General features: G+C 35.7%; 1 pseudogene; it reads left to right on the top strand.

Annotated features, from left to right (window-relative positions):
• The first annotated feature begins 39557 nt into the window (after nucleotides 1-39557).
• On the top strand, nucleotides 39558-104261 carry LOC149168942 (ABC transporter G family member 39-like; annotated as a pseudogene).
• The last annotated feature ends 39918 nt before the right edge of the window (nucleotides 104262-144179 follow it).

Raw genomic sequence — 144179 nt, 5'->3', positions numbered from 1 at the left:
TCTACAACACCCTCTTTTCCTGGAAAATGTTGACTCACTAGATTTGATGCTTTTTGCATTAGACTACTCAGGTTAAAATTTTCCATGATCTCCTGATCATGAATTTTCAATTTATTCACTCGTCATGGGTCTCATAAAAAAATGTTGTTGTTTTTGGGTGTTGGATTTGACTATTGCCCCATGGTTGATCTCAACTTTCCAGGATCCCATATTTGATTCTATGACATGTGACTTGCTCTTATAATCCAATATTCTATAGTCAGTCACATCATACTCCTAGTTCTCTTCTCCCTCTTAAGGTATTTCTCCCTTGGCATCTTCCTCATCAACAACAACATCTTGTTAGTCTCATCATCCAACCTTATCTACAACTGGAATTTGTTGTAGTTATATTGCTCTAGCTACAATTTGGCATGTTGAACTTGCACCATTTGATTTACCAACCTACCCTCCAGGGATTTTAGTTCTATCAAAAAATATATATTCCCATCATACTCCATTAAAATTTCATCAAAATTGTGCTCTTCATCTCCTTCAACTTCCTTGTGATTATCTTCCCAAATGAATTCGATCTCATTCATTTCAACAAAAAATTAATTATACTTAATCAAGTGAAAATTGGTGTGTTTACATATGTCTTTTTCCACCAAAAATCTTCCTCTCAATAGATACCTGCTCCACATTTCTTGATAAAAATATCAAGCAAAAACTCACCCTCATGTGATAAACGTCTCTCATTCTTATCCTTTTTATCTTGAGTTGATTGTAGTTGATGTACTCCCTCTATCACCTCAACAAATTCATTTCAAGTTGTGACTAAACAAAACAGTCAGATACCTTTAGCAGATTGGGCTCCTCTTGTTCCTTTACTATTAGATTTCCTTCATTCTTGCTTCCTCTTTTAACAACCTTTAGTAATTATTTCCCTATACCAATTGTATAGTCACCTTCTTTTACAACAACTCCCCATGGTTGTGCTTCACAAATTATTGTGAACGATATGGAGGGCCCTTCTCAATTATCTTCCAAAAATAATTTTACTTCTCCATGCTTCCATGAAGCAATCTCTGAACACCCTTCTTCGACTAGTAGTATCTTTATGTATTTCCAACTCTCAGTCGAATCCTTTTCTTCTTGTTCTCCTTGGAGTAACTTCATATTTTGTTCCTATTTTAGGGCATATTTCACACATCCTCGACCTAAAACATCTCCACATAATTTGTTAGTTTTAAAACCACAAGGCCTCCTTGCCTCCTTTGAGTTCTCCATTAGCGATCATGCTTTTCATATATCAGCCTCCTTCAGGTGGATTTTATGAGATAATATTTTTGATCCTTTTAGATTTAAATTTTTGTCCCTCGTCAAGAATTTGAAGAGATACCATCTCATCCTCCCCTATCATCATGATAGTTTCACATTGTTTTCCATCCCTATTACTCTCAGAGATTACAACCATACACCAAGTGTCAATATGAAAAATATAAGGCCTTCTAGCCTCACTTCATACCTCTACTCTTGGTTCTTTATGTTAGGTCCCTATAATACTAGTGTGGCCCCCATATTATTATTTATGTGCCCCATTTAGCCCTTATATTGTTATTTTTTTCCCCATAGAATCCCACTATTTTCAGTGTTGTGCCATTCACCTTGAATATATTGTGATCCTTTAGATGCATGTATATACCAAGCAGCTATTTTCATTTGTATCATCCAAGAATTCTTCATTTATGTGATGTAAAGGGAAGTTTCCCCCTCGAAGAGGCTTATTTTAAATTAATTTATCTTTCTTTTATTTTATTCTCTTTTATGATATGGTTATATAACATTGGTATCAAAGCTCAAGATCCCATGGTTTCACTTCTTCAAATAGGTTGTGTTGGAAGTTTCTCTATCACATTTTTTTTGTGATGCTTCAAAAGTTTAAATTTCGACCATCCAGAGCCAAAGTCTTCATGAACATCTTCTAAAAATTTCAAATCTTTGTCTTCTATATTTTTGGAGATACTGTCAAAGGAACTTAAGACTTATGCACGCTTTAAATTTTTTCTGAAAGAGGTGTTATGAGTAAAATCATCATAGCTTTCTCTTCGAGCATCAGATTTTAATTTCATAAAAATTACTGAAATTACTTAGTTTCTCATATGTAATTTTCAGGGACAAAGGTTAAAAAAGGAACACGTGGAATCTTGTACAAGTTTTTTGTACTGAACCAGACTATAATTAGGTCATCTTGGGAAATTGGGCATAACTTTATCTTGAAGAATCCAATATTGGCATAAGTGGTGGGGTATTTCTTTCGAGGTTGATCTACATTCCTAGAATGATTGATATAATTGTTTAATTCCCACATATATGCTAATATTGTATTGATATTCCTCGTACATAATTATGTAAGTTTTTAAAGATATCTTGACATGGACCCAAAATGAAGGTTTTATAAATAACAGACTACACTATTCACGGTTCAAAATGCATAAGTTTATGAAAATCAATGCTTAGGATAATTTAGTTTTATGGAAATTCAATCACGTGTCTTGAAAAATATATAAGTGGCCCTAATCATATGTTTGGAGAATAAGAATAGTTTAAATGCAAGGGTTTTTCTTTTTTAAAGATAATATATAAAGTGATATTTGGTATTTTTTTAAATCTTATACATGAAATTTTGAATTGGAGATATTTAATATTTTGTTTTTACAATGGTGAATTCATTGGCTGATTCATATTTAAATCAGTCCACAAAGCCAGATCGAGAAAATAATAGAAATTGAAAATTTAATTTATAGATATTATTGGAAGGAGCCAATTCATGGTTAATAGTAACAAGAGTCGAAACCGAACTCGTAGAACCAACAACTTTAGTTGAATATTTGGAACAGAGGGAGACAAAGTCCAAGGTACTCTTGCAAATTTCCATAAAGGGAATATAATTCTAGATATCGAGGATTGTGCTACATCTCAAGAAACTAGGGAAATGCTTAAACATTTGAAAGAAACCCAATACTAACATAGTGATATTTTTAAAGAATGAGCTTTTCTCAATTAATATGGAGTTAAAGAAAATAATTAGTAATTTCCCTTCTAAAATCAAAGGAATTTCTGATAAGTTTGGTGCGATTGCTGAAAAGTTTTCTAATAATGATCTAGTAGCAATTACATTGAATGGGATGTTCGATAATTATCATATATTTATCACTAGAATTTCATCTAATGAAAACCATCATACCTTTGATGAATTAACACATATTATCCTACAAGAAGAAGAGACAAGGAAGAATATTAATGGTAGATCTCAAAGTTCAATTTTTTTGTTGGTTACAAAAGGGAAGAAAGCATACTGAGGAAATCCATTCAAGGAGAGCAGAGGCAAGTCACAACCAAAATCATATCAAGCCACAACACCAAAAAATAAAAATACGTATATGAAGAGGAGGGATGTATGTTTCTATTGTGGTAATATCAGAAACTTTGCTAAAGATTGAAATAAAAACAAATTTAGTGAGTCCAACCATAGAAGGCATTCAAGCAATCTTGTTGATCAAGAAGACTCAATTAGTGATAATCTCAATAATCTCAAATTATTCATTTTAGAAGCTTTTTATAAATAGAAATGAATGATGATAATATATGGTTTATTGAATCTAATGCTTCAATTCATATGACATGCAAAATGGAATGCTTTGAAACCTACTTTTTTCGGAATTATATGTATTCTAATTCCAACATCTAGTTATAAAATATGGGATCATAGGACTTAGAGATGCAAGCATGGGAAATGTAATATTATATCATATTCTAACCTACTCTAACAACTATTATAGAAATAATTAACCACTAAGGATTATAACTTGTCATTGGTCTGTGTGACTCTAATGCTTATCGGGTTCAAAACAACAAATTTTCATAATTACCAATCAACAATGTTCATGTGATTTATAAATGTAGCTTATTATTTCTTGAGACATCAATGGTTATAATCTATAGCGATTCATATAAAAACTCATTAAACATGTTGTAGAAAAGTAAATTGCAGAAAAGTAAATGCTAACATCTATAAGCAAAAGTGTGTGAGGAAAATAAAGAAAACAAGGAAATTAACTACAGGAAATGCATTAATAAAATATTAAAAATAAATTCGAAGCAGGCTTAGATTCATAATGATATATTGTGGGTTCTTATTCACTATAGGAATAGTTTCCTATGCAATTTGAAAGCTCGAATCAATTAAAGAATACTAAACCGCAAATTACATATTTTTTAATACCCCATTCTAGTACAAAACCTAGTACTAGATTAAGTATAGAAAGTATAGAAATTAAGATTTTGAATATTAGTACCAAATTAAGTACATAAATTATCAAAATTGAAATTGTGAATATTAGTACTGAATTAAGTACAAAATTTCTATAGATTAAAATTTTGGGTACGCAAACATATTAAGAAACCGATTGAAGATTCCTCAACTTTTAAGCCTTAGAAGATTAATTCTAATATGATTATAATGTCTTTTACTTAACAAATATGAAGGTATAACAATAGATCTAAGAATGTATGAAATACAAATCTACTAAAAAAATGAAAATGACATCAAATAAAATCTGCAATAAAAATAAATAAATAAATAAATTAAAATACTAAAAAATTATTAACCTACTTTACAAATAAAAACCAGGGCATTACTAGAGTCAAGGTGCCCTTCCCAACTTGGCAATGTTCCCAGCAACTAACTCAAATCAATACAATGGTCAAATCTTAATAGTGAAATCTTCATTGCCAAAAAAAACTTCAGCTTTTGATTACAAGTGAAACAACACATTTGATTACAAAAACCAACTCAAAAAAATGATTCTAGAATTCCTCCTTGCATCCTATCTTTCTTGTTGCCATGCAAATATATTTATTTTATATTACAACGGAGAGGAAGCAATGGTCCAAAGAATCATAACAAATTCCATAAAATTCTAACTTGTGTACCATAATTAAGATAACATATAATATTTAAAAATGGCATTGTTATGATTTGGGAATGTATTAGATTACTGTTGGAGATGGAAATGATGCCACTTGGATGAGTTTGACATTCCTCGAAATCGAGATGTAACTTCCATATTCATTTTCGAACTATTAAACTGGTACTGAAATAAGTACCGAATTTCTGTAAAATGCTAAACTGGTACTGAATTAAGTACCAAATTTTTGTAGGTGGAATTTAGGTTTGACTATGACTTTGAATAATGCCTTGAGCTTCACATGTGAGATAGGTGTGAGTGTGAATCCACCCATAAACATGCAGTTGAAACCTATGTTATCTTGAGAAGTTCCAATGTGTTAACCTTTACTTAATATCGAAACGGATATAAGTACTAAATTGTCAAATTCATGTACTAGAACTTGTTTTTTGGGCACATAAACATAGTAGTAAACCATCATTGGAAAACCAAGTTAAAACTCATTTAATCATTAAGAATACAAGAAACCATTAATAATTAACCACAAGGTAAAATGAATTCATTTAGTGAAAATTAATAATATAATAGTTACAGAATATGCTATAAAGGTATGAAGATGGCTTGTAAATGGAAGGTTTGGATAGCCAATATGATAACATATCTAGGGCCTAACAGCTGCCCATGCCCAAGGATTTTCCCTCCCTCATGCAAACAAAATATGGACTAGGAAGGGATGATGGATGATATAAAGTGATAACGAAGATAATGGCTAAATAAATATGGACTAGGAAGGGATGATGTATGATATGAGGTGATAATGAAGATAATGGTTGAAACTTCTTTAGGAAGAATTACCGATCACTCGTGAGCATCCATATCCCCGATGTGTTTTCCTAATGGTATCGAACATCAGTACCCACTGCCACCAAGTGCTCATAGTCTCAACGGGTTAACCTCTTATGGTAATATTATTCAAGTTGATTTTTTCATTAGTTTCATTGTATGGACCTCTTAACTTTGTTATAATCCCCTTTGTATGTTTTGGTAACTATAGTTTGAGAAACTATTTTGTATTGATAATCAGAAATCTATATGAATAAGAGAAATGGAATTTCAGAAAAAAGAACAGGTATATAAGATATGAATAGTTTGGAATTATCATTTGATTCAACTTCTTTAGAAAATATTGTTTATTCAATCATCTTCATGAAATAGTGGTGTTAATGATAAAGCATGAATGCATCATTTTTAACAACTTAAGGAAAAATAAAGATATCATCAAATAATCCCCTAAGTGTTCCATTATGTTGATGAAGATGACTTTTCCACTTTTTAGTACGAGTATTCATCTAGTATTTAAGCATCCGAAATTAACAAGATTCTTGAATGTGATTTTGTCTTGCAAATAAAAATTTGGTATCAAAATTATGGTTATTGAATAGTTGAAACAATGTGCCAGATAATTGCTATGCAATACTACACGATGTTGCAATGCAATAATTTCCAAGTTCAAATAAAATAATAAGTGGGAGACCAAAGTAATAGGTGAACCATTTTGTTATTTGAAATAAGACTGAGTAACAATATTTGTCAAAATAATATGCAGCTGAAAGATACCCCAACAGAAATATGCAATATGAACATAGATATCCCATTTTCAACTAGTTCTTTTTTCTTTTAACATCCCCACTTATACAAAAAAAATAAGAAAGATGTTTCACTACATTTTATAGATAAACTAACTACTATATCTAGAATTTATTTATTTATTATCCTACTCTACTTCAGAACAAAGAAATTCCTCTCCTCAAGTATATGAGTATTTCCAAAGTAACCATGTGCGTAACACGTATAAAAATACATTCATACTCAAGTTTAAATTATAATATTCAATGCATACCTGAGTATGAAACACCATATTCTCGAATGATAATGTCAAAAGGTAAGGAAGAATGATGGAGTGGTATAGCCTTATAGTTGCTTGAAACTAGCTTTCAACAAAAGAAAAATGCTCTTGGTTTACCTCTTTATTTGGCTCATTTAGCGTATCCTTATTTACCATGCCATGTGGATATTATATTATGAGATGATTATCCTCTTGTGTGCATATAGGATCCATAGATATGCATGTCAAATATTATTCTTTCTCAAGTTCGAATGGTTGCCCTCCATTTCATGCAGTCCATGATTTTGTAGTTTCTTTGACAATATTGTAAGTGTGAATATCTTCCTATGGACGTGGTTCTTGGATTTGTTGTTATTATATCACTTTTGGAGAGGGAGATAAGTTCTTGATTGTTGTCATTTTATTTTTTTTTTTTTTATTTTTTAGTAAATTAATTTATTATTATTATTATTATTTTTGAATTGTGAATAAATATAAAAGAAATTGTAAAATATTTTAACAGTAAAATTTAATATTTTTGCTATCTATGATTATGAGTGAATCATCATACAATTCAACCTTTTATCTTTCAACAGATCCAAAATATTTTGCAAATCCAAAGTTGTCTCGATATGTCTCTCTTGCAAGTGACATATCTTTTAACTAAAGCCTAATAGACATTGTAATTTTTTTATTAGTTAAATAAACAATCAAATTCAAAAATTGTATTATACAAGTTTTTGACTAAATCAACATACCTTTTAGCTTTTGATCCTATGAATAGTTTTGTTGCTCCAAATTATTTTATTGTTTCACAGTGCTCCTGGTATGTCTCTCTTGCAAATCACTCACTAGAAGTTTTGGGTAAAATAATGAAATAGTGAATATCTTTTTACTATTTAAAAGACTATGAAATTAGATTTCAAAAAACCAATCTCCACTTGTTTTTATATTTAAAAAAATTTTTTTTTTTTTTTTTTTTTTTTTTTTTTTTTTTTTTTTTTTTTTTTTTTTTTTTCGCACATCGGTGCGTTCAAGAGTCAAGCACACTGGTGCATTTATCAAAAATCACACTGACAATGTCAGGACAAATTTTTTTTCAATGCACTGACATGACACAATTTTTTTTCTGTTTTCGAAGTTTTTGTAACAAAAGGGTATCATGGATGTAAATGACGTGGACCTTCTCTGAAGGCTATGTGGTTTTACCACCTAGGAATGCCATTGTATGACTACTTTATGTTATTCCTCCCCAAACGACACCCTTATAGAAGAGCAACATCAGCTTTCAATGGTAAACCAATGAGAACCCGAAGGCCTACAACAATGACACCAACTGAATGTATTAGAGCATATGAGAGAGAAGGAGAAGGAGTTTGTAGAAATGTTCGATTCAAGTGCGAAGCCTATGTTCGATGATCTATAATTCTTCGACACCTATGTTGAGAAATTTGTCATTAGGATGAAAATGAAATCTATCTTTTATGAGCTCATATATTGTGAGCATCTTAAGATTTCCCACTTACTCGATCCCATGCACATATTTAAAAACGTTTCATCTTATTTATGGAAGAACATATCATCAAAAGAAAGTGACACATGGACTGTTTGGAGAGATCTTATTTCTTCAAAAACTAAAAATAAACTTTGGCCAAAAAAAGAAACTAAAGGAGAGGTTGATACCTCTTGGTATTTCAAAGAAGGCAATGTCCCATGGATTTAAAGAAATATGATTTGTCTTTGTTCAGGGAACTTATAATGAGTGTGAGGGTGCCTTATTTATATGGGTCTTGACTATGGGTTTTCTTCACTGTGGAAGATCGTTTATTGGGGTTGAAATTGCATGATCATTTGAACCTTCTAAGTGTATGTATGTCAAAAACATGATTTTATTATTATTTTATTTTTATGTAATGATATATTTTATAATTAATTTTTGTATAATGTACTGTTTACTGTGCATTGTCATTATCTTCTGCTCATGCATCGGTGCGTGAACCATGACTTCCACCAATACATACGAGGTGCCATATCTAAATTATTTGAATGTCTACATTGGATCACATTAAAGGATAGTCATATGGCTAGCATTCCATGGTGGCATCAAGAGATAGTGAGATTGTTTTTATATTTGAGAAGGAGTTGCCGACGATTTAATGGATGTGCACATTCATCTTCTAATTTGCCTAGTAGATGAGGTTGAATTAGTTGGGGTTGTTTCTTGTCATTGGATGTTCTTCTTAGAGAGGTACATGAATAAATTGAAAGGTTTTGTTCGACAAATGGAAAATCTCAAGGGGTCTATGGAAGAGTTGTATATATCGTATGGTTATTTCTATTACGAGTGAGTACATCAAGAAAATCAATAACACAGAAAGCGTGGTGATTTTGGACAACAAATGGGATGAAGACAAAATGGAAGGGGAGCTTCTCGAAACGAATGGAAATATGTCCATGATAAAGAGTAATTGCAGGCTTATCATTTGTCAAATCAGTACACATTAACTATTCACATTTAACTTCATATTAATAAGTATTTTGAGCTCATACAACTCTCTCTCTATATATATATATATATATATATATATGTGTGTGTGTGTGTTGGTTTGATTTTATCATGAGCAAATTTAGAGATTGAAGCCATTAACAAATTCATTCTTTATAATATGGCAGCGACACAACCATTGGTTGTATTATATGAAGATAAGAGGAGGAAATGGGACAATGAAAGAATGAATTCGTTATGAATATAAATTATATATAATAAAATGAATATAAATAAATATAAATAATAAATAATCAAAATAATGGTTATCTTAAATATTTATTAGCTAACATAAAAGGCATGTATAAAATACATACCCAATCATGAAAGGACACTGACCTAGGTGTATAATCTTGTTCTCATTGCAACATTCAACATATCTTGTACATTTATTGTATTAATAAAATATTATTTATAAATACATTTGTGTAGTTTAACATTTAAAGTCAACATGAAAGTTTTGTTGCTTTAGTGGTATTCGAGAGATGTGATCCTTTGGACATTATCCGTCACACAATATTACATTATGTTTATGCCGTAAATTCATTGAGCAGTTAGGTGAAATTCGAGAATCATTTCAGCAATTAAAAAAATCATGTGTTGAATTTACAACATGTCTAAGGGAAGAATACATTTGCGTGTAAGGAATTAACATTAAAGAATGTTAGAATGAAGGAATGTTTTTTGAGCATGTTCCTTAAGGTGACATATATAATACTGTTGAAGAAGATGATGAATCGAAATAAATTGTTCATGAAGAATCATTACATTATACAAAAAACTTGGGAGAGATTATGTCAAATTCATATTGTTATGAAAATGAAGATGATCTTAAATATGAATATGTATTCTATATATCTAGTATCCAAAACCATTTTACTATCAATGAAATATATGCAAGAAATCCTTAGAATGGGAGAGGAAATGTGATCAATTTGTTGCTACTCAAAAAGTGGAAGCATAATCCACTAATTCGGATTCACAACCTAGAAGAAATGATTTTGAAATGGATGATTTTAGTGAATTTGTATTTATAGGAAAGAAGAAATCAAAAGATGTTACACCCTCCTCCCACACCTACCCAAGCAGCTGGTCGACCAGGTTAAACATGCGACAAGAGGACACTATGGTATGATTCGACCTCCTAAGTCACGTTAAGGAAGTGGAACCAAAAAAGCACTATATAGATAATCAACATCAGCTTCAGGACCCTCAGGAACAAATCCAACACTTCAGGCTGCATTCCCTTCGGTCCCACTGAGATTTTGGAAAACTTAAGCCTTAGCCGCTCTCATGCTATAGGCATGACAACATCCAGAAACCCAAATTCGCTCTCATAAGTTTGTCTCCCAACATTAAGAGACTCATTTAGTCAGTCCTATGCTAGTGTCCCAGGGATTTGAGCCACTTTATTAGGCCTATACCCTAGGTCACTACCCAAAATTTAACAATATCTTCATATTAGTAAAATAACATGGAAATGATATTACTAAATAAAATGCTTGTTTAAGACCTTGACTAGACCCCTACTAACAATGACAGGAATTTCGTCAAACATATCACGAATATCCAAACTATAGGTGTAGATAATATTTCTGAGCATAGGGGTCTCATACATAGCTGAGAGCCATTAAGAACCATTGATGCCTCAACACATCAACTTCCATTCCATCCATTAGGTCATAGATACATTGATCATTCAATTACAAGTAAAAATATGATGAAAGGCATACATAACTTCTCTCATAAAACACATACATAACCATCATAGTAGGTAAAAAAACCCCTGAAATCACAACAATATAAACCACATATAATCTAGTATAATATTGATATAAATACAAGGAGAAATAACCATTCATTAATTATGCAAAATCCAAAATCAAGATTGGACTTCCACGTTCCACCCGACCATAGAATGGCTGAGCCAAATATCTCTTTAGTCATTCACCCTCGTGCCATATTACAAGAATGAATCTGGGATCGCATAGAACACATCAATAAAAACTAATCCAAGTATTCCAAAGTCCATCCACCTCAACCCATCTAACATTGATTCCACCTCACAGTTGGACATCACAAAATCATCATCATATCGGTCTCTATCCTAGCCATCTAGGGATCTAGAGCGTTTGTTCCAACCTGACCTCTAGGACTAGTAACTCAACTCAAAAATGATACCGAGCTCTAGAGAGTTTGTCCAATGAAGTCTCCAGGACCAGTAACTCAACCCACAGCTGTTGTCGAGGTCGAGAGCATTTTTCCAACCAAGGCTTCCACAAATAGTAACTCAACCCAATTTGTTAGAGGGATTCCAGAGTGTTTTTCCAACCAAGGCTACGAGACTAGTAACTCAACCGAAGCCATTACAGGGCTTCCAGAGTGTTTGTCCAACTAGGCTACAAAAACTAATAACTCAACCCAAGCTAAGGAACATGAGAACCAACTGAAACAAAACAATCAAAGTAAACCCAAAATCACCATGGCTATCCAGGAAATGGAAAGGCTTGTTAATCCACTGCCAATCCAGACAATTCTCCATGCCGATGAGAGACCATAACCAAGAAACTACATGCATGTGTCATGCATGCCAAAACAGTGAGGAAAACATACATGCAACTCGATACCTGCAAGAAAATATGATGTAATTTTTTATCCCAATGCCCTCTTGCACTTTCCTACTAATCCTTTTCCTTCTTTCTAAAAAAACCCAAGTATTCCACACCCTCCAAGAGTCCTCTAAGGAAACTCTAAGTCTCCAGGAATAAGAGAGAGAGAGAGAGAGAATAGATGAGAGCTTTACCAAAACTTGTCAAAAGTGTACACTATCCAAGCCTAAGCCAAGAGCTTTCCAACTGATCGTCAGAAGAATTTTTATTATTGAGGCCTCTGTTTTCTTCATTTTCAATTATTTTCCTTCATTTTCCTCCTCACATGCGACCTATGACCTTTCACCTCCTTTTTCTCCTAATTTCAATTATTTTCATAAATAAATGTGCCAAAAATGCCATTTTTCCTTTCCAAAACCTTATCCATTATGTTTGCCAATTTCCTAAGTTATAATAAACTGAATCAACACCCATTAGGATAGTTCCCACACCATTCAGCTTGGAATATGTGTCCCATCTTCCATGGTCTTATATATTTTTACATCGATTTTTAACCAGGGTTGTTATAGAACCATCTCCCTTGGGGGAAACATCGTCCTCGGTGTTCATTGACACCTACAACCAACGATACTGTTGAAAACACAACATATTTCCGATGGACCTTTATAACTCAACTCGTTATAGTATTTACAATTACCATTGTTGAAACATGACAAACATACCATTTATTGGAGCTTTATGAGACATCTCATTAAGGTATTTACAATAATAACCACATATACTTATGTGAATTTTATTCAACCAGCAATAACCATACTATCTATGGAGATTTATAGACTAGTTCAATACAGTATTTACTATAATATACACAAGTGCACATATACACATTTTCTCATCCAACAAATAAAATGATATGATGCTTGTATCAATCAACAAGGGAATCCAGAGGTTTACAACTCCACCCTCTACGTAATACCAAGATTCACGTCCTTCCCCGGAAGTCCAGAATCCACTACAAAATTCAAAGTTGCATCAAATGTCTAGCACTACAATCTAGTGCCACTTGTCCTCTCACTGAGTAGTTATCGACTCATTGTTCCAGGGCGCAATCCCAATGTGCATATGATTCCATATGGAAATTCTAATGACCAAAACAAATCCATTCGTGACCTTCTCTTCTCTACTATACAGTCACTCAGGTAGTCTGGTCATCTCGTTTCGTGTAGTCACTCACCTACTAAGTTCTACTGACAGCCCCATCTTGAGCAGTCCATCCCTTGGTAAGGTTTCTTTGCATAGGAGTATATGAAAACCAAAGCATATCCTTGCCTTAAAATCATCACCAGTCATAGCATGCTCATGGGAATCAATGGGCAATATTGGGTACCAATTTCCCACAATGGTCTTGCTCTTGAATTGCTCTACTAGCATACTTCTACATATTCCAATCCCTTTTGTTGTTTGTAAATATTGTAGTTGATTTCAACCACTCAACCGGGCATGTTCATGCATTCCTATTCTAAGCACATAATTTCCATTAGATTCAAAATAAATAAGAACAACTTCACATCATACCTCATTAGTAGCTCATCAATAACGTACATTTGTAATTCTTGTTCGATTCATATCACAACAAGTGAAACTAACATCTTTGACCAAATCATGTATAACATATCAGATCAGGTTAGCTCAAATCACAACCATCATAGATCAAAATCATAAATGACATGTAACCGTCATAAACTAAAATCATAGATCACATGTAATCATCATAGACTAGAATCATAAATCACATGCATAATAAAACTGTAATAAAATACCAATACTTATCCTTTAATCATTTTGTGGCTTCCACCTTTATCCTTATTTCGTACAAATGTTAGATAGGTTTCCACACTCAATCAACACCCAATGCCTTCTCCTCAACCGTGTACACACACATAGTTTACATCCCAGAAATAAAACCACACACGACATAACACACCATTTGCACCTAACATACAACACATATACCTACACCTAGTGTACAACACAACACAATGCATATGCTTACACCTGGTGTATAACACAACACATCACGTATATGTACACAATGTACATCAAAATTCATTCATCTGCACACAATGTGCGACACCACAAATGAATACACACACTTAATATACATCACAACTCATACATCTATACCTAATGTGCAATGCCACACAATAAATGTACCTACACTTGGTGTACAACACAACAAAATACATGATGACACAAAGTACAACACAATGAGTATGTAGGTCACTATACCACAACTACATAATACACATAACTAGTACCACATGCACAAAACACAACATCTACAACACACACAAAATACCATATGTACAACACGTACACAGTACCACCTATATAAAGCACCATCTACACAATGTGTGCTCAACATCACATGTACACAGCACCACCTGCACAATGTGTACACAATGCCACATGTATATCGTACCACATGTACAATGCGTACACAATACCACATGTACAGAGTAACATATGCACAACATGTACACCACACCACATGTACATAGTGCCACATGCGAGACATGTACAAAGCACCACCTGCACACAACACCACTTGTACCACATGTACGCAACACCACATGCTCACAACACCACTTGTACAATCATGCATATAACACCATATGTACATGGCACCATATGTACAAAATGCACACAATTCCATATGTATATAGCACTGCATATACAACACGTAGATAACACCATACACAACACTGCATATCTGACACATACATACAAAATGCACACAATTCCATGTGTATATGGCACTGCATATACAACACATACATAGCACCATACACAACATTGGATATCCAACACATACATACCACCATCTGTACCGAGAACTTCATATGCAATATTCACACAACACTATATGTAACATCCAATACATAAAATTTCATAAACAACATGTACACACACTATATATGCACAACACTGCATGCGCACATCATCACATATGCAATGTGTACAACATATACAACATATACACAACATTAGTACCAAACATCCAAATCACACTGTCTCTACTAGATAACCTCACTTCTAGTTTCTCTCTGCCATACATGCTTATCTTAGCATGCCACAGACCTCATGAATTTCATTGTACTCATGCGTCCCTTGATATAACTTGTTCATAACATAGACATAATATAATAACATAATATCAACTCGCAACCACATGATACTGACCTCACATATGTGTTAGGCTATTCTTCCCACTTGATTCATCATGAACAAGGAATCTCTTCATGGCATTCACCTACATAAGAAATCATTCCTCCACACAAACAATCCCTGAAAACCCTCTCAGACAGTGACATAAATACATGGATAAATACATACATATACATAAACATTAGCATAAAACAATCATGGTCCCGTCAGACAATGACATGCGTACACACATATATATATAAATATAATTGTTAGTGTTAAACATCATGATCCATGATGACCCTATCAGACATGACATCCATACATACATACATGTATACATATATAAACATCAACATAACCATGATCATAACCTAGTTATTAGATATCATAAGGTCTAGGTTAAGAGAACTTCCTTATTTATGCATAACATGCACAACAATGAAAACCAGAGTTCCCAACTTAGCCAAGGCATCCTATATTTCAGATCCATTTTCCTTACCTTTTTTGGTTACCCTTATCATGTCTATACTACCAGCATCCATTTACCACAATGGACCTAACGAGTTCAACCAACTATAATAGTCTTACCTTCTGCTTCACTTACTCATGCATCGAGCTTCATCTAAATCTTACATTACCTTTTAGGTACCACACAGCTCTCCCCGAGCTCCATTAAATTTCCTCTTTCTCAACCAATTCCCAAGACTCAAAACTTAAAATGCAAGCACAACAAACAAACATGAAGAAAAAATGAAAACCAATAATGACATGACTCCACAAACAAAGTGGTATGGCCGTAAACTAGACATAAAAAAATACACCGATCAAGAAAAATAAATCACGAAAGAACAAAGGAATGAGACTAACAAAAAACACCATGATTCAATCCCCATAGTTCCCATTGCTTCCAAGGAAAGCTCAACCTGAGCCTTCTTCAACATTTGACGGAAATCTCTTTGCCATGCAATTCCATGCATCATATTTCCATGAACACATAACTATCAGTGCATAAATAAACATAACAATATACTTGTTACCTTACCTTGTTGTGTTAAGCACTTTTGTTGCAACTGAACGCATCCACAACATCTCTCAAGGGACTCCAATACTTTGACAGATTCACCTATAACTAAGGGCTAACAAATACACTTGTCAAATATATGTTAATGAATCTAGCACATATCCACATAATGTTAGACAAAATGAAGGTTAAGAAGACTTCTTGTATGCAAAAACTCATTGGTTTGGAATTAGGGTTTCCAAACATAGCCAAAGGAATTCTTTCCTAATTCCTTCTTTTATCATTTTTCTTTGCTGGAATAGAGTATTGCTATTGGTAGTCACATCACCCAAATGTTAGTTATATAAACACATCAACTATTACCTTTTCACGCTAATACCAAGCATGTTTCCTGCAACTACTCGCACATGTCAACCACATGTTCCAAATATCAAAACAATCATATCTATCAATTTGAAATCAACCTTTACCAAGACTAACAATCATGTCATAATCCATAGTCAACTCATAGGCATTAGACATAATGCTACAACTGTCAACTACATTCAAGTACATATGAACTGTCTCAACACATATGTGTTAGTACAATCATCTTGAAATAATATCATTTGAGCACACACTCATATTATGTAATTCCTCAATCATTCAACCACCTTGCAAACATACCATGTTAAATAAATCAATTATACAACAAACATTCAAGCACCAAATAGATATCATAATTAAACAATCAAGAACCAAATATAAAACATAAGTGAATTCATACATTAATGTGTCTTAGGGGAGGCTATCATATTTGTAGAATCAATCCAGATTAGCACAACATAATATCACATCATAATAACTCATACCTAAATGTCATAACCCTAATAATTTGGATAGACCAATCCAACTTAGTATGATACATATAACATCAAGATCTTAATGTAATAACCCTAATCGCCAAGTTACTAGCATATAAGAAAAATAAGCTATATATCATGTTCATCAACAACATATAACTTGATCATCAAGTTATCTAACATAAAATAATCGACAATAGCAATGCATCCAACCACATGTTACTATCATCCTTGACTATCTGACACATGTGCATATTATTATACTAATCAACCATCATCTATCATGTATGTAACCATAACATCAATAGAATTAAAGACATAAACATAACCATAATTCACATAACAATCCTTAACCTACATACCTGAATGCCCAACATACAAACTTGTATGATGACATGCTCTTTCCTCGAGGTCCAATGTTGCAACCTCACTTTAATGATTTGCATCTCCTACTCTATCTCGACCAACCCATTAGCATCATAACATACCAATATCATCATGATGACCTAATCTCATACAATGACTTCACAAGTCAAGTTTGACCTAGTATTCATGCATAAATATAAGAAAGACCATACATGCATAACAACTGCATATATATATATAAACGATGAGTACCAAACCATACACACATCATTCTAGCTAAGGTAGTCATCAATGCATGACCATATCAACTACACAAACCATGACCTCATGCATGACAAAAACAACCACATCATGTGCAATTAACAATGTGAACACTGATGTCCATAACAAATGCATATTCAACCATACACTCATGATGACGACACCATCAACCTTCACATGGCGACATCATTGCAACCATGATCAACACCATGAAAATGAAACAAGAACATGGACTACGTGCATACGCTACACATATGCAACCAACACGAATGGATGACCAACACACCACCCATCTAATATGAGGGTGAACCATGCTCTAATAGCATTTTGTAACACCCTCCTCCTACATCTACCAAAGCAACCAACCAGCGAGGGTAAACATGCAATGCAGGGCCACTATGATATGATTAGACCTCCTAATTCATGTTAAGGAAGTGGAATCGACAAAAACACAAAATATTCACATTCAACATCAAATTCAAGACCCTTAGGAACCAATCCAACACTTCAAACAGCTTGCCCTTGTGTGCCACCGAGTGTTTAGAAAACTTAAGCCTCAATTTCTCTCATGCTATAGGCATGAAAACATCAAAAAACCCAAATTTTATCTCATAGGCTTGCCTTCCGGCATCCAGAGATTGATTTAGTCAGTCTTATGCTAGCGTCTGTGGGATTTGAGAAAAAAAATTAGGCCCAAATCCTAGGTGACTCCTGAGAATTCAAACATCTCTTTAGATGAGTAAAATAACATGGAAATGATAGTACTAAAGAAAATGCTTGTTTAATACCTTAACTAGACCCCTACTATCCATGATAGGCATTTCACCAAGCACATCATGAATATGTAAACTACAGCTGTAAATAACAGTTATGAACATAGGGGTCACATACTTAACTAAGAGTTACTGAGAGTTACTAGACATCACAAAACCATTATCAAATCAGTCTCTATCCTAGCCATCTAGGGCTCCTGAGGTTTGTTCCAACACGCTTTCTAAGACTAGCTACTTAACCCACGGCTTCTTCCAGGATCCAAAGCATTTATCTAACCAAGGCTTGAGGAATAGTAACTCAACCCACAATCATTGTCGAGCTCCATAGAAATTGTCTAACCAAGGCTCTATGACTAGTAACTCAACCCACCAAGGGCTCTAGAGAATTTGTCCAACCAAGGCTTCCAGGACTAGTAACTCAACCCAAGTTGTTACAGGGCTTCTAGAGCAATTTTCCAACCAAGGCTATGGGACTAGTAACTCAACCCAGGTCGTTATAAGGCTTCTAGAGTGCTTTTCCAATGAAGGCTCCAGGAACTAATAACTTGACCCAAGCAAAGGAAACATGAGAACCAACCAAAGAAAAATAATGAAAATAAACCCACAATCACCATGGCTATCCAAGAAATGGCAAGGCTAGGCAATCCATTATTAATCCAGAAAATCCTTGATGTCGATGACAAATCACAACCAAGAAACCACAAGCATGTGCCATGCATTCCAAAACTAGTGAATAAAACAACATGCAACTTAGTACCTACAAGAAAATCTGATGTAAATGTTTATCCCAATGCTCTTTTGCGCTTTCTTGCCCTTCATTTTCCTTCTTTCCCCAAAAACCAAAGTATTCCACACCCTCCAAGAATTCTCCAAGGAAGCTCTAAGTCTCCAATAATATGAGAAAGAGAGAGAGAGAGAATAGAAGAGAGCTTCACCAAAACCTATCAAAAGATTACACTGAACAAGCTCAAGCCAAGAGCCTGCCAACTGATCCTCATAATACTTTTTATTAATGAGGCCTCTATTTTCTTCATTTTCCATTATTTTCCTAATTTTCACCCTCACATGAAAGTCATGAACTTTCACTTCCTTTTTCTCTTAATTTCCTTTATTTTCAAAAACAAAAAGTACCAAAAATGCCAATTTCCCTTTCCAAAGCCTTAGCCTTTTAATTTTCCAATTTCCTAAGCCATAATAAATCAAATCAACACCCATTAGGATGCTTCCCCCACCATTCATATTTGAATATGTGTCCCATCATTCGTGGTCTTATATATTTTTACATGGATTTTTAATTAGTGTTGTTATAAATTATTTGAGGATAGTTGCAAATCTGGATAACTTAAAGCTCCTACAATTGAGGAATATTGATGAGAATTTTCAAGTGGAAAAAGAAATGAAGCAAAAAAAAAAGGCACAGACACATATTTATACAATTATAAAGGTTTATCGTGATCACTATCTTTCTAATTAGATTCGTAAGGACATATATTTCAATCTTTTCGATCATAGTAAGGTTCGAACATTTCGGATTCAGAGGCAAGTTCCTTTTATCTCTTTCAAGGAAGAAGTTGCAAAGGAATTTGAAATTCTAGTGCAATTTCTATGGTTTCGGTTGTGGGATAAGCGTTAAAACCATACATATTGTCCTAAAAGTCCCTTAACACAATCAAAAGAGTCCCAATCAATTGGCATCTAGAGGGAGATTTCAAACAAGGCACACATTGAAGAATTGGGATTGTTTTTGGAAGATGAATATGGTCTATATCTTCGATTTCTCTCACCTCCTAATAAATCAAAAGAGGATATAATTTTGTTTTTCAAACTGTATGATATAGAGAGAGAAAATATTAGGTATGTTGGGAGGATTTTTGACAAGGCTCTAGGAAAGACAATAAAAACTATTGCAAAGCTAAATGCCATGGCTGGTTTTCCACAAGATGAGGAAATTGATCTTTATGAGAAAATCAAATTTGAACCAAATGTCACGTGTGAACCCATTCAATAGATAATTACTTTTCGATCTATCCATCTTGAAGATGGGGAAATATTTTTTTTCCAGAGATCTCTTGTTACATCTGAAGAGGATATACATTGATTTCTAGATGTTCCTTCATTTATGGATTATGTTCATAATCACAAGATTGTACATTTTTGGCATCTCGATAAGCCAAGGGAATAAGGTGGTGGAATCTAAATAGAGAGAGAATTAATTTATGACATAATGATGATAACTCGTAGTGATGATAGAGTGTCAAGATCTTATTATGTCACAAAAATAAAGAGTAATCCATTTGATAACGCATGAGAATGTGCAGATATTTTGGAACCATATGCACAACATGAGACATGACATTGAAACATAATTGTAGGAATTTTCCAAGAGTTCACCAGAGAAAGCTAAAGGAAACATCGAATCCCAGGTTGTATAGATCGACATGGGAGGCATTAATGTGAAATTAATACCAAAATATAATTACAAGAAGGAGATGATTAATGTGAAAGTGGAAGAAGATGATGACATGGATGTGAGTGAGTACATTCTTGCAAAGCAAAACTGGTAGAACTTGCCCTTTCTAAATTCCACCAGATGGCTCCCTAGGTGGGTTCCCCTGTTTTTTACAATGACAATGACAGTGATGTTGCCTCACCTGAGTGGACTTGGCCCATCGACATCACAAATCTTCCCCTCATACGAATACAAAAGTTGAAGATCTACTCTCTCATGCCTAATATTTTAGTTTTTGAAACAACTCTATTAATCCAAAACCATTTGATAGAAAATACACACCCACGAGTTAACTTATACGAGTCTATTGTGGGTTCCACAGTTGCAAAATACACCCCAGTGACCGTGTCCTCTTCTCTACTGCACCATGACCCATGATTCACCAGCTGTATTATATAGCCACTTGACCATTCTGTCAACCCCAACACTACCTATATCTTTTTCCCATGTACTCAACCTTCATTTGCAAACAAACAGTGAACATGTTCCTTCCACCACACCACTTAGTTAGCGGTCAATCCATTCGATGGAGCATTTATCAAAAAAACCTGCGGTCAAAAGGCATATCGTTATGTTGTAAGAGCCATTAAAAGATATATAACTAAAGTTACAACATTAAGTTATATAATTAAATTTATTTAATTGTTTAAAATTAATACTAATTATAATAATAAACATTAAGTTATATAATTAATTTGATTTAATTGTTTAAAACTGACATTAATTATAATACTAATAGTAATAGCATTATTATCTCTCTCTCTCTCTCTCTCTCTCTCTCTCTCTCTCTCTCTATATATATATATATATATAAGGGAAATAGATAACCCCAGTTTTGAGACAATGTTACATCAAATTATACAAGTTGAGGTCTGAGTGACGTCGAGTTACATATGTCGAGATGACAAACGCAAAATGAACAAAATTTTCAATACAAATTTGAATACAAATCTTTTGAAGGAAGGGGTAGTGTTGCAAATATAAATTTTATAAAATAAAATGAATATGAATAAATATAAATAATAAATACTAAAAATTATGGTTATCTTAAATAGTCATTAGTTAAGTGAAAAGGAATGTCTAAAAGACATGCCAAATCACGAAAGGACATCTACCTAGGTATATAAGAAATGCCTAATTGTAACATTCAACATATCTTGTACATTTATCTTATTAATAAAATATTATTTAGAAATACATTTGTGTAGTTTAATATTTAAAGTCAACAAGCTACAGTTTTGTTGCTTCGAAATTCAAATGGTTGAATGGTAGAAGTGTGCCTTGGCTTGATCGTTTAAAAGAAAATATGTTAATGACATGCCCTAAGAGTGCGGTTTTTTATCAAAACAGAGAGAAATATGACACATCTGGTTGTTACCCGTGTTCTGAAGAGGATGCATTAGACGTAGGGATTTGGTGCAACAACTCAATAATTATATTATCTTTTTGTACAGTTTTAACTTCATTTTGCACCTTTGAATTGTAACATATGTGTGTGTGTGTGTGTGTGTGTGTGTATTATTTTTCGTTATGTTCATGTTATTAGACACATACCATTGTGATTTTTTAATTTTTAATAGGTGTATTTTTTCTCACCTATGTGGGCATATGGACATCATTTTCGCAGAGACGATGTCGATGATCGACACATGACACAATATCACCAAGTGGAAGTTGAGATCAACCAATCTAGTCGTTCTAGCCATTGCAATCAAAACCTAATGTAGGGGACATTAGATTATGTTGGAAAGATACAAGAGATCACTCAAGTGGAATTCTCCTCTTTCAAATGGTTATTTTTAGGTGTATGTGGTGGGACACCTTTGATCAAAATAATGTAAAGGAATATCGTCATAGTGTGCTAATATCTATCAACTCTAGAAAGATGTGGCATGAATCGAGGGAACCTTATGTTTTCCCAAAACACTACAACTAGGTGTTATTTTACCCCTAGGTGTTCGATAGGGATTGTGGTTCATATAAAGAAACAACCCTAGATAAAAATATATTTTTGAGAACAATAGTGTTATGATGCCAAGCAAGGAAAGCGTGATGACAATGGAGAGTGATATGCACTTGTGTTATTTCATCATTTATATTATTGTTGTATGTTTTTGTTGTCATCATTTCTCTAATTATGTTGTCTTTTTCTTTCATCTTGTTGGCATTTTATAATATAATTGTTAAAATTCATCTTTAGATTGAGGAATTGCCAATCTAAATTAGTATTAGTTATTATAAATATTAAATTTCAATTGCTTGAAAATCTCATAACTTCAGTAATAAATTAATTTTTTAGAAGTATGGGAGATATTTTTTCACGTAATGTTACATCTAAGAATAGTAAAATAATAATTTAAATTAACAAATTAAAAATAGTAATAACAAAAGAAATTTATGTCGGTCATCACTACAATACTTCAATTTACACATTAATCTCATATAACTTTATATAGAGATATAAAGTAACCCAAGTATAAAATACTTTAGTTTTTATTATGGGAAAGAAATGTAATGAGTAAAAAATTAAAATTTACTTTCTGCTACACCGATGAAATATTATTTTTTCACATGACAAGAAATAGTATTATTGATATTGCATTATGTGTAATTTAGTTTATGTTCCATTTACATGTGATCTATATATATATATATATATATATATATATATATATATATATATATATATAAAACAAAATGTTTTACTGATAAGTAAAATATTTCAATGTTCATATTAAATAATGTAGTTCTATCGATACTTTATATAGGGAAAAGTAACTTGAAAATTTTCTTTTATTTTCAGTTTAGTGAGAAATATTGAGAGAATTCTTATTCCATTAATAGTTGCTTTCTAATTCAATGTCTGAGGGATATTTGTAAAATTTTCAATCTTTAGTATGGATTTGATATGTAATATTTTAGAAAATATTAGCAATAAAAATAATTAAATGTATAAATATAGGGTAAAATTATGAGGGGGCATAGTTTAAAATTTTAAAGTGGAAGGTGAATTATAAATAATATTTCAATATCAACTAGATATATATTGTACCATCCTAGATCCATTTTAACTCTGGATCTACCAAACTCCTAGAGAGATCAAATATTTTTCTAGGGTAAAAGATATTTGCATCTCAAGATTAGATTTGATCTGTCTCGACACTCGGTAGATCCAGAAATTTGTGACTTAGGTTTTTTAGATTTAATGATAAATTAGCTAAATTGTATTTTTGAATAATTTATTATTATTAATATTTTATATTACAATTTTATTACACAAAATATGTCCCTTTTTTATATTGGTCAGGCTACTAGACATTGTCTACCTTTTTCATCTCTTTTCGACATATGGTTTTTTGTTGTTTTGGTCATCTGTTCAAAATTTAATTGGAATGAGTTTGATCCCTTATTACTATTGTGCACAGGGCTGCATAAACAACATACACCACCCCATTGGAAACCCCGCAAGGAAACCTGAATGTTGCAAACTCACTACATGCGCAAGCATGACATGAAGTGCTTTGTGTGCTGCAAATGTAGGAAGGCATTCGTCATTCGGGGAGACTGACACACCTACCAGACTTCACATCATGGATTTCCCAATGTAGAATCTTGATGCATATATAATGCAAGATTGATTGATTGATGAACCGTGCATTAAGAAGCGATGTTGAATTAATAAAAAAAAGCCACTGGTCAGCGCTACGACAAAGAGTTTGAATGAGGACAGTATGGCTCTGTAGAATGCTCTACATTGTCCATGTACATCACACATTATATAATAATCATAAATTTAGGGAAGTTAGAACCATAACCTAAGAAATAGAGACTAATTCCTATCTTGAGGTCTCGTGAACCAACTCTCACTATTCTAGGTTATTCTCCACTCTCCCTAACACTCCCCCTTAATGGAGAAGGGGTTCACAAATATGCCTAACATCTCCCTAAACATTTCAAACTTAATTTTGCCAAGAGGCTTAGTGAAAATGTCTGCAACATTATCACATGTATTATAATATACAAGATGGATTTTTTTATTGTACTTTATCCCTAACAAAGTGGAATTGTGAATCAATATGTTTTGTGTTATTGTCAAACAACGGATTATTACGAAGTTTCGTTGAACTCTGATTGTCACATATGATTGTTGTTGCATCTTTCTGTTATCTCCCAACACCCTGGAGAAGTCCCTGCAACCAAACTGCTTCACATGTCGCTACGCACATGGCTTGATACTCTGCTTCCTCCGAAGACAAGGAAACTATGTTATTTTTGTTGCTGCTCCATGTAATCACCTCGAATCCAATGTTGAATGCATAGCCTGTTATGCATCTACGGTCATCTACACTTCCAGTCCAGTCTCAATCTAGAAATCCTATCAATCTAACATTAGAGGAATCAATATAAATAATACCATAGTCTATGGTACCTTGTAGATACCTCAAAAAACATTTCGCTGCATTCCAATGACTCTCAAGTGGCTTGGACATGTATTGACTTAACACACTGATTGCATAAGCCAAATTTGTTCTAGTAGTGGTCAGGTAGATTAAGCTCCCAACCAGCTGCCTGTAAAGTGTTACATCTTCCTCTTTAGAGACATCTTCACTCTAAAGTTTAATGTTCTGTTGTAATGGTACTGTTGCAGCCTTACACTTATCCATCTTGAATCTTCCCAGTACACCTTTGACACACTTACCCTGGGACAGAAATTTGTTTCCTGAATCTCTCCAGATCTGAAGACCCAAACAGTATCTTAATTCATGAAGGTATTTCATTTCGAACACTTGTGACATTTGTTGCTTGATTTCTTTATTATAGAAATAACATCACCTGTAATAATTAAATCATCTACATACAAAGAAATCAACACTATGCACCCCTGTTCATCTTTCATGGCATACATATTAGGGTTGTTTTTACTTCTGTTGTAGCCAAGTTGCAGAAAAAATGAATTAATCCTTTCGTACCAGGACCCGAGTGCTTTCTTTAGTCCATAAATAACTTTCTTTAATCTACAGACTAAATGTTCTTTCCCTTTCTGGACAAACCCCTCAGGTTTCTCTAAATAAACATCCTTTTTCAATTCTCCATTTAAAAATGCAGACTTTACATCTAGTTGGTGAATCATCCAATCTTTCTTAGTAGCTAAAGAATCAACATTTTGATGGTATTTAGTTTAGCTACAGGGGCAAAGGTTTCTTTATATTCAATGCCTTCTTTTTGTGAATACCCCTTTGCTACCAATTTAACTTTTAATTTATTTATGGTTCCATCTGCATTAATCTTTAGTTTATACAACCATTTACAACCTACGGTTTGTTTCCCTTTAAGAAGTCGAACCAACTCCCAAGCGTTGTAAGTGATTATTGATTCATATTCACGTTCCATAGTTGTTTTCCATTCACTACATTCATTTGCTTCCTTATAACTAAAAGGTTCAACAACATTCATCATACTAGTTATAAAAGAATTTTCCATGTATCTAGCAGGTAATTAAGTTTTCCTACCTAATCTTCTGAGCATTGTTGTAGCTTCTGAACTATTCTAAGTTTCCTTTGCTGAACTCGACTTGACTGCTGCATCTGAATTATCTTCTTCTGTCTTTTTCTACTATTGATGTTGTTGTTGCATCTACTACTGCTCATTTTTGTCACCTAATTCATCACTTCCTTCTTCCACTAAGAAAGAAATATCCCATTCCTCGTTGCGCTTACTAGATTCTTCATAATCCTGCTCATGGAATATGACATCTCTACTAAGGAAAATATTGTGAGTAGAGGGATTAAATAATCTATAAGCTTTATATTGTGAACAATACCCTATAAAGGTACATCTGATGGCTTTTGAATCTAGTTTTCTTCTGTCTTCCTTTGGAAAGTGGGAAAATGCTTTAGACCCAAACACTCTTAAATGTTTTATTTCAGGTTTAAATCCATATAATGCTTCATAGGGAGTTTTAACCTCAATACTCTTTGTAGGACTCCTATTTTTCAAATAAACTGCAATATTCAATTCTTCATCCCAAAAACCATTCGAAATATCCTTACCTTTAAACATGCTAATAGCACATTCCACCAATTTTTTGTTCTTTCTTTTCTTTACTCCATTCTGCTGAGGAGTATGGGGTACTGTGAATTATTGTAATATCCCATGGTCTTTACAATACTTGATAAGCTCATCTTTCCTATATTCTCGCCCTTGATCGGAGTGGATAATTTTTATATGCTTCCTTGTTTGCTTTTCAATCATATTTCTAAACTAATTAAAGTATTAAAATGTGTGAATTTTCTTACTCAAAAAATATACCCAAGAAAACTTTGTGCAATCATCAATAAATAGTAAAAAATATAGTGCACCTCCTAATGAATTTGTTTGCATCGGTCCACAAAGATCTGTGCGCACTAATTCAAGTATGCCTCTCTGTTTCTTCTCTACTAGAATAGGGAATTTCTCTCTATGCATCTTTCCTAATGTACATGCATCACAATCATTTTGCACTTGTTTTAACATAGGAAGATCTCTTACCATTTCCTTTTTCTGAAGTAACAACAAATCATTGTAGTTGATATGACCAGATCTCTGATTGCACATCTCTTCTGTAGTCAAACTCATTGTTGTCAAAGCTCGAACTAGTGCTGGTCTTACATCCAATTTGTATAGACCTCCTATTCGAATTCCTGTAGCAATATTTTTCATGCCATCCAACAGATCCTTAATATAACAGTTAGATTTAAAAAATAACTTTGAGATCTTGATATGTAATCATGGATAGAGAAATCAAGTTCATTGTTACATCGGGCACATACATAACATTATGAATTTGTCTTACAATACCATTAGGTAAAATGGCAGAAATTTTCCCACACCCTTTGATCTGATGACTTATATCATCACCTAGGTAGATTTCTGCTTCGTAGTTGATTTCTTTAAAATCCTCAAACCATTTCTTCTTTCCCATAATATGTGTTGATGCTCCAAAATATACATACCAAATGTCTGCATCAACATTCTCATCAAAGTCTACCATGAACAATTTGAAGTTCTGCTCATGATTATCATTTGCGAGATGACCTACATGTCGTTCCTGCTTCTGTTGTTGTTCATGATATATGTTACTCCTACACTCCTTAGCTATATGACCAAGTTTTCCCCAATAAAAACATTTAATTACAGATTTGATACTATTCGGATACATACCTTGAGTCTGATTTGGTGTTTTCTATGAATTTCCTTCGTTTTGTTGTTGCAAATTTCCTTTTCCTTTGAAGAAGTTCATTTTCACCATCAACACAAGATCAGCACTCTGGGGCTTCAGAGTCAGTCTTCTTTCTTGTTATTGCATTAATATTCCTATCAGTTCTTCAAACATTAGGATTTTCTCTCTCGAATTTATCCCAATGATAAATATTTGGTAGTCATCGGTCACACCATTAATTGTAATGGTTACTAGATCTGTATTTGCAACTATATCACCAATGTTTTCCAATTTGTTCTTTAGATCTTTGGTCCTCTCTATGAAGGCAACAACTATTTCATTCTCATCCATCTTTAGGGATAAGATATTGCTCTTCAGGAACATAAGACAATTTGTATTCCTGATCTCATGAAAATCCTTCAATATTCCCCAAATTTCACTTGTTGATTTGCATTCTCTAATATGTGGTATGATGCAGTGTTTCGTTGACATCTTCAGCAACGTCCTTACTTTACCTTTTTGCTTCTCCCAAACTGGGATCGATGCTAATCTAACTTCTGGCTTCTGCTAATCCCCATTTGCAATCGTCCAAGCACTCTTCAGTTCTAGCAGAGTCTGCATCTTGAAGTTCCAATTCAAATAATTGGAGCCATCGAGCTTGTTATGCTCATTCAAATATGTTTCAATCATTTGATTGTTCATCTTGGTGATTTAAGAAAATACGTCAGGTAAAATATATATATATGTGTGTGTGTGTGTGTGTGTGTGTGTGTGTGTTAGATCTACCCCAGATCTTTATGAAAGACACTGTTTGTGATAAACGTTCTCCAACATTGTTTGATCCCGCAACACATACGCAAACCACCATGGCTTCCTTTGTGGCCTCTGCCACAGCCCCCACCATGAATTCCTCTTGGAAAACCTTGGCCTCCATGCAACGTTCTCTCGACAACCATTTTCAAGACACAACCCCTTTTTGGTTTACACAGTCGGTTCGATTTAGCACCATGGATTTGCGCTTGTCAGAGAGATTGTGCAACACAGATTCACGACAGTCGGCAAAAGAAAAATACGCACAAGTCTCATGGTGGGATTGACGTGATTTTTCCTCCAAACCACTGGATGATTTCGCCTTAGGTGCGCTCGGCAAATCCTTCACTCAACGAATAGGGTTCTTACCCATGTCGCTCCGATACCATGTTAGAAAGCGATGTTGAATTAATAAAAAATAGCCACTAGTCAGCTCTACGATAGAGAGTCTGAACTGGAGAACGCTCTACATTGTCCATGTACATCACACATTATATAGTAATCATAGATTTAGGGAAGTTAAAACCATAACCTAAGAAATAGAAACTAATTCCTATCGTGAGGTCTAATGAACCAACTCTCACTATTCTAAGATATTCTCCATTATCTCTAACACCCTGGAAGTAGATATACTCCATAGAAATACTTGGCCTCTAGAGGGCCATTTTGTTTTGGATACTACACACATGTTGCATATAATCCCACATATTCAGTTAATTTCATCTTCGAGTGAGGGTATTCCTCATATACTTCGGTAGCACATTTTTTTTTTCCTGATTTTCTTTCCTGGTATTGATCAGGCCAATACAAATGTATATTAGTAGTCAACCTGGAATGACAAAAAAGAGCCCATATTCATTTTTGTGAAATTTGGGATCGTTTAGCCTAAATCAAGAGTTTATGATGTAATTCTTGCACTTCGATGTCGGAAAGAGCATCAACTTGATGCATCCTTAAAAGTATATGGTTCAGAGTCTCACCTTCTTCCATGGTGTCCATAACAGTATTACAAACAAGAACCAGATCCCTTGCCATGCAATCATGTGTACTAAACAATCCACTGTAAAAAACAAGATTCATCTGATACCTTGATTCATATGGGACCTACAAAATGAGAGCTGTAGTGCTAGATTCTCATTCTCGGCTTAGAAAGAAACCACTTGAATTGTTAGTGTAATTTCAGAATATAAATATCTGTGCATCTCTCCATACGAGTACGACAACAATATTTATCAAGATCCCCATTTTTGTCAACTACCAATCTCAAAACTAGGTAGGATTCTTAATAATTCCCTGTAGCCTCGAGCAACAAGGCCAATGGAGATATAGTAATGGGAATCTCCATTCCTCTGTAGGAAAAAGACATATTCCAAAGCATTAGCGCATTTCCTTTTCTTGAGGTATGCATTTGCACGATGAAAATGCAATTCCAACAGATTTTCATAGTTTCAGAATCATTTTCAGAGATGTTTCGAACCAAATTCAGGGCGCGTGTGAAGAGCGACAAGCTCTTTCAAATCGAAGTTCTGGGATGTGTTCACAAACCTCCTGTAGCTATGAGATATGCCCATCTCAACTACAGAGGAAGTCTAACTCAACTGTAAAATGGCAGAAGTTCCGTTATTGAAAATTGATAGAGTAGCATTTGTGTCGAGGTAAGATGGATTACTTAACTGAATTTAACAGAAATTGTAGAAATATTTAGGAATTCGATGAGAGCAACCAGAACAATTCTTTGACCTGGTTACTCGTGATAAAAGTTTAAAAAATTCCAATCTACCATGGAGAAATATGGATAACCAAACCATATTGTTAAAAAAGCGTCGGTAAGTAATGGAAAATTGGTGATAATTTGGAGTTGAATAATGCATCCTGTGAATCGAAGACAGTGTTCGACTAACATGACTCTAAACGTCGTTGATTTCAATACCCCACTAATAATTGTTCTAGTCCAAATGGGGACAAAAGACATAAAATTATGTGTTCTAGTCCAAATTGGGAAAAAACACATAAAATTATGAAGTTTGACCTTGTTGGGTCAAATAAGAAATACCTTCACACCATAATGTGTATAAATATCTTATGATGGTGTTAAAAATATTTTTTTATAAATTAGTTTGTAATATTTAAAAATACCTTCACACCATAAATTTGTGTATAAATATCTTATGATGGTGTTAAAAATATTTTTTTATAAATTAGTTGGTAATATTTAAAAAATATTTTAATATTTGAATGAGAATTTTTTCACTCGGTTCAAGTCTTATTATAATATGATGCTTTACTGAGAGCCACTTATGTATTGATTATGTTCGCTATGTTGATTCTTCCTTGAATCTTACCAATAATAATAATAATAATAAGATATTTTAAAACATAAAAAAGAAAGTATTTAAAAAAATTATTAATAGGAATGAGTATTCATTTTTACATATATAATATTTTTAAGATTTCTAAAGATATAACCTACAAAATTCTAAATATAAATTGTTTACCAAATCACTCAAGCTAGGATTGATACTTTGACTTTTACATATAATATTATTGATTAAGAACATGTACAATTTGAATGAGTATGTATGCATAAGTTTAAATTTGCAGGGATATAGCATGTATAGCTTCCTAAACATTAAGTATACTGAATTCTATGCACTAAGAAGGGTTAGTTCTCCTTCTTTGTCCCATCCTACAAATAAGGGAATCTCATAAACCAATTTAATATCTCCATTGACCAATTTATGAAATATTTATGTATAAGGGATTGTGAATCAAAAAATTCTATAAAAAATATTTATTAAAACATTTCAATTGTGTACTTACCCATTAGTAATCCTCTCATACCCAATATATAGTTGACATGTTTCTATCTCACACACATACATCTTATTTTCATATCTCTCATCTATTGATAATGACCTAATCTTTCTAAATTACAAACCTTTTATAAAATTTAAATTTAAGGAATATCCCTCTAATTTTGAATTAAGATAAATTTACAAGATGCATTTACGCTTATAATTACTAATTCAACTTATTTAAAAAATATTTTATTTAATATTTAAATTTTAACAATAAAATTTGTAAGTAAAGTTTTATAAATTTAGTCTTCTACCAGAAATATTTATTTAAAAAAATAATATTTCTCTTATTTTGTATTTTAAATATCAACATTTTTATTATCAGAAATTATATATAGAAATTAAATTACCTTTTATAAATTAACTCATTATTTTGTTTTTGAATGAAAACAATATATTGTATTAAGTAAAATAGATGTACATAACGAGAATGAGCCTAAAGATGACTAAGTAGAAATTCTTGAAACCTTTCTAGTGCTAATGAGGTCAAGCTGATAACAAAAAACACAATATCTCTCTACTAAGAATTTGCGGAAAGAAAATATTGAATAGAAACACAATCACACATAAAAGACAAACTGGGAAAAACCCCTAGATTGCAATCAAACAGTGAAATTTAGGAAATCCCGCAAAGCTCCGGTGTCATACCAACAACAATTTCTAAATGTATCATGCATGGTTGTCCAATGTGATCCAATTGGGGTTTGCAGTATTGAAATGTGTGACATTTCCTTGACCATAGTTTCAAAGTATTCAAGTTGAAAAAGGGTTTTTATAAATTTGTTATTACGATTCAAATCCTGTAAAGCTCCAGTGTCATACCAACAACATTTTCTAAATCTATCATGCATGGTTGTAAGATGTGATCCAATTGGGGTTTAAAGTATTGAAATGCGTGACATTTCCTTGACCATAGTTTCAAAGTATTCAAGTCAAAAAAGGGTTTTTATAAATTGGTTATTATGTTTTTCCTTAGCTCTTGAAATATTATAAATACTTTCTTGAATTTTAGATGACTTTTTAATCAATTAAAAGTAAAACTTATATATAAAAAAAAATTGGGCATCGCCTTCACATGGTCTCCAATTTAATATCATAGTTTATATAATAATGTATATCAAAATTAGCTAAATTATTATTAATTAATGAGTAAGTGAGTTGGTTTCATATCGACTTGTCATGCATTCAATTTAAATTTATAATCTCATAATTTACATAATAATTCATATCAAAATTAAAATTACTTAAATTGATAAAACCATTGTCAATTAACCTATTATTAATTAATAGTTAATATAGTAATTCATAATAGAAATATTATTAATTAAACTTGCAAAGTCATTACCAATTAAACTCGCTATTACCAAATTACATAATAATTTATATCAAAATTATTAATAATTAAATTTCTAAAACTATTATCTATTAAATTACAAATATCATTTCATAATTAGTATAATAATCCATTACATAACTATTATCAAATAAAATTACAAAATCATTACCAATTAAACTCAATATTACTAATTAAATTGATTGAAAAACTCAAAAAGTAATTTAAATAAAAACGCTACTCATAAAGCCAATATTATATATTATTATTTTAAAATATAGCAATAAAATCATATCATATATATTTATTTATTTTATAATTTAGATTGTATATAAAATAATATACTACTTCTCATTATAATTTAATATTTTATTTATAAACTTATAAAACTAAATTACTATTAAAAAAAATGATATCATTCATATTTTCTAATAGCACACATGCTAACATTCAAAAAAAAAAAAAAAAATTTAGCATCAAGTTCACAGATATTTGTCACTTTTATTTATTTAATGGAAGTGAAAACTTTGCCTTTAAAATTTTTAAAATTATACTAATACATTAAATTACCAATTAAAATTTATATTAATTTCAATATGTTATAATATTTATGTTTCATGTATTTATTACGAAGTAGACCATCATACTTACAAATTTTAAATTAAATTATTATCGCTAAAGAATATTTTAATATTTTAATATTAAATTTAAATTGGATATTTAATTTTTTTTGTAAGTTCGGACATCATGATCATGTCCAAGTATAACAAGCTGAATAAAGTGGGGAATTGAACCAGTAAATTAGCATCTAGGAGTGACTTAACAATCTGCCCAATCACCATCTATCCAATGCCCTATAAACTAATTAGATATCTAAACACTAATATTTATCCTCATTACCGTGCATGTTATGGCTTGGGTATAATATGTATATAAGATTTTGACATAGTGATATGATTGGAAAAAATGATTTTCCCAGGAACGAAGGTTCGAGCAACATCTATGAGGCAAGCATCAGTCCAAGTGTGAGACTGTTGCACACTTCCTCCCCTCGATCCTCCATCCTTTAGGTTGTTATCATTCCTTTTCTGCAACGTTTTTGCAATAATATCGAAGGCATGTAGGCGTGTTGTATTGCATTGTTGTATCTTTGAACCTTTAGGGGAAATTACTAGTTAATATTTTATATTAAAAATTCAATGAGTTACACATTTTCATCTTATTAAGAACTGACGAAATTATTTCAACTTTAATTATTTTTTCCATGTCAGTAATGAAATATTTTACTAATTAAGTGCAATCAAATATTTGATAAAATAGACTTTGTGCCAAGCTATTATATAGTAGAAGACGATGGATGGTCAACTACTACATGATCAACATTTGTCGAACTCAGTTAAGGTGGAAAAGGAGGTGGATAGTCAACCACATTTGCGCCCTCAATGCGTTTTGGAGAACTCTGAGTTGGAGGAGGAGATGGTTGGTCTACTTTGTGAAGAGAAACATGAGGCACATCCTCTAGCTTTGGCATCTCATCATCAGGTGATTGAGGAGGTGTATTGCTATATGGATCACTGACACCCTTGTGGCCATGATTCGATGCGGTGGTACTACTAGAAGAACCATGATTTGCACCGTCATGATCATCATCATCATCATCACCACCAACAACCTCATCATTGTCAGTACCCTACTATCCCCATTTATATGACACACAAGAGACATCATCTATCTAGTCCAGTCCTTGTGCAGACCCACGAAACAAGGATCCACGGTGATATCTCAATCTCTCGCAGGAAGGAATCACGGATCAAATAAAACTCTAGCCAATATCTCATACTATTTCATCTAAACACGCAAACTAGACCTACAACTCTGGACACCCATGCCCCCCTGACAATGTGCCTCACCCTTTTGGGCCTTGCCCATCTCCTAATCTCCTCCTACATCCGATCGGGGAGGAGGCATGTCCCCATCGAAAGTGTCAATGTCTACAAAATATATAACACATAAAAATAATAAGACAGTTTCATTAAACAATTTAATGACACAAGTTAAAGGACATGCTAGAATAAATTTGATTCTAATTCATTAAAAGTACAAGAAAATGCAGCTACATTAATTTAAATAAAACATTAATATTACCTCTATCATTTGGAGGCTCAACTGCTATGAAGAAGATGTTGGAACACCATCTCAAATCAATCACCATGTACGGAAATTCAACATGAAAAATGCATTGTCAGCCTCACTAGCAAGTAGGGTCACTGCCTCGGGAGAAATCCTCGCCGAAAAATATATAACGCCCTTCTTGGGCATCATAAGCCCCCACATGCACATTGAGACCTTAATGATCAACGTATGAGGGAAAAAGTCGAATGTAGGCCTCATCTCTGGAAACCTCTAAAAAATAATAAAAAAATAAAGCTCAAAACTGAATGGAAAGCGGTCTCCCTTCCATGTTCCAATGCACGACATCTTTGAAAAGCTATGCAAAATTGCCTCAAAGAAATGGCATACCATCTGATGCAACATGGCATCTAAATCAAAGAATCAACATAATACAAAAGAGGGAAACTAATGTGCCTCCCATCACTACTATAGTGTAAAATGGTCATGACTAATAATGAGAGGCACCAAACCTCATCTGCAACCAAAGATGAAATCTTTAGCTGTCCACCATGGATCTGAAAATCTAATGGATGGACCACATAAGCCTCGACATATCTCTGAGTGTATGCAAGCTGACTCTCGGTTGCAACACCATGGGGGGACATCAGGGAACTAGGTAAAATCCCCCTGTCTCCTGGATAGGTCAGTGATAAAGTATATGTTCTCCTCAATGGGTCTATAGCATGTTGTCGGAATGAAATCGAAATCTTGTTCCTAGGATTAGAGTGCGCCTTTAGGGATGTAGCCTCATGAGAGTACTGGAGGAGGCCTACATTCCTCAAGAGCACTCGGTTCACTACAGTGATAGCAAGATGGTATAAATCTCTCTCTCACTCTGGCCTGCCATGTGTTAGACCATATTGTATGGGTCCGCCTACTGCTCTGACTCCATTTATTGCTCCTTCTGTTGACATCTTTTTTACATGATTTACATATAAATTAAATCAACCTCATACATAAAATGCATTTTTTTATTTATTAACTGAATCATGTATTTAAGGATATGGAAACATAACTTTCATTTAAAAGAAAATACTTGTGCGCACAAAACACACTCATGCGCTCGCGTCGGTGCACTTTAAACTATAACTGCACAACTATCGGCTCACACATAAGTATCATGCACCGTTGTTGGTTCACAAATTGAAGTTTTTATCGCAGTGCGACATGCTTGTGCACTAGTGTGCATGTATAACATTATCGCACCGATATAGAATGTTCAAGTTATCGAACGCGCCAAGCTATGGCTATATTTTTAGATATTAATTTTGTCATGTGTTTGGTAAATATAAAAGAACCCGGTGTTATGCACCAATGTACAGTTTGTCGCATCAATAATGTCGTGTTTCAGTTTACAAAAAACACTGCAACAAGGTCAATGCATTATGTTCATGCAACGAATTGTGGTGCACCTTGTAAATTTACAGGGTGTATTGTTGTTGGTGCATGCATGCTGCATGTATTGAATGCCCACGTGATAAAATAAATAAATTGAAAAACAGTGGAAAATTTAGCCTAATTTACAATTATAATCTGCTAAAAAATTGAATTACAAAGAAACATAGACATCACCTGTACATTTTCTCTTCGAGGGGACATTATGGACACATACTTGAGAAAAATAAATTTTTGGACGGTTTGAAAAAAATGAAAACAATACGGATCACAGTACAAAAGGATGATTAGAAAGAGAAGCATTGATGCCAGGGTGCTTTCATGTGGCAAGAGTGGAATTTGTGCTTCAGAGCTCTTCTGCATTGTAGAACATAGAAATTAAAATTATGACGAGGAGGGATTTTTTATTTAATGCTCATCCACGACACTTCTCGAAATGCACCTCTGCGGGATATATCCAAAAACACCACATCTTTTTAATTAAAAAATATCATAATGCTTTTCCTGAGATTCCCTGGGGTGTTTCTCTACAGGTACTGCACTGATGTTGTTTTTTTACTATAGCACCATTATTTTCATAGAATTTAAAAACCACCTAGTAGTGATATTTCGAAGATGCCTCAGGGCATTTTGTTAAGAGTACTACAATCGGCCTTCACTAGAAAATAGAAGCACATTTCTCTGAAATTTAAAACTATAGCGGTGCTCCTTACTTGTATGCACTGAGAGATTTTACTATGTGGAGGGTACAATTGATATCGGTCGTTCAAGCATTGGTGCGTTATTTTATTTAGCACATTGTTTTTTTTTTTTTTTTATTAAAATAAATTTTTGATGGTGCACCATGTTATTTGTAGCATCAATGTTTGTATGGATAATAAAGCACCAGTGTGTTCGTATATTCTAGATGCACCCTTCAAAAAGCTTATGCTAAAACATCCACCGGCCCACTTCCGCTAGTGACCTCTGCTCGAGACGGATTTTTCGGTTATTTTTATAGGGGCTTCTGTAAGAAACTCTGCTAGAAGGTATTTTCCTTATATTCTTTCATTCAGAGAAGAGACTATATTACTTTTTTCTTCATGTTTGTCCTTTAGGACCTTGTCCTTAATATTTTTGATCTACCACTCATGAGTGATCATGTTTAGGTACTGACTTTATCTTCTCATGGTATGTTCAAGGTTAGGAACCAAATTGGCTACTTGAAATTGGAGTTATGAATTAGAATAAGCTTGTTGGCCAACAGTGGTAGAAGCTTCAAGTTGATGAATTTAGTCACAAATTTTAGGGGGCGTGGTAGAGTGGAAGATAATTGTGGCATTCTAGGCTTGGACTTATGCATCTAACTTTCCCTAAGGATTCATGCCGCCAGACCCCATCAATGACACATTTGCTTCAAAAGCACACTGAAACATATGAGAAATGGCCAAGCTATATTTCTTATCCATAACAACCAAAGATCCAAGGGATTAATACAGAGAAAACCAAATAAAATAAAAAAACCATGGAGCTCTAGATTTCTTGAACCAATTGTGACAATGAGAAGGAATGACAAATGAATAATTGTTGCCATGTTCTAATAACCACCAAGAGACATCAACGTTAAGTACATTGCACACATTAATTAAGTTTAAGCCATAACAATCTTTCATCCATCAATTAATAACAAAACGGAAGAATGAAATTGTTGAATAAAAAAAAATGATTTAAACTCCAAGGTTACTTTCAATGTCACATGAAATTCATCCTCTGTCTACACCAAGCTCCCCCTTCACAACTTCATAGGTGTTATTTCATGAGCTAGATACTTTCACTCCTTGAGTCTAAGTCACCTAGAATGCAGGTGTAAGTGTTGCATCTTAAATTTATCTTAACCATTTACTCAACATTTTAATAAAATTACATTAGATTGATTTCAAGTATTAGGGGGTTTATGCAGTGCATTATATTAGATATGATTAATTTCTCATTATTTTTTAACAGTTCACTTAGCACTTATTGCATCAGGTGATGCTCACAGGGGTGAAGAAATGGGATTGAAACTAGTGAAATGAATCACATATCATCAATCATCACTTCCGGGGCTTGCACCCAGTAACCAAGACAACCCGGGAGGTCACCCATCCCATATCGCCTCTGGCTCAAGCGCACTTAATTGTGGAGATTTCCCCAAAATCAAGCCCACTTAGCTTGCTACCCCATCTGCAAAACCTTAACAAGTATTGTGCCTCATGAACCATTCAAGTAGAGATCCATTCACTCTTTTTGAATTTAAGTATTAGGTGGTTTACGCGGTGCATTATATCAGATATCGTTTTGAGATTCAAATGCATTAAATAATTCATTCATGCATGACCATTTCCATGAGAGGTAGTCGTAACTGACTAATTTCTCACAATTTTTGAATAGTTCACTTAGCACTCATTACATCGGGTGATGCTCAAAGGAATGAAGAAATGGGATTGAAACTAGTGAAATGGATCACATAGTGTCAATCTTCACTTCCGGGACTTGCACCTGGTAACCAGGGCTTCCCAGGAGGTCACCCATCCCAGATCACCTATGGCTCAAGCACGCTTAACTGTGGAGTTTCCCTAGGTCCACGTGACTTGCAACTTCGTCAAGGTTGATATTTGTGCCTCGGGCCCACGTGGTTCGCATCTTTATCAAGGTTGACATCTATTCATTGGGTCCACGCGACACGCATCTTTAACACAAGTCCGTCAAAACTGCTAAAGCAGCTAGATGCTCAATTTATCATCGTCTCGACTACTCTCACCCCATTTGTAGCTCATGATTATTCAGTGAATTGCGGGAGGAAATGGGAAGCAGCATATTGAGCTCTGGCAGATCAAATATGTTTGGAGACAGCGATCGATTCCCCAGTGTGTCATCGAGCTCAATAGCGGGAAGATGCGAGGACGAGGCGGTGGCATGGGCAACCATGGAGAGGCTTCCCACATGTGAATGTCTTAGAACATCCATACTGAACGACCCTGTAAACAATCACTCCATCGCCTCTGGTCCCAAGAAGATCGATGACACAAATATCCCACCTGAAGCTGGGAAGAAACTAATTGACGGACTCCTAGGAGTTCCGGAGGAGGATAATCAACGCTTTCTGCTCAAACTTCGTCACAGACTCGACAGGTTCTCATCATTTTACACTTTCTGCGTTTCTTTTTAATTTTTTTAATTTCCTTCAGGTTGTTGTGCCCATATTTGTCTGTAATGTCATCATCTTTTGCTTGTGGTACTCAGAGCGGGAATTATCTCATCGGAGACTGAGATCCATTTCCAACATTCGAATATTTCTGCTGATATTTACATTGCTAGTGGGTGTGGAGATTTGTCGTTACACCAAAACCCGCAGGTGTTGGTAAACATTATAAACCAGTAACTAGGATCCCCAGGGTGGAAATTACGGATTCTATAGAGGTGCGGTGATTCTTCCAACACCCCCCCTCAAACGCAACTTGGGGGAATCGAACCTGGGTCCAAGCTCTGATACCATGTGGAGGTTTGCCGTTACACCAAAACCCGCAGGTGTTGGTAAACATTATAAACCAGTAACTAGGATTCCCGGGGTGGAAATTACGGATTCTATAGAGGTGCGGTGATTCTTCCAACAGTCGGACATTGCCATCCTTAATTAACTAGAGTGTCAATATGGTCGAGGTAATATGTTCAGATTAAATATAGAATTGGTTGGTTTTAACAATTGGAAACCATATTGTTGAGTAATTTTTTTGGGAAAATAATTGTAAAATATGTAAGCAACATTAAATATTTCAAGGTTATTCACCATCATCAGTGACCAGAATATGTTCAGAATGTCCACTCAAGATTTTGAACATTTCCTACACTTCTTTTTAAAAGTTTAGTACACTCCTTTCTAAAAGTTTCCTCCACTCTAGACAATTATTTTCAGTTCCTTATGAAAAAAAGTGTAAAAAACGTTAGACATTTTAAGTTATATTTCACTTATCATTATAAACAAAGCGTTGGAAATGCGCACTGCAAACTTCAGATGGTTCCCGCACTCTACACAATTATTTCTAAATGTTTTCTACATTCTATACAGTTATTTCCTAAAACAATTGATCATGATGCACGTACCTTAGCAAATTCAACATAATCTGAAAAGTTGTAAAATCTGGCAAAATTAACAGAGGAAAGAATGGAAGGAAAAAGTTTTCATTGATTTAAAAAAAATTTGTTTACTTAAAAGATGTTATATATATATATATATATATTAAATTTTTATATTATAAATAGCTTAATTTATGATTGTTGGTTTAAAAAGAAATTATAAACATTGCTTTGTTATAAATATTTATAATAATTTATAAAATTTGGAAAAATTAAAATGAAAGAAAATTAAAAAAAACAAATAAAAAGAGAAAGAAAAGCATAAGGAAGAGGTTCAAAATAATCTTTAAGAAAAAGAAAAATATAATGAAACTTTTGAAAAAAAATTAAAAACAGAGGTTTTTGTTTGATTTAAATTATTTAGCTTGATTTAATTTTTTTAATTTATTATATTGTATTCTAAAATTTTGTATTATAATGAAATAATTTATAATTATTTGTAAAATAATTATGGATATTTTTTTAATTAATATTTATAATTTTTAGATATAATCATTAAAATTCATTCTATTTTATAAATAAAAATGTCCTTATATATTTAGCTAAAATTGATTTTTTTATATAAATTTAATTAAAAAAAAAAATTAATAAAAATTCTTAAACTTTTATTCTTAATATATTTTACTTTTTCACAAGGTCATTATTTTGAATTTGAGATGAAATCTTATATTGAACTGATGACAAACTAGTGCTCACAATTCTTGTCTGTATATAATCATAAATATTATCATAAACATTGTTGTTACTAATGTAGGTAAATATGTGAAAAATAAAATATTTAATATATTTAAATTTATAATAATAATAATCATATGTAGAATTGAGGATTCTATGATCCATAACAAGTATGTGATCTATAAGAAGTATATGATAGGGGTTTCAGCGTAAATCAAATTATCAATTATTTGTTGACGCATTTTGAATCAACAAGTGTGGTTCATGGTCATGACAAGTTGAAGAACCAGTGCATGGTTGTATGTTAAATAGAGAGAGAAGATGAATCAACAAGTGTGGTTCATGGTCATGACAAGTTGAAGAACCAGATCATAGTTGTATGTTAAATAGAGAGAGAAGATCATCCAACGTCTATATTTTACTAGGAAACGACTGTTGTATGTTAAATAGAGAGAGAAGATCATCCAACGTCTATATTTGACTAGGATATAGCTATAAGAGACTCGGAAATGACCATTTGACTAGACTGGACCAAGGGACAGGGACAACAGGCTATATTTGACTTGACTTGACCAAGGAATAGGGATAGGGAGGATTAGTTTCGATAATTTATAAGTTAGTTATGCTATTTTTAATACTATCAATGAACTATATTAATGAATAATTGTATATAAATCAAACGTTTTAATAAATATAAATAATAAAGGTTTATTAGTAAAACTAATATAGCTTTTAATCATTTCAACTACTACCCCTTAGGAGAAAGAATATATGATTACTAATTAAGTTAATATTTATAATTAATTTTATTTTATTTAAAAGCTCAAATATTAATATTATAATATTAAAAGTATATGGAATAAATCAAATAATAATCTGTTAGAAGAATAACTAACTTAACCAAATTTATTTAATTATAACCCTTAATATTATAAATGAATAAGTAGTAAAGGTTTATTAAAAAAATAACTAATTTGGTTTTTAATCATTTCTAGTACAACCCCTAGCAGAAAGGAGATAATATTTATAATTAGCTCATTTTATTGAAAGGCATAAATATTTAATATTGTAATATTAATAGTATTTGGACTAAATGATTTATTAGAAGATTAACTAATGTAGTTAGTTAGTTAGTTAAATAATCCAATGTGTCTAATTATAACCCTTAGGAGAAAGATTATTAATTGTTATTACTAGTTATTGAAAAATAGTTATTAATAATATAATAGTTATAATATTAACTAGATAATAAGAATAAATAATAGTTATAATATTAACTAAATAATAATAATAGTTATTATAAACAAATAATAATAATTAAGTTAATTAAAAAGGAATTATAATACATAATAAAATGGAACCATTCTGCTCTTATTTCTGATCTAGAAGGGAACTAGAAAAATTATATAAGATTACTAAAAATGTGTTGAGAAATCAAAGAGTAGAGACAGAATAGAAGACGAGGAGGAATTGGGAAAAAAAAACAGAGACGAACTTACTAAAAGACAACACAACGGGTAGGGAGCGGGGGCGGGCTAAGAAGAAAGGGTAGGATCCAATAGCTACTAATTTTCCAGCCATCATCCCTACTGAGATTTCTAACATCTACTAATTTTCTAGCGATCATCCCTATTGAGATTGCTAGGTCAGGCATCTAGTAGTTGCTAATTTTCTAGCCATCATCCCTATTGAGATTGCTCGTCCTCCCTAAATTTCATGTGATGAAAAGGGACAATCTTGGAAATAACACAGGCCTCCTCAATACATATGTGATGCTTAGCCTTTTATGCGTGTTTTATCAAGGCTTGATGCTTAGTCTTTTACGCATGTTCTACGTCCCTAAATTTCATGCGATGAAAAGGGACAATCTTGGCAATAACAAAATCCTCCTCAATAGATATGTGATGCTTAGTATTTTATGTGTGTTCTGCCAAGGCTTGATGCTTAGTCTTTTATTGGTGTTTTGCCAAGGCGGAAGAATGGATCCTCCCATGTTTTATGTCAATTGAGTGCTTGTCAATCCTTTGATTAATGGAGTGCCCTATCCCACCAATGTAGAGAGTCCCACATAAACAAGGAATAACCTAGACGTCTTTCATGTCCTTAGGATCAATAAAATCTGTCACTGACCTAAAAAAATTAGGTATAGTATTAAAGATCTAAAGCTAAACAAATCAACATTTATTATATTTAAATTTATAATAATAATAACCTTCTAGTTGCCAACTTGGGTCTTTTCTTTTTTCCCGGCACATAAATTTATGGGATGTTGACCTGTTAAGGGGTCTAAAGGTAAACAAATCAATATTTAATATATTTAAATTTATAATAATAACAACCTTCTAGTTGCCAACTCCAGTTTGTTGGAATTTTCTGATAAATTCCATAACAGACAGACAAAAATTGCTCTGTTTTTGCACTCTGTTTTTGCACAGAAAAATAGAAAAATTCGTTCTCTGGAAATGGTGTTGCAGCAACGTAGTTTGGTGTTGCAGCAACTGAAAAAATTAACTTGTATTCATAAACAGTAAACCAACTGATATAAGCTCATCTTCCCCACATAGAGGGATTTTCACAAAAGATTTATGTTGAAAAGCATCTTCCTCTTGACAGAGGGATTACAACAGGAACGCTTTAGTTCGACAAACCAATTTCTGCTATCTCAAAAAATTACAGTTTCAGCCACACAGGTTGTTGCTGAAACACAAAGTTTCAGTCACACAGTCTGTTGCTGAAACACGTGTTTCAGCATCTGGCAAACAATTGCTGAAACAAGCCTGTAGAATGAATTGTTGTTCCAAAACATAGTGAGAGCATCTTCCTCTTAACAGAGGGATTCACCAAGGACTGTGCTTAAGAGCACCTTCCTCTTGACAGAGGGATTCACCAACATGTCTTCTTTAGAGGCACTTCAATCTGTGTCTACAAACAGTTGCTGTTACAGCTGTTACAGCAACGGGTAGACAGTTCTGAAATACACAGACAGTTGTTGTAACACGTGTTTCAGCATCTGGCAGACAGTTGCTAAAACACGTTTGTAGAATGTATTGTTGTTCCAAAACACAGCGAACACAAAGAACTGTTGTTCATTACATCTTCCTCTTGCACATACGTGCTGCAGCGTATTGCCCTGCAAAACTTCACGCTGTTGCGTGCTCCCCTTTGCTCTCTATTGTTGTCCCAGTGCTCTGTCTCAGTAACTCTGTCTATCACTGTTGTTTATCACTGCACTGCTGTGCATAAAACAACTTCTTCTAACCTTACGCTGCTGCGCCTCTCTCTTACTTTTCAGTCCCTGCACTGCTGTGCAAGAGGGCGCGGTCATAACTTGTCCATCAACCGCCTCAACTCTCTCACAGAGTCTCTGCTGCACATAATGAACAAATCTGATCTTTTGTTGTATTTCTTGAGTCGGTTGTGCTGAAACCCAAGACTGATAAATGTTGCGGCTGGCTCGAGGCTGGTACTCTCCTTCTCGGCCATGCTTCTTCTTTAATGTTGTAGGTGAGCAGTTATTGCGCAGAGCTCGGATCTGATCTTCCTCCTCCTTTGGGAACACAAACAGGCAAAGGGTGAAAGGACACTTATGGCGGTGGCGTGAATAAGCCGACTCCTTGTAAGTCCTCTATTGCGGCTCGCTGCTGCTGCACGGCAGTTGGAATTAATATTCCAACACTCCCCTTTTAATTTCAACTGTTGGGCGTTCAATCATACCCACGCTAGTGCTAACGCTGGCCATTCCTTGCACTTAGATTCTTTCTTGGCTGAGTCTTCACGCTGCTGGAGAAGTTGCTGCTGCAAGAAATCTTTCCTTCAGCTTCTTTGACACTTCAAAGAGCCTGGACTAGCTCTGATACCATGTTGGAATTTTCTGATAAATTCCATAACAAACAGACAAAAATTGCTCTGTTTTTGCACTCTGTTTTTGCACAGAAAAATAGAAAAATTCGTTCTCTGGAAATGGTGTTGCAGCAACGTAGTTTGGTGTTGCAGCAACTGAAAAAATTAACTTGTATTCATAAACAGTAAACCAACTGATATAAGTTCGTCTTCCTCACATAGAGGGATTTTCACAAAAGATTTATGCTGAAAAGCATCTTCCTCTTGACAGAGGGATTACAACAGGAACGCTTTAGTTCCACAAACCAATTTCTGCTATCTCAGAAAATTACAGTTTCAGCCACACAGGCTGTTGCTGAAACACACAGTTTCAGTCACAAAGTCTGTTGCTAAAACACGTGTTTCAGCATCTGGCAGACAGTTGCTGAAACACGCCTGTAGAATGCATTGCTGCTCCAAAACATAGCGAGAGCATCTTCCTCTTAATAGATGGATTCACCAAGGACTGTGCTTAAGAGCACCTTCCCCTTGACAGAGGGATTCACCAACATGCCTTCTTCAGAGGCACTTCAATCTGTGTCTACAGACAGTTGCTGTTACAGCTGTTACAGCAACGGGCAGACAGATCTGAAATACACAGACAGTTGTTGTAACGCGTGTTTCAACATCTGGCAGACAGTTGCTGAAACACGTTTGTAGAATGTATTGTTGTTCCAAAACACAGCGAACACAAAGAATTGTTGTTCATTACATCTTCCTCTTGCACATACGCGCTACAGCGTATTGCCCTGCAAAACTTCACACCACTGCGTGCTCCCCTTTGCTATCTACTGCTGTCCCAGCGCTCTGTCTCAGTAACTCTGTCTATCACTGTTGTTTATCACTGCACTGCTGTGCATAAAACAACTTCTTCTAACCTTACGCTGCTGCGCCTCTCTCTTACTTTTCAGTGCCTGCACTGCTGTGCAAGAGGGCTTCATTCATGTGAGCTCGTGCTGCTGCACATTCTTTCTTAAACACACAGAAATTACATTTGAGTGCTGCTGCGCTACATTGTAGAGAAGTTAACACTGCTGTGGCTCTACACATATATAGTGCAGGAAGCGGTCATAACTTATCCATCAACCGCCTCAACTCTCTCACAGAGTCTCTGCTGCACATAATGAACAAATCTGATCTTTTGTTGTATTTCTTGAGTCGGTTGCGCTGAAACCCAAGACTGATAAATGTTGCGGCTGGCTCGAGGCTGGTACTCTCCTTCTCGGCCATGCTTCTTCTTTAATGCTGTAGGTGAGCAGTTATTGCGCAGAGCTCGGATCTGATCTTCCTCCTCCTTTGGGAACACAAACAGGCAAAGGGTGAAAGGACACTTATGGCGGTGGCGTGAATAAGCCGACTCCTTGTAAGTCCTCTATATCCTGTGACATAAATTTATGGGATGTTGACCGTAGGATGCTTTGGGAAAGCTTCGGTTGAGAGAGACCATGAAGAAAAAATTAATACTTCTTCACAATATCAACGGTATCGTTCAACCCGGCAGGTAAATAGATATCTTGAATGATATTTAACTTGGAATTTATGTCGATGGAATCTCTGGGCTGATATGTTGTTTGTCAAATTAAAATCATGAATATTGACTCTGCTTCTTGGGCCTCCTGCCTCGGGAAAGACTACTCTGCTCTTGGCACTTGCACGAAGGCGTCAAAGCACTCTGAAAGTAAGAATGCTTTCAAATCTGTCATCTTTATTTGGATTGTAAAATATTAAATTTTTATCATAATAGTGTTTATAATGGACTTAGTTTGTATCCATCTGATTTTAATTTTTTTTTTATTCCAAATTTCAGATTCATGGTGTTATATTTAATCAAGGAGATTGAATTTATTTTGTATGAGGTTTTCGTTCAGGTTGAAGGAGGAGTTACATATAATGGACATGCCCTCAACGAATTCGTGCCAGAGAGGACTTCCGCTTACATCAGTCAGCAAGATACCCATATGGGAGAATTGACTGTTAAAGAAACACTCAACTTTTCGGCTTGTTGCCAAGGCGTTGGTTCAAGATATGGTATTTTATTTTCCTATTATAGATGCTTATGCTCCTGGTCAGCATTTACATTGTTGAATCTAATCTTATTACATCGTTAAATTGGAGCTCAACATGATTTTACAATATTCTGAATAACAGCATTACCCACTCTAATTCAATATTCAAAATATTCTAGAAAATTATTATAGAGTTTCTTATAAAATTAAGAATATTTTTGAATCTGTAACTCATATAAAGTAATCCCATTGTTAAATATACATTATAAAATTCAGAATATTTTTGAATCTGTAACTCATATAAAGTAATCCCATTGCTAAATATACATTATCAAATTATTTGTTGATAAAATCTACACTACAAATTCACTACGTTATTACAGATCCTCATTTCTGTAAGTTGAGAGAAAATATCTATATTTATGTGAAAATATCTATATCTGTGTTTAATATTATCTTCAAGCTTTAATTCCTCATGATTAAGATGGCTGCAGATGTGATAACTGAGCTTTCCAGAAGAGAGGAACAACTAGGCGTGAGACCAGATGCCGATATTGATGTTTTCATGAAGGTATCAACTTCAAGAATGATGTAGTTTTAAATTTAGTTAATGGTTTTTAATGAAAAATGGCGTAGTTGATATAAATAGCATGAACGGTTGAACATATATATATATATATATGCGTGTGCGCGCGCAGGCAACAGCAATAGCGGAACAAGGAACCAGTGTTACGAAGGACTATGTTTTGAAGGTTAGTTGTTTTCATTCGAGTGTAATTTGATTATACATCTCCACGTAATTTGACTATAGATTTTTTGCAAAATACATTTGATTATAGATTTTAGAAAATTTTGTAAAATTGATGTCTATGAACATTCCGTCTAATTCAGCAATCTGCAACCTCTTTTCAGATAGGAAAAAAAACTTCAAATTCATCATAGCAATCAACATCTTTATGTGAATTGTGGCCCAATGCATAATATCTAAATACTTGTTCCAGATATTGGGGTTAGACATATGCGTGGATACGATGGTAGGAGATAGTATGTGTTGGGTATTTTTGATGGGAAAATACCAAAAACAAACAAATTACACACCACACAGACAATGCTCTGTTTCCTTTGCTCCAGGATCCTTTTGTGCACAGGGAGGCTTAAAAAAAAAAATTTACTGAGAAACAGAGTATTTCACCACCATAAAAACATTTGTATTCATTTAAGACAAAAATCACTTACATATTCATCCTCTTTTACTGAGAGGGATTTACCAAAAACAACATTCAACCAAAACTTTGTTTTCACCTGAGAATTTACTAAGCTGGGTTTACTGCTGTAAAATCCCTTTTACATTCACTGCTGTGAAAAACACTTTACTGCTGTAATAAAAATTTACATATGCATACAAAAATTATATGTTTCTCACCCGACACATGAGATTCATGCTCGTTTCATTACATAATGCACTGCTGTGCAAAAACACCATAGTTTTTCGCTGCTCTTCCGTTTTACGATGCCCCACAAAAACATTACAACACACGAGCTCTTTTTCATTTGGCTCGTTATATTTTTTTAATCCACGCATGTGTTCTACATCTCATTACAAAAACATGGTCAACACCAAAAAAAATATATAACATTACAAAGTACTTCGTATGCCATACTTAACATTCATATGCGCCCATACCTTCAATACCAAAAAAAACATTAAAATTTAAAACTTCCATCTACTTTCTACGGGCATATTAAATTCATTAATTATTTTACCGCGGTCAACCAAAACTTTACTCCACACAATGTTTTAATGTTGGTTTGTATGCAGCTTCGGACAATCAACGGACGAGAGTGCTGGAGACAATCGAACGGCGGACAGAGATATCGGGAGGCATTTTGCTGCAGAACTTTAGCTCCCGAAAAGTAACTTTTGCTTACGTATGGTGAGAGCCACGCGTCTGCACCATATCGTATCGGAGTCAAATATACGGAAACAACTTTACGCTGGAAGGCGGTGCGAAATTGAAAGGCGGTTTTGCTGAGTGGTTTGGGTGAGGTACGGCCGCTCAGTTGGAATTACATATTCAACACTCCCCTTTAATTTCAACTGCTGGGCATTCAGTCATACCGAGACACTTCCTCAAAAATTCAAAGCTTTTCTGATCCAATGGCTTTGTCAAAATGTCTGCAACCTGTTCCTGAGTCCTGCAATGTTCTAGGATAATTTCTCCATTGTTCACCAATTCTCTGATGTAGTGAAACCTTGTATCAATGTGTTTCGTTCTCTTATGAAACACTGAATTCTTTGACAATGCAATAGCTGAGCTATTGTCACAAAAGATCACTGTCGCTTTTGCCTGCTCTTGGCCTAAGCTTCTCAACATTCTTCTCATCCACACTGCTTGACATGCTGCTACTGTAGCTGCCACATATTCAGCCTCTGCTGTAGACAATGCTACAATGGACTGCTTCTTAGAAGCCCATGAAATGGCTCCTGAACCCATATGAAAAACATAACCGGAAGTGCTTTTCCGATCATCTACACTTCTAGCCCAATCACTGTTAGTGTATCCAACCAAATCTGAATGTTCTGAGACATTATATAAAATGCCAAAAATTTTGGTACCTTTGACATACCTTAAAATTCTTTTTGCTGCCTGCCAATGTGCCTCCTTTGGCCTCTCCATGAATCTGGAAATTAAACTAACAGCATACATAATGTCAGGCCTAGTAGTTGTTAAATACATAAGGCTGCCTACAATACTCTTGTACAAACTAGGATCAAAATCCTTGCTGCTGTCCTCTCTGCTGAGTTTTAATCCCATTACTGTGGGAGTGATCGCTGCTTTGCATTCTTGCATGTTAAATCTGCCCAATACTTGATTTACATATCTTGCTTGTGAGATAAAAATTCCTTTTTCATTTTGATCTACTTCTATGCCTAAGAAGTATCTCAAGAAACCCATGTCAGTCATTTCAAATTCCTCTTTCATGACTGATTTAAAATTCTCAATGAGCTGATCATCATTACCTGTGAAAATAACATCATCAACATATAAGACAACAATCAAAATTTTACCATCTTTTTCTTTGATGTAGACTGTGGGTTCTCCCTCACACTTGTCGAATTCATTATCCAATAGATATGAATCTATCCTGTTGTACCATGCTCTTGGCGCTTGCTTCAGCCCATAAAGAGCTTTCTTCAATTTGCACACTTTGTGCTCTTCACCTTTCTTCTCATAGCCTAGAGGTTGTTCAACATAAACCTCTTCCATTAACACTCCATTTAGGAATGCTGACTTCACGTCCATTTGGTAGACTTTCCATTTGTTTTGTGCTGCTATGGACAGCACTGCTCTCACGGTTTCCATTCTTGCAACCGGTGCGAAAGTCTCCTCATAATCTCTCCCATACTGTTGCTTGTACCCTTTGACAACCAGCCTTGCCTTGTGCCTTTCTATCTTGCCTTCAGCATTGCTTTTGGTCTTATAGACCCATTTCACTCCAATGAATTCTTTACCTTTTGGTAGCTCAACCAAATCCCATGTTTTGTTTTTCTCTATGGCATTCATCTCCTCATCCATAGGTTCTATCCATTTCCTATCTTTAATTGCATCCTTGAAATGAATAGGATCATCAACATGACAATACAAGGCAAATAAGGAATTCATTCCTTCATCATAAATATCACTTAGATTTCTAAACTTCTTACCTCATTCACTTGGTGTGCAAGTGCTTGAAGATGCACTTGAATTTCCTCCTTGTGGTGTGCTTGATGAAGCACTTTCATTTATCCTCAATGGTGTCCCTTGTTGTCCTTGTGTTGGCGCTATTGTTTGGGGATGTATTTCAGCCACCTCCTCTTCATCTTCATCATGAGACAAACAGTTTTTAACATTCATTGTTTTCTCTATGCTTCCATCCCAAGCTTCCTCTTCAATGAATTGAACATCTCTGCTAACAAAAAACTTCTTGGTAGATGGGATATACAACCTGTAGGCTTTGGATTCCTCACTGTATCCAATAAAGATACATTTCTCCCCTTTGCTATCCAACTTCCTCCTTAGCTGATCTGGTATGTGTACATAGGCCACACATCCAAAAACTCTCATGTGGGTGACTCCTTGCTTTCTCCCACTCCATGCTTCTTCCGGCACTTTGTTCAACACTGCTTTTGTAGGACACCTATTCAAAACATACAGTGCACAATTTACAGCTTCAGCCCAATAATCATTTGGCAAATGCTTTGCCTTCAGCATGCTCCTCGCCATATCCATGATGGTCCTGTTCTTCCTTTCAGCAACTCCATTTTGCTGCGGAGTGTACCTTGCTGTAAACTGTTTATGAATTCCATTTTCTCTACAAAATCTTAGGAATTCCTTGGAGATATACTCACCTCCTCTATCAGTTCTCAAAACTTTTATATGCAGCCCGCTTTGGTTTTCCACAAATGCCTTGAAGTTTTGGAATTTCTCAAACACTTCACTTTTGTTTTTAAGGAAATATATCCAAGTCTTTCTTGTAAAGTCATCAATGAATGTTAGGAAATATTGGCTGCCTGCTAGTGATGGAGCTTGCATCGGTCCACATAAATCTGAGTGGATGATCTCTAAGGGTGCCTTTGCCCTTATGCTCTTCCCTGATGGAAAACTTTCTCTGTGTTGTTTTCCCAAAATGCAACCTTCACAAAGGCTGTCCGGTTTCTCTATCAATGGTAATCCTCTTACCATTCCTTTCCTACTCAACAATTTTAGACCTCCAAAATTGAGATGTCCAAATCTAAAGTGCCACAACCAATTTTCATCCTTTGGCACGCTTTGGAAAGCCTCTTGGGTAACTGCTGCAATTTCTCCTTCGTTTTTCAAATCTGCCCTTATCCTGAGAGGGAACATCCTGTTCCTTGTCATCTTCACTTCAGCAATGCATCTTTTGCTGGGTGCTATATCCATGATGGTGCACACATCATTCTCAAAGAAAACATTGTAACCCTTTTGAACAAGCTGTCCAATACTCAAAAGGTTACATCTCATTCCAGGGACATAGTAGACATCTGCTATGGTTTTCCTTTCTCCTTGCTTTGTAAATATTTTTACCTCCCCTTTTCCCATAACAGAGACTTTGCTATCAGTTCCTAATGTGACTTCTGATTTCAAATTTTTATCTAGGGCAGAAAAGAAGGCTATGTTTCCTGTCATATGGTTGCTGCAACCTGAGTCTAAAAACCAAATGTCCTCACTGTTTGTTTCAGCCATGTTACAGGCTAACAACACATTATTTTGACTGTTGTTTTCTCTAGTAACATTTGCATTTTGTCTATTACTCATATCATGCTGCTTCTTTCTACATTCACTGGCATAATGCCCATATTTTTTACAATAATAGCATTGGACATTGGATTTTTCATACCTTTTTCCTTGAGCATGATGTTGTCCTCCCTGTTGGCTGTTGCCTTGGCCTTGGTTCTGATTTGGATTGCTGCCTCTTCCTTGTGCATTTGCTGGGTTGTTCCTTCCACCTCTGTTCTGGCTTCTGCCTCTTCCTCTTCGGTTTCCTCTTCCTTGACCTCTTCCTCTTCCAAAGGACATCTGGGTCTTGAAGGCTTGCTCTAGAGATGAGTTTTCATTCCTACTCATCCTCTGCTCATGTGTTATCAGTGATGCATGTAGCTCATCAACTGAATAGTTTGAGAGATCCTTTGTCTCTTCAATGGTGGTGACTATGGCATCAAACCTTGAGGGTAAGACCCTCAATATTTTCTCCACAATCCTTCTATCTTCAATGGTTTCTCCATGAGTTCTCATTTGTGTGATTACACCAATCAAATGAGTGAAGAATGAGTCAATGTTATCTGACTCCTTCATGTTCAAGTTCTCAAAATCCTTTCTCAGCAATTGTAGTTTTGTTGTCTTCACTCTCTCCATGCCTTGATAGGCTGTCTTGAGGGTTTGCCATGCTTCATTTGCTGTCTTAGCTGTTGCTAACCTTGGAAACACACTCTGGTCTACTGCTAGATACAACAACATACGGGCTTTTGAATCCTTCTTCCTATTGCTCTTCAGGAGATCTCTCTCTCCCTGAGTTAATGCATTGAACTCAGTTTCATCTGCTGGTTCTTCAAAACCATCTTCAACTATTTCCCATAAATCTTGAGAGGCAAACAGAGCTGTCATGGTTATTGCCCAATAGTCATAGTTTTTCCCATTAAACTGTGGGAGCTGGGTGTTAAACATACCCATACCAGTGCTTGTGCTAGCCATTCCTTGCATTCTAATCTATGCCTCTAAATCCTTGACTGTATGTTTAAAACAACTCACTGCTTCTTCAGCAACACATAAAAAAAACTTTGTGAAATACCTCAGTATTTTCTTGACTGAGCCTTCACTCTACTTGAGAAGTTTTACTGCTGCAACAAACTCCTCCCTTCAGCTTCTTGAACACCTTCAAAGAGCCTAAACCTGCTCTGATACCACTGTTGGGTATTTTTGATGGGAAAATACCAAAAACAAACAAATTACACACCACAGAGGCAATGCTCTGTTTCCTTTGCTCCAGGATCCTTTTGTGCACAGGGAGGCTTAAAAAAAAATTACTGAGAAACAGAGTATTTCACCACCATAAAAACATTTCTATTCATTTAAGACAAAAATCACTGATACATATTCATCCTCTTTTACTGAGAGGGATTTACCAAAAACAACATTCAACCAAAACTCTGTTTTCACCTGAGAATTTACTGAGCTGGGTTTACTGCTGTAAAATCCCTTTTACATTCACTGCTGTGAAAAACACTTTACTGCTGTAATAAAAATTTACATATGCATACAAAAATTATATGTTGCTCACCCGACACATGAGATTCATGCTCGTTTCATTACATAATGCACTGCTGTGCAAAAACACCATAGTTTTTCGCTGCTCTTCCGTTTTACGATGCCCCACAAAAACATTACAACACACGAGCTCTTTTTCATTTGGCTCGTTATATTTTTTTAATCCACGCGTGTGTTCTACACCTCATTACAAAAACATGGTCAACACCAAAAAAAATATATAACATTACAAAGTACTTCGTATGCCATACTTAACATTCATATGCGCCCATACCTTCAATACCAAAAAAAACATTAAAATTTAAAACTTCCATCTACTTTCTACGGGCATATTAAATTCATTAATTATTTTACCGCGGTCAACCAAAACTTTACTCCACGCAATGTTTTAATGTTGGTTTGTATGCAGCTTCGGACAATCAACGGACGAGAGTGTTGGAGACAATCGAACGGCGGACAGAGATATCGGGAGGCATTTTGCTGCAGAACTTTAGCTCCCGAAAAGTAACTTTTGCTTACGTATGGTGAGAGCCACGCGTCTGCACCATATCGTATCGGAGTCAAATATACGGAAACAACTTTACGCTGGAAGGCGGTGCGAAATTGAAAGGTGGTTTTGCTGAGTGGTTTGGGTGAGGTACGGCCGCTCAGTTGGAATTACATATTCAACAGTATGCGGCGGGGCATTTCTGGAGGTAAGAAGAAAAGACCCATAACTGGGGAGACGATGGCGGGAGGTGCCAAAGTTTTTCTGATGGATGAAATTTCGACGGGGTTAGACAGCTCTACCACATTTGAGATTGTCCAATACCTCTCCCAGTTCGTTCATAAAATGAGGGTGACAATGGTCATTTCTCTTCTGCAACCTGCCCCTGAAACCTACGACCTCTTCGACGATGTAATTCTGGTGTCAGAAGGTTATATTGTGTACCAAGGACCTCGCGAACTATATTAGGTACATTTGAAAATTTTGTGCCATATTGGTTTTAATGGCCTAAATTTGTCCATTGTGTTTTAAGGTGTGAATTGAAGTAGAGTGAGGCTTGGAAAGCTTCGGATATATGCATCCATCGCAAAAACCCCTTAAGTGAGGTGTTATGAGCCTTAAAGTGTGGTGTCGATGCCTATCATGAGGCCCCCTGTGGTCATTATACCTCGTGCAATGCTCGTTTCTTTGCCAAATCTTAGGCCCCATATCGGCCCCATACTGTTATTTTTGGCTGAAGTGTTGCTCCTATTTTTGGGCCCATCATGGTGGTGTCGCATATCGCTCGAAATGTATTTTTGGCTTCTCCCTCTAAGATTGATATTGCTAGATAACATTCTCTTGAAAAGGTATTTTTTTTTAAGAAATGCCCATATCTTTGAAATACCGGAAAAAAAGATTTGCATATTTGTCTTCTAGATATTTCTTAGCGACGCACACATTGCTATATTCTAGTTCCAAAATTGATAAGAACGAGGCGAAGTGTATTGGATCAGCTTGAATAGGTATATTCACTATTATATCTGTGGTTAATGTTTTTCAGTGAGCGTTGTGAGTTTGCGAGTGGAGTTTGAAAACATATCAGACCTCTTCATTTTGACTACATATGTGGCATTGGTCTGTACTTGCACCATGCCGCAATGTTTGATACAATGTTTGGGTTATGTAGAAGATGCATGCAATGGATACAGTAAGAAAAAAAAAAGAAATCCAGTATTTAGACCCTAGACTTACTAGACCTTTTGAATTAGTATTGTAGCCCAAAACCTGAAACTTTGGGTTATGTAGAAGATGCATGCAATGGATACAGTAAGAAAAAAAACAAATCCAGTATTTAGACCCCTAGACTTATTAGAGCTTTTGAATTAGTATTGTAGCCCAGAACCTAAAATCACACTTGAAGTCATTCAACTAAAACATGTAATCAAGAAAAGACAACACAAAAGGTAGAAGTGTATCCCAAGAACATATCGACCACGGGAAATAAATTTCAAGAAGTTCAACCGAAAATAAAACTCCTAAATGCTTAGAGGAAAACAACCAGCACTATTATTTTAAACACCTTTGAAAGACTGTATAGTGTAGGCTATATGGGAGAGGGTTTTGAAACGTAGACATGCGCACACTGTTCAATCCATGTCCAATCAAAGTGTTGATTAAGAGGTGGGAGGTTCACGTCTCCACGCTTCCTCATATTACAGAATAACCTGCCAATTGAAGGCTTAGTTAGACTAAGCTTCTCTTTTATTTTTCAATCATTTAATCAAAATCTACAATAATCATCTTTCAACCTTGCCAAAAAGTAACTATGGTAAATGACTGGGATCAATAGCATGACTGTGATCATAACAAGAGATAAAATCCAATAAAAATAATCTAAATGTGATCTATTTAGATTATTCACAATCCATCCTAGTTGTTCTCCTCTTAAATTGCTCACTCTGTCAACTATGGTGATGATTATACTGCTAGGAAAACTACCAACTCCCATAGCACTCAGATAAAAGGAAATTCCCAAGCTTCCCATGTTGTTAGGGACCTTATGATATAAATATTCCTGCAACCCTACCAATATAAACACATCCGCTACTCAAAGGAAATAAAACTGAGGAACTAACTAAAAGACGTTGAGAGGGATTACTACCTTGGGGTGTCAAGCAAGCCATGGGTACGTGCTACATGGGTTCTCTTCTTTTCGACTAGAGTTACGGTCACCATGCAGAGGATGGAGATGATCATGCCAAATTCTAATCCTTTGTAAAATGGTTATTCCAGGATCATTGCATCTTGATTTTTTTGCTAGTAGTAAAATTAAAGAGTCATAGTTAACTATGAAAATGAGTGCAACAATGGTAGAAAATGCTAGAAGAGAATATGATGGGTTCTGAAAATGGGAATCCATGCTTTTATCCATGGTAGTTTGCAAGATAACTAGACAGAAACCATTCTCAATATAAGCTTGGTTTCTTTTACTTGAGCTACAATGCAAACTCTCCATGGATTTCGATTAATCCATCCATTGATATGATCGGTGTTATGTTCAGAAGAAGTTTGCACCATTATTGTTGCTTTGTCCAAAAACCTAATTGCGTTCCAAACAAAGGCATATATCAAAGAATGAACCTAACAACATTGAATCTTCATTTTAACATTAGAATCTATCTTCATTTTAACATTAGAATCTTCTCAAAAGCTACAAACACAAGGTAATGATAGTAGCTCTTACTATTGTAAAATCTAAACACCCAATACTTTGTTTTAGTGCTTGCATAGTAAAGCATTTGAATTTCTACTACATTAAATAATGAAATAAAATAAATAAATAAAATCACAAGGCGAATATGAACGCTTTCACACTGGGATTTCATGTTGCTAGTAAATTTCCCTTAAAAACAAATTTATGCTATAAGCTACAGAGTTGTTTCGAGAATAAGTTTACCAAAAAGAAATTCCATCTCAAACTGTCGAAAGATCCAACTTACTGAAAATTATTTGTGAGAGATAATAGCTAGCCCAAGCTTAGGAAGAGTTAAGGAAGCCAAAAGATTAAGCAGTAATTATTTAGACTGCAAAGGCTCAAGCATTATGAGACCAAGAAGAGGCCAAAAACCTCGCTGAAGAAAGTGGTGCAAAGTTTGAGAATTTCGAAAAAAGGGTCTTGGAAATTATAGAGAATAGAAAGGCTCAAACCCTCGCATTACAACAAGCTTCTAAGGGAGCTGCAAAGGAGAAAGACGAGGAATGGCAGTCTAAGATTATAGTCGTTGAAATACAACACATAATGGATGTGGTTTCTTTCTACTTCTTAAGGGTTGGAAAGTGTGTAGTCGAAGTTATTTGAAATAATGAAAGTTCAAGGGGTTTTTCCTGACAATATGTCTCTATCATTTAGACAATGCAAGTTTTGTACTTCTAGATGAAGCAAAACACTTTATTGATAAAATGTAGGATACAGGTTTTGTGCCTAATTTTTCATCATTTTGTGTTGTTATTGCCAGCTATGGAAGATTAGATCGAGCTATAATGCTAGAGAAGATGTTTGAAAATATTGTTGAAGAAGGTGTAGAGAAAAATGTCCTTGTTTATGGTTCCTTAATAAATTCATTTGTTGTAGCTGGATGTTTGGATAATTTGTTCCTTACTTTCAAATAATCCAAGATGTTGGTTTTCCAAGGAACTTTGTGGTGTATAGTTCTTTGATTAAGGTTTATACTAAAGATGGACTTTTAAAGGAAGCACAAGAAACATACAAATGTTGTTATGCTCTTAACTTGCGATAAATTCCATAATACCAAATATGCAAAGAAATACAACTGAGAACACTTAATAAAATGAGAATAACAACACGTATTTTATTATTCAGAGATAAAAGCAATGTTCACTTGCCTCTTCGAGGGGGCATCCTCCAGCAGAGAAGAGCTCGATTATAGAATAAGACTTGATGATGTTTTCCTTCTAACTATGACTATTTATAACTAAATGACCTTCAACAACCTAGTGACTAGTGCTCCTTTGCATAACATGGGCTAACGACTTTATTTATTAATTATGGCCTATTTGCAACTAATTGTGGCCCCTTTCTTAAATGCGCGCCAACCATTTACAATTATTAATACAAGATTTATTGACTCTTTAACTGACTATGACTATGACTCGACCGTATTGAGTTTATTACATAAATAAATGGGTTAGGGTTGGTCCCTAGCATGCCCTCCCCCATCAATAGCAACCTTGTCATCAAGGTTGAAGCTGCGGAAATTGCTGAGGAATAGTGGTTGGTTACTAGGTCCCATATTCTTGAGAGGTATCTTTCAACTTGATGAGGACTTCCTTGATCGTGCGGTTGCGCAGATGTCTTTCATGAGTATCAAGAACTTGTTTAGGTTGGATCCAGAGTGAGCCTTCCTCATTCAATTCGGGTAGACTGGATTGCATTTTGCAATTTCTCCCCACCACTTTCTTGAGGCATGATACATCAAAGACTGGATGGGTTTTTGAAGTTGGTGGGAAGGCCAGCATATAGGTTACTCCTCCAATGCGCTGAATTATTTGATAAGGTCAGAGATTAGTTTATTTTTTAGGAAATTTGACATATCTTCTCTTCATATTCTAGTAAGATATTAGTTGCATCCATTAGCATAAAGCATTTCCAAACAGTGGCTTAATTCAATATAAATTAAGGCTTTGAAGACAAACTGTAATCTTTGGGTTTTTGAATTGTGAAGTTTTAATATTTATACTTGATAAAAACAATGGTATTTAGGGTTTTTAGTTTTTAATTTATATGACAAAAGAAGAGATGGGAATTAGGGATTGTATTATTATTGTTTCACCAGAAAACTAGGTAATTTTATTAGAAAGATACTAAACCTAACAACTTTTTTTGTTCATTTTCTAGTGAGAGATTAACTATGTTAGCGGACCTCATTTGGCACTATGGTTAGGAATTTTTTGAAACATTGGAATGCTAATGACAACATAATATACTATTGGTACTAATAAAGCTAGAGGAAAGTTTACAGTTGGAACCACGTGTTGTAGGGAAAGAGTGAGAAACACACCATTCCCTAGACACAAACATGCATAAATCAAAGTGAGTGAAGGGTTATTTTTCAAGCCCATGTTTAAAATTGATCAAATCCATGTTTTATAGATTATCTTGTTTAAACTTTGAAATTCATTCACTGGATTTTGTTGCGAAAGAGGTTGCTAAACATTGCAAAATATAGATGTCTACACATGGAAGATGGATTATGTTGTTGACCAAATTTTTGATCCAAGTGGACATTGGTGGCCACCCACCTATTCCACTTCAACCCCCATAACTGTCTCTTTCAGTTTTTCAGTTTCCTTATTTGTAGCACAATTTACTATTTTTAGTAGTTTTTTGGGTCCTGAACTTCCGGAGCCATTTTGAGGTCCTAAATGACGTTGTTTTGGGAAATATGGGTCCTCGAACCAACATTTCTCTTCCCATAGTTGTAATGCTCGGATATATCTTTCTAACGAGCTAGGGTATGCATCAAACGAAGGTCGAGTGCCAAAGTTATGACCTTGGGAAGTTGATGTATCAACTTACCCAAAATGGGGCCCACAATTTGGCGTTTCATCTTCTAGGGTTAGGTTTTGGGACGTTAAGGGCTTTCCAATGTTTCTCAACAATAAATAGGCCTTCGAGCCTCATTGTAACATAGTTCAGAGGCATGTAGCTGCCACATCTCTTCTCAGAGATAAGCTACCATCGCCCTAGCTCGTTTATTTCCATTTCTGTTTGTAAGCATATTTGAGTATTTTACATTAATGAAATGAAGTATTATTTCCATTGCATATTTGCGTTTATGGTTATCTTTGTACCTTGTTGCGTTCCTGTTTAAATCCAGATCAATGGTATCAGAGCGGTCTACTTTTTCTCTATTTTTCTTTGCATGTCCCCAACGAGGTCGGGATATAAGAAGTTAGGGCTTGAACTGGTTGAACCTTTGCAAAACCAGCCTCACAAATCCCAACGGCCTCCCATGGCGGATGAGAAGAAAGATGAGAGGGCAAGAGATCCTATCAAAATCTTGCTCGAAGAGGCCCTCGAGCAACAAAGGAACACGATGATGGACAACTTTACCCAGATCCTTCAACGACTACCCAAAGTCGACACATCGGCTTCCAACAGCTACTCTGGAAATGCCACTCTGTTTAAGGTATAAGTTAATTTTGAAATACGCATATTCGAGTTTCAGATAGATGTAGATGTCGTAGATAAATGGTTAAATCTACTAGAGGGTTATTTTTCTGTTCGTGATTTTTCCACTCGGGAAAATATTATTTTCGCTTTTCTCAAAGCAGCCCTCCATGTCAAGGATTGGTGGGAAACCTACTGCGAGCAGAAGGATGAAAGTACGAGCTCACTATTTTCAGCCGCACCCACTTGGAATTCATTCTGGAATGCCATCAAGGAGCAATACTACCCTGTCATAAGATGTGAGGACAAATACATCAAGTGGACCACACTGTAGCAAGGAAGGGACCAAGATGTGCCAGAGTTCACAAACATTTTTCGTACCCTTCCTACACAGTTGAGTATCAAGGAATCTGAGCTGCATTTGGTACTCAAATACCGAGGCTGCCTACACAAGTACATCCAGGAAGAGATAGAGTTCCTGAACATCTCCTCGCTCCGCACGGTGTAAGGATACGCTATCAAAATCGAGCAAAAGTTGAAACAAAAGAAGCGAGACTTTGGATCTGCAAATCCGAAGACCGAAGGACAAAGCCAAGGCGAGGTGACCCAAGACAACCTATTGAAGGCAGAAGAAAAGAACAACACCACGAAGTTGAAGAAGGACATAGGAAAGTGGTGTGAGTTCCGCACGAGCCCCACTCACAACACAAGTGAGTGTCAGACCAAGCAATCGTTGGTGGCCGAGTTTAAGGATTCAGAATCAGATGCATGTTCCGACCCTGAGTCAGAACTCGACAAGGGGAATGGCAAAGGGAAGAAGATCATTGATAAGGAGCCCACCGTCACTATTGTCACTACTAGGATCCAGCAGAATGAGCCCGAAGACCCAGAGGAGGGGGAGTGCCTTTTCCACTCACAAATGTGGGTGAAGGGTTCACTGCTACAATTCATTGTCGATAGTGGGAGCGAGAAGAACCTCTTTTCAGCAGAGGCCATGAAGCGGTTGGGCCTACAGACTACACCACACCCACAATCGTATAATATCGGGCAGCTTCACCAAGGATGATATCTCCGAGTTCAATAGAAGTGCCACCTTCCATACAGCGTCAAACCCTTCACAGATGAGGTATTGTGTGATTTTTTACCTCTGGATGTTTGTGATGTACTATTTGGGCAGCCATACTATTACAGATCCATTCGAGCACATCAACCCCAACTTACAAATCGATAGTATTAGGATCCATCAACCCCTAATGCAGTTGTTACATGCCCTAAAGAATTTAAACATCAGAATTCCTCACTTCCTAAGAAGTTCCATCACTGAAACCATCCTGAAACTGCCTCTAAGAAGATCAGCGCAGGTAGACCTTCATTAGGGTGTGATACAATGCAAACCATACACTGTCAGGATGCTATGCAATGGACTTGGTCCCTCTTTGGCCTGCGCTGGGTGAGTTTGAACGAACTTCTGTGAGCGTTTGAAGATTCCTTATCCATTGGATGCCTCTAGAAGTTTCTCAAGACTATCCACTCCTTTGAGTTCGCATTTGGATGAGGAAGGGAGTTAAGGAACATTAATCCCCTTATCCCTCCTTCCATGGACCTGATTTCTAAATTTACAACGGCATTCATTGTGACCATTCATATCATAACTTCCTTCGTTCACCTATAAAAAGGCCACTCATATAAGTGATCAAGGGGTTGGAAATTATTGAGTTGTAGGGAGATGTTGTTGGTATGAGTTTTGAGGTGATTGCAAGTATTGTAATGATTTCAAAGTGTCTTGCTTATTGTGAGGAGAGGATGGGATTGAACTGGAGGAGTGATGTTGAATCAGGAAAATTGAGTTGTAACTCTTCCTTTCACTAATAATGTGTTCAAATCTTTTTCCATATGTTTGTATTGTCTTTTGATGCTTTCATATGCTTATCATGTACTTGGTTTCATGCTATGTTTAATCAATAGATCATTATTATATATCTTGATGGGTTTTTGTTTTTGTTTGTGTGCAGGTACTTCTCAAGCGGCTTAAGTACCGGAAGGAGCAACAGAATCGATCAAGGGAGATAAGGAACAAGTGGAAGCCACAAGTAGGTTCTATGTTCTGTTATTTTATCTATTGCTTATTAAAAAGGTACATAATGATTTGTGCTATTGTTTCTATATTAAGCTACTATTTTAGAGGGTTAGGCGTTTATCCAAGAACACTAAAATTTTCGAAAAAAATTAAGGAGGCAACATGATGTGTATGAGGCAAGGCCTCGCACTGTTATTATTACTTTGAGTAATTCATTATACAGGATACCGAAGGTAGCCCCACCTACGGCCACCTTTTTGATCTCTGCTAAGAAATGCAACAAGATAGTCTATGAGACTAGGAAGTTCATTTTTTCTCTGGTTCATTCCCAAAGTAAGGGGCAGATGGTCATCACATCCATGACCCTGGTGAAGGGTTCCTCCACACAGCAACAATAACAGAGGGATATGGTCATGAAAGAACACAGGAAAACGTTCTCCTCACCCACCGAGCACCACACAAGCTTCAGGTGGGTGAAAAGGTTTGGTTACATATGCAGAAAGAATGCCTTACAAGAGCCCATCAAAAGCTCAAACCACTCCGACATGGTCCTTACAACATTACCAAGGTTGTGGGAAACAATTCTCTGGAGCACAAAATTCCCCCACTCCTTCACCTACACCAAGTGTTCAATGTGTACTGCCCTCGACCATGCTTCTCACCATTACTAGACACATTCGAGATTGTCGAACAACTTTCTAGGGACCAAGTTCAGCGAAGGGAGGAACTCAATGCAATGGGGACCATTGCTTCCTAACGGGGGAGGAATGATCCAGGTGGATGTTGGTGGTCACCCACCTATCCCACTTGGACCCCCGCAACTGTCTCTTTCAATTTTTTAGTTTCCTTATTTGTAGCATAATTTACTATTTTTAGCAGCTTTTCGGGTCGTGAACTTCCGGAGGCATTTTGAAGCCCGAAACGCCATTTTTGGGGAAATCTGGGAGAAACATGGGTCTATGGACCGATGTTGCTCTTCCCAAAGTTTTAGTGCTCAGATGGATCTTTCTAACGAGCTATGGTACGTGTCAAATGAAGATCGGTTGCCAAAGTTACAGCCCTGGGAAGTTGATGTACCAACTTACCCAAAACGGGGCCCACAATTTGGTGTTTCATCTTCTAGGGTTAGGTTTTGTGATCTTAAGGGTTTTCCATTGTTTCTCAACAATAAATAGTCCTTCGAGCCTCATTGTAACACAATTCAGAGGCATGTAGTCGCCACATCTCTTCTCAAAGATAAGTTACCATCGCCCTAGCTGGTTTATTTCCATTTCTCTTTGTAATCATATTTTAGTATTTTACATTAATGAAATGAAGTATTATTTATGTTGCATCTTTGTGTTTATGGTTATCTATATAATTTGTTGAATTCTTGTTTAAATCCGGATCAAGTTTGGACTTTATAACTTTCTACATTGGTTGGGGTATCAATTTGTTGAGATATGTTTGTAAAGTGTAAATTGGTCTTTTTCATTCTTTCTCAAGGTTGTTGTTTTTAACAACATGGTGTACTCATAATTAACCAAACATACCAAAGAGGCTCTTGCCCCTGGTACTCAAAGAGTGAGGTTTATTTGTCTAGCATGAAGATGTGATCTCTTTCTTTGAAGAGAACTCACTATTCTTGATATTGAGGAAGCAATTAAGTTGACCTAAAATTTGAAAATTGTAAGAGGTCATTTCCTATCAATATGTTTCTATATTTGAGAAAGAGCAATAGATGATCTCCTTTCAATCCCTTTAACTTGTCAAATAAATTCCAATATGTGTAATAAAGAAAAAATTACATTGTTGTTGATCATTTTAATTTGTGATCTAGTATGGAATCTTTTGCTTCATCAAAATTAAATCCATTTTATATTGGCATATACTAAACAAAATGTTTTTATTTAAATGAGAAATTAAACATTTTCTAAAATATAAATTCATATTCTTTAAGCTTTTAGATTTTTAGATTACTTATATTGCTTATGCGAAATTAAAAATAAATTATGTTTACTTTCATTTAGATTGAAGTAGCCGGACTCTTTATATTTTGGTATAAGTGAGATATTGTAGCTTATGGGAACCAAAAATAACTTGGAAAATTCATGTTGGAGATGCTAAACCAATGAAATGAACTCAGAAAAAATAATATTCTCAATTAATTTTTTATTGAAGGCATTGAATACATCTTGATTAATTCCATTTTTTTTAATTATGATGAAAGACTGAAAGGTGCTATAAATATAGTGGGTTCCAGCGGACATTATGGTTGCACAAATAACATTGTAAACCTAATGGGACATTATAATTGCACAAATAAAATAGTAAATGTAGTGGGTTCCAAGGACAATATAGTTGCACAAATTACACAAAATCAACAAATGACACAAGATTAATAGGTGGAATGATAGTGATTTTATGTGACAAATGCATTCTACCAGGGGAGGTGGCCAACTATTAGGAAATTTAATGAAATTTTCATGTATTTCATTTACACACAAGGTATTGTGTTCACTTATCTACTTAATTTTTATGTTGTTGATTGCATATGTTAGCATATGGGGGTGGTGGAAACTACTCGAAAATATCATAAAATTTAGATATATGATTTTCATGAAAGGTATTGCATCGATTGTATTTTTGTGTGGTTTATTGAACATGTTGTTGTATAAATTTGTTAGAAAATGTTTTTATAATAAGAATTTCGTTCTTTTCTTTTAAATTATTGTAATCTAATTTCTCTCACATATATTCATATATATATATATATATATATATGAAAAACACTATAGAAATATTTAGTATATATTTACTACTCTTAATTAGGATATTTAATTTGGTAGCGATATTGTGTAAGACAATAACAAAGACATTCAACTCTTAAATTAATTATGAGATCTCTTAGATAAATTTTGAATCACATTATTGAACCTTTCTATTGAATTTTAGTATCGCCTCTCCCCACATCCACATTTATTTAGTGTTAAATGCATTTATAACCCATTATGACATAGATTATTTCATGTGGGTGATATTTATACAATCAAGTGGCTTCAAAATAACCATTTATACAGACTCATGATCCCCACTTGTTGACATCAACTTCTTTCTAAATTTGTCTAAAGTTAGATGGACCTCATTAATGCAATGTGTATTACATAAATTGAATGTTATTGTTCATTTCATATTCAAAACCATGTACATAGTCCAAAAAGATTCAAATGCACCACCACATCTTAAATTTCATTAAAACTGAGAAAGTTTTGTTTGAAGATATTTGTTTGACACTAAGAATTTTATAATGTGTGCATTAGGGTTGCATTCATTAGGAACGGAGTAGATATGCTATTTTGGGCTTGAGATTCAAATGTGTATAATAATGATACCATAGTTGTATAGTTCCAACAAGCATGGTTTCAAGTGGTATGAAAGAGTTTTAAAAATTCTTTTTATACATTGGTCACTTGCACAACACCTAGAAGTTCTATGTTTTTTCCAACTTTATAGATTTCTAAAATGTATATGGATCATATTGTTCATCATTTCTAAGTGAAAATGTAGCTCCTACTTCCAAAATTAGTTCCAAAAACATGAGGGAAGGAATAAATTGTTGATGATTTGTCCATGTGTTTTTAAAAGTAGAGTTGTGTTTGTAAATACATATAAGAATATTTTTTGAGTTCAAGTCTGGATATTATGTTGAGTTGAGCACCAAAATAATAACTTGCAAATCAATTTTAATTGAAAAAAATAATGGAAAATAAACAAGATATCAGAATAATCTTGAACACAAGAATTTACACAATGTTTTATGTGGTAAATCCCTCCTTGTGAGGGAAATATCCACGAGTAAATGGTAATCAGTATTTTTATTATTCAAGGGAGATTTACAATTACCAATTCACATACATAAATTTTCCAACCATTCAACCCACTCTCCATTTGTTTTATGTGTTCTTATTGCCTCTACATGATTACATGGATAAATAGAAACATGTCGTATTTTTTTTTTTAATTTGTCCACAGGTTTGAAATCAATTATAGAAGAAGCATTTTTTATAAGACAAAAAAGTTCCTTTTATATTTTTTTTTTCAAAACATACATTAGAAAAAAAACCCAAACCTAAGGAACTGATTTTAGCTATTATCCAAAGAGTATAGGGAAATAGTTGGCAACTTCTAAAAATCTCCACCATGACAAAAATTTACTTGATATATCATTCCCAAGATATTCATCACCTTCCATATTATCCAAAAGAAGCTAGGCACCATTTCCGCTTCTCTAAAAAAACTTGTTATGTGAACATATGTGCACAATTTTTCTTTGTATCGACTTTTTCCAGAGCCACCGCTCCACTTTCATCAATAACCTTTCTTACTAAATGGTATTTAATAGGTATATGTTTTTATCTTACTATGATAATTTGGATTCCTCTCCAAATGAATTACACTTTCACTATCACAAAATACATTCACCTTGTCATGCATCGTTCCAAACTCACCTAGCAAACCTTTTAATGAAATTTCCTCTTAGCAAGCATGTGAGACAACTGTGTATTTTGACTGAGTAATGGATAAAGAAAATATGTTCTTAAGCTTTGACATCCAACTAAAAACTTTTCTTGTAAGAGTAAAGGCATATCCAAAAGTGGATCTCCTATTTTCCAAGTCACCTACAAAATATGAATTGACATAACCACACATTAAATCACTACAACCATTATAGGTGACACAATAATTACTTGTTTCCCTAAGATAACGAATCACCCATTTCATCGTTGCTTAATGCTCTTTACCTACATTTTCCATGTATCTACTGACAACACCAATATCATGTGAAATACCTATTTTTGTATTAATCATCAAATACATTAAGCATCCTAGTTAATTTGAATATGGTACATTAGACATTACTCATTTTCTACATCATTAATAGGACACAAACCTAAAGAAATATTGAAATGGGAAGATAAAGGGATTTGAATATTTTTCACATTATTCATACAAAATCTTAGGTTGTCCTCACTTTGCTAGCGGTTGGACCGGATGAAGCTGCGGAGTAACCTTACTTTCTTGAACTCCCGTCCCGGGAGAATTCACTCTAGTTGTTGGTTCTCGGTGCTCCACCCTCAGATGGAAAGAAAGTGATCCGGCTGGGGTACTCCTTCTCGTGCTGGGTAAAATAGATAGGGGGCCAGCTTGTAAGCTTTGGTGAGCCCTGTTAGCCGGTTGCTGTAATCAATCTCTTTCCTGCTAGTCATAAAGAAAGCCCATTTACTCACAACTTGTATTTGACCTTCAATGAATCTTCCATATCGGTCAGACCTTGTCAGCGAAGAGAGGAACAGAGTGGGAATAACCACCCCAACGAATTGAACATATCGGGACCCACTCCATGAAGATAACATATTGGGCAGACCAGGTCAGCGAAGAAGAGAATAACAGAGAGGTCAGGACCATGTCATCAAGTAGAACTTAGTTTCAGACCCACCTGAATAGAACAAAGTTGAATGAACAGGTCATTGAATTTGACATATCGGTCAGAACAGTACGGTAATGACCTACCATGATATATACTTGTATGATATAACCCCCTCCTTACTGTACTCAGATAGAACTATTCCGTATCCTTATTCTATTGTTTCTTTAACCACAACTTACAATATTTCTTGTATCTATGTATCTCCATGTCCAAGATTTATTTTTCTTGATCCAGGTGGATGTTGGTGGCCACCCACCTATCCCACTTGGAACCCCACAACTGTCTCTTTCAACTTTTCGGTTTCCTTATTTGTAGCACAATTTACTAATTTTAGCAGTTTTTCGGGTCCTAATCTTCTAGAGCTGTTTTGAGGCCCTAAATGATGTTTTTTGGGAAAGTTTGGAGCAACATGGTTCCACGAACCAATGATTCTCTTCCCAAAGTTTTAGCGCTCGGACAGATCTTTGTAACGAGCTATTGTACGCGTCAAACAGAGATCGTATGCCAAAGTTACAATCCCGGGAAATTGAGGTACCAATTTACCCAAACAGGGCCCACAATTTGGCATTTAGTCTTCTAGGGTTAGGTTTTGGGATGTGAAGGGATTTCCATTATTTCTCAACAATAGATAGGCCTTCGAACCTCATTGTAACACAGTTCAGAGGCATGCAGCCACGACATCTCTTCTCTGAGATAAGCTACCATCGCCCTAGCTGTTTATTTCCATTTTCTGTTTGTATGCATATCTCAATATTCTACATTAGTGAAATGAGGTATTATTACTTCTGCATCTTTGTGTTTATGGTTATCTCTATAATTTGTTGCATTCATGTTTAAATCTGGATCAGTGGTATCAGAGTGATCTGCCTTTTCTCTATTTTTCTTTGCATGTCCCCAATGAGGTCGGGATATAAGGAGTTAGGGCTTGAATTGGTCGAACATTTACAAGACTAGCCTTGCAAATCCTGATGGCCTGCCATGGCAGATGAGAAGAAAGATGAGGGGGTAGGAGATCCTATCAAAATCTTGCTCGAAGAATCCCTCGAGCGACAAAGGAATGCGATTATGGACAACTTTGCCCAGATCCTTCAGCGGCTACCCAGAAGCAACACATCAGCTTCCAACATCTACTCTGGAAACACCATGCCCTTTAATGTACAAGTTAATTTTGAAATCCCCATATCCGAGGGTTAGATAGACGCAGATGTCGTAGATAAATGGTTAAATCTACTAGAGGGTTATTTTTCTGTTAATGAATTTTCGAGTCGGGAAAAGATTGTTTTCGCTCTTCTCAAAGCAGCCCCCTGTGTCAAACACTGGTGGGAAACCTACTGCGAGAAAAAGAATGAAAGCACGGGCTCACTATTTTCAGTCGCACCCACTTGGGATTCATTCCAGGATGCCATCAAGGAGCAATACTACCCTATCAAAAGCTACATGGACAAATACACAAAGTGGACCACGCTAGGGCAGGGAAGGGACCAAGATGTGCCAGAGTTCACAAACATTTTTCATACCCTTCGCACAGAGTTGGGTATCAAAAATTCTGATTTGCATATAGTACTCAAATACCGTGGCTACCTACACAGTGCATCCAGGAAGAGATGGAGTTCCTGAACATCTGCTCGCTCGACACGACGTACCGATACGCTGTCAAAATTGAGCAAAAGTTCAAACAGAAGAATCGAGACTTTGGATCTGCAAATCCGAAGCCCAAAGGAAAAAGCCAAGGTGGGGTGACCCAAGACAAACTGTCAAAGCCGCAAGAAAAGAACAACACCACGAAGTCGAAGAAGGACACAGGAAAGTGGTGTGAGTTCCAAAATAGTCCCACTCATAACACAAGTGAGTGTCGGATCAAGCAGTCGTTGGTGGCCTAGTTGAAGGCTTCTGAATCAAATGCATGTTCCGACCCTAAGCCAAAACCCGACAAGGGGAATGGCAAAGGGAAGTGGATCATTGATGTGGATCCCAACGCCACTGTTGGAACCACCAAGATCCAGAAGAATGAACCCTAAGATCCAGAGGAGGGGGATCATCTTTTCCACTCACAGATGTGGGTGAAGGGTTCACCGCTGCAATTCATTGTCAACAGTGGTAGCCAAAAGAACCTCATTTCAGTAGAGGTCATGAAACGGGTGGGCCTACCGACTACGCAACACCCGCAGCCGTACAGTATAGGGTGGCTTCATGAAGGACGATATCTCAAAGTTTGCCAGCAGTGTCTCCTTCCCTATAGCATCATGCCCTTCATAGAGGAGGTATTGTGTGATGTTATAGCTTTGGATGTTTGTGATGTATTATTAGGCCAGCCATACTTGTGGACGCGACATGCTGTGTATGAGTCAAGGCCTCGTGCTATAATTATTTCTTTGGGTAATTCATTATAGAGGATACTGGAGCTAGCCCCACCTATCATCGCCTCTTTGATCACTGCTAAGAAAGGCAGCAAGCTCATCTCACAGACTAAGAATTTTTTTTTTTGTCTGGTTCACTTCCAAAGTAAGGGGAAGATCATTGCTACATTCATGATGCCCGCAAAGTGTTCCTCCACCCAACGACAGCAGCAAAGGGATACGGTCATGACAGAACACAAGAAAAACTTTTCCTCACCCACAGTGGTACCACACAAGTTTCAGGTGGGCGACAAAGTTTGGTTACATATACAAAGAGAACGCCTTACCAGAACCCATCAGAAACTCAGACCACTCTGACATGGTCCTTAAACCAGTACCAAGGCTATGGGAAACAATGCTTTGAAGCACAACATTCCTCCATTCCTTCGCTTGTACTGAGCGTTCAATTTGGACCGCCGTCGACCATGCTTCCCACCATTTCTAGACACATTAGAGATTACAGAACAACTCACCAAAGATCCAGCTCAGCAGAAGCTACTTCATCTTAGAGAGGAACGCAATGCAATGCAGACCATTGCTTTGTAAGGGGGGAGGAATGATCTAGGTGTATGTTGGTGGCCACCCACTTATCCCACTTAGAACCCCACAACTGTCTCTTTCAACTTTTCAATTTCCTTATTTGTAGCACAATTTACTATTTTTAGCAGTTTTTCGAGTCTTGAACTTCCAAATCCATTTTGAGGCCCTAAACGATGTTTTTTGGGAAATATGGGAGAAACATGTGTCCATGCATTGATGTTTCTCCTCCCAAAGTTGTAGTGCTTATACAGATCTTTCTAACGAGCTATTGTACGCGTCAAACAGAGATCGTACGCCAAAGTTACAACCCCGGGAAATTGAGGTACCAATTTGCCCAAACAGGGCCCACAATTTGACGTTTCATCTTCTAGGGTTAAGTTTTGGGATATGAAGGGTTTTCCATTGTTTCTCAACAATAAATAGGCCTTCGAGCTTCATTGTAACATAGTTCAGAGGCATGTAGCCACCACATCTCTTCTCAGAGATAAGCTACCATCGCCCTAACTGTTTATTTCCATTTTCTGTTTGTAAGCATATCTCAATATTTTACATTAGTGAAATGAAGTATTATTTCCGCTGCATCTTTGTATTTATGGTTATCTCTGTAATTTGTTGCATTCATGTTTAAATCCAGATCATTTCTACTCCAAGATCCTTCTTTTGGAAAGTCCAAGCCAACTGAGCCTTTAACCTGTTGATATGAACAATCATTTTTCTTGCGACAAGCATATCATCAACGTATAACACCAAAATAGTGAATATGCCATTTTCCAAGTTTTGAAATTAAACACAATGATAATTCTCACTTCTGGTAAAATTGTAGTTCATCATGAACGAATCAAATGTTTTGTACCATTTCCTGGGGGACTGGTTAAGGCCATAAAATGACTTCTTGAGTTTTCAAACAAACCTCTTGTTGTGATTTTGAAAAAACCATTTTGGTTGTTCAATATATATATCCTCATCCAAATCTCCATGTAAGAATGTTGTTTTAACATCGAGTCGCTCTAACTCTAGATCAAGTAATGCATGTAATGATAACACAACTTTAATTGAAACAAGCTTAACAATTGGTGGAAAACTCTCATGGAAATCAATACCATTCTTCTGAGAATATCTTTTTGGAACTAGTCTTGCTTTGACTTTTTAACAATATCATAAACTTCTTTCTTAAATTTATAAACCCACTTGCAATCGAAAACCTTTATATCCTTATGAAGTTCCACAAGATCCCATGTCTTATTTCTTTGTAATGCATCCATTTCCTCTTTCATTGCTACTTTCCATTTATCATTATCATATACTTCCATTGCTTCCTGATAACAACTAGTTTCTCCATCATTAGAAATCAAAGCAACAAAAATAGCAAAATAAACATACATTTTAGGAAAAGATATGATCTTTGTTGATATTTCTAAGATTTGTTGCCATATTTCTTCTTTTTCTTGAGAATTTTTTGTATCCTCATCTTATTATGTAGGAGTTTCTTCATGATCCTCCTCCCTTGAAGAAGATTGAGTTTCCAATTAAACTTGTTAAAGTAATTTTTCCGATTTCATTTCAACATCTACCTTTGATTTTATGAGTGACGATTCATCAAATATGGCATCTTTGTTAATGATGATTTTGTGGGTATTTGGATCACACAACCTATAACCCTTAATTCCATCACCATATCCAAAAAATATTAGTCTTTATCATTTTAGATCTTACTTACAATGGTGATTCTTTGCAATAAGAGCATAGGCATTGCAACCAAAAACTTTAAGATTTGAATAATCATAAGGTTGACTTGTCCATACGTATTCTATAATATTGCAATTAATTGTAATTGATGGTGACCGATTTACTAGATAACACACTATAAGAATTTCTTCTACCCACAATTCCTTCTGCAACCTAGCATCACTTGGTATACTCCTTGCTTTCTCTAGAGGATTCATATTCATGTGTTCAACAACACCATTTTGCTAAGAAGTATAAATTGTGGTTTTATGTCTTTCGATCCTAGCTTCCTTGCAAAAAATTTTGAACTCCTTTGAAGTAAACTCGGTTCCATTGTCAATTCGAAAACATTTAATTGACCAACTAGTACTCTTTTCAACCAAATCTCTATATTGCTTTAAAGGATCAAATGCATCAAATTTTCTTTTTAGTAAATAGATCGACGCCTTTCTAGAGTAATCATCTTTAAATGTTACAAAATATGAAGATCCTCCAAAATAGAATTGAGGAGATGGTCCCCAGAGATTAGAATGGATGTAATCAAGGATGACTTTACATACATGTTTTCCTATTTTTAATTTCTACCTAACAATGCTCATAGAAACTGAAATTAAGATATCTCAAGCTTAGAAGCAACTTATGATGAATTAATACCTCCAACTCTTTGTCACTCATATGACCCAAGCATTGATCCATAAACGAGTAGTGTCACTTGAACCTTTAGATGTTATTGTTGCATGATCTATTTTTGTCCTTCCTTCATGCTTATAAAGGATTCCAAACACTTTATCCTTCATGGTTACCAAGATTCCTTTCGTCACCTTCATAACTCCACCATATATATCTATAACTAGCTTAAGCTAACACTCTGAGAGATATTAAATTATTTCTAAGGTCAAGCACATGCCTCACCTCTATTAACATTCTAACAATATAATCATACATTTTAATATTGATACTACCAATCCCAATAGTTTTGTAGGTAACATCATTACCGATGAAAACCATAGTATCATCAATAAATTGCTATGAAGAGAACCAATTCATATGAAGAAACATATGATGGGAAGCACTAGAATCAAGCAACCAATTATGAAGATGTTGAGAAACAATAGAAGTAGACAATAGCTCATCAACAATTCCTGCACTAGTTTCAAATCAATTAGCTTCCTTTGTAGAATCCTTTTTAGCATCTTGTTCCTTTCTTTTCAAACAATATTTCTTAACATGCCCTTATTTGTTATAGTACCAACACTTTAACTGAATATTCTAGCCTCTTCACTTCAATCTTGATGTGTCTCTCAATTTCCAATCTTCTAATTTTGATGGACCTTTCGGAACCATTGCTTCTGATGTTCATGTTTTAAAGATATATTTCCACTGAGTTTCCTCATACAAAAAACCTCCTACACCAACATCAAAATCAATGGTATCAGTAGAACTAAAACTGATAAAGGTTACAAAATGTTCCAAAGACTCAAGAAGAGAACCCAATAGTGCAATTTCCTTAACTTCCCCTTCAAGATTTACATCAATAATAGAGAACTCACATAAAAGAGTATTGAAAGAATTCAAATGATCGATCTTTGTACCTTCCTTCATCCACAAACTGTATAATTGTCGCTTCATGTAGAATCTATTTTCTAAGGATTTAGTCATATAAAGGCTTTCTAGCTTGGTCCATAAACTTCCAGTTATTTTCTTTCTAATGATGTTAAACAGCACATCATCTGAAAAGCATAGATGAATAAAAATGATGGTGCTTGCATCCATGTCCTCCTAGTATTCAGTGTCCATGTCGATAGATTTCTTTGTCGTGCCCAACAATGTCTTTGCCACACCTTGTTGCACAAGCATATCTTGCATCTTAACCTTCCATAACTCAAAGCTAGTTCCCATTGAACTCTTCGATTTCAAACTTTGCACTCTGCATCTTCACCATTAGCACAATTTTTTCCCAAAAGCTCTGATACCACTTGGGTTTAACACCAAAATCATAACCTAAAAATAAATTTTAATTGCAGAAAATAATAGCAAATAATAGCACATAATCAAGAGAGTAGAATAATCAAATACAAAAATTAACATAGTGTTTTATGTGGTAAAACCCTCCTTTTAAGGGAAATGTGAATGGGAAATGGTAATAGGTATTCTTATTATTCAAGGGAGATTTACAATAACGAAATCACAGACATACATTATCCATTAGATGTGTTTTTATTGCCTCAAAAAGCTTAAAAAGATATATAACAACTTGTAAGAGTTTTTATAAGATTTTCCACAACTTTTAAAGCAAGTACATAAGAATTTTTAACCATAAAACAAAAAATTTCCTCTGGTCTCTTTCAAAACATAGATTAGAAAGAAACAACAGGAACCAAGGGAACCCAAATTTTAGGCATTATCCCAAGAATATAGGGAAATAATTGGTAACTTTAATAGATTAATTTAAGAGTAGTATAAGTTAACATTTACAATTCCAATTTTCAATCATTCACATATCTAAATTTTTTAATTTTTAATTTAAATGTTTATGTACTAAAAGAAAGATAGAAGATAGAAATCCCAATTATAAAATGTTACCCTAGTCAAATTGGGCTACATTGACATAGCATAATATTTCACATCATTCTTCATCTATATTATTTTATCATATGCTACTTATTTAGAAGATTTCCTTTACAACATTTGGTGTAAATATTAATCCAAGTTAAACTCAAATTTACAAAAAACTATTAAATTATTTTTCCATGCATCAATTTAATATTTTTTTTAGGTATAATTAGATTTAAATTACAAATAACTAAAATATAAAAATAAATAAATAATGTCCTTTCAAAAACTAAGAAATTATCTGTAAAACACAAAAACGGTACTGTTGTTGCACTTTATGAGATTCACGGGATGCATGAAATAAGTGTTGGATAATAACAAATTAATTAGTGTGTAAAGTTGAAGTATTTTCCAATTATGATTGTGACCCTAGGCTACGAATTTGACCTAAATGGAGGAATCCAACATTTTAGACCTGAAGGTATAAATTCTTATGTTTTGTATTCAAATAAAATTATAATATGGTGTTTAGTTTCCGAAGAGAAATCGAGCTCGCTCTGAGTATTAGGATTGAGACGCTCTTAGTATTCGTATGCGAAGTGGAGGTCTGCTTGTGAATGGTGATGAATATTTTAGCATTTTTTTTTTTTTTTTTGGAGAATTTAATTCTAACTATTTGTTAGGTGTTAGTTCAGTTTCAGTAGTTTAACAAATAGGTGCTAGTTCAGTTTCAGTAGTTTAGTTCAGTCTTACTCTACTTATGTAGTTTAATCTTACTCCAATCATTTATAGTTGATGTCTTCCCTCTAATCTTATTTAGATGATTCATAATACTGAGAAAAACAACTTTATGCTTATCTGTTTTCAATTTTAATCATAGTATCAAACCTGGTGTACATAAAACCCCTGGAGAGCAACAAAGTGAAAGCCGAGAAGCAAAGACAACCTATTCCCTCAGCTCACGCATGCTCAGAGGATTTTGGCTCAACGCAGGCTTACAGTAAAATCTTGAGTCTCTGCTTCATCTACTAGGATTTATGTGGTTTTCCCAATAGAATCCCACCGTCAGATTCAATTTTCTGGCACGAGTTCGAAGCCATTGCAAAGGGGACAACAGCCTCGTAAGATATCAATCAATCAGCTTGAGATCTACTAGCTATATACGTTGCATACATCTTGCGATCTAATTCGAAAGATTCAATAAATGCAGAGAGTCTTTTGCATATTTGGTGGCCATATATCTCATTGGGCATATGTGCTCCTGCACAATCCCAATTTTCTCGTAAATCCCCATCTCCGCCATGGGCACCTTTGCCTGCTTTATGCATATACTTATAAATCGTTAGGTAGAAAAGTTATTAAACGCTTTCATGGAGATTAAGAGATATTTCGTCATAAGCTTTTATGAAAATTATATGAGTTTGATTTTTTTAGAAGGGAGCACACCGGTGTTTATTTTTATTAAAATGATATGAGTTTTTTAAAACGGGAAAGCTAAAAGGGAGCATACCGGTGTTTGTTTTTATTAAAATGATATGAGTTTTTTAAAACGGGAAAGCATACACGACTGTTTTGTTTTGTTATCTTTTTTAAAAAGATAAATGTGCACAGAGAGAAATTTTATTAGGAAAAAGAAAATTGCATTTCTTTCATTGCTTTCACAGAAAACACCATCGTAATTCATATAAACCCTCTCTTTCCAAATGCAATGTTCTGAAAGAAGACTAATGTTAATAAAGATTCATAAATATAACTTCTTTCACATCATAAACATCCAACAAAACGACCATCAAAACAAAACAACATGTACTTACGATTTATAGCTCCTCCTTGTTCGTGGTTTCCTAAAGATATCTTTTTCGTTGACACCTAGAACTTCTGTTTACTTTAATGGGTCCCTTATTTCCCTGATACCACTTTCGTTGGTATTCATTTGATCGTTGTCATGTAGCAGACCTGGCTCTTTTCACACCACTGTCGGTTCTTAATTCAGTCAACATTTCTATAATAAATTTAAAGTTGGTATAAATTTCTTTTTGCAATTCCCTTGCTGGCTAATACGCGCTCTTCCATATTGAAAAAACTAAAAGTTAACAAAACCATCCAGAATAAATATTTCAAAAATTATCTTTCTCGCAACGAACTTGGAAGACATGGAAAACTGATCCCCTTACACATAATCGATACAATAACAACTTCCACCAATTATGGATTCACACCAACAAAACTTTTTTCCCAACCAGTAAGATTTTTTTGGAAATTACAAAAACAAAAAAATACGAATCAAATTCCAAATTTAGCATACGTGTGTACCCAGTATCAATTGAAAATCTAAATTACAATTATCTTAAAAACATTTTAGTATACATAGAATCTTCAGCATTCTCAAAAAAAAAACATGTTGAAGCATCAAAGGCTAATTCAATACATCAATAAATAGTGGAGCTATGTCAACAATACATTTTGTATTAAAAAAAAAAAAAATTAAATAAATCCATTCTCGAGGATATCATCAACATGCTCAACCACTTATAGACAGAAACATGACATTAAAGTTCACATTCCGCATTTACCATACCTATGTCCTCAATATAACTTCAAATTCTGAACTACAATCATCTCCCAAAAAAATTTCTTAAAAGAATAAAACATACCTAGGTTTTTGGGAATATCAAAAAATAAACATGACTAAGCCTTAAAGTGTAATTCAATATATCCACAGGTAGTGGAAGTATCTCAACAATAGAATCCTTATTTTAAATAAGCCAAAAAATGATTTTATTTTCAATCATATCATCTAAATCTTCAACCGTTCATAGTACATGCATGACGCTTCAACCACCAACAATCCATCAATTTTAACTTCACTTGAGACCAACCCATCATAAGAACTTTTCCTTAAACTCTCTGCAAAAGTAGGGAACCTGCACATTTACTATTTATATCCTCAGAGACAGATTCAAGCAACAACCATCTGTACCCTAATCATCTTCAAAATATACCAAACTGATATTTTGAGAGTCGACCAAATTGAAAATTATCTATCTATTCAAGTGACTAAATGAATGTGCAACCATTATTAACAACATAAACAAGTTGATTCTTGTATAATCCTAATGGCATAAATTGTACGTCAACAATAAGAACAAATAAATAACCCTAATTGTTTCTATTCAGTTGTAACCAATAGATAGGATAACCATAAGTACGGTAATCTTCATAATCTATGTCTATATATACCCAATAAGACATTTCTTGAAAAAAGATAGACTCCTTTGGTGGTGTTACACTACCATATGGAAGCTTCTTCCTCTTTGAAGTGTTGTCAACACTAGTGTGAATAAAAATTTCTGATTCCATGTTTTTAAAAACATGTTTCAAAAACACCCATTCATATTTTTGTGGACTACATTTGTGCAATAAAGAGAGAAATCCTCTCTCCCCAAGCGTAAGCAGACCAACATTGCTAAATGTATTTGTAAAATGGTTGACAATGAAATGAATTTTTGTATGAAAATAACTTGCATGTGTGCTTAATAGAATCACATTGCTAAATGTACTTGTAAAATGGTTGACAATGAGATGAATTTTTGTATGCAAATAACTTGCATGTGTGCTTAATAGAATCATTGATCCCACTGTATATTCAATTATGTATGCAAAACTAAGAAAATGGAAGATGCTACTAAACAATCATCGGCTAAATGAGCGGGTAAACAAGTAAACCTGAACTCTTCTCTTTCTCATTGCATCAATCACAACTCACAAGAAAAAGCTTGTTTTCCAAAAAAAAGTACACCATTGTCTAGAAACCAACTTAAATTTCATCAAGACTAAAAAAGGAAGCCAATGAAAGAGAAGCCCAATAATGTGAAAGGAGAGAAATTTCCAAATAGCGAGATCTATACAAAAAGCAACAACTTTTGCTACAAACAAAAGAAAACTTACCTTTTAAACTGCAAAGAAAAAAAATGTATCAATGACAATAGCCACAACAACAATCCACGGCAAAAAAAATCCATTTTTCATTATTACTTCATTGCTATACACTACAATATTACAACAAATAAATTAAATTGCCCAACTTAAAAGTTGTGAACTAAAAAAACACATTGTAGTAAACATTCCAAATTAGTTTAATAACAACTAAAACCATAGAATTTTAAATTGAATTTTAAATTCTTCTCCTAATGAACCTCTAAACTATTCATATACTCCATACATAGAAAGTGATCAAAACATTACTTAATGAAACAATAAAAAATTAATTAAGTAGTATAAAATAGTTGGAAGGATATTTTCTTAAGATATTTCATAATCAAAAGTAGTATAAAATAGTTGGAAGGATATTTTCTTAAGATATTTCATAATCAAAACATAACAATGAGCTCCAAGCCATAATTGAAATAAATAAGAAAAAAAAAATTATTTATATTTGCTATGATTAAAAAAATTGATATTAATTTAAATTATTTTTTAAAATAATTAAAAAAAATATTAACATTTATTTAATATAAATAATATAACTATTAAATGTGTAGTTATCAAAATTATCTTATAATATAAATTATATATTATAATGGATTTTTTTAGTATAAAATTGATATTTTAATAATTTAATTTCTATATTTCTATTAGTTATAAAAGTCCTAATTGAAATAAATAACAAACAAAAAATTATTTACAATTATTATGGTAAAAAATTGATATTAATTAAAATTAATTTTTAAACTAATTTTAGAAAAAGAGTACTAATAGTTATTTATAATAAATAATATAATTATTAAATTTGTAGTTATCAAAACTACCTTACAATATAAATGATATAATAATCGATTTTATTTTGAAAATAAAATCGATATTTTAATAATTTAGTTTAATAATTTAGTTTCTATATTTTTATTAGTCATAAAATTCATAACTAACTAAATAATAAACAAAAAAAAACTATTTATATTTGTTATGGTTAAAAAAATTGATATTAATTTAGATTATTTTTTAAAATAATAAAAAAAAATTAACATTTATTTCAAATAAATAATATAATTATTAAACGTGTAGTTATCAAGACAATTTTATAATAGAAATTATATAATGATTGATTTTATTTTGAATATAAAATTGATATTTTAATAATTTAACTTCTATATTTTTATTAGTTATGAAACTCATAATCGAAATAATAAGAAACAAAAAATATTTATCTTTATTATAGTTTAAAAAATTAATATTAGTTTAAATTATTAAAAAAAATTAAAAATTATATATTAACATTTATTTATAATAAATAATATAATTATTAAATTTGTAGTTATCGAAACTATCTTATAATATAAATTATATAATGATTGATTCTGTTTTCAATATAAAAATGATATTTTAATAATTTAGTTTCTATATTTTTATGAGCATAAAGGTCGTAATTGAAATAAACCAGAAACAATAAAATATGTATAGTTGTTACGGTTAAAAATAAGATATTAATTTAAATTATACTTTAAAATAATTTAAAAAATATTAACATTTATTTATAATAAATAATATAATTATTAAATCATCCTGTCACATCGATAATTACATCATCTGATAAGTCACACCAATTGTTAATTGTGTCTTGTCACTTTCTCGAGGAAATTTTGCATTCCAAGTTAAGTTAGCTACGCAAGCACCATGGTGAGCAACGATGGGAGATGTGCAAGAATGTGCGAGTAGGTTAAAATGGCGGATCTATGTATGAAACACAGCCAAGAAACGCTGTGGCAACGATGTCAACGATGGTGTCGTGGGAGAATGTGACACTCTCCGCCTTAAAAAGGTAAGAGATTTATATAATATATTAAACTGGTAATCTCTGAGAAAGAAACATTGGTTGCAGCTGTCTGTGAAATAGAAATTAGTCCCATTTGCAGGTCATGATTATTCAGAGAATTGAAGGAGGAGATGGGAAGCAGAGATCGATTCCCCAGTCTAGGAAAAGGTCTGGACTCTTAAAGCAGCGATCGATTTCTCCACACGTTTTTCATATCCCTGCCCCGAACTACCTTGGGGGCAGCGATCGATTCCCCAGTCTGTCATCGAGTTCAATAGCGCGTAGATGCGAGGAGGAGGAGCTGGCATGGGCAGCCATAGAGAGGCTCCCCACAGACGAACGTCACAGAACTTCCATACTGACGTCACAAATATCCCACGGGAAGCTCGGAAGAAACTCATTGGGAGACTCCTGGTCATTCGGAGCCTCATTTCATATGTATATATAAAAGTTTTTTTTATTAAATTAAAAAAATGCCTCATTTCATATATATATATGAAAGATGTGTGTAACTTAGTATCATAAAATTTTGTATTATAAATAAAATCATTTGTAGTTATTTGTTTGTAAAATACAAAATAATCAATTTTTTTATTTAATTCAAAAATGCCCCATTTCATATGTATAAATAAAAGAAAGATGTCTTTGTAACTTAGTATCATAAAATTTTTATTATAAATAAAATAATTTGTAGTTATTTGTTTGTAAAATATAAAAAAGTCAATTCTTTTTATTTAGTTCAAAATACCTCATTTCATATATATAAAAGAAAGATGTCCTTGTAACTTAGTATCATAAAATTTTGTATTATAAATAAAATAATTTATACTTATTTGTTTGTAAAATACTTATATTGGACGGATCACATATTTTATATTGTTTTTTCTAAAATCTATAATAGCATGAATCATTATGGAAATCTCCCATTAGTCATATTATTTTTTTAACAGAATTAATCTATTATATATATATACTATAAAAAATTATTTTGTTTATATCAATGCAGCTTCATTTTTCTATAAGATCCTTAAAAAAAATGCTATAATTTTTTATTTTTAATCCATTTTATCTTTTCGCAATGTCATTTTTATCTTGAAATGCAAACTTATTTTGCACTCCACCATTCTTGTCTGTGTGTATAATTGACCAGTGTTAACATTGTTATTATCATGTAAACAAATCTGTGCAAAATACAGTATTTTATATATTTATATTTATTATAATAATAACGACCGGGTTGCAAAGCCGCGTTGTCTCATTTTTTAACAGAAATGTGTGGAATGTTTATCTTAGGATGCTTTAGTAGCTCTTCGGTTGCGAAAGACAAAGAAAAAAACATTAAAAATTCTTCACAATATCGGCGGCATCGTTAAACCCAGCAGGTAAATATCTTGAAAGACAATTAACTTGAAATTTATTCCGATGCTCGAATCTCTGGGTTGATCCGTGGCTTATAAATTTAAAATCGCGAAGATTGACGTTGTTTCTTGGACTTTATGTGTCACACCCCTACACCTACGGTAGTCTTCCAACCGCTTATAGCGAGGTGCGGCGCCACCGAACGCTTTTTTTTCACCAATACTAATATTCGTGGACTACGCCTACTTTTACATTAACATACTTAGCTTGTGTTTCGCAACTAAGTAAAAGCAATTATCCTTTATACTTAATGAAGCCCATACTCATTCATTATGCAATTAAGCTGAGAACAACAATTGCAACAAGTATAAAGGGGAGGGGCAACTCCCCGTAATGTGAGTCTGCCCGACAATTTTATTAAGAATATCAGATTACAATACAACGGTGTGTCTAGGCCAAACCAAGTCTCACACTTAACCAAATTTTACAATAGACAGGCCACATGCCTTTTACAACATCTTGTGCACCCTTGCACGAAGGGAGGTGCTCACCCGAGCCACCCAAGACCCCTTAGTCAAGTCCTACACAAAACTGCATCCAAGTTGAACCCGGCACACTAGCCTTCACCTCACCCCGCACAAGAATACAAAAACTGCACCCTAACTAGCATGTGCATGAGATATGTGCAACTCTCCTTTCTCTTGTGCAGATTTTTACCCCTCTTATGCGTAGAGGATGAGAGAGTTTCTTGTCTTCCAAATGAGCTCATGCTCCTTTACTTATATCCAACTCACGTGAGCTTTCATAGGGTGTGCAGCCCCATGGCCGACCCTTCAAAGCCACCATCATATGCCCATGTGCCACATTTACATGTCGGCTCCCATACATTTCTTAGCCATCATATATACATCCTCGCTCCAACACTTAGTCGAATTAAGTGTTCACCCATCGTCGCATTTTTATGTCGCATAGTGTCGGAAGTTTGTCACATTTCCTCTGCACTCCGTCGCACCCGTCGCACATCGTGGTTGAACGCGCCCGCGCACCCGCCCACGCTCTTGCTCGCGCCCTGCTGCACGAAGGCCTTACATCCTCCTCCACCTTAAATCGTTGTCGTCCTCTACAACATATCATCCTGGTAGCCATCCACCAAGATCATCACTCATCCGTGATGTGAACTCCTCTTCGCAAGGCAAACATCCTTGCAACATATGTAGAGTCTCTTCTCCACTATGTCCCGGCTCAATGACTAGCTGCCACCAAGCTCACCATACCAAGGTATGCACCTCAACGGTATGCTCTCCATAAGATGTCATCTCGATCCATATGTCACCGTGTGAACCTCGTCATGATACTCCAACATAATGCCAACACATCTCTGTACACTTCCGAACCTCATGTCTGAACTAGTTGGGTAGCTAATCCAACCATCACGCTCAATCCATGAGAGTGAACATCCTCATGCCATCATCAGTTGTTCCTCAAACATCTGCCACATCCTTGACTCCTCAAGAATTCATCTCCATAATCCATGCTCAGGTCCATGGAAGCTCTATCCATCCCATCTGCAACATGTCATGATGCTTGATGCCAAGCCATCCCTGCGCCATCAGTCATACCTGCTCAAACATGTTTAAGGACTCACTGCCATGAGCAGCTAACAATGAGCCCCATCTTCTCATCCATCTAAGAAGATGTAGAGGGAGTAGAGCCTGAAGGCTCTCCCTCACTAATCAATTCGATCCATCTATCAGGATCTTCGGTCTCCATCCTTTGTAGATAAGCAACCCGGTCTTCCTTCTGGGCATCCGGCCTCACATATACTTCATCATCGTCATCATCATCCTCCACCAACTCTAGCCTTCTTGTCAAATCCAAGATGCTATCTGAAAGTGTCTTGATGACCAATGACTGGTCCACAATATTTGTCTCAACACTAGACAACCGCTTGTTCACCTTCTCCTTATCCTCCATTTGCATCACTCCCAATTTACAATCAAGTCTTGTCACACCAATGGTTGGCACACCAATGGGTACATCTTCCCTTCCATCATAAATGTAGAGCTTCTTCAAATGTGGAACAATCATAGCATCAAATTGTTTCATGAATTCCATCCCCAATACAGCTTCATAGTCATCAATCCGCACTATATTGAAGCCCACCTTCCCGGTCCATTCACCAAGTGTAGTGTCCACCCTCTCAGCTATACCAAGAATCTCAATAGGAGGAGAATTCACTAACTTCATTTGTGCCTTTGCCGGTACAAACTTCAGCCCAATTCTTCTCGCAGTATCTTCGCCCATGAAGTTGTGAGAAGCCCCACTATCCACCATAGTGAGCACATCATCACCTCCAACCTTCATTCGAACATACTCCAACTTGTTCCTTTCAGGATCCCTTCTAGAGGCCCCTTCCGTAGTATCAGAAGCACCAAGTATCTGCATCATCCCACAGAAGCATCATCATTCTTTCCATCAGACTGTGCAATAGCGGCCACCTTCGGTTTAGAGGTACAATTCTTCACCACGTGTGGTCCTGCACATATCCAACACTTCAAAGGCTTCTTCGTCTTCGAACCATCATCCGATTTCGAAGCATCATCCTTCTTCTTTTCTTTCGGCTTGTCGGACTTTTTTTTCTCATCAGAAGTCTCATCATAATGATCCACCAACCTATCAACTGCAGCAAAAGCTTCCTCAAGTGTCCTAATCTTCTGCCTCTTCACCTCATTGCGTGCCCAAGGGTTCAACCCAATAATGAAGTTGAACACCTTGTCCCTTTCCGCCATGTCGGGAAGTTCCAAAGCTACACTTGCAAACTCTCGCTGGTATGCTTGTAGGCTTCCGGTTTCTTGATGTACTTAATCTTCGTCCTTGCTTCCCACGTTTCATCCTGAGGACTGAAATGGGTCTGCAAAGCCTTCTTCATGTCATCCCACGAAGTGATGTCATCAGCACTGCCATTGACAATCTGATCCACCCTCCTTCGCCACCACATCTTAGCATCCTTTGTTAAGAACTCAGCAGCCACCTTGACTTGTGTCTCACCATTAGGTAGACTCAACCATTCCAAGTACTGTTCCATGTCCTATAGATAGTTTCGAAGAATCTTTTCATTCCTTGTGCCATCATAAGATTCTGGTTCCTTGACCTTCACATGAGGCACTCCTCCACCTGAGTTATGCCTCACGGCCTTCTTCAACACCGCGATCTCATCCTTGGCTTCATCAAGAGATTTGTTTACCCTGTCAAGAGATCCCTTCAAGTTCACGATCTCTGCAAGACCCTGATCCCTTGCTTCTTCGACCTCTTTGACCCTCATCTCTAGTTGTGTACATAGAAGATCCATGTACTCATGCTGCGTTCGGAGCTCATCAAGTTCTTCCCTTAGCTTCGAGCTGGTCTCTTGCTCCTTAGTGAGCAATTCCTCCCTCGTTTCCCAAGAAGACTCCATGGCTTCCATCCTCTGCAGTATTCTTTCCATAAGTGATAAAGTTCCGGCTTCATGGCTAGACCCAACTTGAGACCCAGCTGCCATCTCCAACAGCTTCTTCTTCCTTTGCGATCTAGTCTCCACCATCCAACAACTTCAATATTCACGAGCAAACCTTTGCTCTGATACCAACTGTCACGCCCCTACACCTGCGGTAGTCTTCCAACTGCTTATAGCGAGGTGCGGCACCACCGAACGCGTTCTTTTCACCAATACTAACATTCGTGGACTACGCCTACTTTCACATTAACATACTTAGCTTGTGTTTCGCAACTAAGTAAAAGAAATTATCCTTTATACTTAATGAAGCCCATACTCATTCAATATAATCATGCAATTAAACTGAGAACAACAATTGCAACAAGTATAAAGGGGAGGGGCAACTCCCCGTAATGTGAGTCTTCCTGACAATTTTATTAAGAATATTAGATTACAATACAACGGTGTGTCTTGGTCGAACCAAGTCTCACAATTAACCAAATTTTACAATAGACAGGCCACCTGCCTTTTACAACATCTTGTGCACCCTTGCACGAAGGGAGGTGCTCACCCGAGCCACCCAAGACCCCTTAGTCAAGTCCTACACAAAACTGCATCCAAGCTGAACCCGGCACACTAGCCTTCACCTCACCCGGCACAAGAATACCAAAACTACACCCTAACTAGCATGCGCATGAGATATGCACAACTCTCCTTTCCCTTGCACATATTTTTACCCCTCTTATGCGTAGAGGATGAGAGAGTTCCTTGTCTTCCAAATGAGCTCATGCTCCTTTACTTATATCCAACTCACGTGAGCTTTCATGGGGTGTGCAGCCCCATCGCCGACCCCACAAAGCCACCATCATATGCCCATGTGCCACATTTACATGTCGGCTCCCATACATTTCTTAGCCATCGTATATACATCCTCGCTCCAACACTTAGTCGAATTAAGTGTTCATCCATCGTCGCATAGTGTCGGAAGTTTGTCACATTTACTCCGCACTCCGTCGCACCCGTCGCACATCGTGGTTGAACGCGCCCGCGCTCTTGCGGTGCCCTGCTGCACGAAGGCCTTACATCATGCCTCGGGAAAGACTACTCTACTCTTGGCACTTGCCGGAAAGCTTCAAAGCACACTAAAAGTAAGTATGCTTCCAAATCTTAGGTTCATGGGGCTATTTTGAATTAAGGATATTAAATGTATTTTGTATGAGGTTTTTCGTTCAGGTTGAAGGAGTTACGTATAATGGACATTCCCTTACGAATTTGTTCCAGAGAGGACTTCTACATGATACGCACATGGGAGAAATGACTGTTAGAGAAACCCTTAAATTTTCGGCTCGTTGCCAAGGCGTTGGTTCAAGATATGGTAATTTTCTATTACAGACGTTTAAATGTTCATCGTTTACATGGTTCAAATGGTAGAGTTTAGAATATTTTGGATATTTGACTGCTAGTCTTTCATATTGGGCAGTTTCGCATCAAAATATTCCAGTGTTGGCAACAAACATAAATACAAAAATTACAAATGCTCATTATTAATGTATGATTATAAAATTGTTTATAAAATTTAGGATATCCTTTAACCTGTATTTTCCTATTATACTATTCCTTGTGACCATTGAAATTGTTGAATCAATGTAGATTTTAAAATATTTTGGATATACTCAAATAGACTTTTGGTTTAGACTTGAAAATATTTTAAAATTTTAGTGAATGAAAAATTATAAAGGAATATAAAATATGTTAATGGAAAAATAGATATTACAATATATAGTGAAAATAGGGGTTTTTAATTGGGAAGGTGTATTGGGTTTGTATTGATAAGAAGTTAAATAATATGATTTTTAGATGCATTTTCCAATATGTAATCACAATAAAAATATTACTTAATTCTCATGTCAGAAGTTTATATTGTGGACCAAGGACCCCACCAATTTGTTCTGCAATTCTTCGAGGGCATGGGATTTAAATGCCCTGAGAGGAAACGCGTCGTAGATTTCTTGCTAGAGGTAGGCGCTCTGATGTCCGTATTATCGATAGAACGAACTGGACTCTCAATTTTACCTCCCCATTTTTTAATCAAATATTTTTAATACATGTATTTATTTCTTTCAACGAGTAAGTCCATAGGTTAAACATGCCGAATCATTTTTAACATTTCTTTGTACAAATTCTAAGATATTTTCATTCTTTTCTGTTCATTTGTTCCATATTAAATGTCCTTTAACGTTATGATTTTTAGTTAAATTTGACATGCAACTACAAGTTTAATTTAACTACAACTTAAACTTACAATACCTATGTTTCTTCTAAGAAACTCAAACACATATTTTGCTAATGATTTAGTAAGTAAATGTATGAGTGAATTGATCACTACATTTACAAGGTTTCAAGTGAACTTCTCCAATGCCCACAAGTTCTCTAATAAAGTGATATCTAGTATCAATAGGCTTTCTCTTTTGATGAAACACATTATTCTTGGTAGTGCAATCAATTAGGTGTTGTCACAATAGATTATTGTTGATCCTTATTGTTTCTGCTTAAGTACATCAAATACTCGCTTGCTCTTTTGATGAAACACATTATTCTTGGATAGTGCAATCAATGAGGTGTTGTCACAATATATTATTGTTGATCCTTGTTGTTTTTGTTTCATTATATCAAATACTCTTTTAAACCAGACTGCTTGACATGTTGCTGATGTTGTTGCTACATATTTTGCTTCTGTTGATGAAATTGTCACAATGGACAACTTCTTAGATCCCCATAAAATCACACATGAACCAATATGGAACACATAACCAGAAGTGTCATTCCTATCACCCAAACATCCTACAAAATCACTATTTGTGTATCCAATCAAATCCTTATTTTCTATGTTTGCATACATTATGCCACAATCTCTAGCTCCTGTTATGTATCTCAGAATTCATTTTTCTGCACTCCAATGTGTGTCTTTTGGAGTCAACGTAAATATGGAAATCAAACTCACTCCTTACATAATATTCAGTCTTGTAGCTATGAGATACATGAGGCTACCAACTAATCTTTTGAATGAAGTTGGATTGACATTTGATCCTTCATCATCCTTGCTTAACTTTGTACCTGTTGCAACTTGTGTAGGGACATGTTTGTAATTTTCCATCCTGAATGTTTTCAACAAATCTTTGGCATATTTATTTTGACAAATAAAAATTCATTTTTCAAATTGCTCAACTTTTATGCTAAGAAAATATTTCAGGAGACCAAGATCTGTCATCTCAAATTCTTTCATCATGGCTAATTTAAATTCATCTAACTCAAAATCACCTGTAAAAATTATGTCATCAACATATAGGCAAACAATCAAAATTTGTCCATGCTCATTATCGTTGTGTACAAGGTAGGCTCAATGTTTCTCCTGCAAAATCCATTCTCAATCATGTAGCTATCAATTTTTCTATACCAAGTTGTATGCATTTTCTTCAATCCATAAAGCGTTTTCTTCAACCTGTAAAATTTATATTTTTTACCTTCAACTTCATAAGATGGAGGCTACTACACATAAATTTATTCTTTTAGAATTCCATTCAAGAGCATTGATTTATCATCCATCTGATATACTTTCCACTTATTTTGAGCTTTTGTGGCTAAAAATGCTCTTACAGTATCCAATTGGGCTATTGGAGCAAATATTTCTCCAAAATCTATTCCCAGTTGCTGCGAGAATCCTTTTTCTACGAGTTGGATTTTAAATCTGGCAATTTCACCTTTCTCATTCATCTTTGTCTTGTACACCAATTTTACACCAATGAAGTTTTTGTCATTTGGTAAATCAACCAAATCCCATGTATTATTCTTTTCAATAGCTTCAATTTCTTCATCCATGGCTTGCAACCAATTTTCATATTTGATTGCTTCTTCAAACGAAGAATGTTGGAATGACAACAATGCAAAATTTGAATTAAGATCTAAATCATCATAAATATCTTTTAGACTTCTCATTTTTCATACCATTGTTTGATTCATCACCTGATTAATTGTCAGGAGAACCTCGATCTATTGATCTGCTTGAAGATCCATGATGCTCAAAAATATTGGAGTCCTTGTTGGTGTGTCTCTGTTTGGTGTATTCACCTGTGATGCTTGTTGCTCATTTTCTGCAACATCATCTTCTTCCATCAGTGGCACGTGTGCATCAACTCTTTTGTCTATAGTCTCATTCCATGACTCTTGTTCTTTGAACACAACATCTCTACTAATTATGGTCTTCTTGGTGACATGGTTATACAATTTGTAATCTTTTGATTGCTCACTATAACCAATAAATATGCATTTTTCACTTTTATCATCCAACTTGCCTCTTCGTTCTTTAGGTACATGTCCATAAGCTACACATCCAAATACTTTGAGATCAAATATACTGCAAGACATACCTGACCATGCTCGTCCTAGTACTCTATTCATCACACTCTTCGTAGGAGATCTGTTGATCACATAAATCGCACATGGGACAACTTTTGTCCAATACTCATTAGACAAGTTTTTGTCTTTCAACATCCTTTTTGCCATGTTCATAATTGTCTTGTTCTTTCTGCTACGTCATTCTGCTATAGTGTGTACCTGGTTGTTAACTGTCTTCTGATTCCATGTTATTTCTATTAATCATGGAATCCCTTTGAATCATATTGTCCAACATGATCTGACCTGAATACCTTGATCTATCGATCACTTTGGTTCTCTACTAAGGATTTGAATTCTTTAAAATTTGCAACGGTTTTAGACTTCTTCTTCAAGAAGTAAAACCAAGTCTTTCCACTATAGTCATCAATGAAAGTGAAGAAGTAACTACTCCACCAATCGACTGTGTCCTTATAGGTCCACACAAGTCTGTATGCACTAGCTAAGAAGGTTTCTTTTTTCTCTATGAAACTCCCTTTGAAAATCTCTGACGGTGTTTCTTTCCCAAGATGAAACAATCACAAGTACTAGCAGGTTATTTGATGGGAGGTAATCCTCTGACCATATGTTTCTGCTACAACAAACTTAACCCATAAAAGTGCAAGTGTCCAAACTGAAAGTGCCATAACCAATAATCATTGGAGCATGCAACTATAAAAGAACTGACCTAATCATTGTAATTCATAATTAGAGGAAAGAGTATGTTCCTCGTCATCTGCACCTTCTTTATCAGCGACTTGCTTGGGGGCTTGTCATATATAACACATTATTGACCTTGAAAGATAACTATGTATCCTTTCTATGTCAATTGAACAACACTTATCAAATTATGTTTGAGACTAGGAACATAATATACCTCTAAGATTGTCTTCGGCTCCCCGCTTGGTCATATTGTTGACCACTCCTTTGCCATCTGCATCCATAGTTTTTTCAGTGCCGAATTTTACCTATGTTTTCACAGATTGATCCAAATTTGGAACCAAATTGTTGTTTTCTATCATGTGGTTACTTCAACCATTGTCCAATAGCCACACATTATCAGAAAGTGCATGCATTGTATGACAAGCTAGGAACATGGAGTAAGTACTCTTTGTAGTGACATTAGCTCTCTGGGTTCTTGATTATCTATGATCTTCCTGCAATCACGAGCATAGTGACCAATTTATTGCAATAATAACATCTCACTTTTGATTTTTCAAATCTTTGATTATTGCTAAAATTTCTGCAGTTGCTTCCACTTTCATATTCATGCTGTTCTTAGCCATCTCTCTGACTACCATATCTTGCGCCTCGTCCTCTGCCTCTCGATCTACTTCTGCCTCAACCTTTGTGTCTTAAAATAGAAACCTGACTTTTGAAAGCAGTTTCTAAAGTGGAATCCTTATTTCTGTCTATCCTTGCCTCATGTGATAGAAGTGATCCCATCAACTATCAACTATCAATGATGCCAAATCATTAGCTTCTTCTATGGTTGCTACCACAACATCAAATTTGGTAGACAAAGATTTGAGGACCTTCTCAACCATTGTTTGATCTTTAATTTCCTCACCATAAATTTTTAACTAATTTACGACATTCATGACCCGATTCATGAAAGAATCGATGTCCTCTGTCTCTTTCATCTACAGACTTTCAAAATTTCTCATAGTATTATGCATCTTAACAATACTGACTTTGGTCATACCTTTATAGCTTGTCGTCAAAGTATCCCATGCTTCCTTTTTTGAAGATGTGATCATAATTTTCTAGAACACTGCTCGGTTGTATAAGCTTTAGCGCTTGTGCATTCTTCTTATTGTCTTTCTTCCATTGTTCCCTCTCTACATTAGTGAGAGCTCGTTCTTTTGCTTCATCTTTATGTTATGAAAACCTAAACTGGACATAATTTCAAACATCATAAACCTGTGATGTAATCACCATCTTAATGGCCCACACATCATAATTCTTCCCTGTAAATGGTAATCTTTTCAAAAATACTTACGAATAAACTCCTTTTAACAAAACCTTTTTTATCTTTTTTTTATATATAATTTTTTAATAAAATTATATATAAAAAAATCTTTAATATAAAAACTTTTATATAAAAAATTCTTCATATAAAAAAGTTTATAAATCACAACACTAAACACTATATATGACAACCCACTATAGTTTTATGAGTTTGTAAAAAAAATCTAAACCACGTGACTTTCAAGAACCCACGCTTTCGTGACTTTAAAAAAGCAAGCGTTAACACCGTATTGAGTCACGGCTCCACGACGTCTATTAATGGCCTCGCAGAAAAACTGTGCACATAACTTGCCGTATTGAGTCACGCACGACGGTTATTAATGGCATCCCATAAAAACTGTATACATAATTTGAAAAGTTGATGTCAATCCGTGGTTTTTGTATTAAGTGTGAAATTTCTACGTTTTCTAATAATTTGACAAATTTGTAATTTAATTTTTTTTAAATAGCTGTTTTATCTTTTTTTTCGAACTCACTCGCTTTACAGTCATCACAGATGTTTTGATCTTACCTTAACTCAGATATCAATTTATTAGAAAGGCAAATGAACTTAAACACAAATTCAGACACAAAATATAGGATTTGCCGTTATTCTATTAATCATACAAAAATTGATCATTATAATCAACTAGGGAAAGTTATTTAACTTTTTCCCACTCACCACTTGCCTAAAATATCGAAAATACCTTGAATTACAACTACACACTTAATTTAAGTATGACTTAACTTGTATTAACTCAAGTCAACGGCTCAACACTCGATAAGTCCCAACTCCTCACACAGAGGTAATTGACTTATTTTATATAAAATAGGTTTCGTTATAGATTCTCAAAATCTTATCGAGAAATAAAGCTGATCCCTCAAATTTAAATTAGCTTATTTTAGCATGAAGTAGGTTTCGTTATAGATTCTCAAAACCTTATCGAGAAATAAAGCTGATCCCTCAACTTTAAAGTGTTTTTTAAGCATCTCTCATCCGCTTTATAAGTTACTATGCAATATCTATTGAACGGTTTTGTCTTATATTTCATCGCAAAATCTTACGGCAAAAGCATATAATCCATGAAATGGGAATTGAAACGAGTTGTTATATAGGATTTTTCCACAGTTTTTACTGTAAGTGGTCTGTCACGGCATTTTATAGTAGCAAACTCTGTGGGTGTTTACGGGCTCTTGCTGACGTTCGTCTTTGGTGGATTCATTATATCAAGAGGTATTTATTTTTGAAAACTAATTATAGATTATATGTTCATCCTCGGAAGCTACTGGTGTCAAACTTTATGAGATTCGGTAGACGCATCAAATAAAGTACATGAGAAGAACGTTTTAATGAAATAAAGGAGGAGAACGACAAATTAATTATTTTGTAAAGTTGAAGTGTTTGCTATAATTATGATTGTCTCACCGAAGCTACAAAAATCTTTTTCACAAAATTGACATCACTTTAAAAATCTATCATTTTTCATGTTTTGTATTTAAATAAAATTATAAATTTGTTTTTTATTTTAAATATTTTTTTTAATAAATAAAAATAATAATATAAATTAATTTAATTCAAATTAATTTTTATAAAATAATATTATTAAATTAATTAACCTTTCAATTAAGCTAACTCACAATTATATGAAATCTTTCTTCAGGAAAGAAAAAAGGTTTTCATTTTAAATAAAGAAAGTACATATCCATATTTTTTCCACTTATATCTTGATATTTTAAACACTAGTATATTAGTGATATATTAATATTTTATTTTTCTTCGGTCATTTTGCTTCTCTATACTTAATTTTATTTGATTTATTCATAAAATTTATTATTTTTCTCATAAAAATAAAAGACAAAGTACGAAATACAAAGTATTTCTGTGTGATCAAAGTTGTTACTTTGCTCATAAAAACAAAATACAATGTATTTCTACGTAATCGTGTTCCAAAAAAATTATTGTTTATCCCATTTGGTTTTGTAACAAAATATATCACATCATAGCATGATGTGGTTAGACTTTTGGATACTCCCTTAACCAAAACACTGGTACACTAACGGGTAGTTGATCATTGTCTCATCCACATTGTAACTTTCTTTTGACAATTTGTGCGTCTCATTTTTTTTTATCTCTGAAGATGTGTGATATGGAAATCTTTCTTAAGTCAATAATCAACACCGTGATCCTATTCTTCCAGTTGGAAAGCACATGCGTCTCCAAATTATTCCTTTCATTAGCCCAATCTATTACAACCTTTATAGCCTCCATGGACTACAATTTCCTCTAGAATAAGCCATTTGGTGCAGTATAAGACACCCCATAATGCAAGTTCTAATGTTGTATTTATTCCTTTACCACTATTGTATGGCCATGCTACTACCACAAGGCTCAAATGATGTGGCCAAGTCGAAAAATCCCACTCCATAGATTACCCATGGATCCATAGCACACTTGATGTTTTCTAGTTCCTTAATTACGTGGATCCATATTCCTTATATTACGTCGAGATCCTAGTGTGATGTTTTGTGGTTCCTTGATCACATGGGATCCATATTCCTTATAGTATGTCTAAATCCTAGCGTTGATCCTCTTGATATCTCGCTACACCTACAAAAAAATGCAAGTATTTCTTGCCCTCCAAATCCCCTAAAGGACAAAGGAAGGCAAAGTCATGTGTTTCTTGTATTCCACAAACCATTGCTTGAGACATAACCCAATGTTTGTCCTTTCCGAATTTTCTATGATATTAAGCAAGTTAAGCAACCCAAGCCAAACCAAAATTGAAAAAGGGCATTGTAGGAAAAGGTGATTAACACCTTCTCTTTGTACTTGGAATAGTTTACACCTTCATGGGCCATGTATTTCCCTCTTAATAAGGTTTTCCCAAGTCAAACTTCTGTTGTATGCTACCACCCATATGAAATATTTGAGTTCTTATAACTTGTTCCATCAAATCTAATCCCTCTTAATAAGGTTTTCCCAAGCCAAACTTTTGTTGTATGCTACCACCGATATGAAATATTGAGTTTTTGTAACTTGTTCCATCAAATCTAAAATGTTGTGAGTTAGGTCCCATATTCAAACCCCTTGCTTGCCCATAAGATTTGTTTGTGAGTTAGCTTAGTCGGCTTAAAGGTATAGTGGTGACAACGTGAATAGAACCAATGTCATATTACCACTATTCCTTTCAGACAAAACTATATATATTAAATTATTGCCACTATTCTTTTAGTATATATATAAATTTACAATATAATGTATTACTATTTTTTAGAGAAAGGATTGAGAGGTAAAATAGTTAGAAATTTTGGATTTCGTTTTTTAAATATATCATGATTATTCAATTATATTTATTTTTTTTAATTGTGGATAGTATCATAGATAAACTATTTTATTATTTTATCACATTCCAAGATACTTTGTAATCTGCAATCTAATTATTTTAAGTAGCACATCACTTTTTGATTTTTTTTGAAGGTCACAAATTTGAAATCCACATAAATAAATAAATAATGTATTAATACTTACTAAAACTATAATCTTATTCACCATCCTTTAACCGACAACTATAATCTTATTCACAATCTTTTAACAGAAAATCTTCATCTTGTTCACACTCTTTTGATACAAAATCTTCATGGTCAGCTCCCCGCCGCTAAAACCTTTGAACTTATTAAAATTTTATTTCCTATCGTTTTAAACTAAGATTTTCTACGTCAGCAAATGAAATCCAATTCTTTTTTACTACTCCCCCCAGCTGATAAAGCCTTCGAACTTAATAAAATCTACTTCCTGTCATTTTAAACTATTTTTTCTGCCTCAACAAATAAAATCCATTCTTTTTAATGTTCTTTTACTTTTACAAATTTTAAATTATAATAAATGTTTTTTAACTTGTACCAGACAGACGATATTAAACGGTGGTGGATATGGGCTTATTGGTCGTCCCCTCTTTCCTACGCTCAAAACGCGGTTGCAGTAAACGAGTCCCTGGCGACAACGTGGCAGGAGGTCTGACATTACTTTATGCAACATCCTTACCGGACTGAAATCACTTCGCCGGACCAAAAAGTTCATTTAATTTGTGTTATGTTCTGATGCAGCTAAACAACCCTATCGAAATGGAATTGTTGAAATCACGGAGATTTTTTACCAATAACCACCGGTATTGGATAGGAATTGCAGCGATAATGGGGTTAACTGTTATGTTTAATATCTTCTTCACCCTGGCATTGCACAAACTGAACCGTACGTTATTTTCAACTTCGGTCTTTCCAAATAAAGTTCAACCGTGCGTTATATTCAACTTCGGCGTTTCCAAATAAAGTTCAAACATGTAAAGCTTTATCCGCTTTCAAAACCGTTAAAATAATTAATTAATCAATTAATTACTCTCTCAATTTAAAGCTTTAGTGTGCTTCACTATTCTCCAATTTTTCATATAGATCGTTGCAGCCATTAGAAAGCCGCAGGCAATATTTACTGAAGACGAGTTAGAAAAACAGCAGGAAAGAAAAATGCCAGCCAAGACCTTACTGGGTGGGTTGACCAGGACCTGCCAGCCAGGACCTTACCTGCCAGCCAGGAAGGTGACGGTACTTTCCCCGGAGGTACTTCCCCCTGCTAGGAGATTCAATACCTCGTCAGGCTGTAACGCTTGCCTTGGAGCTTGCTGGAGATAGAATGTCGAGAGAGATAGAGATAGATATTTGTTGGAAGGGATATAGATATGGAGGGTTGACTTCTCTGGATTACCATTCCGGAAAGGAAGGTGACCGTTAGCGAGAGAACCCATTCCTTATCCATATATGTGTGTGTTTCTCCAGAGATAGAGATAGATATGCGAAGGGAGATATGGAGGGTTGACTTCGCTGATCCCAGCTGGGTTGACCAGGAAGGAAGAATGGACCACCACCACTTATGACTCTGGCCTGGACTTTGGGCCTGGGCCTGGGGCTGGGTTGTCTACTGGTAACATTCTTCATTTTTTATTTATTGGTTGAACTTATTCAGTTACAAATTTTGAAAATATTTTAAAGTTTAAAGAATAAAAGTGAACGCAATTACATTAAATTTCAAAATATTTCCAAAATTGGCCTACCTTTCAGTTCGTTAGCTTTTCAGTTATCAACTTATCAAAAAATTTAAAACATTGTATTTCCAAAATTTGCCTACCTTTCAGTTCGTTAGCTTTTCAGTTATCAACTTATCAAGAAATTTAAAACATTGTGTTAAGAAACAACATCGTGTATGATAAAACATTGTGTTAAGAAACAACATCGTGTAGTGAAAAGTAGAGGGATGATTTTACCATTCCACTCATGGTCATTGGCATTCCACAATGTAACAAAGAAAATATATATAAATAATGTAAAATAATGTAAACAATAACCATCATAAATAATGATTAGTTAAACTAGTAATTAGGTTGAAGAAGCATGTTTAATTGAGATATGACTATTCATGAAGACACACTTGTTTGATATATAAGCAAGCCTCTCATTCTCATTGTAAATTATTATCATTCTTATTCTTATTCATATTCTATATAATATTTGTATCCTCATGGATATGTTGATATTCCAAGTCTTTTGGAATAATTAATTTGTAGAAAGAACTTTGTTCGCTTCATTTGGTATCATAGGTGTTAATTTTCTGGCTCCTTCACCGCTGCACAGAGCCACACTCTTTAATCTAGCCCCTTGGCCATTGACTCTTCGACAAAATTATTGTTGTTGCAATTCAAGCGTTTCGCTTTACATGTTTTGGGGTTTCTCCTTCACTGATTAAAAATATTTAGTTTAAAAAAAATAAAAATCAATATATATAGAAAAGAAAAAGATATCATATTGAAAAATATATATATACATTGGAAACAAAAATTAAAAACAAATCTGCAACCTTTTTATTAATTGTTGTTTAATAAAAAATTAAAAGACTTACCCCACCGCCGTCTACAATCGCTGACAAATTGGAATTCACTGCAATTGTTAGCTACAACCATAGTTAACTTACTCCATCGTTGTCCAGAGGATTCGCAACCGTTACACAACCACGTTCATCATATCATTTCGGACCCCCGACTGCTATTCAAACATCGAACTATTTCATTTTGTTGTCTTATTTTCTCTGTCTGCACTGCAGTCGATCTATATTCATTTTCCCGTCCATCCATCTGTCGACCATTGCTTCCCACACCAACCAATTCTTGAAACTGCCCTCCTGACCGCTACCATCCATTCTTTGCATTGTCAGTGTGACCGCAGGTGACACCTCTCCAAACAGGAAACAATCAACACGTAATATTGTCAACAGGCGTGGACACCCATTCAAATGTCGTGACCATATTGAAGCGCTATGGAAAACTATATTAGTTTAAATATAGTTCTATCAACCCCATATATATATATATATATATATATATATATATATATATATATATATATATATATAATAATTATAATTTTTAATAAAAAAATAGTAAATAAATAAATAAATTATATATAAAAAAATATATAAAATAAAAAGAGAAATTATATAAACAAGAAATATATATATATATTTGAAGAAAAGGGAGAGTAGTTAAAAAAAAAGTGTTTAATATTTAAGAAGTAAAATAGAGACTAGTAATGAAAGGTTTCCTAGAACCTTTAGTAAAAGGGTCGATACATTATTTAAATTCAAAGGATCACTCGTAGGAAGAGATATCATAATCTCTAGCAGTCTTGCTGAAGAAAATAATTATATTAGTCATAAATGTGCTAACCAATTGGTGATTCCTGAATCAAATATAATTGAAACAAATTGTTTTGGAATAGAGGATAAATAACACGACATAAGAAATCTACACCTAAGTATTGGAGATTACACTTTTATCTTGCAATTCATCGTGAAAACTTTATTTCTTGACGATAGTGATATTGTTTTGGGCTTACCCTCGATGGAAACTCTAGGTTCATTTATTCTAAATACAAAGAAGAAAATTCTAACATTTTCTTACAAGAAGAAGAAAATAACGCTCCACGATTTTACACTGAAACCAAATTCAGTAACACCAGAGGATATCTCAGATATTTCAAAAGTAATGTTTCAAGAAGGTAAAAAGGTATTACAAAATATGCAAAAAGGAATTGACAAAATCAATGTTGACAAAAATGAAGAGGTTTCTCGATTTAAAAACCATAGCAAAAAATTACTATCGCAAATTAAGAAACTTAAGAAGGATAAGAAGTTATTAGAAAATAAGGTACAACAACTTATCGAGAAAGAAGCATCAAATGTAAGAATTCAAATTGATGACAAAACAACGAATACTGATCCAGTAAATATGACAACTCAAGAAGACAAGTCAGTTGAAGAAATGACACGCTTAGATGTTGTATTTCAAACAATGAACATCTTGAGTGAATGTTCCATAACCAACTCAACAATGTCTTCACCAGAAGAAAATATCAAAATTGCCACATGCCCAATAAGGGAAAATCAAACCAAAAAGGTTGCATATCGGCATCTGAATCACGAGAATAGACAAATCAACCACACTACATATCGTGACCATTCAGAACCGAAATGACAAATTGATGTTCCAAAAAATAATGACGTAAAATCAATCTAGTTTTATGCTAACAAGTCATTACAAAATTCCAGTGATTAGAATACTATACAGAAGATTAATCTTGGATGGTCTGATCCCTTCTCAGTGTGACAATTTTGTTTGTCACTTAGAAGATCATATCAGCTTGTATCGACGAAGATGATTGTTCCGAGATAGAAAGATTTTCTAAGCCGAAAAAGAGATCAAGCCATTTTCATCGACAAGCTTTGAGGACCAATCCTTTTGACGAAGGAGGCAATGTAACAAATAAAATATATATAAACAATGTAAAATAATGTAAACAATAATAATCATAAATAGTAATTAGTTAAACTAGTAATTAAGTTGAAAAGGCGTGTCTAAATGAGACATGACTCTTCATGAAGAGATGCTTGATATATAAACAAGCCTCTTATTCTCATTGTAAATTATTATCATTCTTATTCTTATTCATATTTTATATAATATTTGTATCCTCATTGATATCTTGATATTCCAAGTCTTTTGGAGTAATTAATTTGTAGAAGGAACTTTGTTCGCTCCACACAACGTCAACTACTATGTAAACATCACGGTAGTATGCTCTCTTGGCCACCATATTCATGAGTTCAAAAATACTTTAAAAAGTGAAGTGATTTTTCTTTATTAATTTCATATCAAATTGAAGTTATGCGTACAACACTTATTACATTCGTGTGTATAACATTAAAGGTTTTTTATTTTGACGTTTCTCAATGAAATTATCACTGGTATGAACAATACAGGAAATGAAGACGCAAGGAGTCACGAAATAAAGACTAGTTATTGCGGGACGTAAGTGGATCATTCAGGCCTGGAATACTCACTACACTAGTCGGTGAAAGCGGCACCGGGAAAACCACATTGATGGACGTTCTTGCAGGGAGGAAAACTAGAGGATACATAGAAAGATCAATTACAATCTCTGGATATCCTAAGAAACAGGAAACTTTGCAAGGATTTCTGGTTACTGTGAACAAACTGATATTCATTTATCATATGTCACAGTTCATGAATCCCTTGTTTACTCTGCTTGGCTTTTTGTTGGGGAGGAGGTTGATGGTGATACAAGAAACTTATTTTCATACATATCAATTCCATATCAGTTTGGGTCAATTAGTTGAACTATTAGTTTTTTCATGATTATGGACAATATTTCTGTGTGTGCATATGTTTGTGAATGAAGTAATGGAACTTGTAGAATTGAATAATTTAAGTGGTGCTCTTGTGGGATTCCATGGAGAAAATGGTCTGTCTACGGAACAAAGAAAGAGATTGAAAATAGCAGTTTAACTGGTAGCAAATCCTTCAATAATTTTTATGGACGAACCAACATCTGGACTGGATGCAAGGGCTGCAGCTATTGTTATGAGAAGAGTTTGAAATACGGTTGATAATGGGCGAACTGTGGTTTGCACAATTCATCAGCCCTGCGTTGATATATTCGAGGCCTTTGATGAGGTATTTTTATGATATTTATGAGACGATGGACACACCTCAACTTTTTAAAAATTTCATTCAAATTTTAAAAGGCTTATATTATGTTTTAAGCATTTTTTCATGTAGTGAAAATAAATTAACATGTTAAATACATTTCTTCTCATGGAAACGCAGCTGATGTTGATGAAACTAGGGGGACAGATGATCTACGTTGGACCTCTTGGTCACCAATCCCAAGCACTTGTGGACTACTTGTAGGCAATTAAAGGTGTACCAAAAAATGCCCCTGGTTACAACCCTGCTACATGGATGTTGGAAGTGACCTCTGTCACTTCATCAACTCGGCTTGCAGTTGATTTTGCAGAAATCTATGGAAATTCATCCCTCTATCTGTAAGCTATTGTTTTGGTGTTTTCTAGTTATTTTGAGTTTTTTGTGAGGGAGAGCGAGATTTTGTTCAGAGTATGATCTCAGGTTGTTTAACATGTATTTTGGCCTGCCCAGATAGATTCAACATTTTAATTACCTAACATGTATTTTGGCTTGCCCAGATAGATTCAACATTTTAATTAGCTAATATTTGGATTAGGTAAATTACACCACTTAAATCTGTAATTTTAATCAATTATTCTATTCCCACAAAATTATCCTAAAATTAACCAAGGAAGATCCCAAAGTACCCAAAATTTAAAATAATTAAACTGCAGCGCCCAAAACTTGTTAATGTTATATATCGACATTATATGATTTTTTTATGGTTCAATACCGCGGAAAGATAATTGAATTAGTTTATGTGCAGACGTAATGAAGATCTAATTCAGAAAATTAGCAAACCTGTTCCTGGCTCCAAGGATTTGAGCTTCTAAAGACCATTCGCTCAACCCTTTGCAATTCAAACCATGGCTTGTCTATGGAAGTAGCATTGGTATTATTGGCGAAATCCTCAATACAACATCGTTCGATTTCACTTCACCTTGGCCTCTGGTTTGTTTTTTGGCACCACTTTCTGGGGAATGGGTGGGAAAACGTAAGCATTAATTTCAGGACCCGAGAGCATAACATTTAATAATATCAATTATAATTGACCTAATTTCTGATGTTATGTATGGGTGGTTGTAATTTTTTCTACGGACACAGGCAACAAGACTTAATGAATGCAATGGGATCCATGTTCGCAGCAATTCTCTTCCTAGGCTTCAGCAATGTTGTCTCAGTACAACCAGTTGTCGATGCCAAAAGAACAGTCTTCTATAGAGAAAAGGAAGCAGGAATGTACTCCTCTCTGCCCTATGCCCTTGCTTAGGTAAACACTCTGTCATCTACCTTGTCATTATCTAAATTTGATATTCACATAGCCAAACTTTACTTAAATCTGAAACACATAGAAAATACATTTTGAATGCAATTCAGATGATAGGGTTTGTAATTTTCTAGAAAATTTGACAGATACCAGGGAATTGTTTATTTAATTTCCCAGTGCCTTCAAAATATTTTTAAATCAGCAAACTAATTACCTTCTTATACTCGGCACAAATGTTAAAATTATCTCAGGCCAAAGCTGATTTATCTCGTTTAGCGGATAGTGAAATTATTTTTGCGCTGGTTAGGTTTTGATCGAAGTACCATACGAATTTGTGAAATCAATTGTGCATGGTCTGATCGTTTATGCATTGATCGAATTACGGTGGACAGCAATGAAATTCTTCTGGTATTTTTTTATGATGTTCTTCACGCTCCTTTACACAACATATTATGGGATGTTGATGGTGGGTCTCAGTCAGAATGCAGCCATAGCTTCAGTTCTCTCCTCCGCTTGCATTGCAAAGTGGATGGTTTTCTATGATTTCATAATTCCATGCCCGGTGAGATTTACTGCCTACTTATAGCATATTTATGGGATTCTTGTTGATTGCTGATATGGAAATATTTGGAAATCCTAATTGCAGATGTTGAAAATATTTCTCTGAACCTGACATTGAGTTTAAACCATTGACTTCGTTATTGAATTCAAACAATGGCATTCCTAAATCCCCAATCAAATAAAATTTACGACAGAAAACCTTTAGATAATCCAAATCTACAATAGTTTAAAGTCAGTTCTCATGAATCAAGCCACTCGCTCGTATTCAAGTTTATTCACTTGGAAGGGTTTACTTTTGTGACTGTTCCAGCGGATTCCAGTGTGGTGGAGATGGTATTATTGGGGTTACCCATTTTCATGGACTCTATACGGACTTATAGCGTCTCAGTTCGGCGATAACTCAGAAGAAATGCTGTTGGCCGATGGTACAAAACCACAAGTTAACAAATTCCTGAGGAGCTACTTTGGATATAGGGATGAGGTTATGGGACCAGTGGTGGTTGCTACGATGTCATTCACAGTGTTGTTTGCACTATTCTTTGCCACCAGCATCAAGATTCTCAATTTCCAAAAGAGATAGAATAACATTACATTTTGAATTTCCAAGCGAGATAGAAAAAAAAATTATATTTTGGTTTTGGTCCCAAACAAAATGTCAATCACTGTTGTAGATAACTGACGGATTAGGCTGCTATCTTGTTTTAACATCCATTTTCTTGCCGATTCCAGGCAGAATTATGAAATATGTGTATAACCCCTAACCTAATCAGTTTAGTAATGTTGGACAAATAATTATTATGGCAGTAGTATGAACTCTCTATGTATGTTTCCTTGACCTGTTAAATTTAATTTTCTCATAGATTTTGGAAAATATTTGAAATCTGAGAGACAAAAGTCTCCATGTCAATTGTTTGAAGTCATACTTGTTAACTAAATTTCAAAATATTTTCAATCTACAATTCAAATAACCATCATAATGCATAAATATTTCTGTAAATGAGTCTTAGTTTCTGAAATATTTAGGAAATTTAATTTTCGTGGAGGGGCAGATAGCTATAACTTGTCTGAAACTACTTTCGAGCGAGCTACCTTCGCACACCGGGGAGTTGATTTGGCGCAGTTTCATGCAGTTAGCCCATCGCGGAGCTATTTCAGAGACTTAATGAATAATATTCACTCACGGCCAAAATAACAAAGTAGGTTTGGAGCAACACAATAAAAGCTTAGTATTGAATTCTAAAACATGAAAATACATTCACATGAGGTTGCGGCTCATTCACCAAGTAAAAACTAAGGTTTCTACTTATTTACATTCATCCGGAATAACACACAGTGAAACACTATTGTTTTGGGCCCTCCAAAATTTGCTCCACCATTTTCTCCCAACTCTTTTTCTCTTTTACCTCTTACTCTCTAACCTATCAAAATGAATTTTACATTCATATTTAACTCAACATACAATTTTACATTTAATTCATGACAGAGCAAAAATAATTAATATGATGTTGTTATTGAGTGTCATCAGAATCGCACAGGTGTTTCTGGAGTGTAGGCAATACTTGTTGACTGAATGCTTGCCCATATCTATTTACCAAAGTATATTGACTGCTTTATATTCCTTACTTCATTTCAGAATGGTTCACGCCTGGCTTCAGTATTTCTATCTTCAAACAGAGATGAAACCTGCAAAAATACATCTAACAAGTATGGTTGTTGTCAGGATGTTTATTGCGGTGATTTGGATTATTATTTCCAACACTCTGCCTTAATCACAATTGCCGCCATTGAAAATTCCCAAACAGTTTCTAAGATAAAAAGCCTTTTACCTACCAATGGCTTTGGGAAAATATCAGCAAATTGTTCCTGTGACGTGCAGTGCTGCAACACAATTTCATCATTGTTAATCAACTCTCTAATAAAATGATATTTAGCATCAATATGCTTGGTCCTCTTGTGGAAGACAAAATTATTTGACAATGCAATTGTTGAGGTGTTGTTGCAGAAAATAGTTGTCACTCCCTCTTGGTCATGACGAAGATCCCTCAGCATCCTTATCATCCAAGCTATTGTTGTTGCAACATATTCAACTTCTGCTATTGACAGTCACACTATTGGCTGCTTCTTGGAGGCCCATGAAATGGCTCCAGAACCCAAATGAAAAACATATCCTGATGTGCTCTTTCTATCATTGACACTTCTTGCCCAATCATTGTCACTGTAACCAACCAGCCTCAAATCACTTGTTTCTGTGTACAAAATGCCATACTGTTTTGTCCCATTGACATACCTCAGAATCCTTTTTGCTGCTTGCCAATGTGTCTCATTAGGTGTCTCCATGAACCTTAAAACCAAACTTACCACATACATTATATCCGTCCTAGTGGTGGTCAAACACATCAAGCTACCTATCATGCTTTTGTATAATGTTGGATTGACATTGTTGCTGCAATCTTCTTTTCTCAACTTTAACCCTATGACAATTGGAGTTGGTGCAGACTTGTTGTTCTGCATTTTAAACCTCTCCAAAATTTCTGCCACATACTTTGATTAAGAGATAAAAATGCCATTTTCTGTTTGCTTCACTTCTATGCCCAAAAAATATCTTAACAATCCCAAGTCAGTTATTTCAAATTCACTCTTCATGACTTGTTTGAAATCAGCGATGAGGAAATCATCACTGTTTGTAAAAACAAAATCATCTACATATAAGATGACAATGAGAATCTTACCTTCACTCTCTTTGATGTAGAGAGTAGGCTCACCATCAGATTTGTCGAAACCATTGTCCAACATGTAAGCATCTATCCTGTTGTACCATGCGCGCGGTGCTTGCTTCAACCCATAAAGAGCTTTCCTCAACCGATATAATTTGTCTTCTTGGCCTTCAATTTCATAACCAGGAAGTTGTGCAATATACACTTCCTCTTTCAGCACTCCATTCAAGAATGTTGATTTTACGTCCATTTGATACACTCTCCATTTGTGCTGCACGACAATCGCTACAACTGCGGGAACTGTATCCATCTGCACAACTGGCATGAACATCTCTGCGTAATCTCTTCCATGCTGCTGTTTGTATCCTTTGACAACTAACCTTGCTTTGTGCCTGCTAATCTTTCCCTCAATGTTGCTTTTGGTCTTATAGACCCACTTCACTCCAATAACATGTTTTCCTTTCGGAAAGCTAACTAACTCCCATGTGTCATTCCTTTCTATTTCTTCTATTTCTTCCTCCATTGTCGCAACCCATTTTTCCTCTTTAACTGCATTTTCAAAGTGGATTGAGTCATCTACATGACAAAAATATGCAAATAAGGAATTTAGACCTAAGCTATTATCAACTTCATCTTTCTTATAAATTTCATTTAAATTTTTGAACTTTTGTCTTCTTGTGTTTGTTGAAGATGGGTTTGACATGTCACTTGGTGTCGAGCTTCACGGTATGCTTGGAGAAGCAATTGCTTGGCTGCGCGAAACTGCCCTATTATTTGTTGATGGCATTGCTTGCTCCTTGCTTTGTTGTTCTTAAATAGGAGTAGAGGGAGTCACTCTTGAGGAATTAATTGCTTATGTTAATTCCTCTTTGTCCTCATGTGGTATGCATGCTTTGACATTTATTTTCTTTTCTAAACTTCCATCCCATCCTTCCTCTTCTATAAACTGCACAACTCTGCTGATTATGAATTTCTTAGCTAATGGATTGTAGAGTTTGTATGCCTTGGATTCATTACTATATCCAACAAAAATGCATTTCTCCCCCTTGCTGTCCAACTTCTTCCTCAACTCATCTGGGACATGTGCATAAACCACACATCCAAGAACTCTCATGTGAGTGACACTATGCTTTCTTCCACTCCATGCCTCTTCAGGAACTATATTCTGACGCTTTTGGTTGGACATCTATTCAATATATATGATGCACAAGCGACAACTTTAGCCCAATAATCGTTTGGCAAATGCTTTTCCTTCAACATACTCCTTGCCATTTCCATAACGGTCCTATTCTTTCTGTCTGCCACACCATTGTGGTGTGGTGTATATCTTGTTGTAAGTTTCTTTTGAATTCCATGCTCCCTGAAAAAAAAGAGGAAGTACTTTGAGATGTATTCTCCACCTCTGTCAATCCTAAGGACTTTGACATAATGTCCGCTTTGCTTCTCAACAAGAGCCTTGTATTGTCAAAAGTGCTCAAACACTTCATTTTTCTATTTTAGGAGAAAGATCCATGTATTCCTTGTGTAGTCATCTATGAAGGTCAACACATAGTGGCTACCACCAGTTGATGGTTTCTGCATTGGTCCACATAAATTTGAGTGGACAATCTCCAAAGATTCACTTGCCCTTACTGACTTTCCTGCTAGAAATGTCTCTCTATGTTGCTTGCCCAAGATACATCATTCACATATGTTGTCTAGTTTTTCTATGGGTGGTAAATCCTTCACCATGTCTTTCCTATGTAGCAAATTCAAACCTCCAAAGTTGAGATGTCTAAATATCAAGTTCCATAACCAATTTTTATCTTTTACCTCTGCTTGAAAGTTTACTTGTGTGACAACTTCCTCTTTTCTTCCATCTTCTTGTGAGTTCATAGATAGTTTTGTTTGTGCACCTTCTTTCTGCAAATCTGATATTATTTTTAGGGGAAACATTCTATTGTTTCTCATGTGAACCTTTGCAATCAGCTATCTGCTTGGAGGCCTATCCAAAATTGTGCACACATCATTTTTGAAGAAGACATTGCAGCCTTTCTGCATGAGTTGTCCAATGATTGTGAGATTATGTTTCAGACTGGGGACAAAGTAAACATTTGTGATCTATTTATTCTCCCCCTTCTTTGTTAGGATATTAACTCTTCCTTTTCCCATCATGGAGACTTTACTATCAGTCCCTAATGTCACTTTTGACTTCACACTCTCATCTAGATTACATGATGGGACCCAGCCCACGCTCCAACATAACCTTGGATGTCAAGCTGTCTGGTGTTAATTATGTTGGCGGATTCAGTTGTTGATTTGGCAGTTGATTGCAGATATGAGTGTTGGATATTTTTATTGGAATTAGCAATCATTAATTGTGGCTCGTAAATGCGAACCTGCCTTGTACCCGACATCTGTCTTCATTTTCTCGCTTGGTCTTTTACACAAAACCTTTGTGCTTTCCGACCATTGTTTGGTTGTTTTCTCTAATGTGGGAGCTCTGTGAGGGTTCCTGTCAAACTGCTCTACCTCGTCCCGGTTCCTATGGAAAACTCTATTTTTGGGTGTGGCTACGATCGAATATTGGTCTCCAGGACTTGCTTGTGCTATTGGTAACAAATTTTTCCTTGTTGCATGAAATTGTCTTGACTCTGGAGGTTGGTCCGCTCGTATTCTTACACACAGTGAGTTATTTTTCTTTTTCTGTTATTTCTTGGACTCGATGCCTGGTCTCTTGGGCCACCGGTTGTTCTTTCCTGTTGTCAACAATATTCTTAGCTATTGTTATAATGCTAAAGTCATTTTAAATTTTGGTTCCTGTGTGCATAGGTTTCATCACAATGACTTGCTCGGCTATAGGTCCAGGTAATTTGTCCATTCGTGTTTTATCTCGACTCACTTCTGGTTTAGAAGCTAACCAACGCCTACTCCTCTTGTCTCAGGATTCTTTTGGTTTTCTGCGGCTCTATTTCCTGAGATTCTTGGCCCTGTCGTGCTCCCGGGTAAATTATTCTCTCCCCTTGCTTGTGTTGTATCTTTGTTCAGGCATCACTGTGTAATTTATGCTACCTTGACTCGTTCTGTCTGCACAGGTCGAGGGTTCAACCTTGGGTACGAAGGATTATCACAATTTGGTCTCCAAACCCTACAACTCTTTGCTGGTAGGCTCTGTCTTCTACAGTTTGTCAACTTGTAGTTAGGGTTTTGTGGTTCTATGGTGATTGCTCCTCATCGTTCGGTTGCTATGTATGATTTGGGTTGTTCTCGCGACCTGGGCCTATGTCTGGTTTTAAATTCCAGTTTATTTACTGTTCCCGTCTGGCTGTCTAGTTGGGGCTCGAGGGTTTTCTTGACATCAAACCCTAGAATAGGGTTTGTTCATTCTACCGGACGTTGTATACTCCATTTGTTTTGGACAATGTGATACTTAATTTGTATTGAACAATAGCAATATATATATATATATATATATATATATATATATTATCTGTCTCTGTTTGTTAAAGAAAATGTGTGATGGTTCATCCAGAATTACCTCTGTTGTAGTTTGTTTCACCAGTGCCTTGATTCCGTATTCTCCATACGGTTGTTCAATGTATGACTTTCTCCTGGTCGTGAGTATATTATTTGTCTCTGTTTGTTAAAGAAAATGTGTCATGGTTCATCCAGAATTACCTCTGTTGTAGTTTGTTTCACCAGTGCCTTGATTCCGTATTCTCCATACAGTTGTTCAATGTATGACTTTCTCCTGGTCGTGAGTTTTGTTCACGTACTGTCTGTTCTGGTTGTGGAAATTACATGCATTTTACAGTATTCGGCTTCCTGTTAAGAGAGGAAAAGAAAAACAACCTACAGTTGTAGCACTGCACTTTGCTTGTTGTTTCTGAGTTCAATTAATCAATAGATAGAAAACAATTGCACAGCACATAGGCAATGATACAGATGGATGATAGAGAAAGTTGCATTATGTCTCTTTTATTACTTGTATCTGGAAATGTTGAACCTTTTACATGCTTTTCATTGTTACATTTATATGTTTTTGTTTATAGTTAATGAAACTGTAGTTACTTTCGGTTGTAGGCAGTATAGTTACATAACTACTAAGTATTCAGTTCTGTTTTCATGAACATATTTACATTTAGACACATTTGTCCTCTCCTTTTAAGATGACAGGAAATTTATTAATCTGTTGTTTATTAAAGTCAGAGAAGTAATAACCCTAACCAACCAAATACCTTTGATTAATACAAAAATTAAGACAAAAGCGAAATCCTACCTCCTACTCTGACAAACTAAACATATAAGACAAACAAGATGTTAACTCAACTCTCCAACCTAGCCGAGACCAACATTTGGTCATGGTGCCTTAGATGGATGCTCCTGCATCAGGCTCCCGGGGCAAAAAGAAAGCATGGCTTTGGTCCATGAGCTTCTCGACTGAAGAACTTGTCTGCTCAATTTTCCTGGCATCAAGCCACAAACTGTCCTCGATAGGTCTGTTCTTCCACTTGACCAGGTATTGCAGATACTCCTTCTGTCGAGTTCGTTTGGCCACCTCAGTTTCATGAATGCTCTCGATCTCAGGAGGCTGAACGTAAGGCATCTGTCTCATCCAAGCTTCTCCTCCATCCTGGGTATTTCGTGTAGGCCGTGTGGTTCTGTCTTCTTCTTCTTCTTCTGGGTCAGCGGTGTAAGGGAACAAGTCTGCCACATTAAAGATAGGCGAAATGCCTATTCTAGGTGGCAACTGTATCTCATAGGCATTCGCTGAAAATTTCTAGAGGACTTTACAAGGACCTATCTTCTTATATTTCAATTTATTGTACGCGCCTTTAGGAAAGCATTCCTTGCACAAATGCGTTAGGACTTCATATCCTACGTTGAACTGTACTTCCCTTCTCTTCAAATATGCTTGTTGTTTATACTTTTGTTTGTTATCTTGCAATTTAACTTTTACCTACTCATGCAAATCCCTCATCACATTAGCAAAATGTTCTCCATCTGCGCTTCGCCTTTCCTGTAGTCCAAGATCTCGCAACTCATGCCCTTCGTGGGGATGCATGTCGTAGAGGATCTGAAATTGACAATAACGATGCTATGATTAGGCGAGTCATTATAAGCGAAGTTTGCCTGAGCGAGCACTCGATCCCACATCCGTGAATTCTCACCAACCAAGCTTCATAGCAGGTTTCCCAAATTCCTATTTACCACCTCTGTTTGTCTGTCGGTTTGCGGGTGATAAGAAAATCTGTAACTGAACTGTGCATCCATCTTCTTCCATAGGGTACGCCAAAAATGCCCTATAATCCTCACATCCCTGTCCGAAAGGATAGACTTAGGCAACCCATGTAACCTGACAATCTCTGTGAAAAAAAGGTGGGCCACATGATTGGCATCACTGGTTTTTCTGCAAGGGATAAAATGCAACATCTTCGAGAATCTGTCCACTAATACCATCACTGAGTCATAACCTCACTGTGTCTTAGGTAGACCCAAGACAAAGTCCAAGATGATTGAGTCCCACAGCCTGTCTGGAATAGGTAATGGTGTGTACAATCTCGTGTTCTGACTGTGACCCTTCGCCAACTAGCACACTTTACACCTGGCCACGAACCGTTGTACATCCCTTCGCATCTTTGGCCAAAAATAGAAATGGCTGAGCTGATCGAGTGTCTTTTCCATGCTGAAATGTCCAGCCAGACCTCTACTATGCTTCTCCCGAATAATGTTCTCCCTCATCGAGCAGTCAGGTATGCATAGTTGTCCTCCCTTAAACAACAGTTTCTCTTGCAAGTTGTAGTCCAACCATGTATTTTTATCTCTCACCAAGGGATTCTGACATGCCTCATAGGCTTCTTTAAAATTTTATTAGTCTGGTATAAACCCTTTAAGTGCTCAAAACCCAGAACTTGCACAGTACTCTCCTGTAGAAGTAAAGCTCTCCTACTCAATGCATCCACCACCTTGTTGGCCTGCCTGCTGATGTGTTTCAACACGAAGTTGAAACTCTGCAAATACTCCAGCCATTTGGCATGTTTGTGGTTATACTTGTGTTGTTGCATTACATACTGTAGTGCAAAATTATCTAAAAACAACACAAATTCATTTCCCAACAAATAATGTCTCCAATGTTTTAATGCCTCTATAACAGCATAGAACTCCTTGTCACAAGAGGAATATTTATGTCTGCTTTCATTTAGCTTCTCGCTGAAAAATGCATCAAGCTTATCCTCCTGGCTAAGTACAACCCCAATAGCCGTACCACTAGCATCACAGCGAACCTGAGAAAGCTTCTTGAAGTCTGGCAATCTCAGGATCGACCTCTCTGTGATCTTTTTCTTTAATAGCTAAGAACTTCTGTCCATTGCATCAGTCCATCGAAAAGGCTGGCTAGCCTTTTTAATGGTGTCCAACATAGGTGCACAAATTTTGCTAAAATTTCTTATGAATTTCCGGTAAAAACTCACTAGTCCATCAAAGCTACGCACCTCAAATAAACTTTTCGAAGATGGTCAATCAACTATCACCACAATATTCTCCGGATCCATCTTCGTTTCATTTTATTCTATTACAAAGCACAAATAAATCAATTCCTTCAGCATAAAAGTACATTTGTTTAGATTTATCAACAGTTTGTTCTATTGTAATTTTTCAAAAACTTTCTGAACATGTTGAAGGTGCTCTTCCCTTGTCCTGCTGAAAATTAATATGTTGTCCAGGTACACTATCACAAATTTTCCGATGTACTCCTTCAGCATTTCATTCATTAACCGCATAAATGTACTGGGCGCATTGCTTAGTCCAAATGGCATGACCAGCCATTCATACAGCCCCTCATTTGTCTTAAAGGCTATCTTCCACTCGTCCCCCTCTCATATCCGGATCTGATGATACCCACTCTTCAAGTCTATCTTAGAAATATGATGCTCTGATTAAACAATCCATCATGTCATCCATCCGTAGCAGTGGAAACCTTTACCGGATGGTGATTTTGTTGATGGCTTTCGAGTCTGTGCACATCCGCCACTCTCCTCCTTTCTTGGGAGTGAGAACCGTGGGAACTACGCAAAGGCTCAAACTCTCCCTTATCAATCCTTTGTCTAGTAGTTCCTACACCTTCTTCCTAGTCTCTTCATTGTCCTTGGGGCTCATTTGGTATGCTGCCTTGTTCGGCAAATTGGCTCCGAGTATGAAGTCAATATGGTGACTTATACTTCTTCTGGGGGGTAATTTCTCCGACAAATCATCCACCACTATGTCTGTAAATTATTGTAAAATCTACTAAATTTCTGGGGGTAAATCTGATGCCTCTGTATGCAATAACACTGTCTTTGCTCTTTTTACAACTGCATAAACCATTTCGCTATCCTCAACTTGTTTCAGAAACTGTTTTCCGCTAACCAACAATGCTCTTGGCTCACTTGTTCTTGTTGTCCCTTCCTCTTTGATGGGCACAAGCGTATGCTTGATTCCATCCTTGACAAACTTATAACAATTCGTCAATCCATCATGCACCACCTTTTTGTCGTACTGCCAAGGCCTGCCCAGTAGTATGTGACATACATCCATTGGCATGATGTCAAAAATGAATTTATCCTTATATCTACCTATTTGAAACACCACCTCGCACTGTTCATCCACCAGCAACTGATGGCCTTTTTGCAGCCATGAAACTTTGTAAGGGTGGGATGTTTCAATTGCTTTAATTCCAATTTTTCCACCATATTTGTGGACACCAAGTTATCTGTAATATCGCTGTCAATAATTAACTTACAACACTTACCATGTGACTTACAAACTATTCTAAACAAAGCCTTTCGCTACGTTTGTTTGGTGGCCTCCTTGGCTAGTTTTAATAACACCTTGTTCAACACCAGGGCTTCCCTGTTTTTGGAGAATTTTCTACTTCTTGGGGAGGTGACTCTACTTCCTCTAGTTGTGCAACATATGCACCCCTCTGTCCAGCTTTTTCTACCTCAGGACACTCAAATGATCTGTGTCCCCATTTATGACACCTGTAACATTGATAACCAGCCCCTCTATCTCTGCCATTTTCCTTGCCTCGCTGGTATGACCTACCACCTCTTGCATTATCACCTTTGTCCGCTGATCCAAAGCTCTCAAACTGCAGCCTTCCTCATTACTACTAGCAATCTGCCCTCTGCCATATGACTGGCCTTTTCCCCTGTCTGTTCCATGTCCTCTCCAGGCATTTTTCCTTCTAGTAATTTTCTCTTCAACTTTCATCGCACTCTAATATGCTTCTTCAATGTTCTTTGGAGACAGAATACTAATTTCATCTAAAATTTCTAGTCTTAAACCATTTACGTACCTAGTTGTCTTTTTTGTGGTATCCTTTGTATATCTAGCCCTTAGGTTCACTCGATAAAACTCCTCAGTGTACTCCCTCACCGTCATTCCTTTCTGTTTCAGATTATGCATTTGCCTGTGTAGTGCAATCTGATAGTATTTCGACAGAAATCTGCCCTTCAACTTGGCCATCATCCTTGACCACATTTTGATCGGCAACTCGTTCAATCTCCTTCTCTCCATTTGGACACTATCCCACCACAGGGCTGCATGTCCCTTCAACTTAGTTGCAGCGAACCTCACTCTGTGGTCCTCACTGACTTCCTCACACTCAAAATACTTATCCAGCTCGCTGATCCAATCCAATAGAACCTCTATGGATAGGCTGCCTTCATAGGTTGGGAGTTCTGGTTTGGGTTTATTGCTTGCCATTAGAACAGACCTCAATAGTCTCACTTCTGGGGTCTCACCATCCGATCCATCTGTTATTGCTTCAACTTCCTCTTCGTTGTCATCGCCTACCTCTAGGTATATTCTTCTCACTGCCTCTACTACCTCCAAACGGGCAGTAAGAATTCTGATCTCCTCTCTCAGTCCTTCCTTTGCTATCCTTCGAGCACCTCTACCACGACCTCGCCTTCCTACCTCCATTTCACTAACTGACCTTAAAAAAAAAATTGCTTTGATACCACAATGATGGGACCCAGCCCACGCTCCAACGTAACCTTGGATGTCAAGTTGTCTGATGTTAATTATGTTGGTGGATTCGGTTGTTGATTTGGCGGTTGATTGCAAATATGAGTGTTGGATATTTCTATTGGAATTAGCTATCATTAATTGTGGCTCGTAAATGCGAACCTGCCATGTACCTGGCCTCCGTCTTTATTTTTCCGCTTGGTCTTTTACACAAAACCTTTGTGCTTTCCAACCATTGTTTGGTTGTTTTCTCTACTGTGGGAGCTCTGCGAGGGTTCCTGTCAAAGTGCTCTACCTCGTCCCGGTTCCTATGGAAAACTCTATTTTTGGGTGTGGCTGCGACCGAATATTGGTCTCCCGGACTTGCTTGTGCTATTGGCAACGAATTTTTCCTTGCTACATGAAATGGTCTCAGCTCTAGAGGTTGGTCCACTCGTATTCTTCTACACAGTGAGTTATTGTTTTGTTTTGTTGTTGGTTGGACTCGATGCTTAGTCTCTTGGGCCACCGATTGTTCTTTCTTGTTGTCAAAAATGTTCTTCGCTGCTGTTATAGTGCTAAAGTCTTAAATTCTTGTTCTTGCGTGCACAGGTTTCGTCACAATGACTCGCTTGGCTATAGCTTCAGGTAATTTGTCCCTCCGTGTTTTATCTCCACTCCCTTTTGGTTTAGAAGCTAACCAATTCCGGATCCTCTTGTCTCAGGCTTCTTTTGGTTTTCTGTAGCTCTATTTCGTGAGATTCTTGGTCCTTTCATGCTCCCAGGTAAATTATGCTCTCCCCTTGCTTATGTTGTATCTTTCTTTAGGCATCACTGTGTAATGTATGCCAAGCTTGGCTCGTTCTATCTGCATAGGTCGAGGGTTTGACCTTGGGCGCGAAGGATTATCACGATTCGGTCTCCAAACCCTACAACTCTTTGCTGGTAGGCTCTGTCTTCTACAGTTTGTCAACTTGTAGTTAGGGTTTTGTGGTTCTATGGTGATTTCTCCTCACCGTTCAGTTGTTGTTTATGATTTGGGTTGTTCTCGCGACCTAGGCCTGTGTCTGGTTTCAAATTCTAGTTTATTTACTGTTCTGGTCTGGCTGTCTGGTTGGGGCTTCAGGGTTTTCTTGACATCAAACCCTGGACTAGGGTTTGTTCGTTCTAACCAGACACTGTATACTCTATTTGTTTTGGACAATGTAATACTTAATTTGTATTGAACAGTAGTGATATATATATATATATATATATATATATATATATATATATATGTCTCTATTTGTTAAAGAAAATGTGTGATGGTTCATCCCGAATTACCTCTGTTGTAGTTTGTTTCACCAGTGCATTGATTCTATATTCTCCATACGATTGTTCAATGTATGACTTTCTCCTGGTCGTGAGTTTTGTTCGTGTACCGTCTGTTCTGGTTGTGGAAATTACATGTGTTTTACAGTATTCGGCTTCCTGTTAAGAGAGAAAAAGAAAAACAACCTATAGTTGTAGGCCTGCACTCGGCTTGTTGTTTCTGAGTTCAATTACTCAATAGTTAAAACACAATTGTACAACACGTAGGCAATGATACAGATGGATGATAGAAAATTTTGCATTCTGTCTCTTTTATTACTTGTATCTGGAAATGTTGAACCTTTTACATGTTTGTCATTGTTACATTTGTATGTTTTTGTTTACAGTTAATGAAAATGTAGTTACTTTCGGTTGTAGGCAATATAGTTACATAACTACTAAGTATTTGGCTCTGTTTTCATGACAAGATTTACATTTAGACACATTTGTCTTTTCCTTTTAAGATGACAGGACAATTATTAATCTGTTGTTTATTAAAGTGAGAGAAGTAATAACCCTAACCGACCAACTACCTTTGACTAATACAGAAATTAAGACAAAAACGAAATCCTACCTCCTACTCTGACAAACTAAACATATAATACAAACAAGATGTTAACTCAACTCTCCAACCTGGCAGAGACCAAAACACGATCATGGTGCCTTAGCTGGATGCTCCTGCATCATTAGAAAACATTTCTATGTTTCCTCACATGTGGTTGCTACACCCTAAATCTAGATACCATATATCACTCTGTTTTTCTTGTGCTACAGTAGAAGCTAAAAACATGCTATCATGGTTCTGATTTTCTCTTGTGAAATCTACACTTGGTTTTTTACTGATGTCATATTGTTTCTTTCTACATTCATTTGCATAATGATCATACTTCTTACAGTAATGACATTGAACTTGAGATTTATCATACCTCTGATCCTGTGCTTGATTTTAGCTTGGGCCTTGACTTGGATTTTGATTGTTGCCTCTTCCACTTGAGCTTGAAGGGTTGCTTCTTCCACTTCTGTGTGGGCTTCTTCCTCTTCCTCTAACATATGATCTTCCTCTGCCTCAACCTTGACCAAATGATACTTCTTTCTTGAAGGCATGCTCCATTGAGGAGCTTACTGCTCTATTGAGTCTATGTTCATGAAAAATCAGTGATTCATTAAGCTCATCACTGAGAACTATGAGACACCCTTTGTCTCTTCTATGGCCACAACAATGGCCTCAAACCTTGCTGGCAAACTTCTCAAAAATTTCTCAACTATTCTTCTTTCCTCAAGTGCCTCACCATAAGACCTGATTTGAGTAACCAGCCCACTTACATGTGTAAAAAATGAGTCTATATTTTCAGACTCTTTTATACAAAGTGTTTCAAAATCTATCCTCAACATTTGCAGCTTTGTTGTCTTGACTTTTGCCATGCCTTGGTAGGCTCTATGGAGGGTGTCCCAAGGTTGCTTGGACTTTGTTGTTGCTGCAACCCTTCTTCCTATTGTCCCTTAACAAATCTCTTTCTTGTTGAGATAAGGCATTGTATGTTACTGCATCCGCTGGTTCTTGAAAACCATTCTCCACCAAATCCCAAATATCTTGAGAAGAAAACATAACCTTCATTGTAATAGCCCACTAATCATAATTTTTGCCATTAAACTGAGGAATTTGAGGATTAGTCAAGCTCGTTCTTGATGTTTCCATTTCTAAGCGTAAAAAAAAATTTCAACCTGCTCATAAATATGATAAAAACAATCTGCCCTCAAAAAAATTCTTACTGCTAGTAAAAACACATGTTTTTACATTAACGATATTTAATCATGTCTGAAATATTTAGGAAATTTAGTTTTCACTGAGGGGAAGAGAGCTATGACTTTGGCCAAACTACTTTCGAGCAGCTAGCTTCACACACTATAAAGCTATTTTTGCGGAGCTACTTTCACGCGGAGCTGATTTTGTGCAGCTACCTTTGCGCACCTTGGAGTTATTTCATAGACTTAATGAATAATATTCACTTACCACAAAAATAACAAAGTAGGTTTGGAACAACACAATAAAAACTTAGTATTAAATTCTAAAACATGAAAATACATTTACATGAGGCTGCAACTCATTCACCAAGTAAGAACTAAGGTTTATATTGATTTACGTTCAGGCTGAATAATACACAGTAAAACATAGTAAGCGCTCCTTTTCTCTCTTACCTATTACTCTCTAACCCTTAACTCAACATACAATTTTACATTTAATTCAAGACAGTTCAAAAATAATTAATATGATGTTGTTGTTGAGTGTGATCAGAATCACGCAATTTCTGGAGTGTAGGCAATAGTCGCTGAATGAATGCTTGCCCATATCTATTTACCAAAGTGCAGTTTCTGGAGTGTAGGCAATAGTCGTTGAACGAATGCTTGCCCATATCTATTTACCAAAGTACATTGACTGCTTTAAATTCCTTACTGCGTTTCAGAATGGTTCAAGCCTCTCTTCGGTCCTTCCATCTTCCATCTTCAAAGAGAGATGCAACCTGCCAAAATATGTCTGAAAAATATGGCTATTGTGAAGCCGTTTATTGCGATGATTAGGAATATTATTTCCAACAAATTTATCTTTGTTCTCATTCAAGCAGTGTAAGCTCATTCAAGTAGTGTAAGTTGCTTGGAAATAATCAATAACTTTGATAATTTTGGAAATAGATATCGGCCCACGACAATTAGAGAATTTATTTGAGAATATGGTTGCACTGTTTGATGTGTCATATGAATTAGCGAAATTAGCTGCGTAGACTTTTTGAATGGTCAATGTGCCCACGGCGTTTGTGAATGAGGGAATATGTGCATCATAGTGTCTAAAATTTTTTAATTCTAAATTTGTGGATTTTGAATATCGAAAATAAAATAGTTGTTTTGGGTACCCATCTTATTTTGCAATATGTTTTTAATAATTTTAATTTAATTATTAAGAATTATTATTTAGATTAAAGGATTATATATATATATATTTTAGTAATAATTATATATTAAAAGTGATTATGTTTTTTTTAATTAATTGATTAATTAAAAAAGGTTTTATAAATAAGTATGGTATTTAAAATAAGTTGTGTTTTGTAAGTATGTGGTATTGATAAAGTATAGTATTGGTTTATGGTATTGTAACACAATGTTTTTAGATATTAAAAATATTTATAGTTAAGTGGAGTTGAATCTCGATAAAATTTTGTTAATAACTCATTTACTAATGTAGACATATAAATTAAATGATTAATAAAACCTACAAATATCAATCCACAAAAAAACACATCAAAACACTTATTTTATATCGCATTTCACATTACTCATTCCTTTTAAAAAAAGACATTTAAACTAAGTCTTATATAACTTTATTTCAATTAAAAATATGTAAACTAACTTTATTTTAAATTAGTGTTAATGAAGAAAAAACATTTCAACTAACTCATATATAACTTTATTTTAATTAAAAAATATTTAAACTAACTAACTTATAATTTTATTTTAAATTAGTCTTAATCAAAAGAAGAGGAAATCATGTCTATGTTAAATTTCAAAATGTTCCCCGTATGAACGAATAATGATGATAAATTGTCAAAATTTTAAAACGTTGGCATTGGCCAGTACTAAGGAACAGTGAAAAGTAAAGTGATGATTCTACCTTTCCAGCCATTGTCGATGGCATTCCACACCGTCAACGACCATTGTCGTTGGCATTCCACACCGTCAATAATTTTCGTGGACGAACCAACGTCGGGGCTGGATGCAAGGGCTGCAGCTATTGTTATGAGAACCGTTCAAAATACCGTTGATACTGGAGGAAATGTGGCTTGCACCATTCACCAGCACAAGATTGATATATTCGAGGCCTTCGTTGAGGTATTTGTATGATATTAATACGACGAAGACACTTACCAACCTCTTGAAACTTTTTTCCAAATTTTGAAACAATATATATGAAGTTTTATGCGTTTTTTCGTATTGTGAAAGTAAATTAACATGTTAATTATATTTCTTCTTGTGGAAATGCAGCTGATGCAGATGATCTACGTTGGACTTCTTGGTAACCAATCGTAATCACTTGTGGACTACTTGGAAGTAACTGGAGGTTAAAACCTTGCTACATGGATGTTGGAAGTAACCATTGTCACATCATCAATTCGGCTTGGAGTCCATTTTGAAGAAATCTATAGAAATTCATCGCTCTATCTGTAAGTCATTGTTTCGGTGTTTTCTATTATTTTATTTTTATGAGTTGTTTTCATTGGAATAGGACAATAGGATTCTGGGAAGAGTGTGATCTTGTTCATAGTGACATCTTTGGTTGTTTAATATGTATTTTGCTCTGCATAAATAGATTTAACATTTTAACTGCAGAGTATTTTTTACTTTAACAAAAATCTATTAGATCTCCCTCAAAATTAGGTAGGAGCAATATTCAAAATACCCCAACATAGTAAATAGATTTAACATTTTAACTGCAGAGTATTTTTTACTTTAACAAAAATCTATTCGATCTCCCGCAAAATTAGGTAGGAGCAATATTCAAAATACCCCAAACATAGAAAACGTAAGAATTAATTTCAAAACCTGAGAGGAAATTTCTTAATATCGATTCTCACTTATGTTGGTATGTATGGGTGGTTGTAATTTTTTTACAGGCACAGGAAGCTGAAAGAAATAATACAGACCAAAACGTAACTGCCCCTGGTAAATTAAACAAGGAAATCCAAAATAGAGAGTGGGATATCCAACTTTGGCTGAGCATATATTGGTTTTGCCTTTTTTAAGTATTGATGAGGCCAGAGAGTGTTGGCCCTTCGAAATTTGGTCTCTTGAGACGGTGGCCCTTTGAACTTTGTTGCGTTGAGACGGTGACTGTGGAGGCGGTGAACGCACGGGAGGCGGTGTGGCCGTGATGAAATCCTGAGATAATTATATATTTAACATTTTCCTTCTTAATTATTTCACCAAAAAAATTGTTGTTATTATTTTTTTTGGGTTTTTAGTGGATATTTTTCTTTTTTCACATTATTGATGTCCAATCATTCCCACCACCTAACGGATCTTAAAGTAATAAATTCGAAGTAAGTCGGGGTGCAGGTGAGCATAAAGATCAAAGATATAAGGCGGCGGGTAGAGGGGGGAATATATAGAAGTTTAAGCAAGCAAGCAAGCCGGGGTTCGTTGCGGGACTTAACCCAACACCTTAAGGCACGAGCTGACGACAGCCATGCACCACCTGTGTCCGCGTTCCCGAAGTCACTCCTTTTTTCGGGAGGATTCACGGCATGTCAAGCCCCGGTAAGGTTCTTCGCTTTGTCTATAAAAAGAAATTCATCTATTTAGGAATCTTTTTCACCTATATGGTTCATCAATCATGTTAAGCTCTTTGTAACTTAATCCCTTAAATTCAGATTCCATCTCACATTTTAACTTATCTGATTACACATCTAAGATCCTTTTCACCTACATGGTTCAACAATCATGTTAAACTCTTCCTGATTTAATCCCTTGAATTCTGATTCCATCTCACATTTCAACTTCCTTAATTATAAGTCAATCTGTACACCTACCATCCTCATATCTACATAGTAGTTAATTTTACTACAAATTGTGATCACATTCTCTCTCTTGCTAAAAATAAATAGTGTTCTGACTCAACAAAACTTACAACACACTTGAGAAATCAACTATGAGGTATCGGGTACAACCGATCATACACGGCTTACAACACAATACCTTATTACAATAACCTCAAAAGAGATACAATAAATACATAGATCAGTAATATTCCTATCGGTCAATTATCTGCCCAAACAAATAAGCCCATTTACTTTTCATCGTAATGCATTACAATCTCCTTTACCTCGCCTTCTTTCAACCTTGCAACAAATTATAGACCACAGGAAATTTGCTCCTCTCAAGACGACTGTTCCACATGAAATTTGAATGTTACATACACCTACGAGTTCTAGCTGGAAAAATATTGACACTGGCTGCTTCTCGCACTTTCTTCAACCCATACACCTTTAACTCCCATTTCACTTTGCAAAGAATTTCTCTAGCAAAACTCCAAACTGAGCTTACAACTGAACGTTCCTTCGTACTACACTTAGCAGCACAACACAACCCATGGATAAATCATGGCTGGACAAAAGGGGCTTCTCATTCACGATTTTCTCAATACTAATTATGCAGATCACTTAACATATACCGCTTCAATACGACTTTCACCGGATACTGTACTTCGCTTAGCGCCTTACCAGCAACTCGAGCGATTTCAACATTTGTTAGGCATAGCTTTCAACACTGGTTTGCAGTCCTACGTCGCATCACAACTTGCAGTATCACAATCTTTCTCCTGTTAGCTACTTATTCCACAGTGATTGCTCTGCATATAGTAGAGCAAACAAATTGTTCTGGCTTTGGCTGCGGTCACAGGTACTCTTAGCCCTCTATCAACGAACAACGTCATCACCTCCACTACGACTGAGTAGAGGCCGTTGTGAATTTTTTTTCCGGACTTAAAGAATCACCAGTTCTAATGAGCTATAATATTTGCGGTAGCTATCAACAACAACTGCTTCACAACACAATAATTTAGGGCCTTCACAGGTAGCTCGTTTTTTAGCTGCTACTCAACGCTGGCAGGCTCTAGCATATACTCTCGATTTCACTCTAGCTACAAGCTCCAATGCTGCACTTCACGCTACAGGTCTCTGTTCTACAACTTCTAGCGTATTCAAAATTCCATCGTACAAGACATTCTCCCATGCAAAGGCAAGTTAACGCTGGTTGCCTGGTTCACATGCCCTTCCACAAAGCTACTGAAAATCCATTGAACTACTCGTTCCACGGCCCTCCCGTGATGGAATAGGCCCAGGGCGGACTTCGATACCACTGGAAAGAAATAATACAAACCAAAACGTAACTACCACTCCTAAATTAAACAAAGAAATCTCAAAGAGAGAGTGGGATATCCAACTCTGGCTGAGCATCTATATTTATACAAAATCTGAATCGGTTACGTATATTAATTTTGATTTTTCGAGTATTGATGAGGCCAAACAGTGCATCTATATTTATACAAAATCTGAATCGGTTACGTATATTAATTTCGATTTTTCGAGTATTGATGAGGCCAAACAGTGTTGGACCTTCGATTGGAGCCGTTGTGGCGGTGATAAAGATGTGAGATAATGACTTATCTAACAGCAACAAGATACACTGAATGCAACGGTTCCATGACTACCACTAATGATCAAATTTGAAGGCCTGTTATTAATTCTATTTGGAAGGGCATATATTCATTTAACACTTCGAAGATAAAAGGTTATAAAAAAAATTCATTTCTACAGAGAAGTATATATTAAATAAGCCCCTAAAAAAAATTCCATTATGAAATAGCGTCATTCTAAATCTTTAAAATCTTTAAAATTTAAAGAGTAGCTTCAATAAAACACTATAAAACCTCAATATAACTAGTAAATAAACAAAAAAAATCTCAAATTCCATTAAAAAAGCTAAACATATGTTTCTTCTATTCATTCCATGATTTTCAAAAGCATTTGGACTTACATAATTGAAAATATAAGTATATTTTCCCAATGGAAATGGGTTTCTAGTTTTTATTTATTTCCATACATCATAAGTAGCATTCCAATCTATCTCATTTAGAGCATGATGTGCAGTTAGAGATAGAAACATTAACATATCTAGTGTCTCCATTATCTATCATCATTTTTTACCCTGTTTAATTTTCAAAAGCCTCTTTCACACACAGATGTGGTTGTTGGGATAACAAGAATAGTTTTCCATAATTGCATCAAATATGAAAAGTCTTCAAACCATTCATGTTCATCTCCACATAGGTCACATGCCATTCATATGCTTTTTATGATATGATTTACAAATAGCACAAATAAATTCATTCATTTCACCCAAACATCTAGCATTATCCACAATAGATGATTCCCCAATGCTAAATTTTTTCACATAAACATTTCAACTATTTTTTTATTGGAGAGTCTACATCATTCAATTTTTCATAGTAATGTTGAGAAGTGAAAAAGATAGCCACATTAAGTACATATAAATCTATGAATCTCCTATCTAAAGATTTAATCACCTTTACAATAAAACATTTTCCCAAAAGAATACAATCATATAGTAGCCCCGAATATTTTCACATTTGGAAAAATTTTGAACCTAAATGGATGTAAATGTACCATACCTATGCTATTTGCAAATCCAAGGGTTCTTCTTTATGCTTTAGCTAAAAAAGAACACATATGCACTACATCTATACCAAAAATGCTTTCCAAAAATCGTTTACAAAGCATGCTAATAGAAACATCTAAAGTAGTGTCAATATATGTAATATCAACATGATCCTCTTCGAACTTTTCATTCAACTTATTTAATTCAATGAGCATGTCTGCAAGTATATGGATGCAAATTTTCACTTGAAATATTGTTGCCAAATCATACATTCTTTTCTCCCCTAACTTCCAAGCCTAACAAATAATGCATGACTTTAACAAGTCTTTCCATGATCGTTCCTCTTGAAAGCCACCTAATTTGATGAATTTGTAAGACCACTAGCTTAGTGATTTGAAATGTATACATTAGCTCTCTCAATTTTCCATGTCCTTTAGTTGATTCTCCAAGCCATGAATAAACTTTGTTTCAAATTTGTTAATATATCGCAACTTTAGAAAATGAGATGAAACCTCATTGATTGTCAATACTTCCTTGTGAGCTATGCAATGGATAACTAATAAATCAGTAGCATACAGAGCTTAAGAGATAAACCTTCATGAATACCCCTCATGGAAGATGCACCATCTTAACCAAAACCAACAAACTTAATCAGATAGAAATCCATTTATGCTAAAAGAGTTCTCACTAGATCATACATACATTGAGCTATTCCATCCTTTATTTGAAGTAAACATATAAACTTTGTTAAACATTCACCTCTTCCTCCATTCGTCAAATATGTAATATAAACAATCAACTAGTGTTCCATAATTATGAGTGCTTTCATCAACTGAAATTGAGTAAAATGACCTATGTAAAATTTTATCTTTTATATTGCTCCAATGCACCTCTTTAGCAACTTGAAGAAAATATTTTCTTGGTGTGGTATTTGTGTATGCAGAAAATTCATCTATTAGAAGCACACGTGGAGTGCATTTATACCAATTCAAGTCACATATTGACTTATACATTTCTAAAGATAAATCATGTATAGCAACAAAATACATGTTTTCAATCATTGATATAATTTTCTCCTTCCCAACATTTACCATTAGTTCTACATGTTTAGTGATTGGAATATTGCTTCAATCGCTTTTTCCCTCCAAAAGTTGTAAAAAAAAAATTGAGCTTTTGATTTTGCATGGCCACTTATACCAGTAACTTGAAGAGTGGTAGTTCCCTCTTTTGAAAATGGAGTCTCACTTTTAAATTTAACATGTCAAGAACATTTTATCCTTTCATTACCATTAGAGGTTTTAAAATATAAGGCCATGGAAGCCTTGCATTCCATTTAGATTTGAATATTATTTTGTTTTTCTCTGATGGGTTTTCTATTTCAATAAGCTTTAGACTATTTGATTCATCATATTCATGTAGATGAGCATCAACTCTATTTTGAATATTACATGGTTCATTAGAATGTTGCGTAAGACCAAATGATTCAACAATTGACAATTGTATTTTATCCTTCTTAGGACGACCAATAGGAGACATTTTTCAAGATTTACGCTATTAAATATTAAAAAAAATAGAATAAGTAACTACATAAATTAAAAATCCCTTAGCAAGATTGAGATAGAAAAAATTCAACCTTACCAAGATGCCATAGGATTTGACTATAGATTTCTTGATAGGTTATAAATTGATTTGTTGACTTATGTTTTGTAACATTCAAGGAAACTTGTAGATTTATGGTAGAGAATAAACACTTCATGAAAAATGGTACTTGGACAAGGAATATGTATGGATTTAAGTAACGAAGCAAAATTGACAAGAGTTTGAATGAGAGCGTTATAGTTGTGGAATCCAGTACCCTCGGTATGCGATATATATCCTTTTCATAGTTGGTAGATTCGTATAATTATGACAATAAAAATTTGCACCATTAACAATGTAGAAAACAACTCGACCACCCATGCATGGAATGGAAAGCAGTTGCATTCAGGGTATCTAGCCACAATGTTGATTTCCGAGGGTGTGGATTATATGGTGGCTAGGATACATTGTGTGACCACGAAGGCTGCCATTACTTCCAAGAATGTTGCATTAAAGACTCCACCAAATGAAAAACCAAGTGTTAATGAAGATATGAGGAGGATAATGAAAAATACCTTATAGTCTAGTGTCGAACCATAACTTTCCTTCTATGGATGATGGGTTCCAATTCAAATGAAAATGGAAAAAATGGATGCAGGGAAGGCATGCTCGAGGATAATCACAAAGGAGAGAGAGCACGTGCATAGTTGTTGAATGGTTATTCAATGTGTTCTGCCGCCCTGTGCTAGGTGTAATAGTACCATAGCTATTGCATCTCTTATTTTTGCAAGTTGCATCATGTTGGCGTAAGTTGAGGTCCTCAAGGAAACGTCCCCAAATAATGACATAACTATTAAATTGTATGAGGTCACTTGGACTTTGACTGGTCTCTTCTACAAAACTATCACTAGTGAGAGTGATTTATGCGCTAGTACTGACTCAAAATTATCATAAACCTAAAAAAGTATTGACAGGTTATTAGAAATATTTCCCTTCATTGAAATTTAAAAATTTAATCTAACCTTTGTAATTGATAAGTGATTTTGATATTTTAAATTTTTTTAGAAGTGTAATTTTTTTTTTAGCCTTTCTAGGAAGGACTAGGAGCCTAACGAAGAGCTACAAAGGTTTCAATTTTGAATGCTCACCACAATTCTCTTCCTATCCTTCAGCAATGTTTCTCGATACTACCCATTGTCGATGTTGAAAGAACATTCTTGTACAAAGAGAGAGAAGGCAGCAGGAATGTACTCCCCTCTAACCTATGCCCTTGCTCATGTAGACATTTGTGTCATGTTCCTTGTCATTATAAATTTTGTTTGAATTTGATGCCGATAGAAAATTATATTCTTCCTAAAGAGTAATATTTGATATTTGAATTTATTTGAATGGTAAATTTTGAAACATTTCAAAAATATGATTTTAAAATAATATTTAAATTTAATTAAAGTGTAGATTTTAAAATATTATATTTATCATTTTAATTTCATTTATGTTTATCCTATTTTTAAAATATTTTAAAATTAAAATTAAATCTCAGATTGTCAAATATTTAAAATATGACACAGAACAATAAAATAAATATGACAAATACTATTAAATTGGTTCAACTTCATTTTTTTCTATAATTTTTTAAGAATATTTTGAAATCTACAATAAAATTATATTCAAATATAATATCACTTAAAATTGAATATAATATCACCTAGGATAAAGTTTAGCTCCTTTGTCATATCCCTAGATTATTGTAAATATTTTATTTACTTCAGTTAAAATAGGACACAAACAAAAAGGATGTTAATTATTACCTGTTGCATAAATTAATATTTATTGTTTTTAAAAAATGAAAAGGAAAAAAAATGATTTCCTAGTAACAGGGATATCATGTAACTTCTAAGGAGAGAAGTTAATATATTTAAAGAAACAGTTGCAAAAACCCTAACCGCCTTTCTCCCCCTAACCGTGAAATGGTTTCCAGGAAAGGGGGGAAAGAACACTGTGATGTAGAGGACAGGCAGTGGGTGAAGGGGTGGCTTAGCACATCTGTTGATGACCAGATGGTAACGGCGCAAAGCGCAGGAAACTCGCAAAGACTGTAGTCTTTGAGCAAGCTAGGGGGTAGATTGGTCTCGAAAGACAGTCTCATGGTCGGGTGGAAGACTAGCTATAGAGGGTAGTGGAGACCACATCTCGGAACAGAAAAAGAAGAGGTGCATTTGCAAGAGGTGACACAGGTATGTGGCCCCGACTTGACTCAAAGAAAAGAAAAGGTGCATTTTTAGGAGGTGACACAGGTATGTGGCCCTGACTTGACTCAAAGAAAAGAAAAGGTTAAATTTCTGTAGGTTGCAGTCCTTTAGAGAAGTACAAAAATAGATAGGCTGGCCAGGTAGTTCCTAATGTAAACTGTCTTTCGAGGGTAGTGGTGGTGGCATGTTGTCAGGACAAGGGTCAAACCCAGAACTATACTGTTAGTGTCTCTGATAGAAAAATTTATCTTCCTCAGTTTGAAAACTAAAACATGTTGGTAATTTGGTGATAACAGTAGTTGGCAAGGGTTGTTAGGATAAATTCATTGTGAGGAAATCTACCAAATGTATAATCAGGTTTCAGGCGACAGAAAATGAAAGAAAGTCAAACCCTTAGGAAGGTAACAAAAAAAAGTAGGCCAACCGCACAGGGAAACATCAATAAACAAAGTGTGAATACACTGTGCAACGTACAGACAGACTCGAGTATTGGTGAGTGTACAAAACCAAATAAAGATTAGTAATATCCTTTAGAAGATAGCAACATTTTGGATCAAGTCTATTCTTTAAAAAAAAAAGAAATATATTTATACAAGAGGTAATGCCAGTGCTTGCCTTGCCGTGAGCTGAATCAACCTTAAACAAAAATCACCAATTCTAAAGTAGAGACTAAACCCTGGGTGTTGTAGGATTTGTTTTCCTCCATAAGAGATAGGGCCAATAAACAATACGGCGCGACATGAGACTCGCTCCATGAATAAAAGTCTAAGGGGTGGAAAAAGCCCAAAAGGGAAACAGGGTTTTACTCGTATAGGAGCAGACATGTAGGGTAGGGTTATTAATATTCCGCGGTTAACTCTTCGGCATCTTACTACGTTAAGAACATGGTTGCAAATAGGAGTTAACGAGCCAGAAGTCAAACTAAAATTGAGAATGAGGTGCAGGGATGGTACCCTCTCGACAAAGAATAATACATGCACATAGAATAAGACCAACTGCAAGATAATAAATGAGACTCTATAAAATCCGAACATGTATTTGCATGTTAAACACAGAGCATGATATAAGTAAAAGAAAGGTGCGAGACCATGGACTATGAAACAAAAGAGTGTATTTCCTTTAAAGGAAAAACCGCAGAGCGGTAATCTTATTCAAGTAAAGAAATAAACAAGGAGATTTCACTGTTGATAGAAGCAATATACCTTTTTACAATAAACTACAGTCCAATAGGCAAGAAATTAATTTGTCCTGAGTTAAATGAACAACAGGGTGCATGAAAGATTTATTACACTCAACAGTATGATCATAGAAACTGCAGTCAGACGCAAACTCTAGCACTTAAAATTACAGAATTACAACAGTCATTGCAAATGGAAGACTGGAGTCTGGACGGGACGAAAATGCCCTCCACTCCATTTCTCATCAAAATACAAGAGAGACTAGGATATTTCCCTCGTTAAACTATAAGAGAACTTCTAAAGCAAACAAAAGAAGGCCATAGTCGGTAGTCCTCTCCATACCTAGACCTCTGGAAAGGACGAAGGTGGGGTTTTCCTTAGACATGTCCAGGCCATCGTGTGAGGGACAGGCGCCCAGCCTATACAAGAGAAACCCATGCAAACATTAGTTAGATAATGGTGGGTGTAAAGAAAGCTGCAGCAAAAATTCACAAGAGATATTCCTCTATCCTTACCAAAGAAACTTACCCGCTAAGGAAAACCTCGGCCACCAAATGAACAACACTCGTTCGGTTCTATAGAATTCCCAATATCAAGCTAACCTACATTTTCATGAAAACCTAAGAAAATACATTTTTTCCTTAATGAAACAAAGGAATGCCTTGCCCAAAGAATGCAAAAGTAAACTTGACTCTATTCTTTTGATTATCTGAAAGATGAGGCAATTCGTCAGCATTCGCGCAGGGTCTGTAAGTTGAAGCTCTTGGGACTGGATGCCTGAGTGGAGCTAGAGCAAGCCGCAGAGAAAGTTGCACAACCCAAATGAGCCCGTCATCCATGGAAATCTAATGATTAGGATGGCAGCCCCCACTAATCTGCCACCGTTGGATAGTATGAGGCATTCTCCACCCTAAATGAGGTGGGGAATACTATGCCAATGAAATATTGGACAGCCTGTCGACCTCGTACAACACGGAGCAAGGAAGAAGTTAATACACATGGTAGCGGATAAGGGTTGCCATGTGATGGTGGGAGAGAAACTAGAAGTCACCTTTTAAATAAATGTCGCGTGGACATCATGTGTAAAGCCTTGCAGAGATTTAATAAAGATCTATCAATTAGTACATCAACACTTGAACAAAACCATTACCATATGTCATGTGGTAGATGTATAGTGACATGAGGAGACCAACCATTGGTGAATGGTAAAATAATCCACAAAATGTAACACGGGTACGGTTAAACCAGATTAATATACCAAAAAAAAATCTAATTACAAGTGGGGAATCATGACAAGTGGTATCAGAGCCCAGGATTCAAAAACTGTGGCCTCTAGGAAATTGGTGTTGATATACAGATTGAATATAATTTATCTCCATCTCTATTGAGCAGTTTTTTTTTTTAATTTTCATGACTATCCACCTATTATTTTTATGTTTAAGTACAGAAGCAAGATTGACAATATGAGGAGAGCAGACAATGTGTCCCATGGATTTGTGGTAGGACAAGGACTTGCACAGAACAATCCTGAATTATGGGTATAGCTTGGAGAGGAGGCTCGCGGTACAAACCTTGCAGTTTTGGAGACGGTGCAAGAACTGAAAAATGAAATGGCCCGATTAAAGGAAGATAATGCAAGGTTAACTATGGAGCAGGAGAGGATCATAAAAAGTCTATCCGACAGACAAAATCAACAGCCACCGAATCCCAGTTCTGAGCAAAAATTAATGTCAAGAGAATAGAATCACCACAAAGAACTAGAAGACATCGAAAAGGCATTGGATAGAGTTGCAAGGGGAGTTCCGTAAAACCAAGCCACCACATTTTGACGGAGAAAAAGAAGAGGTAGCTGAGGCATGGTTGATCAATATGAACAAATATTTCCAGTTGTATGAATATGATCACAATCTTAAGGCGAGGTTGGCCATTTTCCAATTGCAGGGGAAAGCCACCTTGTGGTGGGAGGAAGTTAAGATGGTAAATGGAGTGAGTGAATAGAATATCACTTGGGAAAAATTTCAAAAGTACTTTAAAGAAAGATACTTGACAGAACGCTTCTATGACGAAAGGGCAAGAGAGTTCCATGACCTGCGATTGGGATAGTAGACTATGGATAAGTTCATCACTCGTTTTACTTCATTACTCCGTTATGTGCCTTATATTCGGGAAGAAAAAGCTAAAGTACAAAGATTTTTCAGTAGTTTAACTTTGGGTATGAGGGAAAGAATCAAATTTGACGACCCAAAGACGATGGACGAGGCTATACGCAAGTCCTGAATTTTTTACCAGCAAAGCAAGCAGAAGGGAGAAATCCTGGGTAAGAGATTGGTCGATAAGAAAGGTGGTAAATTGGCTAGAATTACTAAAGGTAACCACGGTGGTAGCAATAGAGGATTTTCCAAGGGGCTAACCAGTAGAAACTCACAGAATAACTCGCTGCGACTAAAGCCCCCCAATGAGTCCAGAACCAGTGACCAACTCGGAAAAATAGACAACGAAGGGATAGCAAGGCCTCCAGTGCAATGCTGGGGCTATGGTGGACCCCATTATGTGAAAATTTGTCCCCAAAGAAAAGGGATTGAACATGTTTCCCAGGTCTACAAAGCTTCTGCGGTTGGTGATGTAGGACAGAGTCTACCGAAAATTAATGCTGCTCTGGAGGATTGTCAGGCAGAGTACCAACCGACCATGGTGGAATTTGAAGGCAAACTCTTAGACCTTGTTGTCACTATTTTAATTGACCCTGGTGCAACATTAAGTTATATTAGCCCTAGAATTGTGGAGCATTTTAGGTTGCAACTTGTTAAATTTAAGGACCCTTGGTTAGTCAAGTTGGCAACAGGGGCAAAAAGATGGGTAAATGCCAAGATCAAAAACTGCCCTTTAAAAATAGCAGGACAACTAGTTACAGCAGAATTAAATGTGCCTCCCCTTGGTTCGTACGATATATTAATTGGTATGGACTACTTAGAGAAAAATTGGTCCATAATTAATTGTAAAACCAAGACTATCAGTTATAAGGATGAGCTTGGAATAAAGCAAGAAATGCAGTGAATCAAGCGGCCAGTGCAAATTCGGCCCATAACCGCCTCAAAGTTATCAAAATGTATTAGAAAAGGATGTCAGATTTACATTGTCCAAGTGGGCTATGCCCAAGGATAATTTTAGGGGCGAATGTTCGCCCTTTGGCGAAATTAAGGGGTTTTAAATTTTTAGTGGGCGAATATTTTGTATCATAGTACATTTTTACAAATCACCTCAAATAGCCCACCTTATTTTATGGGAGAGGGTAAAAAAGGTAAATTTAGCCCTTGAAATTAGGACTTACAACCTTCCATTCGCCCATTTTCAAGAATAGGTTTTATTTAAGTGAATCCATTCGCCCATTTTCAAGAATAGGTTTTATTTAAGTGAATCCTATGGGCCAAATACCATATTTATAAAAGAGGTATGGTAAATTAATAAAAAAATAAATAAATGAGAGGTATGGTAAATAAATAAAACATTTTTTATATTTACTCCATAAGTCACCTTATATACATGTAAGGGTGTAAACAAATAAAAATATAAATAAAGTGGAGGTATGGTAAATAAATAAAACGTATTTTTATACTTACTCAAAATGTATGGTAAATAAATAAAAATATAAATAAACTAGACGTATCGTAAATAAATAAAACCTCTTTTTATATTTAGTCCATAACCCTTGTTCTATTTATGAAGGCTCAAGAAAGAGGTTTTATTTAAGTGAATCCTATGGGCCAAATACCATATTTGTAAAAGAGGTATGGTAAATTAATAAAAATATAAATAAACCAGAGGTATGGTAAACAAATAAAACATTTTTTTATATTTACTCCATAAGTCACCTTATATTTACGAACACTCAAAAAATGGGTTATATTTAGGTGAAACCTATGGCCAAAATACTATGGGACAAATACCATGGACTAGATTGTTATTAATACCATGCAAAAAACCATTATTAACCCTAATATTAGAATTAATAAAAATAAAAATGGCACATGGTATTGACCCATGGTATTCACCAAAATGGCACATGGTATTGACCCATGGTATTCACGTGGAATGTAGCCTATTTAAATGGGGGAATTAAACCAGCATGTAGCCTATGCTAAGATTCACTAGGACTTTACAAAGTTTGATTATTTAGTGAAAGACTCGCCAAGATCTTACAAGATTTTATAATTGAGTAAAATATTCACCATGCCTCGTGAGAGATTCACCAAAAAATTATATATACATATTATATTATTGATAAAATCGCCTTCTATTTTTCCTATATACCATGGAGATTCACCCATTTATTATATTTATAAATTTAGGGGGGGTTCTTAAAATTTTCCCTGGCTATGCCAACTCGAAAGATAAAACAACATAATGGAGAATATTCCTGTGTTACAGGAATTTGTTGATGTGTTTCTGGAGGAGATTCCCGGACTAACACCTAAAAGGGACATAGATTTTGCCATTGAATTAGTGCCAGGAGCAGCTCTGGTATCCCGGGCACCCTATAGAATGAGTATACCAAAATTAACATAATTAAAAATGAAATTACAGGTGCTGTTGGACAAAAATTATATCCGCCCCAGTGTGTCACTTTGGGGAGCTCCGGTGTTGTTCGTTAAGAAGAAAGATAGGACCCTGCGCATGTGTATAGATTATCGTCAACTAAATAAGTTGACCATCAAAAACAAATATCCTCTGCCACGTATCGATGAACTATTTGATCAGGTAAAGGGAGCAACATTTTTCTCAAAGATTGACTTGCGATCAGGGTATCACCAAGTCAGGATTAAAGAGGAAGATATAGCTAAGACAACTTTCAGAACTCGGTATGGCCACTATGAGTTTGTGGTGCTTCCCTTTGGGTTGACCAACGCCGCCGCCACCTTTATGTGTCTGATGAACATTGTTTTTCATCGGTACCTGGATAAATTTGTGCTGTTATTAATTGATGATATACTGATTTATTCTCGGACTAGGTAGGAGCATGAGGAGCACCTGAGGTTCGTATTGCAAACCCTTCGAGAACACCAATTATATGCTAAGTTCAGTAAATGTGAATTCTTTATAGAGCAGATACAATATTTGGGGCATATCATAAAGAAATATGGGATCACAGTGGATCATGAAAAGATAAGAACTATTATGGAATGGCTGGTACCCAAAGATGTGGCAGACATCCAATCTTGCATGGGATTGGCAGGCTATTACAGACAATTTGTGGAGGGATTTTCAAAACTATCTTATCCAATCACATCGTTACAGAAAAAGGGAAAGACTTTCAGGTGGACCCCTGAATGTCAAAGAAGTTTCGAACAACTCAAATACTTACTCACCACGGCACCTATTCTAAGTATAGCCGACCCTAGTAAAGACTATGTGGTGTGCACGGACGCAAGCAAAGAAGGGGTAGGGGGTGTGTTGATGCAGAAAGGGAAGGTAATAGCATATGAATCAAGAAAATTAAAAGAACATGAGAAAAGATTTTCTACTTACGATCTAGAGTTGTCAGCTGTGATTCACGCCCTGAAAATGTGGCGACATTACCTTACGGGAAGAAAATTTATGTTATTGACAGATCACCACAATCTGACCAATTATTTTAGCCAACCCACTCTAAATGCAAGGCAAGCATGGTGGGTGGATTTCCTAAGTGATTTTGATTTTGAAATCAAGCATTTAAATGGGAATGAAGAAATATGTGGCTGGTTACCTGGCACGGTGTCTAGAATGTTATCAAATTAAAGCAGAACACGAACATCTTGCAGGTTTATTACAACGATTACCCGTTCCGGAGTGTAAGTGGGAAACCATTTCTATGGACTTTATAATAGGTTTGCCTAAGTCAAAGAAAAACAATGACTCCATCATGGTGGTGGTGGACAAGCTGAGTAAGTCAACACATTTTATATCGGTGTAATCTACATACAGAGCTGTGCAGATCGCCCATGTATTCATGCAAAATATATTTAAGCTGCATGGGTTACCAAAGACAATAATTTCAGACCGTGATGTAAAATTTACATCGGTCTTTTGGAAAACATTGTTTGAAGAATTGGGAACTTAGTTGAACTTTAGCACAGCTTATCACCCTCAGATTGACGAGCAAACCGAACGAGTGAACCAGGTAGTAGAAGATATGCTAAGGGCATACGTGATGCAGCAACCAACCAAATGGGAGGACTACCTACACTTGGGGGAGTTCACATACAATAATGGCTACTACACATCATTGCTAATGAGCCCTTTTGAAGTATTGTATGGGCAGAAGTGCCGCACCCCCTCGAGCTATAGTGGAGTGGAGGACAGATTGATGTTAGGTCCTGAAATGCTTAAGGAGATGGAGGAGCTGGTTAAAAGGGTGCGTTCCAATCTGAAGGCAGCTGAGGATAGGCAAAAGAACTTCACTGACAGAAAGAGGCAGTTTAAGGAGTATCAAGTCGGTGATCATGTGTATGTGAGAATACGAGCAAAAAAGAGCACATTACAGTGGAGCGGGTGCACTAAGTTGGCACCTCGATACTATGGACAATTCCAAATCTTAGCCAGAATTGGGCTGGTGGCTTACCAACTCGCTCTGCCTAGTCACATACGAGTCCACAACGTATTTCATGTCTACGTGTTAAAAAAATATGTTTATGAACCTAAACATGTGATTAATTCGTAGGATATTCGAGTGAGAATTATCTCTAGCAGAACAATCTAAATGTTTTCTCTTAAGAGAAAACTGACTGAGGATGTTGCAAGTTGCAGGTAGAACCGAAAGGAGAAATCCAGGTCGAACCGCTGAGCATCCTCAACCGGAGAGAAGTCACGCTATGGAAGCGGGATATTACCCAAGTTAAAGTGCAGTGGCAGCACTTTGGGCCTGATGAGGCCACTTGGGAGGATGAAGAACTCATGAAACAGGTTTACCCAGGGTTGTTTATAACCGAAAGAGATTGGGACGATGTCTAATTTTAGGAGGGGGTGATGTGATATCCCCTAATTATTGTAAATATTTTATTTACTTTAGTTAAAATAGGACACAAACAAAAAGGATGTTAATTATTATTTTTTTTTAGAAAATGAAAAGGAAAAAAAATGATTTCCTAGTAACAGGGATATCATGTAACTTCTGAGGAGAGAAGTTAATATATTTAAAGAAACAGTTGTAAAAACCCTAACCAGCTTTCTCCCCCTAACCGTGAAATGGTTTCCAGGAAAAGGGGGAAAGAAAACTGTGCTGTAGAGGATAGGCAGTGGGTGAATGGGTGGCTTGCCACGTCTCGTGATGACCAGATGGTAAGGGCGCTAAGCACAGGCAAATCGCAAAGACTGTAGTCTTTTAGCAAGCTAGGGGGGAGACTGGTCTCGAAAGACAGTCTCATGGTCAGGTGGAAGACTAGCTGCAGAGGGCAATGGAGACCTCAACTCGGAACATAAAAAGAAAAGGTGCATTTGCAGGAGGCGACACAGGTATGTGGCCCTCACTTGACTCAAAGAAAAGAAAAGGTTAAATTTCTATAGGTTACAGTCCTTTAAAGAAGTACACAAATAGATAGGTAGGCCAGGTAGTTCCTAATGTAAACTGTCTTTTGAGGGTAGTGGTCGTGGCATGTTGTCGGGACCAGGGTCAAACCCAGAACTCTACTGTTAGTGTCTCTTATTGACAAATTTATCTTCCTCAGTTTGAAAACTAAAACATGTTGGTAATTTGGTGATAACAGTCGTTGGCAAGGGCTATTACAATAAATTCATTGTGATGAAATCTACCAAACATATAATCAGGTTTCAGGTGATAGAAAATGAAAGAAAGTGAAACCCTTAGGAAGGAAACAAAAAAAAAGTAGGCCAGCCACACAGGGAAACATCAATAAACAAAATGTGAATACATTGTGCAACGTACAGACAGACCCAAGTATTGGTGACTGTGAAAAACCAAATAAAGATCAGTAATATCGATTAGTGGGTAACAAACTTTTGGATCGAGTCTATTCTTTTAAAAAAAAGACATATATTTGTACAAGAAGTAAGGCCAGCACTTGCCTTGCCGCGAGCTGAATCACCTTAAACAAAAATGATCAATTCTAAAGTAGAGACTAAATCCAGGGTGTTGTAGGATTTGTTTTCCCCCGTAAGAGATAGGGCCAATAAACAATACGATGTGACGGGAGACTCACTCAATGAACAAAACTCTAATGGGTGGAAAAAGCCCAAAATGGAAATAGGATTTTACTCATATAAGAGCAGGCATGTAGGGAAGGGTTATTAATCTTCCGCGTTAACTCTCCCGCATATTACTACATTAAGAACATGGTCGCAAGTAGGAGTTAACGAGCCAGATATCAAACTAAAACTGACAATGAGGTGCAGGGTTGGTACCCTCTCGACAAAGAATAATACATGCAGACAGAATAAGACCAACTGCAAGATAAATGAAACTCTATAAAATCTGAACGTGTATTTTCATGTTAAACACAAAGCATGATAGAAGTAACAGAAAGGTGCGAGACCATGGACTATGGAACAAAAGAGTGTATTTCCTTTAAAGGAAAAACCACAGAGTTGTATTCTTATTCAAGTAAATAAATAAATAAGAAGATTTCACTGTCGATAGAAGAAATATACCTTTTTACAATAAATTATAGTCCAGTAGGCAAGAAATTAATTTTCCGTGAGTTAAATGAACAGTAGGGTGCATGAAAGATTTATTACACTCAACAGTCTCAGTAGAGAAATTGCAGTCAAATGACAACTCTAGCATTTAAAATTACAAAATTACAATAGTCATTGTAAATGGAAGACTGGAGTCTGCAGGGGACGAAAATGCCCTCCACTCCCTTTCTCATCAAAATACAAGAGAGACCAGGAGATTTCCCTCCTTAAACTATAAGAGAACTTCAGAAGCAAACAAAACAAGGCCACGGCCAGTAGGCCTCTCCATACCTGGACCTCTGGATAGGACGAATGTGTGGTTTTCCTTAGACATGTCCAAGCCACCGTGTGAGGCACAGGCGCCTAACCTACACAAGAGCAACCCATCAAAACATCAGTTTGATAACGGTGGGTGTAAAGCAAGCTGCAATAAAAATTCACAAGAGATATTCCTGTATCCTTACCAAAGAAATTTACCCGCTAAGGAAAACCTTGGCCACCGAATAAACAACACTCGTCCGGTGTTGTAGAATGCCCAATATCAAGCCAACCTGCAACTGCCTAAAAACCTGAGCAAATACATGAGTTCCTTAATGAAACAAAGGAACGCCTTGCCCAAAGAATGCAAAAGGAAACTTGACTCTGTTCTTTTGATTACCTGAAAGATGAGGCAATCCGTCTGATCCAGGTGGATGTTGGTGGCCACCCACCTATCCCATTTGGACCCCCACAACTGTCTCTTTCAGCTTTTTCAGTTTCCTAAATTGTAGCACAGTTTACTATTTTTAGCAGTTTTTCAGGTCCTGAACTTCCGGAGCCGTTTTGAGGCCCTAAACGATGTTTTTTTGGGATTCTGGGGCAACATGGGTCCATGGACCCATGTTGCCTCCCAAAGTGGTAGTACTCGGATAGATCTTTCTAACGAGCTATCGTACGCGTCAAACGGAGATCGTATGCCAAAGTTACGACCCCAGGAAATTGATGTACCAATTTACCCAAACGGGGCCCACAATTTGGCGTTTCATCTTCTAGGGTTAGGTTTCGGGATGTGAAGGGTTTTCCATTGTTTCTCAACAATAAATAGGCCTTCAAGCCTCATTGTAATACAGTTCGGAACAGTTCAGAGGCATGGAGCCGCCACATCTCTTCTCAGAGATAAGCTACCATCGCCCTAGCTGATTTCTTCCCATTTCTGGTTGTAAGCATATTTCAGTATTTTCCATTAATGAAATGAAGCATTATTTCCGCTGCATCTATGTGTTTATGGTTATTGCATCTCTGTATTTATGGTTATCTCTGTAATCTATTGCGTTCCTATTTAAATCCGGATCAGTGGTATCAGAGCGGTCTGCTTTTTCTCTGTTTTTCTTTGCATGTCCCCAACGAGGTCGGGATATAAGGAGTTAGGGCTTGAACTGGTCGAACCTTTGCAAGACCAGCCTCGCAAATCCCGACGGCCTCCCATGGCGGATGAGAAGAAAGACGAGGGGGCAGGAGATCCTATCAAAATCTTGCTCGAAGAAGCGCTCGAGCGGCAAAGGAACGCGATGATGGATAGCTTTGCGCAGATCCTTCAGCGGCTACCCAGAGGCGACGCATCGGCTTCCAACAGCGACTCTGGAAATGCCACACCCTTCAAGGTACAAGTTAATTTTGAAATCCCCATCTTCGAGGGTCAAATAGACGTAGATGCCGTAGATAAATGGTTAAATCTGCTAGATGGGTATTTTTCTGTTCATGAATTTTCAAGTCGGGAAAAGATTGTTTTCGCTCTTCTCAAAGCAGCCCCCCACGTCAAGGACTGGTGGGAAACCTACTGCGAGCAGAAGGATGAAAGTACAGGCTCACTATTTTCAGCCGCACCCACTTGGAATGACTTCCGGGATGCCATCAAGGAGCAGTACTACCCTGTCGGAAGCTATGAGGACAAATACATCAAATGGACCACACTGCGGCAGGGACGAGACCAAGATGTGCCAGAGTTCACAAACATTTTTCATACCCTTCGCACACAGTTGGGTATCAAAGATTCTGAGCTGCATCTGGTACTCAAATACCGCGGCTGCATACACAGATACATCCAGGAAGAGATGGGGTTCTTGAACATCCCCTCACTCGGCACAGCATACCGATACGCTGTCAAAATCGAGCAAAAGTTCAAACAGAAGAAGCGAGACTTTGGATCTGCAAATCCGAAGCCCAAAGGACAGAGCCAAGGCGGGGTGACCCAAGACAACCCGTCGAAGCCGCAAGAAAAGAACAACACCACGAAGCTGAAGAAGGACACAGGGAAGTGGTGTGAATTCCACAAGAGTCCCACTCATAACACAAGTGAGTGTCGGACCAAGCAGTCATTGGTGGCTGAGTTGAAGGTTTCTGAATCAGATGCATGTTCTGACCCTGAGCCAAAACCCGACAAGGGGAATGGCAAAGGGAAGCAGATCATTGATGCGGATCCCAGCGCCACTGTTGCCACCGCCAAGATCCAGAAAGATGAGCCCGAAAATCCAGAGGAAGGGGAGCGTCTTTTCCACTCACAGATGTGGGTGAAGGGTTCGCCGCTACAATTCATTGTCGACAGTGGCAGCCAAAAGAACCTTATTTCAGCAGAGGTCGTGAAGCAGTTGGGCCTACCGACTACACCACACCCACAGCCCTACAGTATTGGGTGGCTTCATGAAGGACGAGATCTCAAAGTTCGCCAGCAGTGCCGCCTTCCCTACAGCATCAAACCCTTCACAGACGAGGTATTGTGTGATGTTACACCTCTGGATGTTTGTGATGTACTATTAGGCCAGCCATACTTGTGGAGGCGACATGCTGTGTATGAGTCAAGGCCTCGTGCTATCGTTATTTCTTTGAGTAATTCAGTATACAGGATACCAGAGGTAGCCCCACCTACTGCCACATCCTTGATCACTCCCAAGAAAGGCAGCAAGCTCATATCACAGACCAGGAAATTCATCTGTCTGGTTCACTCCCAAAGTAAGGGGAAGATCGTTGCTACATTCATGACCCCTGCAAAGGGTTCCTCCACACAGCAGCAACAGCAAAGGGATACGGTCATGACAAAACACAGGAACAACTTCTCCTCACCCACATGGGTACCACACAAGTTTCAGGTGGGCAACAAAGTCTGGTTGCATCGACAGAAAGAACGCCTTACCAGAACCCATCAGAAGCTCAGATCACTCCGACATGGTCCTTACAACAGTACCAAGGCTATGGGGAACAATGCTTTGGAGCACATCATTCCCCCATTCCTTCGCATGCACCAAATGTTCAATGTGGACCATCGTCGACCATGCTTCCCACCATCACTGGACACATCAGAGATTGCAGGACAAGTTCAGCAGATGGAGGAACTCAACGCAATGGGGACAATTGCTTCCTAAGGGGGAGGAATGATCCAGGTGGATGTTGGTGGCCACCCACCTATCCCATTTGGACCCCCACAACTGTCTCTTTCAGCTTTTTCAGTTTCCTAAATTGTAGCACAGTTTACTATTTTTAGCAGTTTTTCGGGTCCTGAACTTCCGGAGCCGTTTTGAGGCCCTAAACGACGTTTTTTTGGGATTCTGGGGTGACCCATCCCAAAGTGGTAGTACTCGGATAGATCTTTCTAACGAGCTATCGTACGCGTCAAACGGAGATCATATGCCAAAGTTACGACCCCGGGAAATTGTTGTACCAATTTACCCAAACGGGGCCCACAATTTGGCGTTTCATCTTCTAGGGTTAGGTTTCGGGATGTGAAGGGTTTTCCATTGTTTCTCAACAATAAATAGGCCTTCAAGCCTCATTGTAATACAGTTCGGAACAGTTCAGAGGCATGGAGCCGCCACATCTCTTCTCAGAGATAAGCTACCATCGCCCTAGCTGATTTCTTCCCATTTCTGGTTGTAAGCATATTTCAGTATTTTCCATTAATGAAATGAAGCATTATTTCCGCTACATCTATGTGTTTATGGTTATTGCATCTCTGTATTTATGTTTATCTCTGTAATCTATTGCATTCCTGTTTAAATCCGGATCACCGTCGACATTTGTGCAGGGTTTGTAAGTTGGAGCTCTTGGGACTGGATGCCTGAGCGGAGCCAAAGTAGGTTGCAGAGAAAGTTTCCCAACCCAAATGATCCCATCATCCATGGCAATCGAAAGAGTAGGATGGCAGCACGCGCTAATCTGTCACCGTTGGATAGTATGAGGCATTCTCCACCGTAGATGAGGCGGGGAATACTATGTGAGGTGAAAGATTGGACAGTCTGCCGGCCTTGTACAACGCGGAGCAAGGCAGAAGTTAATACACATTGTAGCGGATAAGGGTTGCCATGTGATGGTGGGAGAGAGAAACCAGAAGTTGCCTTTTATCTAAATGCCGTGTGGACATCATGTGTAAAGCCTTGCAGAGATTTAATAAAGATATATAAATTAGTACATCAACACTTAAACAAAACCATTATTGTATGTCATGTGGTAGATGTATAGCTACATGAGGAGACTAACCATTGGTGAATGGTAAAATAATCCACAAAAGGTAACACGTGTACGGTTAAACCAAATTAATATACCAAAAAAAAAATTTTAATTACAAGTGGGAAATCAAGACATCCTTCCAGCTTTGCTTTGTGGGAAATAATCCGAGCAACTCCATTTAAAGTTCTGATCGCTCTCCATTCCTCGAAGTACAAGAAAATCCTCATGCATATTTTTCAACCTAAACCTGTACGTAAACATTATTTTTTGCCTGAGTGTACCACACTTTCTCTAACCATTTTTTTTTTTTTTTTTTTTCGAGTGTACCACTATTTATCATCTCTACAAAACATCCGTAACCAAAAGTATATATCCATCAAAAAAATTCACGGAAATATCTCAAGCCATTGGCATGCTCATTGAATGCATGGTTATAGTGCTTTCCATTGACTGAAAGTAATGAAATTAATTTCTGTATGCGCAAATGTTTTCTTAATAATTATCTTTTCTAAAAGGTCAATGCATATTTAAGGTATGTCATCAATTATTGTTGTTGGAGTGTTTGGTAAAATTATTGGTGTGCACTTAAGAACAAAGTATTTTACCATGTAAAATAGTGTGGTAAAAAGGCGGTGTAAATTATAGTTTATGGTGGGTAAAAGGAGTTGAAGTCTTAATTTTTATTTTGTAAATGTATTTTTTTGTCATTCCAAGTATATTAAGTTTTTTATTTTAAAAACTAAGTTTCGAATATTTTATTTTTCTTTACTTTGAAACTTCTTTTATGGTCTACCCACTATAATGTTTTTCACTACTTTTCACTCGAGTGTGACAATGCCACCCAAAGTCCTGGTAGAACCTGCATTTTAAATATTTTTCAATGTGTGGAATTAAGAAAAGCGTACTGAGTTAAGGGACACATATTCTAGAGATGGTTGTCGAATATTTTATTTTTCTTTTCTTTGAAACTTGTTTTATGGTCTACCCTTTATTATGTTTTCCACTACTTTTCACTCTAGTGTGACAAGGCCACCCAAAGACCTGGGAGAACATGCATTGTAAATATTTTGCAATGTGTGGAATTAGGAAAAGGGGACTG

Source organism: Pinus tabuliformis, chromosome 4_2 (genome assembly GCF_031772625.1).
Source record: "Pinus tabuliformis cultivar Carrire ecotype Pingquan chromosome 4_2, CPIR1, whole genome shotgun sequence".
NCBI lineage: Eukaryota > Viridiplantae > Streptophyta > Pinopsida > Pinales > Pinaceae > Pinus > Pinus tabuliformis.
Note: the sequence above shows the minus strand (reverse complement) of the source record. Positions and strands in the feature narration are given on the sequence as shown.